The sequence below is a fragment of the Protopterus annectens genome, chromosome 7.part0 (assembly GCF_019279795.1).
Source record: "Protopterus annectens isolate FY-2018-M chromosome 7.part0, PAN1.0, whole genome shotgun sequence".
Taxonomy (NCBI): domain Eukaryota; kingdom Metazoa; phylum Chordata; order Ceratodontiformes; family Protopteridae; genus Protopterus; species Protopterus annectens.
This window is the reverse complement of record NC_056739.1, coordinates 493,261,852-493,400,289: the sequence shown is the minus strand read 5'-3', so window position 1 is coordinate 493,400,289 and position 138,438 is coordinate 493,261,852. Positions and strand designations below refer to the sequence as shown.

General features: G+C 42.0%; 1 protein-coding gene across 1 annotated transcript; it reads left to right on the top strand.

Annotated features, from left to right (window-relative positions):
* Positions 1–53,101: 53,101 nt before the first annotated feature.
* LOC122806000 (uncharacterized protein K02A2.6-like) lies at positions 53,102–137,870 on the top strand (the record flags this gene model as incomplete). The annotated part of the gene is given in 3 exon segments (XM_044076241.1): positions 53,102–53,389; positions 134,273–134,968; positions 135,381–137,870. Coding segments are annotated over 3 exon segments (3,474 nt in total), but the record flags the coding sequence as incomplete, so codon positions are not given.
* Positions 137,871–138,438: the final 568 nt, after the last annotated feature.

Sequence of the window (138,438 nt, the reverse complement as noted above, 5' to 3'; positions counted from 1 at the left end):
CAAGAAATATAATTTAGGAGAGCAAACCTGGAAAAAATATATAACTGAAAGTTTACGACGCATATCCACATCTCTTTAACAAGAGACATTTGAGTCTGCTGTAACCTCATAGTTCAGACTTTCTGTGTGTACATGTTATGCAATTCTTTCTTGTTGCTTACATTTTGGGAATTTTAATTATATATGGAGCAATTCAGACAGCATTTTTGACCACTGGGCTCCAAGTCAATATTGTTTATGCCTCACTTATGAAATTCCATCTACCAGCTTTTGTATTTATGTGCTCTGTGTTTGAAAATCTGGGATGCACACTCATTCACAATTAGGGAATACCCCGTCTTCATGCTAAGCTGTAGTCCGGTGTTGTGTGCTTCAAAAGAGTTATAAGCCATAAGCTATACAGTCCACAAGAATGTTCTTTAAGGGATCTCCATTCCCACTGTTTAGGCTTTCAAACAAGATAATGTGTTAGAAAGGCAACAGAAACAATGCTTCTGCTATAGAAATGTCAGCAAACAATCTAATTGTGGAAAGGAATCAGAGTCTTATTGTTGGCAGAAATGAGTCTCAGGCCCACTTGTGGTAGGTGGTGATGCCCCCTGTACAAAAAGCCATTAAACAATCACTGAAAACATTAAAGTCTGGCTTGTCTGTCATAAAGCTTCACTGTAGATAGATCCTGTCTTCTACAGAAGATTTAGGGTTTGGGGCAAATTAATCCCAGTCAACTTAACCAGTAAGAGCTAGCTGGATATAAACTGCACTGGTAGAACTAGCGTCTTGAAATGGAAATGGACAGCATTTGAATGTCCCTACCTCTCTGGTAAAGGGCATGTCTACAGCTACAGACTCATACTTATAGGTTCATAGGTAGGTACTAGGCTATTGGCCCTAGGGCCTATATAAGTCTAGCAAAAAGTACCCTGGATTTCACCACCCAAAAAAATTATTTTCCTGTGCTACTGTCGAGCAGAGCCACAGAAGTGATCCCCGGGGTGAATTTCCTATCTCCCATCCAATCATCAAGATTTTTCTTGAAGAGCGCTAATGAGGAACTTTGTTTGATATAGATAGGTAGTTTGTTCCAGAGTATGGAAAGTCTCTGGGACAGGAATCTATCCCTCCAGCATGTTCTGTTTATTGTGGTGACAAGGTTTAGGTCCCTAGACCGTGTGGCTCGTAGGGATTGGGATTTCTTTAAGTGGAGCATGTCTAAAAGCTTTGGGTTTGACATAGCTTTGTGTGTTAGGCAGAGATCGCCTCTGAGTAGGCGATATGCAACGGAGTAAAGCTGCAGTTTTTTGAGACGGTCTGCATAGGGCATCTGTTTGAGGCTGGTAATCCTCTTTGTGAGGTATTTCTGTGGCCTTTCCAGTTGTTGTAGATGTCTTGTGAGGTACATACCAAAAGGGGCATTGTACTCTATAATGGGTCTAATGAGTGACAAGTAGAGGGGAACAATGACCTCTTTTTTCCTGGATGAGAAACCTTTTGTGATGAGGTGTACCATGTAGAAGGATTTCCTGACTACTGTGGCGATGTGATTATCAAAGGAGAGACTACTGTCCACCTGTGTCCCAAGGTCTCTTATCACACTTTCAGTGTTAAGTAGACTAAATCCTATGTGGTAGTTCATGGGTACTGAGTTTTTACCAAAAGGGATGACAATGCACTTTTTGGCAGTGAGCTGGAGGCCATGGCTTTGACACCAGGCATCTGTCTCAGCAAGGCCCTTTTGTAGGATGTCCACATCTTTTGGAGTTTTGATTATGGCTCCTAGTTTCCAGTCATCTGCGAACATCGTTAGCCAAAGACCTTCTGTGTTGGCCTGTACTTTAGAGAAGTAGATACCAAACAGGAGAGGACCCAGGACTGAACTTCGTCCTTTGCAAAACAATGTAGTAGATTCACATATGAATTGCCATTCCAGTCTGAGTTCATTGGCATCAGAGAAGTTGTACAGTCCCATAAAATGCAATTAATAGAAACTCTGACATCCTTAATTTATTTTGGACTGAAGGAACGTAGTTGAACTAAGTTTGAAACAGTCACCATCAGATGTCTATAACTTTGATTACTAGGGCTTTCAATAGGGTAGGGTTAATTTTTTATTTGCTTTACTTTTACCCAAAAAAATAGTCCTTTTCTTTCAGGTTGTAGGCTCAATCCTTGGAGGTCTTCTTCTGGAAGACCTGTTTTATATAGTTGTCTCTGGCACTGCTTGTTCTTTGGCCAATGGATTGTCCTTTGACTCCAAGTCCAATGTGGATGATTTTGAACCTTTAGAGATGTGAGAAATATCATCAAAACTCCACTAGAGTTCATGTTATGTTTTCCTCTGACTTACTGGAATCAGGCCACCCCTCTTGAAGAAATGTATACTAGAATTTAGATCCTTGAGGTTAGATGATAAAACCTGTCCATGTAAACTTTTTATGCTGTGCAGACTTGAAGGACAGCAATGCATTTTTATAATGTGACTCATCAGTACTGCATGCAGATAGAGCTGTCATTCATCTCAGTGCAAATACTAAACCTTCAGACCAATGAAAGCCCATTTTTTTATATTTTCTTTACATATTTAAGCTAATCTGTGCTGTACTAACCATGAAGCTTGGGGCCTATGAGAGCAGCTTGCAAAGGTTGCATAATCTGTCTGGTAAACAATGTACCTCTGTCATTGTTTATGGACACCAGTATCCCAGAGTAAGGTGCTGCTTGTAATCCTCCCCTCGGAATAGGTTAAATCCTCAGACCAAAGACTAAGTATGTACCCTAGGAGTAAAATATCTTTAGCTGGATGAAGTCTGCTATCAAATTTCAAAAAGGCCTCCTTGAAACAGGCAAAGTTGAATCTTCTACTTTTGGTTAATCTCTACCTTTATGTTTCTGACAAATCAATTGGTACACTATTGCTTTGGAATTGAGGAAAAGCCTAGAACATCCAGTTCTCTATTAATTATTATCCTTTCCCAGTCTATGATACACAGGAGCAAAATTGGATAATAATACTTCTAGAATTATTAGTGTATCACATGAGCAATACCATATTGTAAAAGATAACAGACTCAAAGAAGAATTCCCCTCCTTAGACATATACTGAATCAGTGCGAGTTGCTACTAGTTTAGAAATAGTTGATTAATTTGCTAACTGCAGCAAGACTAGTCTTGTAGTAACAGGACTCTTGCAGCATCCTGCTACCTTCAAGTGAAGAACCATTAATGACAGTACTGCTATCAGTGGCATGAGCTTCATGTTTCAGAATGGTTATATGATTTAGTAACTGAATTAATTCCAGTAGTTTCAAGTTAAACTGCCCATTCATATCCTGCGTGTGTTCAAAGCTGACCGAAGTTGCAGACCACAACACCTGAATATACATTTACACCAACTTTAGTTAGAGCTACCAGAATAGATAATATAAATGTGTTGGAATTTACCTTTTCTATCACTTCAGGATTCTCTCATAATGGAAAACCAAGTTGTGGACCACATTGTGTGCATAACTGCTGTGTACATATACAATGACACTTTTCCTTCACACTTCTGACAAGCTTTAGTTAGAGGTACCAGCATAGATACTTATGTAGAATGCAAGATTTTTGTAATTTACCTTTTTCTAGGAGTGCATGATTGCTGAATGGTGTATACTGTGTATCCTCATATCAGTTCACAATTTTCATTTCTGTAAAAAGAACCATCAACTTGGTTTGTTACTGTGAGCTACAATTAACATACAGTCATGTACATTTCCATCTTTGCCATGTGGCAATAATGAAGTTGCATTAAAGACAGGATTTTCTTATGTCTGTTACAATTAAAACTGAACATTTATACTTAACTCATTACAGCCATGTCACGTCTCCAGGTGTATCTACAATTACATTTTACTAATGCCTCTAGGCATCAAATATTGCTTGTTCAAATTTGTATTAATAATTCCAAAACCATGGCATATACAGGGTATTAAAATAGTTACACAATGACAAACATAACTGTATTGACATTTTACTTCTGTCTAGGGCAGGTAGAGATATTGTTCTCCTATAACATATTTAAATTGTCATTAATTTCATGTTTTTCTAAATATCTCAACAACCTTATAGCACAGACAGACCTGCTTAGCCTCATGTGAAAGCTCTGCGCTAGATAAGCAAACTGCCGCTGACAGTATGTGTCTAACTTGTGTGGTTGCAGAGATATTGTAAGCTTTTTACTAAATATTACAAACTTAATAGTTACTGTGTTTAGTGAGATTTATAAAATCCATTTTAAAACTTGGAACCTAAAGAATACTACCACTATAAAATAGTTTGTGCTAAAGAGTTTGCTATTTACACTTCATTGGTAACCTCTATGGTTTCAGAGATATGAACATTTATTTGAAATGTGAGGTCATAATTTGATTCTCTCAAAACACTTAAGACTCCACCCACTGGAAGTTACAGCACAAACTGGGCAGATGTCGAGTCTCCTTCTGAAGTAAACAAGGATCTATGCAATGTAGTACTGTTTCAGGTAGTGGAACTCCTAATACCAAAGGAAAAGATACTAATAATTTGCTGCAGTTACATGTCCATAACATGGAAAACCAGCAGCTACCATGTCCATTGTTTCACTGATGCAGGCTACAAAACAATGCTCATCACCACAGTTTGTGGCAATGCTCCTTACAAATCAAGTTTGCAAGAATATTTCCTCCATGCTTCTAAAGGCAAGATTAGGATTTTATAAAGACTGAATGCTGTCAAAAATTTCCTCATGATCCTGATCCAAAATTTGTGAAAAACTGTGTTTTACTATTTCAGTAATAGGTCTTTGATTCTGCACAAATGTAGGAAGATCTTTCCTGACATTCCAACAGGTACAACAGGAATGTTACACATACATACATTAAGTGCTAGAAGAATTATGTCTTGCTCTTAACTGGCAAATTCTTCCTTGTTCTCTCAGGATAAAAGTTATTGTGCTATTCAAGGTAAAGACATACTAGAACAGTGATGGTGAACCTATGACACACGTGTCAAAGGTCGCCACAACATTTTGGGTGACACACCAGCATTCACCAACACCCAAGTTACCAAAGAAACTGAACAAAAATACAAGAAATATGTGACCTTGAGTTTATCTATTAAAACTCAGCAACAAAAGAAGTCATTAACTGATGTTAATCAAATCAAATGCAACGTGTTCCATATTTTTTCATTCAAATCAAAATTAGTATTAAAAGTAGGGTAATTTTTTTTGGTACACTATTTTAAGCCCAATTATCAGTGTGCATATCGTTTTCTCTATTGTAAGTCATTGGTTTTTGTTTTACCTTTATAATACATAGCAGCACACATGACTGGACTGTATTTTTTTTTAAATAAATGAATATGTAAATAATTGTTTCTCTTTTGTTCGTGGGGGGGAGGGGTGACGCACCAGTAGAGTCAAGATAGACATTTTCCAAATTTCTGACACAGAGCCCAAAAGGTTTGCCATCACTGTACTAGGATATACATTAATTTTAACTGAAAGAGCTATACATATTTGATTTGGGTCATAGCAATGTGATGTCAAAAGGGAAAGGGGATGAGGGGGGTGGCTGTCATTATCATCTCTCACTGCAGGATAAGGCTTTCCAGCAAGCAAAGCTAACACTGGCAATTCATTTTCTATTGGAACATCCAGATGAACATCATCTCCTGAACAGTAAATAGGCAGAGATTTGCTTTGTAATTAGATTGCAGTATAAAGGAAAACATGCTTTAGATACTGGAGAACAAACTACTTTATTTGATATCCTTACTATTACTTCAATAACATCTCCTGATTCAAGAATATGTTGCAGTTCTTGAATTCTTACAAACTGCAACTTCTGCATCTATGAAACATTCAGTAGATACATGGTTTACTATGCCTTTTTACATAGGGTCTTGTCATTCATTCTTAATAGGCTATCTCACTACAGCAATTTAGATTTTACACAGACCACTTTGCATTGTGAGTGTCAAACAGCACTCATTTCTACATGCGTACAGTTATGATACTGAGCTTGGCAGTGGTCTGGATGCTTACAGCAGAAGCAGACTAGACTGTTAATGGTATTTACTCCCTTCCTTAAGGTTTATTTCCCACAACATCTTGGTACATTCCTTGTTCCACATATTTATTTTTTCATTGTGGTCTTATTTGTGTTCTTAAGTGAAAGATGTTCCAGCCCTTGTGCCAATAACATGTTCTCAGATTCTTCCTCCTTTTTGTGCACCATAATTTCTCAGTGTATTATTCAGTTATTTTCCTTAACAACCTATCCCTCGTTGCAGAAAATGTTCTCTTAGCTTAGCCCAAAGATCATAAATGAAATTTGCTGTAAGAGCTTGGATTACTGAGATGACAGCATTTAGAATTCTAGAATGTCTTTGGAACACTTCACACAATGACCCAATCCATATACTCAGCACAACTTTCTCCTTATTTTGCTAACATCAAAGTACTTTAGCCCAGTTTGTCTTTGCAAGCATTTTTTCTGGTTTAGCTGATTGCGAAGGCAGAAATATTAACTGTGATATTAGATTTTGGCAGGTATGCAGCTCTCAGTGAGCTACTCAGACCTATTCATAAGGGATTATAGCAATTTATCACTGTATATGGTTCCTGCTGAAACTTTGCTAGATTCTCTCTGATATGAGCAGATTCGTTCAACAAAGAAATAATTATGTGACCAAGGAGCAAACATCTGTCTAGACTGAAAATCTCCTCTGGGTCATCTTCTGTTTTGCTTTCTAGAACAAGTAGCTAGTCCTCGCTTCAGAATTATCCCACCTATATCCTACCTTTAATTATTGCAACTTTCCCTTTATTTTTCTGCTCATCAACATCTGAGCTTTATTTAGATATTCTAACTTAGTCATCTCATATAGTTCACTTTCTGTCATCATTAATGTTCAACTTATGTCTCTGCTTGAGTAATGTCTACAACAGAGTAAAGTAAGAGTGGTCATCTCAAAGTCATTTTCAGCTCCATCATCAGAAGTTTCCTTGTATACTTATTTTGCAAGCTGTGATTTAGTTTTTGAAACCAGTGTTTTTCTGCTCATAAGAGTTCTTTTTTATTCTCTCACTCTGTATCTGTTTGCTTTTTCTGTGCAATTCCAGTTGCAGGAGGTATACCCAAGTCTAATTTGTTATGTATTTGCACTAACATTTGGTTAATTGGCCTCACTTACTTGCAAAACCCACCTTTATTTCTGGAATTGCAAATCTTTGAAAAATTATTGAGATTACTACATTTGCAGCACAAAATGAAGTACAGTTGTGTAAATCTTATCATAATAGTAGATGTCCTTTTCACTGTTTCAATATTCTTCACAAAAGGGATTCCCTGCCAAGGGTTGCCCAATGTCAAGACAGTATACCAAAACCTTAGGAGTTTATAGATGTCATATGTCACCCATATGCTGCTAGCTCAAGGCATAGGCCATAACAGTGATGTACATGCCTCAGAACTTAAAAGTCCCAGAAGGAACATGGGCATCCAAAAGAAGAAGAAAAAGGAAAGGAATTCCAGGCCAGAAAGATAGGATATGAGCAGAGCAGAAGAGGATGGTGGGATGGAGCAAATACTGCAAGAGTGTAGAGGACATCTACTGTTATCGTAAGGTTTTACATAACTGTACTATGTCCTTCTATATCGCTGTTGCAGTATTCTTTACAAAAGGAAGGGAACAAGCAGTAAGGCACAGAGGGCCCTTCAAGAAACCCATGCAGAATAGTTGTGGCAAAACCAGCTCTTATTCTGGAAGCATCCAGTTGGCAATGCTTAGTGAAACAAGGACAGAGGTTCACGTAGCAGCCTTAAGGATAAAATTGGAATGCGATCCTTTGCAAAAAAAAAAAAAAAGAAAACACCAGAGGAAGCAACAGGCCTAGTAGAATGAGTATTTACATAAGCAGAAAGGCATTTACTGAGTAACAAAAAGCAATGACCTTCGAGATCCAGGAGGATATGGTTTCCTTAGAAACAACCAAACCCAGAGATCTGGGTTGAAAAGAAATAAAAGGTACTCAAATTTGTGAATAGCTTTAGTCTTATCCAAATAATATCTGAACTGTCTATGCAAATCTAAGGTGTGGAGAACCTTCTCACTAATGGATTACAGAGAAGGGAAAAAGAGGGCAAATTAGATTGATTAAGAGACAATTCATTAACTACATTTTGCATAAAAGGATTAGTACAAAAGAGACACCCTGTCCCTATGAAAAAAAAAAAACAATAATGGAAGAGCACCCATCAGATCCTGGAGTTCATAGACTCTTTTAGCAAGTGAGGGCTGAAAAAATGGTCTTCCAAGTACAATGCTGCAAGGAAGCAGAAGCTGCAGGCTCAAAAGGAGCCTGAGTCAAATTTTCAAGTGCTAAACTGAGGGGCCAGAAAGGCAGAATATGCTTCCTGAGAAGAAGAATATGCAAACGCAGCATGGAGCAATTCACAGAGAGAACCAGAGGGATCCCCACAGAAAATGGATCCTGGTTATGAGTAAATTAACACACAGGAAAACTCTTCCATTTGGACAAATATCATTTCCTGGTAGTGAGTTTCTGGGTGTCCTGCCAAATCCAAAGCATGTACTCAGAAAAAAGTGCCTAAAAGGGATCAAAACCCTATCCCCCACAATATAATTTGAAGAGTGGACAAGTGAGGATGGCTCAGACACCCCTTGTCTTGTGTGAGTAGGTCCACCCTCTGAGGTAACTTGTTCACCTAGCCAGGGGCAATCACCAGACGTGGGAACCAGTGCTATCTGTGGCAATAGGGAGTCACCAACAAGTTCTTGGGTGAGCCATGATCTATTTTGAGCAGGATCCTTGAAATTATAGGAAGGGGAGGGAAGGTATAGAGACATATTGCTTTCCAAGAAAAATATAGGGAGTCCTCGCTCCATGCCAGAGGACTTAGGACTCTGGTACAAAAAAGAAGTTGTCTGTTCAAAGGGGAGGTAAAAGTATCTAGCTGTGGAGTACCTCACCAATGGATAATGTCCAGAAACTCATCTGTGTGAAGTATACATTTAGGAGCCTGTGTACTGGACCTTCTTTTTGTTCTGAAGTAATGTATACAGCCTGAAGAGACACTTGCCACTAGACATCTAGAACCCAAACCTGAAGAACCAGTCTGCAAAGAAGGTGAGAATAAGTCCCCCCTTGCTTGGTGATATACCACATCACTGTGGTATTGTCTGTGAAGACTTTGAGAAGCCCTGGAAGAAAGAGGGAGTGAAAGGTCTGAAGGAGGAAAAGGAGAGCTCTCATTTCCTTTATATTGATGTTGTCTGACCTCTGATGAGAGGGCTAATGACCCTGGACCTTGAGTTACTTGAAGGATACTCCCACTCCTTGCCTGAGGAATCAGAGAAATGTTCCTGAGAATGGACTGGGGCTGAAAAGGAAGTCTCAGGTTGAGAGATAGCTGATAAATCCACCACTGAAGCTAGAATTTTAGATATGGAAGAAAAGGGGCTAGGAAATCTAGTGGATGACCATGTTGGAGCTTAACTGACTTTAGGAACCACTCTAGTTTTCTCATATGAAATCTGGCTAGGGGTAGCATAGGAATGGTGGAAGCCATGAATCCTAGAACTCTGGGAAATCTCTTGCCTGCAATTGATACTAGAGGAAAAACAAGAAGGGATTGGAAGAAGGTGATTTTAGAGCCTTGGGAGGAGGCAGGGATGCTAGCATGGGAATGTTCTGTACCTTGCAAACAAGAAACACATGATCATGAGTAGGAACAAGGACTGATTTCTGAAAATTTATTGCAAACCTCAAGCACTGTAAGAGACAAACAGAATACTGGATGTTCTGAAGCAAGACCTCGGGGGAGGAAGTTTGAATGAGCAGGTGGTCTAGATAAGAAAAGATTTGAACCCATCTCATCCTGCAAAAGGCAAACACAGGAGCGAGGCAGTTGGTGAACACTCTCAATGTAGTAGAAAGGCCAAAGGGCAAAGCAGAGAACTGAAAATACAAGGAAGAGACAGATATACAAAAACTTCCTGCAAAGGGGATAAATTGAGATGTGAAGATAAGCATCCTTGAGGTCCAGGGAGATCAAGAAAGCCTGAGTAAGAAGAGGAAACAGGGTTTGAAGGGACAACAGTCAAAAGGAAGGGACCTTCAGAAAGGTGCTGAGCAAAGAAAGATCCAGGTGCCTTCCTTTCCAAGAACCAGAAACATTCTGGAATAAAACCCTTTCCTACCCTGGGGAGGGGGCAGAGCTTGAATGGTGCCTTGTTCCAAGACCTCTTGAAGCAGTTCTGGGAAGAAAGGAAGCTGTTTCTCAGGAGGTTGAGGGATACCCAAAAAAGGATGGGATTTCTATACCATAAAATATCCCTGACAGATAATGGACATAACCCAAGAGGCTTGAGTGACCCTTAACTAACTGGGAAAAACAAAGGGTTAAAGGAACCTGACTCAAGCAAATTATCAGATAGAACCTAGCTTTTCCTACAAAGGTGGCTTCTGAGCAGTAGGAGTTAGAGTAGATCTAGGAGGAGGACCCCATCTAGAACAGTTCTTACCTTTGGGAGGAGAGCAAAGCTGGTCTGCAAACAAAGCAGATTTAGATAGATAATTCCTCTGGAACGTAGGAACAGAAGACACAAAAATATGCTTCAATTCCTGCAAGGCCTTACTTTTGTCCTGAAGAGACTTGAAAAGCTCAGTAGCAGTAGAACCAAATGCTGAATATGAAGCCAAGGGTAACATCTGAAAACAGAACCAAAGGCAGCAGCCCTAGAGGAGGCATCAGCTGCATCATAACTATTTTTAATAGAATGGTGAGGTACCTGTGAAGTAGACCCCACTGTGTGATTCTTTAAAACCTCTGGTATTGGAGGTAACATGGGATATATGCAAATGATCCCTTAAGGACATCAGGTGTTTCAGCTATATTGCAGTTCTGAATGCCCATGACTTTTTTTTCCCTTTTTTAGTCAGTTATGGACAAATTAAAGCAAATAAAGCCAAACCTCACTAGATGTGGACATGCATGTTTCAGCCTTCGTATGGCCTTATCAGCACAGCATAAGTGGACTGTTTGGCTAGCCTTTGGCAACACAGGGTTATCATACCCAGTTGATGTCCATAACCATTAGGGTGTCTGCAAAATATCCCAACAAACTAAAACAATGAGTAACAAGGTCACACAGACAAACCAAACAGTGAAAACTACAAGAAAAATCTAGCCAAGCTAGAACTGCCATATAGCTGAAACACCTGTTGTCCTTAAGGGGTAATTTGCATATATCCCATGTTACCTCTAATACAAGAGGTTTTAAAGGAATCACACAGTGGAAAATCTAGCTTGGCTAGATTTTTCTTGCAGTTTTTACTGATGGGTAACAAGGTCACACAAACAAACCGATTGTTTTAGTTTGTTAGTTGGGATGTTTTCCAGACACCCTAATGGACATCAGCTGGGTACGACAACCCTTTGTTTCCAAAGGTTAGCCAAACAGTCCACTTATCCTGCACTGACAAGGCCATAAGAAGGCTGAAACATGCATGCCCACAGCTAGTGGTGCTTGGCTTTATTGTCCTGAATTTGTCCATAACTGACTTAAAAAGTAAAACAGTCATGGGCATTCAGAGCTGCCATATAGCTGAATGATGTCCTTAAAGGGTTGTTTGCACACATCCCATGTTACCTCTAATAAAAGTGATTTTAAGAAGTCACACACTGGAAAATCTAGCTTAGCTAGATTTTTCTTGTAGTTTTTACTTCTTGAGTAACAAGGTCACACAGACAAATCATTGTTTTAGTTGGTCATTTGGGTCTGTTAATTAATAGCTTGAAAAGCCAAGTGGCAGCAGTATACACTGTCTAACCCAGTCATTCCATAGCACTGTCTTTACCTGAAGGAAGTAGTTTAGTAGAAGGCAAAAGTTTAGAGGGTTTGTCAGGATAGACTACAGAAGGGTTAGCAGAAGGACACTAGTTCATCCAGCAACTTGTAAAATCTGTTAGGTTTCTTAGCGGCTGGAGGTTGAGAATCCAGGGCCACAGAGGCTGCTGAGAAGGTATCTAGAAGGGCAGCCAGTACTGGAGGAACATCAGAGGTCTTGGAGGACTCCATCTGGAGGAGCTCATAATACCTTTTTTGATACCTGAGAACAGTCCTACTTAAAATATTCCATGATATGAGAAATAGTACCCCCAAAGGAGAGTTCTTCCTTGGGAAAATCTGGAAGAAGTCTTCTTCGTAAAGCCATAATCCAAGGGAGAAGGAATCTGAGAGGAATATGCCAAAGATCCCAGAATCCAAATCCTCTTCAGAGGAGTCCTGCTGTCTGGAACTCTTAAGTGGGGAAGATGACTAAGGGGGAGCAGGCACAGAAACTCCTTGGGGAGGATTTAAGGCCATCAGTGCATTAAACAACCCTGGGTACAATCCTGCCATTCACGCTGGGTATCTTTAGCAGCAGGGTAAACATGCTTAGTTTTTCTTTTTGAGGGAATGTCTGCACTAAATACCCTAGGAGTTTCAGACCCTTGCCTAAACTCAAAACATTACAGTAGGAATTTCCTCCTGAACAAATATCTGTGGTATTCCCCTCAGCCTCTCTGAAATAATCAGCTGAGGTTCCCCCCTCAACATCTGGAGCACGCATTTATAGAGCCTCCAAGGACATTTGAGAAGTCAGATCCACACCAGTTTCCGACAGGATTGTGGCAGAATAATCCAACACAATAACTGGGCAATCCTCTGGGCTTTCACCAGCCTTGAGAGAGATGTCCAGGGAGTGCAGCAGCCAAATCAGACCTGAGCTTCTTGGCAGGTGGCTGACCTTCAGGATGGAAAGATTCTGCCATAGCACACTGCAACAACTTATTACGTTGGTTTTCCAGGTAAATGGTCAAGGAGGAGACAACTACGTAGGGTCTTATGGACAAATGTTTGGCAAATTGAACACCATATGTTCATGAGAAGCACCCAAAAGTACAGTTTTGTACCTACCATAAATGTAGATGTCCGAACAGGATAGCATCTGCAGTCATAACAAATGGGTTGTCCTGTCGTCAGGCAGCCCTTCGGTCGGCTGGATTCCAAAGTCTGGGTCTGGCCTCGGCTGGTGTCGCACTTCACCCGACGTCATCTCTCCTGGTCTTCGGGTATAAAGGCATCAGCCGACGCCATTTTCCTCAGTGTTTCTTGCCCCAGATGCCAGTTGCCCTCTTGGGAAACTAAATTTTGGATAAATGCCAATGTTTCCAAAACAAATAGTAGGCAAATACAAAAAATAAGCATGTATGTACATATATACAAACAAATACACCATAAGAGATCCCCCCCTAGCTAGCTATTAGGAGGGTAAATACCCTAGGAGTACCATAGAGGGGAAGGAGGGTGGGTAATCCTGACTGCAGATGCTATCCTGTTCGACATCTACATTTATGGTAGGTACAAAACTGTACTATGTCCTTCAAGGATGCATCTGCAGTCATAACAAATGGGTCAATACCATAGCCAAACTAGGGTAGGAGGAAGAAGAATTATGGTGTAGTTAGGATCCCTTGTAAAACAGCAGTGGCAAACCCTGCTCGGGATCTAGAATATAGAGGTAAGTTGTAATGCTTGGCAAATGTATGCACGGAGGTCCAAGTAGCCGCCTCAATAATGTCCTTGGTAGCCACTCCTCGTAAGAAAGCTGTGGTAGTGGCTGTAGCCCTTGTAGAGTGAGGTCTTATGTTCTGTGGAATTTGCTTTCCATGGTAAGAGTAACAGAATCTTATGCAATTTCCTATCCATTTAGAGATTGTCTGTTTGGAAATTGCTTTTCCTTCCCTTCCTGTTGCATAGGCTACTAAAAGCTGGTCAGTTTTTCTGTTACCTTTGGTTCTGTCCAGGTAGTAGCGTAACTGTCTATGTACATCCAAGGTATGCAGCAGTCTTTCCCCCCTGTTCTGTGGATTGGGAAAGAAGGTAGGTAGGTGGATTGCCTGGTTTAGAGACACTCTGGATACCACCTTAGGCATAAATGTAGGATTAGTTCTCATGGACACTCTATCTTGATGGAAGATTAGGAAGGGTTGCACTGCCATTAAGGCCTGTAGTTCAGAAACCCTTCTTGCTGAAGTAATTGCCAGTAGGAAAGCAGTTTTCCATGATAGGTGTTGAAGGTCTGCTGTTGCTGCTGGTTCAAATGGAGGGAGTGTCAATTTTTCTAGCACAAAGTTCAAGTCCCATGCTGGTAATGGTGGTTTCCTAGGAGGTTTTACATTTTTGATTCCTCTGAGGAACTGCCTGAGTAGAGGATGTGAAAAGACAGGGGGATCGAAGCTGTATTCTGCAGAAATAGCTGATGCATGTATCTTGATGGAGGAATAGGACAGGCCTGTATGTAGAAGCTCTGCCAAGTACTCCAGGATGTTAGCAATGTCTATCTTTGACACATCTTTTCCTCTTTCAGTACTCCAAATGACAAACCTTTTCCATTTTCCTGCATAGTTCCTTCTTGTTGAAGGTCTGTGGGCTTCAAGGATAATGTCTTTAACCCTTTGGGATAAGTCTGGGTTAGTTGTTGTTATGTGATGTTCCAGGCAGTCAGTTGCAGAGTTTTTAGGTTTGGATGCATGATGTTGTAGTTGTTCTGAGTTAACATCAAAGGCATCAGGGGTAGTGTCCACGTCCTCCCCCGAGACATGCTCCTCAGCAATGGATACCAGTGTTGTCTTGGCCAATTTGGAGCTATCAGGATTATCCTTGGGCGTTCCTCTTTGATTTTCAGTAGTACCTTGTGCATCAAAGGAAGAGGTGGAAATGCATATGCTGTCAGGGCTTTCCAACTGAAGGATAGAGAGTCCACCTTCCATGCTAGTGGGTGGTATGTCCTTGTGCAGAATTTCTTGAGCTGGTGATTGAGTGGGGATGCGAATAGGTCTATTTGTGGCATTCCCCAGTTCTTTGTGATGGCCTTGAAGATGTCCGGGTGTAGCATCCATTCGTGAGCATCCGAGGTAGTTCTGCTTAACATGTCTGCTAGGATGTTTTCTTTTCCCAGTACAAATATTGCCTGTAACTGGATGTTGTAGCTCAGAGCCATATTCCAAAGGTCCAGAGTCATTCTGCATAGGGGGTATGAATGAGTGCCTCCCTATTTGTTGATGTACCACATGACTGTGGTGTTGTCTGTCCTTATCATTAAATGGCCTTCTTTGAGGAATGGTCTGAAATTCTGGATTGCTAGTTTTACTGCCAGCATTTCTTTTTGATTTATGTGCAGGTGCAGCTGGTCTGGAGTCCATAATCCTTGTATGCATTTGTCCAGCATGTGTGCCCCCCAGCCTAGGTCTGAGGCGTCCGTTGTGATGGTTTGGCTTGCTTGGAATTTGTGGAATGGCAAGCCTGGGTTTGACTGGCATGCTTGAGCCCACCATAGGAACTCCTGCTTCAGGCATGGGATTAGTGGGATTTCGGTTTCTAAGCTGTGCCTGTGTTGAGACCATAAATTCTTTAGGTACCACTGTAGCTTTCTCATATGCAGTCTGGCATGGGGGACCAGGATTATGCATGATGCCATGAAGCCCAAGGCCTGCAGTACTTTTCTTGCTGTTAGTTTGTTCTGTTTTGTTAATGCCAAGAAGTAAAGAGGGAGTTGTTCTTGTTTTTCTGCAGTTAGGAATGCCATCTGTTTTACTGTGTCCAATTCGCACCCAAGAATGTTCTTGTTTGGGATGGTATCAGTCTTGACTTTTTTAAATTGACTGTGTATCCCAGGGCTTGTAGTAAGCAAATGACTCTTTGTAAGTCTTTTGTCAGTTTGCTTTTGTTGTCCGCTTGTATCAGGCAGTCGTCCAGGTATGGATAAATTTGTATTCCTGTAGCCTGCAATGAGCGATTACTGATGCCAGGCATTTTGTGAATACTCTGGGCAGTAGATAAGCCAAAGGGCAATGCTGAGAATTGATAATGCTCTGATCCTGCAAGAAATCTGAGGTATCTTCTGCAATTTGGTCGTATGGGGACGTGCAGGTATGCCTCCTTGAGATCTAGAGTTACCAGCCAAAACTCCTTGCCCAGCATGGGAAGAAGTTGCTGAAGGGTCAGCATTTTGAATTTTGGGACAATGATGAATGTGTTTAAGACGGACAGGTCGAGAATAGGTCTCTAACTTTTCTCTTTTCTTGGTACTAGGAAGAGTCTGGAGTAGAATCCTTTGCCCTGTTCTGTTAGTGGTACTCTTTCCACAGCTCTCATCTTTGTTAATTGAGCTATCTGTTTTAGAGCTTCTGTTTTTTGATTTGGAGGTAGGTTTGGCATTCCTCTTTTCACTGGTAAGGTGTGGAAGTGAAACCTGTAGCCTTGGTCTATGGTCTGCAAAATCCACTTGTCTTTTGTGATATAGTGCCAATTTTTTGAAAATAATGCTAACTTCCCGCCTAAAGGTGCTGTTATTTGTTCCCTGGTAGACGGTGTCAGAGCCAAGTCACTGTGATTGTCCTGGTGCAGTGGCAGTGGCAGTGGTTGTGTCTGTGCCTCGCTGGTTATTGCCTTGCCACTGGCGTCCTCTGTAGGCACCTCCTCTGGATTGATTTCTGCCTCTGGCACGTCTATTCCTGCCTCTTTGAGATTTTGAGGAGTCTGGAAAGGACCAATTTTTGGAAGGCCAGTTCCTGCTAAACCTTGGGGGCTGAACCTGTAAGAAATCCTTAACTGTTTGTACAGATTTTGCCTTCTCTTCCATTTTCTTCATTACTTGCTGAGCAGGAGTACCAAATAGACTGGCCTTATCCATAGGAGCATCTAACAGCTTTGCTTTAACATGATCCGACAAGACCTGTTCTTTCAACCATGTATGCCTTCTTATAACAGTGCCAGTCATGGCTGATCTAAATGAAGCCTCCAGTGCATCATAGCCACATTTTAAAGAATGGTTACTAACCTGCTGAATGTTATTCACCATTTCTAAAACATATTTCTTATCTAAGGAGTCATCAGAGGACAATTTCTTAGTTAACTGATCAAGCATAAACTCTTGGTATTGGATCATATGAAACTGACAGTTCAAAGCTCTAGCTGAGAGAGTAGCAGAGGTGTAAACTTTTTTCCCCCATCTCTCTAAGGACCTGGATTCCCTTTCAGAAGGGAGAGGGTTTTTTGCTGAGGTCGAAGCTACTGCCTTAGGCCCCTGGGAGATAGTCTCAGGATCTGCAAGTGGGGCTTTGTTTAGGTGGTGGTGAGTGTCTGGTACCCTGTAAAACCTATCTGGTTTGGCAGGGGCTGGAGGTAAAGTATCAGGAGCAGTGCAAACATCATTAAATGCATCATCCACAACAGGCAGAACTGGAGGTATAGCTAAGGGCCTATGTTGTGGTAAGTGTAGAAAGGTCCTAAGCCTTTTTCTTGAATCTGAGAAATCTTGTCCCTGCCATTGGAATTGTTCTCTCATGGCATGTAAGGTTTCCCCAAAGGAAAATTCCTCAGGTGGAGAGGCAGATGGAATAGATTCTTCAGCATCGGAATCTTCATAAGTAGAAAAAGGAGCCTCTGGATGGTCTGTATTGTCTGAGTCATCCGAAGAATCATCAGAGGACACTGGTTCTGGGGGCTCTGCTCTAGGTCTCTTTTCTGGAGGCTGAGAGGCCCTGTCTGGGTGAGATTGGGATCCCCTAATTAAGGAGATGAGATCCTCTGCCAAAGTAAGCATTTGTGAACTGGAACTGGGCCTGTGTAAGGGGGGCTTAACAGGCACTGATTTAGCACTTTTGGCAGCTTTAGCCCTAGCAAAGGCCTTAATAGACATGGCTGCAGGAGGCCTAGCAGCACCACGTGCTGGGGTAGAGACATCCAAAGGGATGGTGTCTGATAATTCAATAGGAACCACATTAGTAGGCAAAACTTCAGAGGCCGATTCAACTAGGGTAGCAGGAGCCTCGGTAGTAGTCATGGATTCGGCTGAAGATTGACCCGCTTGCTCGGTTTTGGCCGAAACCGAGACACTCGCGGTTTGCTTAACCGTGGTTTCGGCCGAAACCGCGGACCGCAAGTGTCGGTCTTTTTCTTTGCGTTTTTTAACAATTTGAGTAGTCGGAGGATCCGACGGCATAATGTACGCAAAATCTGAGCCGAAAAACTGTTCAGCAAACTCCGACCGACGCCTAAGCGTTCGTCGGTTGAAGGAAGCACAGGCTAAACAGGCTGCTACGTCGTGGTCTGGGCCTAAACAAGGTAGGCAGTACGAGTGGAAATCCTTATGAGGTATTTGTTTCCCACAAGTTAAACAATTATTTACTTTTTCTGACATCGGCTGAGGCAAGAAAGAGTCCCCAACGGGGTACTTAGCTTTTTAGAAGTCTTCGAAGTAGTATTCGGTAGTAGTAATCCCTGGATCTGACCGACCGGCACTTGCGAACAGCTTCTGCTTCGGGCGCCACGCGGCAAGAAAGACTGGGGAAAATGGCGTCGGCTGATGCCGTTATACCCGAAGACCAGGAGAGATGACGTCGGGTGAAGTGCGACACCAGCCGAGGCCAGACCCAGACTTTGGAATCCGGCCGACCGAAGGGCTGCCTGACGACAGGACAACCCATTTGTTATGACTGCAGATGCATCCTTGAAGGACATCAGAATAGACATTGCTTGTGATGATCTTTATGGGGAATCTGCATCTCGCATTGATATCTCCCCTTTCTGGAGATGTAAATTCTCAAAAAGTAAGAAGAAAAGTAAAAGTGCCCTATTGAGGTTTCTTATCTGAAACATGGTTCGGTAACCAGCACAGAAGGAACATTCAGAACAATAATCAATAAGGTCATTCAGACTGGTGTCAAATACATTCTGAGGTATGTACATTCGTACATCACCTTTATGCCCTACACCTTGAGTGGGGAGCATACGTGATGTATGACATCTATAAAATCCTAAGGCTTTGGTATACTGGATGAACATTGGGCTACCCTTAGCAGGGTATTCCATTTGTAAAGAATACTGCAACAGTTATATGGAAGGACATCATGTTGTTTGCTAAACTGAATGCTTTTTATTTGAAACTGCATCATTAGAGATTTGAACCCTGGACCTGGAAAAATATCTAAATACTTATGTCTATGGTGACTTCAATGATTTGCTGTGACATGGTGTCTTCTTTTGGAGTAGTCTAGAACATGAAGCATACAACATAAGTAACTATACACATGCAAACTGGAATTGCTGAATAAATCAACCATGCTCACTAAGATGGTAACAAGTACTTAAACAAAAAAGTCACATGACATCCAGGAGATTAAATACATACTGTATTACACATTACAGTACTAACTAAAGAATGTTTTGTGGCATCGTACAAAGAATGTTTTGAAGTCTGATAGGTGGGTAACATAAAGCTGTTTTAACCCCAGCACTCTTTGGGATTGATCAGTCTTTTTTTCTGAATTGGGTGTCTCCCCTACCTTTTAAAAGGAGAAAGTGTGGAACTGATGGCTCTTTTATAGGTGCTGGACTTGTCCCATCCAGAATCTTCTCTATAGAATCCTAGTCTGTATGACTGAGGCATAGTTTTTAGATGTGATTATTTCCAAGCCTCTTCTTTATTTAGGCCACTTACTAGTATGAAACCACACTTTTGGGTTAGGCCCAACTTGATCTGGAAAACAAAGACAGGCTAATGTGTATTGCTTATAAACAGTCAGTTTCAAAGATGGAAACTAATCTTTGGTTGGAGGGAGTGAGAATTTACTATGTCTTCTTTGTAACATGGTTTCTTACTATCCAAGTTAACTTTTGAAATCTGCTTTTTAAAAGGTACTCCATTAAAGGAGCTTGCTGCACCCTTCCAAACAGCACAGCAAACACATTCACAGTGACTTATAAAAAGTAGAAATGCTTACACTCAAAACAAAATTGCTCTCATTTTTAACCACCTCAATTTTAATTACACTCTCACAGAAAGATTGATTTAATCCTGGAAGATGCAAAACTCTCCCCAAAAAATGTGTCAGCCTCCTCCCTCCTCTTCCTCAAGAGCTTCCAGTTTCCTCACTACTTCATTTAATACTGTGTGCCTTACATGTCTGTATAGCTATAATCTACACACGAGTGTGAGTATATTATATATATATATATATATATATATATATATATATATATATATATATATAAAATATATATGTATATATTTATATATTTGTATATTTTATATATATATATATATATATATATATATATATATATAAATAAATATATATTATACACACACACACACACACACACACACACACACACACACACACACATATGAAGATGTATACACTCTATATGCATATATGTATATGTGTATATATATATATATATATATATATATATATATATTACACATACGCACTTTTGAATTTACACACTTCTGATCATATCTCAATAGAGCATTGTATGGATTGTTTGCCTGAAAAGCTAAAATATTTTCATTAATTCTGTGTGTGCCACAACTTTCTTATGGATGACTCAAAACCACACTTTGCCATATATTCCACAAAGGTGGTCTCATTTGAATTGCTGTTGTGGTCTCTTGATGAATTAGTTTCTGCACATTTTAGAACATTTGCATTCAAGTTATTAGCCAGTCTATCCCTTAGCTTGTTGGTAACTTGAAATGCACTTCAGATTGAACACTGAATGCCATCATAGATGTCAGATATATACCAAATCACCCATGAGTTTTGTAATGTGGACCAAACGTTTATGGAAACAGTTGTACCACAGAATTATATACTACAATACTGTTTTTAAAATGGTGGTTGCGTATTATTTCAAAGTGCATATTTATCCTAGTGCCTGACAAACAGCTTCCTAAATAATGCAGTGACACCAGCAATGCACTTTTGGATTGGCTTTGGCTCCTTGGGGAAGAGGGATAAAGCTCCCCCATACAACAAAGTTTGAGAAGCAGTTCAGGCACTGGAGGAGATGGCAGGGGAGGCTGGATGTGAGCTGATGCAACTAATCAACCATCCAAGAGAGTGGAGAAATGCATCAATCTGCTGTACTGCTGATCCCAGCAGGAGTGTGTGGGTGATAACTGGTAATGCTGCAGGCCAGGTGACAAGTACACTCCCAGGAGACATTGGAAACTGGCCATCTATGTCATGTATATATGCATCCATTTTCCTGGGACAGCAGCAATTATGTAAGTCACAGCTGCTGTGGAGAGGGTTCCACCTGCCTACAAACAGCACTACACAAATGCTCAGTTCTCACATCCTAAGAAAATAAGAGTTCATATTCCTGCCCAGAGCAAAAATGGATAGGTTTGAAGGCGAGTGTCCTTGTTCAGAAGGTAAATGGGTCCCTATAGGAGAGACAAATGGGTTGTTTGGGTGCTGAAAATGAGATGGTAGAAGTAATTAGTTTTGAAAAAAGTAATGCCTTTTTAAAGCATGAATCACTGGCCTAAAAATGGGAAAAAAAAACTAAACGTGGTATCAGAATACTCATCCTTTTTCTAAATCCCAACCAGGACAAGGTCACAGTGGTAGATTATTGTCTCCAACTGTTCCTGGGTAGTGCTGAAGTGAGCCAGCTGATAAATATCTCATTTTATCTGTGCCCCAAGGCCTCCTTTTGACAGCCTATGCTTGGTAGACTTCCCATGGGAGAAGTCCGAACCCCCTGCGGTGAATTGCAAGCTCCTCACTTGTCATAGCAAGTGAGCTAGCAATCACACAAAAGAATTTCTGCCATTTGTATCCATGTTCTCATCCTTAGTTACTACACAAACTTCATGACCATAGGTAAGAATGGAGACAAATTGATTTGTCCTAGAAATCGGCTCCAGATTCATCAGCACAGTACAACACCTGTGCCCACTCAAACCCAGGAGTGCCAATTATCATAAAAGATGCTTTATTGTCAGAAGTGATTTGCTCCAGTACATGCAAGAGATCACATTCACTTGAGGCCAAAAGGTCAACATTGTTTAGAAATGGAAAAGATGCAACTTAAATCTACAAACTGGATGCCTTTTTGACTACCTTGATATCCTGCCCATAAAAATCATGAACAGAAGAGAGACGAGGCACACCCTTGGCACAGTCCTATACCCACCTTGAGTACAAGTAGTTCTTAACATAAAAAATGCAGACAACTGTCTCAAGCAATGGACATATCAAATGTCATATAATACTAGCCACAGAACTGCAAAGTCATTTTGAGTACTCTGTTGTAGGCCTTTAGGTCCAGAGAACACTTACAGATTGAACTGAAAATCCCATGACCACTTCCAATGTCTGTACAAGGGCAATGGCCCACCGTTTCTTGGATACCAAAGAATTCACACTGCTTCTCCTGAACAACAGATTTGTCTGTCATCTGAAGTCTTCTTTCCAATGGATACAGAGGATTGCAATCCTTGTATACTTTGAGCACACCTTCGTGTCCTTTATTTTAAAAACAGGGAATACCACCTTAGTTTGCCACTGTAGCTTTTCCTTCCTGAACTTCCTTGCTCAGTTAAGATCATGTCAAAGCAATGACAAGAAGGAAGAAAGTCCACATGGTAGTAAGGCTTGTTATTTTGGATTCCAGTGCTGAGAGGCTAGGCTTGGAAAGGCCTTATGGCCAATAGCCTAGAAACTTCCTATGATCCTATAAGAGAGAAAACATCATGTGAAAAAATCCTGCATGTAATGATAAGGGGTGGGTCTCCAGACTTTTAAGTACCAATAGGCCAGGAAGACATTAGCTGTGGCATTCATGGAAGTGAAGTCCCGGGTGTGGGAAGAAGTTTGTTCATAATTATATACTAGCCTAATGACGCAGTCAAACCCAATTGTGTCCCTATGTGTCATGGACATTTATTAGGAGGGGATATATTATAATTGGGAAGTTTTTAGAGGGTATATGGGGGTATGTTAAACAGAAGCAGACAGTACTGCCCAAACTATCAGAGGCATGGGGGTCATATGGAATCTCTTTTGGATGACCACAAAGATATTCTGGCAAATCATCTTGTGACTCAGAAGTGGTGGCCAGATCATTGGGAGCATTTCTTAGCCTTTGCTGAAAACCTATGCCTCAAATGAGAACACTGGTTCATTGTGAAGGAACAATGAGGAAGCAATGCTACAGGTAGCTGATGAGATAAAATCATTTTATGCAGATCAGGTCACTGGTCTGAACAAACATTTCTGCAGTGATAAGACTGCATGGCTAGATGAGATGCAGTCAGAAATAAGGACTCGGGATATTTGTTGGGGTGAGGGGGCTCAAGGTAATAAATTAGAGAATCAAATAGTTCACCACCACCATTCTATCTTGTTGTACTGACACTAGAACAGTGAGTCTAATGTTTTTTGTGAGATAACAATGTAGCAAGTTAAAGTACCATGTTCTTCACTTTATTACAGCCCAGGAAGGTGAATAAATGCACACAATAGTCATCCCTTTGTCTCAGCAATGAATTAACATTACTACCCTTTTCCCTAGCTAAGGAAAACTACATAGCCATTTGTTAATCCCAACACCTTCATTCTGACCATCAAGACCACTGTGACAAATTTAAGACTTGCCTTTTGCAGCCTGTACACTGGCAGCAACTTGAGTAGCTTGGTTGGGGGCCACCACCATCCAGCAGAAAATGTTGCTGCTCAGTTGTATAGTTCAGTATTCCAAGCATTCCTCTTCCAAAACAGTGCTATACAACAAGCCAAGCTTCCATGGAGAGGCTAAGCATAGCTTATCTCTTGGGCAGAACAGCTTTTATCCACTAATTATCTTTAACTTTTCACTAGATTATGTTCTGGGCAAGTGAGCAGTTTATTAGTATGGGCAAGATGACCCCAGTCAGGAAAGGCATGGTAACAAATGCGTAGTTGATACATGGTCAGATGTCAGTGTAATACCTTTTGATACAGACATATGACTATTTGTTAGCCAACACACAATCATGGAGGCCAGAGTGAGGCTGAGACACAAAACTCAAGGGCTGAATTCTGTAGTACCAAAGGCAGCCTGACTAATTGTCCAAGCTCAAGTGCAAACCAGTGCTCAAGTGGCTATGGCATAAATGACTGCAATGGGGACATTGGTATCTCACTTCGTAAAACTTTGACCAGAAAGGACAACTGAATTTTTTTTTCTCCAGGAGTAGGCAGATGCTGCAGCTCAGTGAGTCAAACAACCATTTTGCTTTTCCTGGCATGTGACCCTCTAAGGGTAATATCCTTCCGGCCATATTTCCCTGCTTAGTGCTTAGGAGCATGCACCACTTTGATCATTTTACCACCCTCCTAGTACTGGGTGTCAGACTGAAGCAGAAGCTGTGGTCTTGGCCCCCTCAGAGCATTGTGGATTAAAGCTGACTGCTGTGAAACCCTTCTTGGAGAGGGCATGGAGAAGCTAATATACATTTTAAGCACCTGTCACTAGGTCTATGATGGGTTCTGCTACAAGAAGGGGAGGTTAACAGTAAAACTGTTGGGGTTGTCCATCAGTCCAAATAAGAACAAGATTAAACAGGTGAGGAATCTGCAACCACTGATACTCAACAGCGTTTTCAGGTGTATGAATGGCACCACAATTGTGACCATCAAACTCAAACTACAGGACAGGATGCAGCTGGAGCATACATCCTCACACATTACAACTGCCATCAAGCTGAAATTATAGGACAGTTTGAAGTTGGTGAGTTCAGTACAGCTGCACCAATTGTTGCTAAAATCATAATTAGATGTCCCCCCTCCAAGATACTAAGATTCAAGTTAGGTGAGAAATTACTAGTCTCCTATGGAAATAAAAGGGTGGTTCAGGTAAACCTTTGAGCTACATCTGAAAGATGGACATCCCCTGCATCCCCTTTGAAGAGTTCAGACTGGGCATTTCCAAAGAGTGCTGCAGCCAGAAAGTGGTCTTAGATTACAGTCTTTCACAAGAGTCCATCTATGAGAGTTTTGAATATGTAGTGGCCATGTACAATAGCTCTCCATTGCAAAGCAATCGCTGACTGCTTCACCAACAAAGTGTAGCCTTCCAGTACTCATGCTGGCACCTGCTGGAAAACAGAGTTATCCTTCTAAGTGACATGGACATAACAGCCAGGGGAGTCAAGCCTCCTGATGGTTGTTGCCCCCATTATTTTTCAGAGGGCAAGTTCTTCCTGGAAAGTTAGTCAAGACTTGAGGCTTAAGGTTTATAGACCTGCAACAGTGGTTATGACTCACTTTCCTCTTCTTGGAAGCCCCTTTCAGTTCTGGTTATGACTCACTTTCCTCTTCTTGGAAGCCCCTTTCAGTTCTGGAAAGGCTGCCCAAACAGAACCCCCCCCCCCCCGGGTAAGGAAAGGCATATGAGATGTAGGAACTCATCTTAAAAGCTGCAGAGTCATAACTTCAACCAGTGTCATCATATGCAAGAATATAATTGAGGCTATTGCCCTATCCAAAGTGTCAATCAAAATAAGAGCAGACATGGATGTGAACTGTAGAATCCATAAGAAAAGTCTGTACCATGAAATGTAATGCGGAAATACTGCAAGCTTTCCCTTGTCCATTCATTCGGTAGGAAATGCAACATTGACAGGTGAGAAACAGATGAGGGATCTCCACCTCCTAGTAGTACAGGAAAACACCCTCTTGCCAACCCTATCCATTGAAGTAGATTTTTTATTTTATAGTGAAATGGAAAAGTGTTGTTATTTTAGGGATCTATACTAGATCATATAGGAGTCAGCCGCAAAATGCTTAGATTGAGTCTCATTCCACTAAGCTAGGAGTGTTGGGGAGCATTCATCACATTGAGAGGAGATCTGGATACTTTGTGAAAACAGCAACACTAAGAACATGCTACTTGCATGGATAACCACAAGCCAATCATCTAGGACTTGAATCTCAAGGTCTCCTCAAAGGAGTGCATCATTTAGGGCATAGGAAAGAAGTTAGCCTTCTGTCCATCAGATAATGCTTCTTGATTATCAGAGTCCTTACTTAAGCCTAGCCCCAGAGCGAATAGGCACACTTACTGTATGCACACATATGGGCAGTTTGAGATAGGGTTGCTGTGCTTTCCAAAAGGTCAGATGCAGAAAGGAGACCAGTGCATGGCCTAGTGCTGCTGTAAACCCATGTTCCTTGACGGTCTAATCTTGCATCTGCAAGGACAGATCCACCAGATATTAAATAGCTGGGCCCTGTATAGTTCATTCTGCTGGTGTGGAAGGAATAAATGAAACCTCCCACAAGTGGGGCCATCAATACATGCTGGTCTAAGAGAAAGTGCGAGGAGAAAAGTCCTCATTGTCAAGTTCCACCACCAAGCACTTGCCAGGAGACTTAAGAGACCAGTCTGTAGCTGAAGGCTTGTTGCAAGCAAACTCCAGCTACTCAGCCAATGAGTTGTACTGACATCCTGAGATGTCCTCCCCCCTGGCAGTTTTACCAAGTACACTTCTTTTGGCTAGGTTATCTATCAGACTTGAACATTAGTGTGAGCTTGACCCTGTTACTGAAGAGCAACTGTTGACTTATGAGGCCATATGAGGAGCATACTTGCCTTCAAAAGTGTGATTACTGTCTGCCTATCCTATTTTTCAACTTCTCTTTGCTTTCTGGCCTGGGATCATGGGAAGGACCTTTCTTCTTTTTCTTGTGCTGGTCGGTTCATCTGGTCATCTTGCAAGATACTGGAACTGCAAAATGAGCACTGGATTTGAGATGTGAGTGGAGCAGGAAAGACATGAAGGGTGAAAGGACTGAACTATTTCCATAGCCTAGCAGGTAACAGTGGGATGTTTACCTATGGAGGATGTAGACAAAGAAAACATAGCCAAGTTAGAGATTGCAAGAGATGAAATCATTGAGGACATGTGGTAGTATCAAGTCTAAGTGAGACTGCAGAAGAAATCAAGGATAGTTTACTATGGGTTTAGCGAGCATAACAATATGAAATTGCTATATCACATGACCAGAAGGTCACAAGATGTGAATGCCAATGTCCACTTGTTCGAATACTCAGACTTGTCCCCCTTCTGGACCCATGTTAGCACTTGTTCAGGCCAGGAAATTCGATGTTCAACATTGTTCAAACAAGTGGGTGTCAGTATTCTTATCTTGTGACCTTCTAGTTGCACGATTTAGCAATTTGACAGTGTTACGATTGCTAAAACCATAGTAAACCATTAAGGACATCTAATTGTATCAGGCCTAAGCTTTATATCATTTGACATAATGTAGGCCCTTAGCAATGGGACTGGCAGGTGAGCAACCACAAATCTCACATTCTAGGAAGGTACACTTATCAAATCTGTTTGACTGGCAAAAAAACTTTGTATGGCAGCACCCTACATGAAATTCATCAGCTGTGGGTCTACTTTATGGCATGTGTAGAAATCAAGCCTGTCTTGAGGGGGTCCTATACACTTAATCTAGCAGCTGGGGATTGTGAATCTGACTTCTAAGAGAATACCTAAACTGTGAAATCAGAGGACAGTGGCCTGTACCTAACATTGTTTACCTCTAAAATTCCAAGTCTTTTTCAAGGCCTGGTCGGGGGCATAAAATATTGTATGATAACTATAAGAATCAGGAGGAGGTTAGAAAGAATTTGAAAGAGAGACTGAATAAGCAATTCACAAAGAAACAATGGGAGGATATACGTATGTCTCCCAAATATGCAACAAAATCTAGAAAATTTAGGATTTTTGCCTGGAAATGTTTACATAGGTATTTTTATACCCCAAATAGATTGCAGAGAATTTTTCCTCAGGCAGACAGTAAGTGTTGAAGGTGTGAGGGGAAAAAAAAGGGGTAATTGGGAACATATTTTCTGGGAGTGTAGTGAGTTTGCGGACTTTAAGGATTCCCTGTAGGATGCACTGTTGGGGATGCTGGGTGGGCAGATTCGTCTGATGAGGGAGATGATTTTTCTGGCAATTGCCTATACATGGTAAGATCTTGCTGTGTCTAATAATGGGGGCTGCCAAAAAAGCAATTGCTAGAAAATGGAAATCAAAATTTAAACCAACTATACTGGAAGTAGTAAATATAATAACAGAGATAAAACAACTGGAATTGAGATCTTTAGAAAGGGTAGGAGCAATCTGCAAAGGAAAAAATGGGAATTGTGGGAACAATACATACAAGTGGGGAATGAGGTCTAAAAGGCAGCAGAACTTAAATGAGCTATGAAATGTTTGAGTGAGAAATATTGGGTAGATTATAAGTGATGTATAATGTCTGCAACTGGGAGTATCAGTATGGTTTGTGATGTAAAACGCTTGCAACTAGGATTGTGTCAGTGTGGTTTGTTTTAATTTTTAGCACTGCCACCTCACAGCAAGAGGTTCTCTGGTTCAATCCTTGGCTGGGGTGCCTTCTGTGTGAAGTCTGCCTGCCCTCCCTGCGATCACGTGGGTTTCCTCCGGGTGCTCCGGTTTCCTCCCACATCCCAAAGACATGCTGCAGGTGGACTGGACACTCTAAATTGGCCCTAGGTGTTAGTGTATGTGTGCCTCCTGTGGAAGGTTGGGCGCCAGGCTGGCAACTCAACACCATAAAACTCCACTGCCAATCATGAGCAGACAGATGATTCTCTGTGGCGACCCCTAACTGGGAAAAGCCAAAAGAAGAAGAAGAAATGTATGATTGCCTATGCAGTAAGTGATGGTTTAATAAAGAGGTTTCTTATTTAAACAATCAGGAATTGAATAATTGATGTAATACTGCTTAGGTTATATGATATACAGCAATATATGTGAAGTATAATGTTTGTTATGTTAATATAGTTTGATTGCTTTTATATGAATGTAAATTTGCCTATGTTACAAGTGATAATTCGATAAAAGTGTTTGAAAACAAAAGGCTGGATTGGAGGCAATAAAGCTCTGACCAACTCAGATGACCTAGGTTCACCTAATGACTTAGGATCTGGAGAAGGTGTGTGTAAAAGATTGGCATCACTAGTTCACCCATCCTGGGTTGGGAGAAGATGGGTGAGGAGGCTCCAGCTCTGCCATGGTATGGAGACTTACTGCACTAGTATTCAACACAAGAATATACTCTGTTAAGTAGTGTTAATTACTGAAGATGACTTCGGCATTTGTGTGACAGCAGGATGTATAATTGACCTATCAATGCAAACTGGGTCTGATGACTCACTTGGCAGGTGTCACTGAAGAAATTGATAGGAGAAAAGACACATGAAAGTCTAAGGAGTAGTTTCCAACAGGGTAGCTATTCTGCCAAGTGGGAGCCAAGCCAGTCACCCTTCGTGTCCAGGCAAGGTATATTTCTCAAGGCAAGCAAACTGTCAGAAGACATAGGGAAGGGGAAAAAATAAGTTAAATTATTTTTTTTATAGGATCCTTTCATCGCATTCAGCTGTAAATTTCCTTCCAGTTCTAACATTTCTGAGATATCTTCCAGGGTTGAACTTGGGCATTCTACAGGGATAATAGAAAGAGGCTTCTGAGGAACTGCTTTTTTTGAAAATGTAAAGGCAGAATGCCCTGTACATGGGAGTGGGTAACACACTAAAGACTGACCCTCCTGCAGACTGACTAGTACAAGCCGAGGTGTGAACTTCAGGCCCTTCATTAGTTCCATGTGCTCTTCAAGGAATCAGCATTCAGCAGTAGTGTTACTCAAAGTGCCTCTAGCAATGCTGATCACCAAAGTGTTAGCTTAACCCTCTCTAACAAGATTCAGACTTAGTCTTAGTTGTCCTAAAGCTTCCAGTCTAATGAGGAAGAAAGGAGTTCTAGTCTTTCTCAGCAATTTATTGCTCTCTCCAATCATCTTTTCTGATCCCATTTCATTTCACAAAGCGGGTTTCCAAATCATTTGATTGTCTAGTCCTGATGCTGGATTTGAACCCTTTCACAGTTCATAATCTTAAGCTTCTCTACTTCTGGGGAAAATTCCACAGCATGACATGTCATTTACTGCACTGTTATAACTTGATATTACCTGTGAACCTCTGCTATCTCTGAAAAAACAAAAACAAAAAAAAAATCTTGCTTTTTTCCCACTTTTCTGAGATTTAAAAAAGTTCTGTTACAGGCTTGCTGTTTCCTGAACTGTTTGTAAGTTTCTGTGAGGCCATTTTTGCTTGGGCTAAAGGAAGGTCTCTCTGTTGATCATTGGCAGTGAATAACATTGAGCAGCCTTCCCTGCCCCCCGTAGGAGTGGTTACTGACTTGAAACTGTAGTTTTATTGTCCGTTTTGGGTCTATTCCTGCTTCTTTCCAGCCCCTGCTATCAAGCACGCCTTAACGTGCTTTAGCGCGGAGTTGCCACTAGAGCAGCATCGGGCAGCGCCGGTTTAACAAGGTTAAACTTTTTCTGGCTCCATAAAGTCTGTTCTTCAATTTTTCCCTTAGAACTGCTCTGTTAGGAACCTAAACAGTTTACACCTTCACTAAAAAGCACAGCACTTGTTCCTAATTGCTTTTTCTTCTCAAAAAGCTCAGCACTTGTCTTAAAAGCATATCCCTTGTCTTATAAGCATTTTCTTTGCAGGTCAAGCACTCCTATATTATACAAATCACTCACTTGCAAAACCCCCCAGGAGTGCCCACTTCCCTGCTAAGCCCTCTACTTCTCTGTCTCATACCAACTCATAATTCTTTCTAGCATGTCGAAGGGTCAGATGCTGGCGTCCTCTCCTGCCCAGTTGGTAAATCTGGGAATTCTGAGGCAATGTTACAATTGCCTCATGTACACGGACAACCCTCTCCTCCTCCCACATAACACTAACACTTGCGAGAGATGCAGCTATTTAGCCAAACTGGAGGCTGAGCTCTCTCAACTCAGGACTGGCAAGACCAGGCAGGAGGAGAAGGCAACTACACACACCACAATACAAGTCTCACATAACTCAACTACACCACTGAATCAAACACATAAACACACTAAGACATACTCGGAGGCTCTGAGTAAAAATTTACCTGAACAGCAAAGGCCTCCAAAGCAGACACCCAAGCAACTGCAAACTCAAGACACCACACAAACAACACATAAAAAACAAAATCAGTGTGCAAAGCAGTCACTGCCCTTAAGGCCAAATACAACACCAAACATACTTGTCATAGGTGACTCCATAGTCAGACACACTGACGTCCCACTCACCAGGCTGAACAAGGAGAAGGTCATGGTAAGCTGCCTATCGGGCGCTAGAATCTGCCACATAACACAAGCACTCAGGTCACTCCACGGCAAGTACAAGTATGACACAGTCATTGTCCATTCTGGTGTGAACGACCTGAGACGTACCTCCCTGGACTACATGAAAAGAGACAGAGGAGCTCTCTGATTATGTAGCCCAGGCAGGTATGACCCTGACCCTGAGCAGTATCCTTCCTTCACCACAAATGATGCCACAATATAGTGACAAGATGATCAGCTTTAACAAATGGCTTAATTTCTGGTGTCATTCAAAGGGGATCCAGTGTCTGTCTGCTTGGGATGACATACTTGACAAGCCACGCTGCTTCGCAAGGGACAGCTTGCACCTGTCACCCCTGGGATTCCGGATATTGGCTAAGGCTCTTGCCACCCCCATAGTGCCTTTTTTAGGCAAGGCTCAAATTCTAAACCTACCACCCTAGAAAACAAAAACGGGAAGAAACTAAGGGTAATGCTGCTCAATGCCAGAAGTCTAAATCTCAAAATGCACGCACCCGAGGCCCTTCTCAGTATGGAGAACATTGATGTCTGTGCTGTGACTGAAACCTCGTTCAAGGCTCCTGAGAGCACCCCGGCACTATCAGGTTTTACCTCATATCATGCGTTCTGGCCCCAAAACCCGGACCATACCACAAAAGGAGGGGGTGTATCCATATTCATCAAGGATACCCACACCTCCAGGTTGGTGGCTACACACGAAGCATTGGAAACCATCCAGGTGCAATTAACCATAGGCAAAACTGCTCTACAATTTGTAGCATGCTACAGGCCACCCTCTCAAACTCAGGAAACCCACACAGCCTTCCTGAAGACACTGGAGGGTATAAATGTATCACCAAACACCATCATATTGGGTGACTTCAACTACCCGAATATAGACTGGGAACATTACTCAAGCCCCAACTTTCTAGCCCACAGGTTCCTGGAGTTCATAAATTCAAATGCCATGGAACAACTAGACACCGTCCCCACAAGAGGAGAAAATATACTAGATCTCATCATCACAAACATGGGGACAAAATGCTCCACACCGGAAGTATATCCCCCTTTGGTGAGATCAGATCATAAACTAATCTCACTAGAAATCCACATGCCGCCCCCACCCCAAACAAAAAAGACCACAGTGAAGAACTTCTCTAAAGCAAACTTCACACTACTCAAGACAGGTGTGGTATCCTTCAAGGCCCCCGAGCCAATGGAAACCACAACCCAATCTGCGGAAACCCTTACAAATGCCTTCTATGAACACCTTCAGGACTGCATGGATCAGGCAATCCCAAATAAAACCAAGACTCTTTCCACCAAGGGCAAACGTCCAGTTTGGTGGACCCCAGCCATAAACAAACTTTACAATAAGAGGAGAAAGCTATTACATGATAGAGCAAAATCCCAAAAAGGGAAGGCATCTTTGATCAGTACTAGCAAGAAACTACGATCCCTCATAAAATCATCCAAGGCCAACTTTGAGAAAAAATTGCCATAGATTCAAAAGACAATCATAAGGCCTTCTTCAGCTATGTCAGAAACCTGGGTGGAAACTCCCAGATATGCTCAGAATTAGTCCAAAATGATACAAAAATCACTGAACCCACAGACATTGCCAACATACTGGCAGACAGGTTCAGCGCAAACTTCACCCCCCTCTCCCCCCCAAAAGGAGAGATAACTATTCCAACAGAGTGTAGCCTCCCAGACATCTCAAATGCGCAGGTGAAAGCTGCTCTCTCTAAAGCTAAAAACACAGCATCAATGGGACCGGTGGTGTCCCCGGCTGTGTGCTACATGAACTCAATGAAGAACTAAACCCACACATAAGGCAGCTGTTTAATCTTAGCCTTACCACAGGACATGTGCCCAAGGAGTGGCGTACGGCAACTGTGGTCCCACTCCACAAAGGTGGTGCCTCTACGGACCCTGGTAATTACCGCCCCATAAGCTTAACAAGCCTGGTCTGCAAAGCTATGGAGAGGATCATAATGGAACTCATAAACAAGGACATAGGGGACTTGCAGACCTTGGACCCAACCCAGTTTGGCTTTGTCAAGGGCAGATCTTGCCTTTTGAACTTGGTCGACTTCTTCGAAACAGTTACCAAGGCCATTGATGAGGGAAGGCAGTCCATACAGCCTACCTTGACCTTGCAAAAGCTTTCAACACAATACCCCACTTGGGTATCATAGAGAAACTTACCAGCTTAAATGTAAACCCATATGTCACAAGATGGGTTGCAAACTGGCTAAAGGACAGAACCCACAGGGTTAGAGTTGCTGGAGCCATGTCAGACTCCAAGCCGGTTACAAGTGGTGTCCCACAGGGCTCAGTCCTTGGCCCCCTATTGTTCGGCATCTACTTCTCAGAAGTACAGGCAAACATAGGAGGACTATGGCTGACAAAGTTTGCGGATGACTGCAAACTGGGTGCCATAGTGGATAGTACATCGGACACAGACATCCTTCAGAGGCGTCTCATGGAAACTGATAGCGGGTGCCAGACCCATGGCCTGAAGTTAAACGCAAAAGTGTATAGTCATACCCTTCGGGAAAAACAAGGTAACCCCAAGCTACCATATAGATGGCAACCCACTAAGCACAGAAGAGGTTATCAGGGACCTGGGTACCCAGGTTGACAGTGGCCTCTCGTTTGACACTCACGTTGCTTAAGTGGTTCGAAAGACCTTCTACATTGCCCATCTGATCATGAAGGGATTCACATCCAGATCAAGTGAGGTCATTGTTCCCCTATACTCTTCACTTATCAGACCAATGATCGAGTACAATGCCCCATTCGGGATGTATCTCACCCGACACCTGCAGCAATTGGAGAGACCCCAAAAGTTCCTCACCAAAAGGATAAAGGGACTCCAAAACCTGTCATATACTGCCAGACTGAAGAAACTCCAACTCTATTCAGTTGCATACCGTCTGCTAAGAGGTGACCTGTGCCTGACATACAAGGCCATGACCAACCCGGAATTAATGGACATGCTCCACCTCAAAAAATCCAAATCCACCAGAACCACTAGAGCAAGTGACTAAAACCTTAGCACGGATATAAATAGGACGTGCTGGAGGGATTGATTTATCACCCAGAGACTCCCCATGCTGTGGAATAAAATCCCGGTCCATGTGAGGCAGAGCACCTCGCTGGCTCTGTTCAAGAGAAATCTTGACCGGTGGATGGGAGATCGTAGGTTTACCCCGGGAATCATCTCTGTGTCACTGCTGGACAGAGGCACAACAAACTAATAGGCACATTATTTCTAACATAAGGGGTGGCGTAAGCCACATAACTTTGGGCCAGGCTTATAAATGCCTTAGGGCAGATAGCCTAGTATAAACCTATGAACCTATAAACCTATGAAATTCCACAGGAAGATGAGTGCAACAGTCACACTATAACATTCGCTCTGATGAGGCAGAGAAATGTATAAAGCTGTTGCAGGGGATATAATCTTTAATGGGTTGTTCAAAACTGTTATGGGGGGGCACCATTTTGAAAGATGAAGTGAAGAGCTAAGTGATAGAATACCAACTGATGTCAAACCACAAGAAATGGAGTCTAGACAAGTCAGTGTTGGTTTTACACCATCAGCTGTAGTACTCACGTTGAACACCATGATGATGACAAAGGTTAAGGATACACAAGTAACTCCGGGAAAATTTGGAACCAGTGAAATGCAAAGAAAAACATATGGTAGTAGACTGTTGAAGTATTCCTTCTCAGAAAATGCAGCCTAACTATGGAAATGGATTTTGCTAAATTAAGCAAATCACTGTGAAACAGTACATACCCTCTTTCAAAATGGCCATCAGCAGCACACACTAAACAACAAGTATGGTTTTGAAACTCCTATAAAGGTCACATCATGTGTAGCATTCTGGACAGCACAGCTATTACTTCCACTCTACCATTCTAGACAATGGCATTGATGACAAACACTCAATATGGACTTATGATGCTCCCTAAAACAAAGATGACAAAGATGTACACACTTGGTCACTTCATATATACATGGTATACATCTTTAGAGCTACCCAGACATATTACTGTATGTTATTAACGTATACATTATGCATAATGGATGGAAGTACTACAGCATCATAGTGCACTCCTATTGCAGGTTTCACATTTTGTAACACACATTTGCCTGGTTCACAATTTGTCTTTGCACATGCATACACTTACTAAGCAGCAGACATCACAACCCAAGTTACCAGAGAGCAGCCCATCCTTAGAAAAGCCATATACAACATGAGTGGGGTGGGTTGGGTTGTTCAAAGTTGCAATGACTAATATCCACACACAGCTCACAACCTTACATCTCTAATATGGAATATGATATGCACTTTTGTGACAGTCTAATCATGCTATGAGCTTCTTAATCACAGAAAAAGTTAATTTATAAATTTGTTTCACTAGTACTAATAAATACTTTCACTGCAGAATGGTGTAGGCAGAGCATGGATTTTTTACAGATAACTTGTAATGAGGAACTACATTTGAGAAGTTTATTTCCAGACTATACATACCATTCAAGGATGATTAGATATCACCTCCTCCAAGTCTTCTACGTGAGCCATTACATGCATTTTCACATTAGACAAACCACCTTAGCTATTACAATTACATTTACACAGACTTAGTTCATGGTACACACTGGCTCCCTTTAGTCCCTGTGGATGCATAATACAAACGTCTATCACTGAAGCACTGTGTGCATACAAATACCTGCACCACTGTGTAAACAAATAAGATCTGTACAGCACTGTACAGTTTCTTGGCTTACCACCTGCATGTTCTTCTCTGTAGTCCATGTCAGCAAGGCATTTTATGGACTGACTTTTGCACTTTCCAATTACAAGCTATTTTTCTTCAGCTGATATTCTTGCCAATTTCTTCAGTACACCTTGTATGCAGAAATGCTATGCCCAGAAAGCTAAAGCATTACTTTTAACTTTTTCATTACACAATGATGCACCCTATTTTTTCAATAAATTCAGAGTGGTGCAATACATAACTACATGGTTGCCTACATGTCTCATTTGCCATACACTGTTCTGACCCACATGTTCTTAGCAGCTATGTCATTGCTGTGTGGGTATTTCCTTATCTGCTGTTTACACCCAGTCATCAGCCTTGGCCAGTTCTGTACTCTACTTGCATTTCAATTAATTGCATTTATTGTGTCAGATTATTTTAGCAAAGAAATGAATACTCACTTCTATTACACATATAAGATGGCTTTTTGTTATAATGTGCAAATTGACAATTCATGCTGCACTGTTGTGTCAAGCCTCTGTACCATGTCAAGGTAGCCAGCACCAGAGGTCCACTCATACCACAACACTACTTAAATTAGCAGAAAACCCACATTAATGAAACAGGCCACAGCATACATTCTCCATACATACAATACATGAATGGACATCCAACTGCCTTGCATGAGTAATGTGTATGGTATAATTTGGTATTTATCCCCAGCTCCACAATGACCAGTCAGTAAAGTTGCAACTTATGAGAGGGACAGTTATTCATGCAATTAGTAGGTTAGCATCCTACTATGGTTCATGCCATGGGATCTTCAGGACACCATAACTGAAACCGTAATGAAGGATTATTTACCCATTTATGCCATCTCTGCTGTATCAACACTGATACACTAAATGTTAGAGTCCTTCTTGATGTATGCCATATGACCCAGTGTTGGGCCAACTGTCACATATTGCAAGTTGTAAACCACCTAGTTATCATTGTAGCAGTTATGCAGGCATCTGTCTCTCCAATGGGACAGGTTAAGCAGACGCTACCCATCAGCTGTCACCTGGACTGGCTGGTTTACCTCTGCCCAGGCTTAAATCATGGATTCTGCTGGTCACACTCAAATTATCATGGGAGGTAATAATGCAATGCAATGTATTAGACTACAGCTAGAATGAAACTTTTGCCAAAGTCATTAATCCAATGTCTCCATTCATGAAACATCTGTCAAATGTAAGCAAGCAGCTAGTGGTCACCATCCTAAATTACAAAATTCAGAGCATACAGAACCTCCACACAGACTATGCATGCAAGTATCAGAGAGCTAAGTGTTTTCATGCCACTAAATGAAAGACTGTGTCAGAGCCATGTGCATCAGACTGCATATTTTCAGCACAAGCATGCATAAGCATTAAAATATTTAATACCATTTATGACACCTCTGCTAAAATAATTAAATATGGAATGGCTACAACATTCACATTTATATGTATGGCTTTAAAAAAGACTTACATTTGCCTAAATATACCATACATACACAATTGCCAGAAAATGACAAACATATCAAAGACAAATTTCAAACATAGCACGCTCAATTAGTGTCTTGATAATTAGAATTCTTAAAAGAGAAATGTTTATATAGTTTATGCAAGGCAAAAACATCCTGACACATATACTAATGCACTACTCCAATATTAATTATAGCACAGAATACTTACAAAGCCTGCACCATTAATGTATGGCAATTATACACAGTGTACCATCTGTAATTTACCAAAGTTCAACAAAAGGGCACCTAAAATCTAAGCATTCATGATACACGTATATTTTCTTAGCACTGTGTCAGTGCAATGCTTGAGAGAAATGCCTGACAGCCAACATAAAGAGGCCACACAATTAAGTCTTTTGTGCTGTTCATACCTCTCAAACTCTTAGAGCAAGAAATCTGGACAAAGCCATAAATAAAAGTGGAACAAAGCCCCCAAAATAGGGGCAATTTTAAATACTGCTCTTACAAACTTAGAAAGTTGATAGAACTGGTTTTGCATTAGCATGAATTTTCTGAAGGGCATGTAGTCTGAAACTTAATATCTGTAATTTCCAACTTAAATCTTTAATAGTTTGCCACTAATTTGCCAGAAAAACACAATTTTATGAAAACAGACCGAAAATAAGAAACAGAAATCTGAACATTCTGTGAAAATCTGTACAGCTGAGAGGTATGATACTGCTTCAAAATATATTATATGGGCAGACATAAGTACTATGCCACACACATTTTGCAGAAAATTGTGCCGTTTCACAAGCAATGAACTATTACAGAGGAAGCGATAAAATGTTTGCATACCTGATATCATTCTCCATCATCATACATGGATACATGCAGAAACATATTAAAGGGCAGGTGAAATGCTGATGAATGTGCACAATAACTACTACAGGGCAGCACACAGCCAGTGAATATGCTGTTAGAGAGATGGATGAAACGGCAATTATGACATGCCTGTCAGGCTACTGATTCACTTGATTGAGGAATACAGACCCTACCTCAACACAGCACAGGTTCTTCTGTACCATGTCTGGGTACTACTGGCCAAACCTTGGGCACAGCACACAACCAGGGAAGGCATTACAGTAAGGGGTATGCAGCACTCTCCCATATATCCAGTATGGTTAAGCCCCTGGTTGGTGTATTGATATCTGGTCCAGGGAGTTTGTGTTTACAAAATCCAGGAATCTCTGTGCATGTACGTTTCATGTTGTATAGGATTCCCAGTTAATAGTGGGGTAATTAAAGTCATCCATGAATATGGTATTGGGTTGGATGTTTAGTGTTTCAAATAAGTTTAAATATATGGTATGGGTTTCCTGGGTCATAGAGGGGGACCTATAGCTTGCAAGAAATTGGTATTGGATTTTACCTATGGTGACCTGAACATGGAGCAGCTCAAGTGCATTGTCCTGTAAATTTAGAGAAATGTGTAACCCCCAAATGAATATTATAATGGAAAGGCACTTATTTTACATAAGAGATCAAAATCCCGGTGAATCTTTTGCAGCATATATAACTGACTTGAGAAACAAAGCTAAAACGTGCATATTTGGTGATTTAAGGGATGAGTTGATAAAAGACAGACTTGTGAGTCTTATTAAAGATGATGCTGTGAGAAAGATTTTGCTTGGAGGCAGTGATTTAACTTTGAATAAGGCCATTGATATTTGTCAGATACATGAGCTCACAGAAAAGCACATAAATATGCTTACAAATGAGAAATGCATGCTTCCAGTATCTTCTAGTGTACATGCTGATAGTATGCACCACGTGGTTAAAAGAAGCAGGCCAGAGCTCATGGCAGCAACTGTAAGCTCTGTAACACTAACTGGGAAACTCTGTAGCTTTCTAGCAAGTTCCAAGGCAGTTTCAGTGAAGCTTGAGTCAGTAAACTCAAAGCATGTACCCTCACCTAGTTTCATAGTCAATTGTCGTAATTATGGTGTGGCGACCCCTAACCGGGAAAAGCCGAAAGACACACACACACATGGTGCAAAACATGAGCCCAAAAGAGAAAAGTGCTTAGTTTTGGTCAGCAGTGCCACAAATGCAATAAGTGGAATAATTTCAAAAGGTTTTGTAAATCAAATAAGGGGCATTCTTTTATTAAAAGAGAACATTCAAAGAGACAAGTTGAGCAATTAGAAAGCAGTGACCCTACTTTTTATGTCAATGGTGTGTCAGTGCTTAATGAAACAATCAATGCAATAGATTTATGAGCAAAGAATGAAGTATTTTGTACTGTTTAGATAAATGGAAAACCCATAGAGCTCAAAGTTGATATAGGTTCAAAGTGCAATGTTATGTCAGTAGAAACATTTGCTAGAGTATGTGCTGGTGAGAAGCTTGATTTGGCAAAGTGTGTGAAGCTTGTTGCTTACAGAGGTGAAGAAATTCAAACTAAAGGTTCAGTAGTGCTTTCATGTTATTCTGCTGGGAACAGCTATGACTTGCAATTTTATGTGGTTGAAAGGCACATCCAGTCATTATTACGCTTCAGAGACAGTTTGAAAATGGGACTACTTTCATTTAATAAGGAAGTGCATTGTGTAGCTTAAAAGATCACTGTTCTAATTTCACCCAGTCTATTTTTTCTACCTATGCTTAACTTTTTGAAGACAAACTAGGCAACTCCCTGTTGTGTACACCATGACATTAGACCCACAGGTCAGTCCAGTTGTCAGGCCAGCCTGGAAAGTTCCAGTAGCTATGCAGAACAGAGTCAAGGCTGAGCTAGATAAAATGGTGCAGCAAAGTGTAATTTGTCCAGTCGAAGAATCTACCGAATGGTTATTCTCCATGGTTGTTGCTCATAAGAAAAGTTCAGATGATATCAGAATATGTATTGATCCATAAGATTTTATCAGAGCACTGAAAAGACCTTATCATCCAATGTGTACAGTCGACGAAGCCACTGCTCTTATGCCAAATGCCACTGTTTTTTTCTGTCCTAGATGCAAAGAGTTCATTTTGGCAAATTTTGCTTGATCAAAAATCTTCATTGCTAACCGGCAGATACAGATTTTTAAGAATGCCATTTGGGATAAATTCTGCCAGTGAATTCTTCTGACATGCAATGGAGCAATTTATTTCTGGGTATCCATGTACTATTATAGTAGATGATATTCTAGTAGGAGGTAATGGTGAAGCTGAGCATGACAGAAACCTCAAGAAAGTTCTTGAAAGAGCATGTGAAGTGACTCTTAAGTTGAATCCTCAGAAGTGCAAATTCAGGCTATGAGAAGTTACTTATATTGGTCATTTATTTATCAGTTCAGGCTTATGACTAGATACTTCCAAGCAAACTGCAGTTCTTGAGATGCCAGCTCCAGACAATGTTCAAGCCTTACAATGTTTTCTTGGTATGGTTAACTATCTAGGCAAGTTCATTCCAGACTTGAGCCAACTTTTAGCACTGCTTAGAGAACTGACATACAAAGATGTATCTTGGTCATGGTCAGAGCAACACCAAAGAGCATTTGATGTCCCGAAACAGAGACTCGCAGTCCACCACCTCTCAGATACCATGATGTTCACAAATCAATTACTCTTTCTTGTGATGCTTCGAAGTTTGGTCTTGGTGCAGTCATTCTTCAAGAGTGTAGACCAGTAGCCTATGCATCCAGAACTCTAACCCAAACTGAAATGTGGTATGCTCAGATAAAGAGTTCTTGGCAATTGTGTTTGCATGTTCGAAGTTCCATGATTATATTTATGGTAGACCTATCCAGATTGAAACTGATCGCCAACCTCTAGTCTCTATTTTGAAAAGGCCTATGCATACAGCTCCTGTCAGATTGCAATGCATGATGTTGAAATTGCAAAAGTATAATTTCAATCTTGAAAAGGCAAACTTCTTTATCTTGCTGATACATTATCCAGATCACCCAGAAAAAACACCGAACAGCATGAAAATAAGAAACTTGATTTTGAAGTCATGGAAGTGAGAACATTTTCTTCCACATGTCTTGATGAGCTTAGAAGTCATACAGCTTCAGATCCAGTTGTTCAGAAGCTCAACCACTTTCTCAGTCAAGGATCGCTGTCAAACCAATCTTGTTTACCAGTAGAAGTGCTAGAGATGAGATTTTGTTTGACAATGGTATCGTCATGAAAGGTCCAAAAGTGATTGTCCAAAGTCCTTGCAACAAGAGTATATTACCATCTTGCATCGTGGCCACCCAGGAACTGATTCTAGCAAAAGAAGGGTGAGAGAACTAGTATTTTGGCCTTCTATGTCACAAGATATTGAGAGAATAAAATTATAATTTTGTGAAATCACTCCCCTTCAACTATTTAAATTTATTGGCCATCCTACTGTATTCCATAGTACAAGAATACAAAAGTGACCACTCCCTTTCAATCTATCTTGCTGTTTTAAAAATAGTGACTCTCCACTAAAACTTAACATTTTAGACAGGTAAAACTTAAGTTACCTACTTTCACATCTAACTCCTCTAGTGCACACTGCAGTGTTTAGGATAAACCATTTTTTTCATCTTACCTTTAAGCATCCCTGTGACTAGCACTTGCTCTAAAACCTGCTGGAAAGCACTAGGAAGCCTTAAACTGATACAAGCACTCAACTCTCCTTGTTAATAAGGAGAAATTAATCATAGGCACTAAACAGCCTATAATTGCAAAGTACCTTACTAAGGTAAGGGAAATCTTGTACTTTACAAAAAAAAAGCACCAAACCAGGCATGTCCAAGGTCAGCTTCCAGTGATTTCTCCTGTCCACCTGGTGAATCTGGGCATACTGGGGCAATGCAGCACTTGCCTCATGTACACAGACAACCCTCTCCTCCTACCACCTAACACTACAACCTGCGAGAGATGCACTTACATAGCCAAACTGGAAGCAAAGCTCTCTCCACCCAAGATTGTGGTAGACAGTCAAGAGGAGAAGGTTAACACCTGTACTACACCTCAAGCAACACATAGCCCTTCTAAACCCACATCACCAACACCCTCACATAGCAACACTAAACCCTCATATGCGGAGGCCCTTAAGAGTAATCTGCCCAAGCAACAAAGACCTACAAATCTGAAATGCAAACAAACACCAATCACAACCAAAGTGTCACATAGCTCACAACACCAGTGTGCCACCCAACAACAGCCCCTTAGGCAAGACAACATACCCAACACTTTTGTCATAGGTGACTCTATAGTCAGGCATACTGATGTCTCACTCACCAGGCTGAACAAGGAGAAAATTACAGTCAGCTACCTGGCAGGTGCCAGGATCCGCTACATAACGCATGCACTCCAGTCACTCCACAAGTACAAATATGACTCTGTCACTGTCCATGCTGGAGTGAATGACTTGAGACATACCTCCTTGGACTACATGAAAAGAGACATGGAAGAGCTCTCAGATCATGTGACCCAGGCAGGTATGACCCTAGCCCTAAGTAGCATCCTGCCTTCACTCAGAATGATACCACAGTATAAGGACAAAATTATTGACTTCAACAATTGACTAAGCTTCTGGTGTCATTCAAAGGGTATCCAGTATCTGTCTGCCTGGGATGACATGATCGACAGACCACGATGCTTTGCCAGAGATGGTCTGCACCTGTCTCCCCTGGAATTCAGGTTACTGGGTAAGGCTCTTGCCACCCCTGTAGTGCCTTTTTTAGGCAAAGTTCAAAAGACAAAACCACCACCGTAACAGGTACAAGCATGCAAAATCTGAAGGTAATGCTACTCAATGCTAGAAGTTTAAACCTCAAAATGCACTTTCTCGAGGCACTCCTAAAAATGGAGAACAGCGATATCTGTGCAGTAACTGAGACCTGCTTCAAGGCTCCAGAGAGCACCCCTGCAATACCAGATGTGAAGGCTGCCAGCGTAGCCAGATAGAATTTTATAGATAATTCTATCATTTGTAAATATTAATGTAAGACACAGGCTTGTTGTCTTAAATGGAAAAAAACTGCTGTTAGATGTGGAAATGAAAAAAATTAAACAACAGTGGTATCTGCTGACCACGTAAAACATGTTGTGACCCTTTGATCTAAAGTCGTCTCCAGCCTGTCTAGATGAAGACATTCTTTCTATTGTTTTACCAAGAGTTAAATTGCTAGATTTAAACATGCAAATGTAATTTTATTACTCTACTTCCTGACCAGCTGCAAGATAACACAAGGAGATGTTAAGAATGTAAATGTAGTTTCTGTTAGCCTGGGAAACCAGGGAAGTGTGAAGAATGATGTAATGGAAACCAGGAATGTCATTTTAAAAACAGAGAGAATTAGAGATTATTAAGCATTTTTGTCTTGACCATCCAACTCACAGCACTGTCTTGCTCTGTAAGTAAGTTTATTGTAACAGCTAGAAACTAGAAAGATTAGACTGTGCTTTTCTGTGATGTCAGAACTGTACTACTGAATTATTTTAAGTATTTCTCTGTGATCTCTGAACTCTTGACTAGCACTGTGTAGTAAGAAGTATTGTCTTGTGTTTTTATTATTTATTATTAAATATTTTAAAACCTTTCAACTGTGGCTGTTTTGTGTAGAGATAATTTAAGCTCTAGAGTACATTGCATATTTGTAGTGATTACTGTACCAAGTCACTCTAATAAGCCTTGACTGTTTAGTTATACTACCAATCGGATAATAATATTGCACAGTAATAACTGGACACCCTTTTAAGGGCCTTTGAGCAGCTATAAATATTAGCTGGATGGTGGCAGTAATTTCTACTGTATAGTCTGGGTAAAAGGGACACAGCTGGAGAACCTGTGCCAGCCTTTCCCCAAAGTGTCTGTGTGGTTGTATAAACTCTGATCTCAAAGTGTGTGTGTGTGTGTGTCAGCTACTTGGGCAGGGACACGAATCACTGGTTGGACTGAGAGGGTACTGGAGATTTTAGCTTGCCCAGCTGGCTGAGATCTGGGCCCTATAGCTGAGCCATTGGGGAGTCTTATTGGGGACCTGGAGAGCAAGGGAGCGGTCAACCCTGGACTGACTGTGATCTCTGTGTGAGCTTAATGGAAATTGCACTTTACTGTGTGTATTTATCCTTTCCTCCTAAATGAGATGCCCCTCACTCATGTTAGTGGAGAGGATTGAGGCTCCTTCATTGCTGGGCCAGGGTACAGGTGTCACACCAGGCTACAACTCTTACCACACTTTTCGGCCACCAAACCAGGACCAAAACACTAAAGGTGGAGGTGTGTCCATATTCACCAAGGATATTCACACCACCAAGCTAGTTGTCCAACACAATGCATCAGAAATTCTCGAGGTGAAACTAACACTAGGTAAGACTGCAATCCAAATTGTAGCTTACTACAGATCCCCCACCATGCCCCTTGATTCTCACGACACCTTTCTAAACATACTGGAAAATATTAAGATACAACCAAACACCGTAATACTGGGTGATTTCAACCACCCTGCCATTAACTGGGAAAACTACTCGTGTACCAACACCTTAGCCCAATCGTTCTTGGAATTCATAAATTCCAATGCCCTGGATCAACTAATCCATAGTCCCACCAGGGGCTCCAATATCCTAGACCTGGTCATTGCCAACATGGGAAATTGATGCTCCACACCTATGGTCACCCTCTTGTTGGTCAGGTCTGACCATATGACATCCACATCCCTCCCCCACCCCCTAATAAGGAAACCTCCATAAAACTTCTCCAAAGCCAACTTCATGCTACTCAAGTCAGAAGTGACAAACTTCATGACACCCATGCAGATGAGAAATGAAAGTTCGACTGCTGAATCCTACACAAGGCACTGTACGAGCACATCCACTTGTGCATGAATTGTGCCATCCCAAATAGAACCAAGACACTCTCCTCCAAAAGAGGAAGCTAATCTGGTGGTCCCCTGCCATAAACAAACTTTACAACAAAAGGAATAAATTGTTGCAGAAAGAGGAAAATCCCAGGATGAGAAAAACTCCCTTACCAGCCTCAGTAAGAAGCTGAGAACCCTCATAAAATCCTCCAAAGCTAGTTACGAAAATAAAATTGCCAAAGATTCCAAAGACAACCACAAGGCATTCTATAACTCTGTCAAGAATCTAAATGGCAATGCTCAGATCTGCTCTGAGTTACAACAGAATGGCATTAAGTATACTGATCCCAAGGATATTGCCAGTATCCTGGCAGATTGATTCAGTGCCAACTTCAACCCCCTCTCACCCCCTAAAGGGCCCATCTCAATACCGAAAGATTGCCAAATTCTGATAATAATGGCCACACAGGTACAAACCGCACTCTCCAAAGCTAAGAATACAGCACCCATGGGACCAGATGACATCTCGAGCTGTGTACTACATGAACTGCTAAATGAACTGGCACCTCACCTAAGTGTCATATTTAATCACAGCCTCACCTCAGGCTTCATGCCCACTGAGTGCTGCACAGCTACAGTTATCCCACTCCACAAGGGGGGATCCACCTTGGATCCTGGGAACTACCGCCCCATCAGTCTGATGAGCCTGATCTGCAAGGCCATGGAACGTATTATCATGGAACTTATAAACAAACACATTGGCAACCTTAAAACACTGGAACCCACCCAGTTTGGGTTCGTGAAGGGCGATCTTGTCTCCTGAACCTGATTGACTTCTTCGAATCAGTCTCCAGGGCTTGTGGATGAGGGTAAGGCCTATCTGGACCTCTCCAAGGCCTTCAACACCATCCCCCACTCTGGAATCATAGATAAACTTACTAAGCTGGGCATTAATCCCTACGTCACTTGATGGGTTGCCAACTGGCTTGCTGACAGAACCCACACTGTAAAAGTAGCCGACTCCAAATCCAGCTCCCGACAAGTGACAAGTGGAGTACCTCAGGGTTCAGTTCTAGGACCGCTCTTTTTGACATCTACTTCTTGAAGTATAAGCCAACACTAAGGGACTCTGGATAACAAAGTTCACAGGTGACTGCAAACTGGGAGCCATTATTGAATCCTCAAATGATGTTTATATTCTACAAAAGGGCCTTACAGAAACAGATGGTTGGTGCCAGAGCCATGGGCTCAAGCTCAATGCCAAGAAATGTATAGTTATCCCCTTTGGGAAAAAACATGTACCTGTGAATTACCACATAGGTGGCAGTAAACTAAACACCAAAGGTTTGATAAGAGACTGAGGGACACAGGTGGACAGTGGTCTCACCTTCAATAACCACATCACCACAACAGTCAGGAAATCCTTCTTTGTGGCACACCTCATCACTAAGGGCTTTTCATCCAGAAAAAAGGAGGTCATTGACCCACAGTTTAAATCCCTCATTAGACCCATTATAGAATATACAATGCCTCATTTGTTATGTACCTCTCAAGACATCTGCAACAACTGGAAAGGCTGCAGAAATACCTCACTAAAAGAATCACAGGCCTAATGCAGATGCCCTATACTGACCATTTAAAAAAACTCCAGCTATAGTCTGTCGCATATTGTCTACTCAGAGGCGATCTCTGCTTAACATACAAGGCCATGTCAAACCCAGAGCTGTTGGACATGCTACACTTAAAGAAATCCCAATCCCTCAGAGCCACACACTCCAGGGATCTAAACCTTGTCATCACAATGAACAAAACATGCTGGAGGGATACCACAATGAAACGCACAAAGTTCAGGAACAATTAATCCAATCAGCAGTACCAAGGACACCCTCAGGAAAATGTAAATAAAAATGTGTAATTACACGAGTCCACCAAATGGATGTAAAACCACATATTTTATTCAATACTTAAGTCCAACTATTTGTTCGTATTGTTTGGACTTAAGTATTGAATAAAGTACATGGTTATGCTGGAGGGATAGGTTCTTGACCCAGAGACTCCCCAGACTCTGGAATAGACTGACCATACATGTCAAGCAGAGCACCTCTTTGGCCCTCTTCAAAAGGAACTTTGACGATTGGATGGGAGATAGGAAATTCACCCCGGGGATCATGTTAGTCTCCCTGCTAGACAGGGGTCCAGGGAAGTAAATATTGTGGGAAGAAATAGCCAGAGAATTGTTATGGCTAGGCTTGTACAGGCCATAGGGCCGATAGCTTAGTACCAACCTATGAATCTAAGAACCTATGAGTATTTTCATCTTGTTCTGAATGTAATAGTACTAAGCTGCATCAACAGAAAGAACCACTTCAGCTAAACCAGATTCCTGAACTGCTATGGTCGAGTCCGCACAAAGTTATTTCTGACAATGGTACACAGTTTACAAGCCAGCAGTTTAAAAGATTTGCTGATGAGTGGGACTTTACTCCTGTTACAAGTAGCCCTGAGTACCCACAGTCAAAAGGTTTGGCACTACATGCAGTTCAAAGTGTGAAACAATTACTAGAGAAGTCGAAACGAGACAATAGTGATGTTTTCTTGAATCTCTTGAATCTCAGAAATGTTCCTCATGATAAACATCATGGTTCACCTGCACAGAGACTTCTGTCGACACAAACCAGAACCGCACTACCAATTAGTAGTTTATTAGTGGTTCATGTGTCAAGAACAATAAATCAATGAAAGCCCATCTGTTAAAGAAGTGCTTATCCCAGAAGTCCTATTATGATAAGACCAGCAAACCACTCAATCCATTACAAGAAGGGGGAGATAGTCAGGATGCAGACGTCCTAAGGTTTTGATCGGATTGGTGTCATGAAAAGTGTATGTCCAGAGCCGAGATTGTACATTGTGGAATCACAAGGAGCAAAATTTAGGTGGAATTGTAAACATTTGGTCCCAGTGTCCGAGCCTATATTGCAGTATCATAACTACGAGAAAGACTCTATATCTCAGAGTGAGTTATCCATCATTCCAATAAATATCACTGTTTCTGAGGAGAATCCCGAAAATTCTGAAGCAAGTTGTTCACCTATGACTGTTCCTGTTGCTAAACCCAATTCTGATTGCTATATCACTAGATCAGGTTGCATTTCCAGACCATGTTCCAGATACATGGTGACTTGGACATACGGACATGAATGTTTTATCTGTTTCTTATGGTCTGTACAATAGCATGTTTCTTTTCAAATGTCATTATAGTGTGGGCAATTCATTAAAGAGGGAGGATGTAGATCAATATATATGTATGTATACCTTTAAGAAGCTTTCTAGGGGCTTGCACAAGTATATAAATAGTGAGTATGTGCAAGCCTGACTGCCATTTTGTAGTTAGCTGTTGAGATGTAAGCATGTATGTCTGTGTAGTCTAGCAGTTAATCAGTTTGTTTATATTTTGTCCTGCTGCTATCCATCCTGATGTGTTTCTTTGTAATAATGAGCTACCCCACCTGTTCATCTTTAATGGGAAAGAAATGAGCGACAGTTTACTTCAAATTCTTACTCTAGCTTGGGGGTTATGCTCCAGAAACTTTTCACAAACCCCTACACTGCATGTTTTCTGATGGAACTTTGGCATGGTACAATATTTCTCTCTGACTATAATTTTGACTCTGCATTGCATAGATGTAGTCCATAACAGTTTCTGCAAACATTTCTGCCAACTGCAATGAAAACAGCTGTACTACCAGTCTACTCTGAAAACACATTTTACAAAACTATTATTGTACTTGCTGACAACAAACAGTATTGTCCTAAGTGCTCAAGTTCACATTGCAAATCACTCTCTATTTGTCAGTTTGTATTTTGCTATCCTCAACCTGGATCTTTGCATTCCACTGAAGTATGAACATTGTCATTATGTATCACCTTTCTTGCAAGGAATTTCATAGGTAACTGGCCTTCTGCCCTTGCAGGCCATTTTAAGCCAAGCTATTTACTCCATTTGGTATTAAATTATCCAGTCCTTTTCCCAGATTTATATACCCCCTATAATATAGGGGGTAATTCTAGGGGGTCAAGCCATTGAGAATTTAAAGGCAACCCTCCTAGGAGATATTCATATATTGCCCATCCATTAATGGATCATGATGGAAATTGTGTTCAAATATGGACAGAAATGAGCTTTGTTTTACATTGAGGGGAAGTCTGTTACTGTGAGTTATACCTTCTGAAAATGTACCTGTCCTCTGTATCATTCTGTTTACATTTCAGATAAGGTTCAGGTCCCTGGATTTAGTATTTCTGATACCATTTGACTTGTAGATGAGCTGGTCCATGAGTACTAGGTCAACTGATGCCTTACATGTTAGGTGCAGGTCCCTTATCAGCAGTCAGTAAGGGACAGTGTTTTAAGGCGGTCCATTTACGACAGGTATTTTAGGTCCTGTATCCTCTGAAAGCACTGAGAGCATTGAAGTTGCTGCTTTTGCTTTGCCAGACATCTCAAAGGTTGATGTTACTCCATGCCTGGTGAGGAGGCGTAGAGGAGCACAAGGACATCTTTGGATCCAGAAGATATCCATCTGCTAATAAACAGAATACAGAAGGATTTCTTTACTACAGTGGACACGTTGGTCAAATGTCACTATCAGATTTCCTAGGTCCTGAACTACTGGGTCAAACCTTAAGGGTGTATTATTAATGTGATAATGTCTCAGGGTAGTCGACTTCCCAAAGTTTATAGTACACTTAGCCTTTAGTTTTAGTCTATGGCTCTGGCTCCAGTTATTCATTTCATATGATCCTACGGGATTACTTGGCTATCAACCCAGAGGTCATTTTAAGCCTAGCCGTTTCATCTTAATGCAATACCATAGAAATGCTAGTCAATACCAAAGACTGACTTTAGTGATGACTGACCATGTCCAGGAGGATTGTGGGCTCTATCCCTGGTAAGAATTTACAGTGCCCCATCCACTCATCCAGGTTCCTCTTGAAGAGTGTCATAAAGGTGCTCTGTTTCACATGAATTGCTAACAGGACCTAAAGAAGCAGCAGTCACTGGGAGATAAATAAATCTGTCCCTCCAGCATGTCATAAGTTGCAAGCCATATTTAGGTCCCTGTAACAGGTAGCCCTAGCCCCGTCTGACTTACGGATATGCAGCAAGTTCATTAGGTTTGGGTCTTGGATGGTTCTGTAGGCCAAGCATAAGTCTCCCCCAGGTCTATACAATAGACAGTATAGTGACAGGAACTTTAGATAGGCCAATCTGTGTAAGGCACATGCTGGAGACCTTTGATCTTTTTTGCTAGAAAACTCTGACATCTCTCTAATTGCTGCAGGTGCTTAGTACGGTACAAGGCAAATGGGGTGTTATACTCAATTATGAGCCGGATAAGTGCTGAGCATGGGGGGGGGGGTTAAAATTTCTTTTGCTCTCGAGGCGATGCAAGTCTGCTATGTAGAAAGCTTTCCTTACTACAGTAGACACATGGTGGTAAAAGTTAAGGTCACAGTCAATGTGTGATCCCACGTCCCATACCACTTCATGGGTACTTAGAGTATTGTTGTTGATTTGATAGTGTGAGGGACATTGTTTGTGCCGAAAGGAATGATGATGCATTTCTTTGTATTCAGTTTGAGACGGTGACTAATACACCAGTCGTTGGTCTGCACAAGACCCTCCTGGAGTATACTGACATAATTTAGGGATTCAATGATTGCACCTAGTTTGCATTAATCTGCAAGCTTGGTCAGCCACAACCCCTTAGTTTTGACTTGAACTTCTGAGAAGTATATGGTAAACAGTAGGGGGCCCAACACTGACCCCTGTGGCACCCCACTGGTAACAGGTGGGCTGGTTGATGTGGAGTCACCCACTTTGATAGTGTGTATCCAGAAATCAACTAAAACAATCAAAAGGCTCACTACTGTTCTATTAAAATGCTTGATAAAAAAATTAATAAAAAGCTAATAAGTTAAATAATGCAGACCAATGGTAAAAATTCACAGTAAATTACTTTTAGTTTCAAGGACAAGATGTGAAATTAAATTCCAGACTGTAACAGTATCATACGAAATGTGATTTATACTTCAAAATGCTGGAGACAGATATGCTTTCATTAATACCTGGTGTTTTGGTAGCATCCAACTGAAGCTGCCATAAGCATTCTCTTATCTCCAGTAAAGTCTTAAATTTACAGTAAAGTCCAGTAAAGTCTTCTATTTACAACTTTACTGACTTGGACATTTCTACTGGCATGTATCCTTGTTGCAAAAAGGATTTTCTTTTGTACCAACACACTGGTATGAGGTGGGGAAGCTACTTTTACATTTAAAATTGTATACTAGACTTTTGAATTTAAAGATATTTTTTGCTAATAATGGAAATCCGACTGTTAATAACGTATTAAGCTTTAAACGGAGCAGTACTTATATTCCACCTAGCAACCCCACTGTTATGGTGTTCGAATGTTTATGTGAACATCAAATTAGGAGATGTATTTATACTGAAAAGGACATTATTGAACATCTAACCAGTGCTGAGAAATTTTGTTTAAAACAGCTAACTGAATTTAGTCAGTACAGAGTGATGAAATCTAAAAGGGGTGTGTGTGTGTGTGGGGGGGGGGGGGGTGATCATGTCTACCATAGATTATACATGCAAGATGCAGGATCTGTTGAATGACAGTGCTACATATGAAAGAGTGTCTACATTTGATGTACATTGTGCTTATGCTAAGATTGACTTGCAGCTTTACGAGTTTTTGTGTGAGGGGATCATTGCTGATGATAAATATAAATACTTGATGGTGGAGAATCCTATTACTCCTTGCATATTTGGCATTCCCAAAATTCACAGAAACATGAATTCTCCACCTTTTAGACCCATTGTAGCTGCCAGGGACTCAGAAACTGAGCCTTTAGCTTAATTTGTTGATATTACCTGTAAAATGATCCTAGAGAGGACACCCCACATATTGACAGATTCTTGGCACTGTTTAGATATTCTTAGAAACTTAAATTGTAATGAGGAATTACTGTTCACCACAGTTGATGTAATCAATTTTTTATTTGTTATACCCCACAAAATTGGTTTGGAATTTTTTGGTAACAGTTTGACAGAATACAGTGATATGCACAATGTCAAGAAGGAATTCGTAGTTGATCTGATGGAAACTGTTCTGCTAAACAATTTTATTTTGTTCGCTGGGAAGTATTACAAGCAGATTAAGGGTATTGCGATGGGTACCAGGTGTGCCCCCATATATGCCAACCTTGTTATGGGAAATGGGAAAGGCAATATGTATTTACCTCTAGTTATATGTCCAAAATGATTATTTATTTAAGATTTTTGGATGACATATTAATTTTATAGAGAAGCACCAAGGAGGAATTACTAGAATTTATCAGCTATTTAGGTAACACCACAGGATTCTTGAAGTTTACAAGTCACTGTAATCCGGACAAAATAGTATTTTTAGATATTTTTTTGTATAAAGTGGAAGGGGACATGTGTTCTAGTATTTTTCGCAAGAAAACTTATAGTAATTCCTTTTTACATTTCGAGAGTTGTCACCCTTACACTCAAAATAAAAATGTGGTGAAAGGACAAATGGTGCATTTATCAAGGCTAGTTAGCCAAGACAAACTTTTTAGGAAAGAAATGTCCAAACTTATTGACATGTTTAGGAATAGAGGTTACCCAATGGACTTACTGCTTAGAACACGTAATGTGATTTTTAAGAAAAGGAAGTCTATCTTCCAGCCTATTATCCTGGATCACACAAGAGAGTAATACGGATAAACATGGGACCATAGAAATAAGTAATTTTGCTAATGGTGGTGTTATGATATTAGAATATAATCACATGGCACCTAAGGTAAAATCCATCATCCAAATGACTTGGGACAGTGTATTTTCTGGTGATCTGAGAGAGACACTGGGCCCTGTACCTATGTTCACATATAGTAGAGGGGTGAACTTAAAAGAACTGTTGGAGAGAAGTCCAGTGACTTTTAACCAGAATATTTCTCCAGTGGGTAAATGTGGAATGTGCAGTACTTGCAAGTTTATTAACGATGGCCCATATATGTATATCAATAACCATTCAAGATCACTTAAGTGTCCTGGACACTGTAATTGCAACACGGAAATGGTTATTTATTTGGCTACCTGCCTAAGCTGTCTCACGTTTTATGTGGGTAAAACTATAAGCAAGTTAAAAAGACATATTTTAGAACATAATAGAGACATTAAAAATAAGAAAAAAGCCAGAGCTTTATTTACCCACAGTGTTATGTTGTTGTTTGTCTTTCGGCTTTTTCCCGGTAAGGGGTCGCCACAGCGGAACTCCGGTCCGCTAATGATTGGCAGTAGATTTTTACGAAATGCCAAGGTGCCAGCTCGACGCCCAACCTTCAACGAAGGCACGCCCATTTACGCACGCATGTCTTTCAAATGCTACCCAACCACGGGGAGGACATGCAGATTCCACACAGAAGGCACTCCCAAGCCTAGCCAAGAATCGAATGGGAGAACCTCTTGCTGTGAGGTAACAACGCTACCGGCGTACCACAGCGGCTATAGTGTTACTTGTGAATTTTAAAAAGTTTTTATTTTTTGTGATCGATAGAGTACCCAAGACTGAAGTTGGTGGGGATTTTAAGACTTTACTGGAGATAAGAGAATGCTTATGGCAGCTTCGTTTGAATGCTACCAAAACACCAGGTATTAATGAAAGCATATCTACCTCCAGTATTTTGAAGTATAGATCACATTTCATATGATACTGTTACATTTTGGAATTTAATTTCACATCTTTTCCTTGAAACTAAAAGCACTTTACTGTGAATTTTTACCATTGGTCTGCATTATTTAATTTATTAACTTTTTATTAATTTTTTATAGAGCATTTTAATATAGCAGTAGTGAGCCTTTTGATTATTTTAGTTGATTGCTTTTTTCACCTTGAAAGTTTTAACCAGATTTTGTTTACTGTTGGTTAATTGGATATTTGATGGATTATTTATTTATTTGTTTTATATAAAAGGATGGCATTTACTGTTGTTTTTACTCGGAAGAAGCCCAATAGACTTATGGGTGAATGTGCTTAGTGTGTTTAATAAACGGCTCAAGTGTTCTTGTCAGTGTTGTGGATTTTTTGTTTTACAAGTCTTATACCTTGGGCATTTTTTGCATTTGTTTTAATTTTGAATACATGCATTACAGCTAACGTAGGCATTTAGCATCAAATGTTTTGTCAAAGTAAAATTGACTTTTCATTTACTGAAAGGGCAAGAATGATGTATATTTAAAAGTGTTGCATTTGTGTCCTTTCCTGCATTAAAGGATTATGGAAGACTTAACAGTCACGCTTTAGAAGAACCTGTAGTATTTGTACATTAGTCATACTTTTAAGATATACTTCACTCTTTTTCCTAAGAAATATATTTGAGTCACTAATTTAAGATACTCACACTTAAGATTTTTTAACTAGTTTCAAAGGAGTGATAGACTTCCTAACTATATTTACAAAGGTGACATTAAGTAATTGCAAGCTGTCTTAATATGAAATCTTAATCTTTCCACCCAGAACCTGGACAGAAACATTTGAGTAGTGGAAGGAATGAAGTGTTCTGACTATTGGATCTGAGATGTTCACAGGTCTTGTACCCTGACTGCAGAGAAACATTTTTACTGTAAGTAGAGTAAGGCTGGAAACCACTTTTCACTTAGAACTCCATTAAGAACCATCAAATTGACTTTGATAAAGCAGCAATTTAAGGAGGGGGTAATCTCCATTTAATACACATTCTCTCATGATGCTAAATCCTGGAAATGAGCAAGAAATATATTTACTTTCCAATGATGTCTGTTTTGTAGGTGTAGGAGGATATCAGACCTTAGATGCCAGCAAACTACCATGGAATCTGTAGAACGTTAACAAGACTTGGTGGTGTGTTAAGAGGGACACAATCCTACATGGGGAAGTAGGATGGCATACTTTAGTGTAACTTGAACTCATGAGTGTAGATGGGAATTCCAAACATTAGCTTTTAGCAGTTTTTATAGGCTGTACCAATTGGGATTGAATTGGGATGAAACAATCCAGGCTATGCCACTTTACTATAATCTTGAAATGCTGAAAAACTTGTATGCCAAATGCTAATTTCTGAAATGAATTTAAAGATGCTTGGTAGTTAATGGTCTGGTGTGCCTGAATGTTGTAGGTAGTTGCTTGGAGTACTTGGACTGCTTTGAAAACCAACTTTGTTTTTGCTTGAAGGTTATTTTTTTCTCCTTTTTAGGAAGTTAAAAAACAACTTGGATACCATGTCAATCATCATCCTTGCCTTTGAGCCTTGGGGTGTACTACAAATGAGGTCAACTTGAACACTGACAAAGGTGAGTATTATGAAGGTAGGGGAGCTTACATTTTTATGGAAACCTGTTTATGAATGCTTTCTCTGCAAAATGTAGTTGTGGGGGTGTTTGGGTTCAAATAGGTTAATGTAGTGACAGGAACTCTTAAATTTGACCAAATGTGCTTAAACCATTGAGTTTTGAAAATGGAAAAAAGCTTTAGCATGCGGTTATTCATGCAACATTCAAATTCAGGTTTTAGATTACTAAAGTCTGAGCCATGACAGGATGGCCTCATGAGAACATGGTTGGAGAATGAGATGGTTCATTCCAGTATGTGAAGCTATCAATGACTAGACTATTACCCAGCTACTGGTGTGCTTGCATTGTAAGAGGAAGCTTGGGAGTTGTTACTGGAGCTCAAGGAAAACTTGATGTAATTTCTAAGGAACCTGAAGGTGGGGCAAAGTATGGTGATATCCCTGAAGTGTAGCTTGGCTGCTGCCTTTGAAATCCAATGCTTAAGGAAGTTCAGGTGTTTAGAGTAATTAAAAACTGTAGGGAGAAACTAATTTTGCCCCTAGTCTGCTGTCCCTAGTGGTCTGGCTGGTTATGAAGCTCTTGAGTTGCTCAAGGGTAACTGAACTCTGACAAGGTGTCTGTTTACTCCTTTCATAGGAAGTGTGGACAGGGGTGGAGAGGCTAATGTAGCATAAAGAAGAGTAGTTCCAGAACCGCAAAGTCAAGACAATAGTTCGTAAAAAAGGTAAGTCCTTTATTAGTTGCCAAGTGGTAAAAATCCAAAGACAGTTGGTACAAAGCAGCAAAATCAGACCAAATGGTAAAATCCAAAGTCAGTAGGTACAGAACAGCAAAATCAGACAAGCGCTTTCGCTTGGAGAATGCCAAGCTTTTTCAAGTCAAAAACAGTTGCCTGCAGTGAGGCAACTGTTTAAATGAGGATGTTAATTAGTCACATGTTTGGTTAGAGCTGAGTTGCATTAAGAAACAATTGAGACTGTTTTGAGCAAAAGAACAGCCAAATAATAAAATGAAACATTAAAATGTGCATAGGTTAAATTGACATTGCATTGTTTATACATGACTGGTAAACCAAGTGAGTGTTATGATGAAATTAAAAACTTTGCTTGTCCAAAAGGTTTGGATAGAAATACAAATACAAATACAAGTGGAAGTTTAAACCAGTCATGTATAAACAATGCAATGTCAATTTAACCTATGCACATTTTAATGTTTCATTTTATTATTTGGCTGTTCTTTTGCTCAAAACAGTCTCAATTGTTTCTTAATGCAACTCAGCTCTAACCAAACATGTGACTAATTAACATCCTCATTTAAACAGTTGCCTCACTGCAGGCAACTGTTTTTGACTTGAAAAAGCTTGGCATTCTCCAAGCGAAAGCGCTTGTCTGATTTTGCTGTTCTGTACCTACTGACTTTGGATTTTACCATTTGGTCTGATTTTGCTGCTTTGTACCAACTGTCTTTGGATTTTTACCACTTGGCAACTAATAAAGGACTTACCTTTTTTACGAACTATTGTCTTCACTTTGCGGTTCTGGAACTACTCTTCTTGGTGTTATCAGTTTTGCTCTTATTTTTCTTCAACGCAGCTAATGTAGCATACTTGTGCAAGGAGTGAGCTTTGTATGCCACTACAGACTGCTGGCTAATGTTAAGCATGTCAGTTCCTTGGGGGGGCTATATACTTGAGATTCAACTCAAGTAGAACAAGGCTAATGCTGACTTGTCTCGCCCTGTAGGACTTGAGACTACATGCTTTATAACTAATAGCTAATACAAAGCTTTTAGTTGGCTTAATGTTTTTCTTGGTTCACAGATGTCAGAGGCAGAGCACAATTTGCACCAGCTCTTAAAGGTAAGTTTGCATGAATTACTCTGTAAGAGTAGTTTTAATCTGTTTCATTTAGTATATTCACTGTCTCTTCAAAACTGTTGCTAGCATGATTATTAGCTTGAAAAAGAAGCTGCAAGAATAATATAGAGCAAAATAAAATATAAATGGTTAACAAATGCTGGAAATTAGAAGTAGTATAAATACTGAAAAATAGTTTAATTAGATATTGACATCCATGCATAAAGGAGCATGTTAGTGAGAAACAAGAGTTTGTAAAAATAGCCGTGCAGATGGTGGTTGGAAAAACGCCAACAAGATAAAGAATCAAGGACTGAAACATCAAGCAAGATAAAGCAGGAACACCGAGTTTCAGATAGTACAAGAACACTGAGTTTCCCAGGACCGCCGAGCTTCAAAGAACCAAGGACAATCATAAATCAGAAGAAACAAATGACGACTGTTATACATCAGACTTTGGAAAAAAAAACATCAGACTCTGTATAAATATGAGTCTGTATAAACAAGCTTTGGGAATTTACCATAGAGAGCTGACAGTATTCGTGTTACATGCTTGTAGACCCAAAAGCAGAATTGTAATAGTAAACTTTGCTAACTGAAGCAGTTGGTCTCCGTGTATTTGCTGTAATTAGTATGATACAGTAGTAAAGTAGTTGGTCACAGCAAATAGCTAAGTACTGTGGTATGCATGTATACAAATGCAAGCAACAAGAAACCAACAGAAGGCATGCATATCATTTTACACACTCTGGAGATGGATACAGGTAGCTGGCAAGACACTACCATGTGTGTTCTGAAATCAACACACTTACAAATCTTCAATCCTTGTACTTTCTCTCTTCTAACCTTACATAACTTTATTTTTGATTATTTTAGAGTATATAACATTTAAGCTTCTGTTTACTACTCTTGCTTAATGAACATCCTCTGACCAGCTTCTTCCCATCTTGTGACCCACAGGAAATTTTCAGGTAAAAGGAAGCCATTCAAGACAACTCAATTGCACTAGAGATGGTACATGTGAACCAGTGCAGCTATAAATCTGCAGTAAATTGCTAAGTTTTCTACAGAAATCAGTAAATGGCACTGCTGTCAATTTGAGACATGATTTCATGGTTCATATTGGTCTTTGTAACGTGGGAGGAAACCGGAGTACCCAGGGAACGCACACAAATGCAAGGAGGACATGCAGACTCCACACAGAAGGTACTCCAACCGATAATCAAACTGGAGAACCTCTTGCTGTGAGGTGACAATGCTACCTCTGCACCACTGCGCTGTCCAGTGTATGTAGTCTTGGAAGTATGCTTCTATAGCTGTAGATACTCCAGCTTACCTAGCAAGCACATGTTACATGGTATTGATCTCTGTCAGATAAATTGATAGAACCTACTTCTAGTGGTCTCTTCTAAAGACTCTTGACCAAGATGGCTAGGAAAATTAATTGCTGAACCAGAAATGTTCAGTTCTAGGTGATGCCCAGACAGTGATCAACACAAACCTGTGGATGGGAAAGCCTTTGGTTAGTTCATGGAATGCCATGCTCGTGTTCAAAGTGTCTAAATTGTATCTTAGTTCAGTGCTGTTGTAGCATGAGAATACCTTAATGCTTGGGGAGTCACTTGAGCACTCATAGGTGCTATCAACATAGTCTGCCCTAAAACCAGAAATTGAGGACCAGAAAACAGCAGCAGGACATGAAACTGCTTTTTTCAGCAGCACTTTTGCCTGATTCATAGTCCTAGGCTAAATGCCTTTGTGGGTCATTTTAAGCCTAGCCAGTTATTTCATGTGAGAATCAAACACTGGACCTTGTCTGTAAACACCTTAACCATTAAGCCAGTCTCCCACCCTTAAATATTGGTACTCCATGGGATTGCACTGATGACTGTAAGTTAGACAGTTATGCTCTGACTTGACACACCAGTTGACTGCAGTGAGATTAGAACCCCTACCCCAGTGCACAGACTAGAGAATGCAGTACCTATGCAAGTACCACAGCACAGCTCCGACTTGTATGAAGTATAATGTTCATAGGAAAATACTACACTAGATGCTCTTGTGGGCCATTTTAAGCCTAGCCAATCTCTCCTTAGTGAGAATCAAATCCAGTACCTTGTGTTTGTGAGTTAAAAACACCTTTGATTACAACTGCTTCCCTTACTCAGAATAGTAAAGACCTCAACCATCCACTGCTTTACCAGCATTCAAAGGCAGTACAACACTGCTTTTAAATCCTAATTTTGTACTAGTATATGGAGAAAAATCTCCATGCATTAACTGTGAACAGGTCTCTAATTGTAACAACTGTTCTTGACATGGATGCTAAATTTTTTTAGCTGTAGGTGAATTCCTTGACATCCCTGACTTGAACACATACAGTCATTAATCGCAGACTCCATCATAATCCTCCATATTGCCATCAGATTGGCTCAGCCACAGAAAGCAAGGCATAAGTATACTGTAACTTAGCATGTTGTACATTTTATAATGAAATGAACTTGCCTTGCTACTCTTATAACCTAAAACTGGACATTTTGCATTTTTTAACTATAAGCTGGCCTAGCAAAACTAGAAATCGTGGTTTGTCATGCGTCTGGAGTTACTGAAGAGTTTCAGTGATCCAGTAGTGGGACTCTGCGATGGACAGGATTTGTAAGTGCAAACTTTACAGCTGCACCTTATGTATAGATGACTTGTATCCAAATATTACTAAAGGGCTGATAACAGATTTAATAATTAAGAAAAACTGAACATGCACAACAGTAGACAGTGTCATTGTAGGTGATGGAAGTGCAATGTAAAATATGGCTAATACTATATAAATTAAAATATAGGAGACTTATCTAATTCATACTATCACCTTTTGTTCTATATCAAAACTGGTATTCCCTGCAGATCTGTGACTGGAAAGATGCAATTAGCTAATGAGGTATCTAATGAATTTTGCATACTTGGCATCTCTGTACTATGTCAAGGCTCCATGGATTAAGAGCAGAATGATTCCAGCCTTGGGGAGGCAGAAATGCCCCAGTCTGCTGCCATTTTCACCTTACTCTTAAGATTATGTTGTGATACAGAAACAGGAGGAAAAGCAGGTAAACACTGAGATGCCTTTAGAGTAGGGTGCAGTAAACCATTACAGCTCTTCAGGCACACCTGTGCTAAATGCACTGTCATGTTAACTTAGAACTTCAATGCCTCCCTCCATAAGCTGCACTCTAGCAGCCATGATGCTAATAGAAACCCAACTGAACACACCCAAGGTGCTCACTCCTTGTTTTCAGCATATGTTGCTTATCATACTAGCTGTCTACTGCAGCTACACCTTAACAACCTTGCTTTGCCATGTAATGCACTGAAACTTGTCATTAAGTCTTGTACAGTACTTACTAGATACAATAGGTTTATTTATTTATTTTTATTTATTTATTGTATTTGTTAACCGGGATGGTCCACTGGGCCTAGGTGACCCCATTTTCACTGAAAGCCCAGGGAGAAAAGCTCCAACATAAAACGACAGTACACACAAGAAAATAACATGCATTTTAGAGTACAATAGAGTTACAATGGAGTAAAACATTAAAATTGAAACTAATGCAGAGTTTATACCGTAATGCTACATTAGGAATAATGTAAGTCCAGTGGTTCAATGTTATATACATATATACACACTTTTATATATACATGTTTACAGACTTCTACCTTGCGTAGAATTAGATGATTGTAGAACAGCTTTGAGGATTAATTATTATTTGGTTGTGGGTGTTAGCAACAAAGATTTAACAGTTAGAGTTTGAGCTCATGCAGTTGTGGTATGATAATGTGAGAGAGATATAAGGAGTATAGAGATTGAATAAGGAGAGGTTAAAAGTGAAGAGGCAGATATTTAAGGAGGTTTTGCTATGGCACATGAACAGTGCCAGAGTGAAGAAAGATGTTTTCTTAAGGATGACTTAAAGAGAACAGGATTACTTATGGTTCTGATAGATGGTGGGAGAGCATTCCAGAGTTTAGAGACTGTGACAGAGCACACCATTTGACCAACTGAGATTTGGTTTGTCAACTATTAGCAGTGATGTGTGTTTTGATCTAAGAGGTCTGTTGGGATGATAGGTGGACAGTAAAGAAGAGAGAGAGGGGCACATAGATGGTTTGTATGTAAATTTATGTGTAGTAGTTAGTTGAAGGTATGTGAGGTGTTGTGGCAGTTCGAGCCAGTTTAGTTGGTGTAAGGACAGACAGTGATGGGATGAATATTTTGAGTTAGTTACGAATTTGGTGATCTTATTGTAGCATGAGTCAAATTTGGTTTTCAGCGAGGACTGTATGTTGGTGAGGATGGGGGCACCGTAAAGTAGGGATGGAAGCAGGAAAGAAGAGGCTAGAGCTTTCTTGGCAGTAAAGTTAAGGAAGTGCTTGTGTCTATGGTGGGTACCTAGTTTCTGATATGTTTTTTGATGTTGTTATAGATATGAAGGTTGAATGTTAGATTTTCATCAATGATGATACATAATAGTTTGATACTTGAAATGACAGCAATGCTAGTATTAGTTAGGGAATGGATGGAGAATTCATTTCTGTTGAGAGAGGTATTCTTTTTGGTGGTGAATATTATAAGCTTAGTTTTATTAGAGTTAAGAGCGAGATGGTTACTTGACATCAAAGCTTCGATTTCTGTAAAGGCCTGTTGGCTAAGTTGCTGCAGGTTGGACACAGTCTTAGCAGAGCAGATGACTGAAGAGTCATTGGCATACTGGATAACTGTGCCATGAGTAAGAATGGTGTGGAAGTTATTGATGAAAATGCTAAATAGCAGGGTGACTAGTATTGAACCCTGGGGAACACCTGTTGTTGTCTTCAAAAATGATGAGCAGGATTTTTGCCATTTAGTAGCTTGTTGCCTGTCGGAGAGATAATTAGAAAACTAGTTCAGGGTGAGGGGTGAGAGACCTAAGTTGGAGAGTTTGCTAAGTAGGAGGGGATGGGAAACCATATCGAAGGCCTTTGAGAGGTCTAGGAAGAGTGAGGAAACTAAGTATCTTCTGTCTCAAGGCCTATTTACTGTGTCCAGAAAGGATATGAGAGCAGTACTGGTACTGTACCCTGGCCTGAAGCCGTGCTGAATAAGAGAGAGGATGTGGTTATTAACAAGATAATTGAGAAGCTGAATGTGAACACATTTTTCTAATATTTTAGAGATGGGGAGAGGTTTGCTATGGGCCAGAAATTAGAGATATCAGAATTCTGGCTGCCGTTATGTAAAGGAAGAACAAATGCTTTCTTCCAAATGCTAGGTATGGTGGCCTCCTTAATGGATCTATTGAGGATTATACTGACTGGATAGGCAATGGAGTTAGCGGCTAATTTTAAAAATTCAGCCAGTAAGTTGTCTGGACCATTTGTGGATGGTTTGAGTTTATGAAGGAGTTTCTGTATAGTAGAGGTGGGTATTGTTGTGAATGTGAAAGTCGATATAGACGAGTTTAAACAGGGGGATGATGGAGTATTGGGTGGTTTGTGGTTTGTTGGTGGGAATATGGAGGTTAGCTTTGCTATGGTGTCAATAAAGTTAGAGTTAAAGACAGTGGCTATCTCAGTGGGAGTTTTGTCAGGGTTTGGGCAAGGATTATTTTTAGTGCCTGGATAAAGTAGGGAGTCTAGTGCTCCCCAGAACTTTTTAGGGTTTAGTTTGTATTGGTTTTGAAGAGTTTGGAAATATTCTTTTTTATTTTTAATCACTAGACGTTTTGCCTGGTTGCATAGCTGTTTATATTGGGTGAGGTCAGTTGAGTTTTTGTTTTTTTGCAAGGCTTTCCAGGCTTTGTCTCTAGTGGACATAATTTCCTTAGTCTGTTTGGTCAGCCAGTTGGCATGTTTAGCCCTAACTCTCTTCAGGCGAGGTGGAGCTACCCTATCTAAGATCTCAAGAAATGTTGAATTAAAAAAAACTGCAGCATCATTGAGTGAGAGATATTTTAGTGGCATCCAGTTTATATTGTCTAAGATCTCATTGAAGGTAGAGGGGGAGAAATTAGATAAATCCCTAATGAGCCTAACTTGGTGTTGATGTGGGATAGGGGTAACCTTACTTATCATGAAGGCAGGTGAGTGGTCACTGATACTATTTGGTAGTGTACCAGAGGAGGAGATTTTGTTTGGATCAGATACCAGGATCCAGTCAAGAACTGAGCCTTTGTTGTTTTTATAGTTGGTTCTGGTGATGTCTGTGATTAGTTGAGTGTAATTGTATAGGTTAATGGTGTTGGAGGGGTCATTATTTGAGATATGTCAATTGATGTTAACATCACCTAAGATAGTTTCGTTATTCAAGTATAGGTATGTTATTGCCTGGGGGGATGTATATGACCGTGATATAAAGGTTTTTACAGTTATTCAATTTTAGGAAGGCCTGCAGTATTTCTGCAGGGGAGAACTGTGTGATAGGTTTAGTGTATGGAACTACTGTAAAAGTATTTGGGTAAATTAAAGTGACTCCGCCGCCTTTTTTCTTTGGTCTGTCAGTCCTTAGGGAACTATAGTTAGGGGTTAGGAATTCTACATCTTTGACATATGGTTTTAGCCAAGTCTCTGTGATGGCTGTGGAGTCGGGGTTATTTTGGCTTAACCACGCATGCAGATGTGAGACTTTGTTTCTGATGCTCTGGATATTAATAGTGGTGAAGTTTAGGGGTTTTAGAGGGTAGGAAGATGGTGGAGAGAAGTCGGGGTTTGAATGAATGTCTCTGCACTGAGCTAAACTGGAGTGGGTGGGAGGCATAACATATTGAGGCTTCTTTTTTATTTTCAGTTAGACTGGAAAGATGGCAGTAGTGTAGCAGGGGCTTTGAAGGGTGAGGATCTTTACTTTGTCTTGTAAAAGTATGTTTGTGCTGTATAAAGTGGGGCCTATTGACGTGTAGCTGGGGAGTGATGGTGTGTGTAAGGTAGTTGTAGAAGTTTGTTTGTAAGGTATGTGGGCAGTGTAATAGGAAAATAGATTTAGAGTGAGATAGAGGTGGAGTAGGAAAAAGAGGAGAAAAGTAGGGTGGATGGGAGACGTTGTAGAGGTGAAATTTGTGCATGATAGGTACTGAAAGATGAGGTAAGAATATGGAGCTGTTTAAGGTATATGGGAATAATAAAGTTTATTGTATGAGATAAATAAGTGTTATAATGATTAATGACTGTGTGTGGGATAAGTATGGTATTTAAATGGATATAGGGAGATTATGGTGGGGAATAGTGGAGATACTGTTTAGTCTGAGAGGTTTGTAAGTGGTAGGAGTTACAATATGATAGAAGTGCCAGTAATGAGTGGATTGTTGGATTAAGTGTAGGTGGGTGGAGTAAGAATATTATAGGAATGTGATTGTTAGGACGAGTAAGATGGAGAGGAATGCAATTGAAGGAGGATGTTGTGTAGGAGGGGTATAGCTAACTATAAATGTAATTGATGTGGGGGTGTGTGGGTGGGAATGGGGGTAGGGGAGCGGAGTGGGCCTGAGCGGAGCAGGGCTTCACCCAGATTGAGAAGCAGTGCAGCGAGAGACAATCAGTCATGCGCAGGGAAACAAAAAACAAGGATAGGTATGACGTAAAAGAGAAGAGGTGTAGAGAGTATTTAGTGAGTGAGAAAAGAAGCAAATGTCCGTTTCTAGTAAGGCAGTGTGATGGTCGAGGGAAAGTGCATTAACATCTATGGAGAGGCAAGTAGAGTGTAGTAGGAGAAAATAGGATAAGGTATCAGAAAGAGACAGTTTCAGAGTAGAAAAATGTAAGTTATACAGAACTAAAGCAGAATAGAGCATAATAGAGAGGGCTGGCTAAGGAGCTAAACAAAAGCACAATGGGAATAACTCTCACCTTGTAAGTGAACTGGTAGTCTACATTCCACCACAGTGATGCAGATGTACTACACACGGGAGACAGCTAGTCATTAGCATCTTATGGCTGTGATCTCTCTACCACCTGTTGCTAAATTGCCCATATACAGCTTCAAGGGAAATTGGTTCAGTCCCCTCACTGGATCAGAAACAAAATGGACACTACTACACTAGCAGTTGTGCTCTTTTCTGTCTTAGGATCGATCAAAGAGCTTCCTGGAAAAAAACTACTAAAACCCAAAGGCTACAGAATGAAGACCAACAGCTCCATGAAATAAAGCATTAAATTGGCAGCTAGCAGTTAATGCAAAGAAATAACCTGCTAACAAGTTTTCACCCTAGTATCACTGTTCCAATAATTCTGCTCCATTTTTGATATGACATTAAAATTTGTGTAAAAGTGGTTTTCTCTAGCTTCAGTCCTTTCTCAGGTAAAACATTGTGTAGATGGCTAATGTACTTTGGTGTCTAAATATAATTTTTGCTGGGGCATCTAATTCTACTGAACAGCCAGAATTGCCAGGTGTTAATGACTGCAGTAATGAACTGCAGAAAGGATGGTAACAAGTCAGCAATGCAACCTCTTGCCTAGCTGTTTATGGCATAACTTAATGACATCAGGTGAGTACAAACTTTAATGCACTGAATTGACTGGTTTGGGGAGTTGAGGTAGCATGATAACTTTTATCACTGTACATGCAAGGGATGAGGCTTTATACTGAAGGGTAGTGGAGGTGCTGAAAAACATACTGCAGCATAGGGGTCAGTTGGCAGATTCTCTTGACAGCTTTGGGTTAAACATTAAGCAGTTCAAATTCACATGTTTTGTAATCAAGTAAAAGCACCGAAATATCACTCTGCTGCTTAAGGAGCTGTTTGTTCTACAGAAAATGTGATGCAATGCTGGTCCCTACTTGGTTACAATTTTCATGAATATACCACTACATTATGGTGGATTGGTACAAATTCTATACAACACCTAGCGCAGCTGCTAAAAATTTTCCCATTTATGGGGGACTGAATTTTGAAAAGTTAAAATGAAGTAGGTTTACCTGAAGTCTAAGATTCAGTGGGGTGGTACAGTTGACCTGATTTGTCATTACAGTTAAGATGTCATTTAGGTGCAGGTGAGCTCAGTTGGCAAGAACTGGGTCAAGAATAAAAGCCTTGAGTAACTTTTGTTCCAGTACAATGGTACTGGCCAAGTCTAGGTGCCAGTGTACCTATTGGTAACTGGAAATCCCCAACAAGAAGGAATTTGGTTTACCATTTAAAATTTAAATAAGCTAATTTCCATAATCACAGGGCACATTGATAGGATATGAAGCTAGCAATGAACTATGTTGGATTTAAGGGTGATATCTAGCTCCAGTTAAGATTATGGCCAACTCTGTGGCATGATTCTGACAATTCTTCCTTGCAGTTACCCAAGGGCATGAAGGCATAACAGGTGTTGCTCTAATCTAGATCAGGGAGTATCACTGCATTCAAATAATGTCTGAACAGATTGTTAGAGTTTTAGGAGGTCCACAAGTTCTAACTTTCTATTTAGACTCCTGACACTTAATGCTATCACGTCTATATTTTGCTTTGTAGATGTTCAGTATGGGAACTATGCCTAAAGACACTATGGTGACAGTAATGGCTACTGCTATGCAAAAGAGCTGGTATGACACATTTAAGGTTTGTTTAGCAACAGATGGCTATCATCTCATCCCAGACAACTGTACTGGATCCACTTAGAAAAATGTATAGCCTATTAAAGCAATTGTCTTGGTATTTAGACCATGGTGAGGGCAAGATACTAAAGAACATTCTTTGTCTAACGCATACAAAATATGTTGTCCCACCTGGTGACTCTGATCCATTCCTCAGACAATGGCCACCACTAGGTTGTATTCCTTCCATTAATTGGACAAAAGCCCTTGACATGTTACAGGACAAGCAGCTTTGTCACTCTTCTTTGTGTGGAGACAAAAGTTCATATGAGCGAAAAATGCCGGACATCGAAAATAATATTGTGGGGGCTGTGCCCCCCACAACCCCTGCTAAATATATATACCAACTCCAAGATTGCACTACAGTGAGGAAAGGGCAAATACTCCAATCTTCACTGTACTGCCATCTCACCACACGCATCCCAGTGTCTGGCATTTTCGCTGATTAGAGCGTTCGCTTATATGAACTTTTGTTTATATGATATAGACCCTAAATGTTTCAGCATATGAAAGCATATGAAGTTGGCGTTAATGGGCTCAGGCCTGCTTTCCTGGTGGATTGTGTGATCTCTGTGGATCTGTAGGATGAGAAGGAATAAGTTGTGTGCTGGAGGCTGGGATCTTTTAAAACACTGGCAAATCTTAAAGCCTCTGCATAACTTGTGGTCTTTATAGCAGTTGTGGCTGTACACATACTGACTGGGCTAAAATCATTTGACTCAGTGTTCAGTCTTTCACTATTAACAGTGCAGTCAGTAAACCTAAGGCAGTTGTTACACTGTCTTGGAACACCTAATGCAATCATAATGATTACAGATGGGGGTGGAACAATGCACCATATTGCCAAGGTGGAAGCCTAGAGCTGGTGATATCCCTCAGGTATTAAAGGGAGACTGCTATAGAGGATACTGAAGTTATATGGGTGCATAAGGTGATATTCTGGTAGGTTAAATGGGTGATCATTGGCTGAAGAAAATTGCGTGTGCCAAGACTGGTGGTTAGTCTATTGACTAGTGCCACTGTTACCATAGCTACTCTGCTAGGAATGTCCCACTGATCTTTCACTTGCCAAAAACAAAACAGTAGCAATAAACCATGCTGTTTGTCAAGAATTGGGTCTTGCCCCAGGTGCTGCATGGTGTTGTAAACATGCATCCTTCTGGTAGATGCCATAGACAACATCTTGAGCAACTTGTAACAAGAGTTAAGTGGCACGATGGTCAAATTTAGATTCAAACAGCTCATTGCACTTCAATAGTAACCATTCATTTCATCAGAAGAGGGCTGTCATAAAAGGTCTGTACTGCTAGAATGTTTACCAATTGCAACGATTTTATTGAAGACTGCAATAACCTGTCTGATGTTTTCTAATAGAGGTTATCCGGCTAAGTTGATTGCTGATATCAAACACGAGGTTACTAAAAAGTGTTCAGGTTTTTATGCCCATTGATAAGCAGCCTGGTTTCTGATCCTTCTGGGGTTAATTCAGAACAATGTTAACTCTAGTACTGCTAACAGCTCGGGTTGAACAGGCTGTATGTAATGTTGAACATATTAGCTCAACAAGCAGATCAGGAATCGGCCACACTTTTGTCACTACCTATAGTGTTGACAGTAATCATATTTTGGACATAAATAAGAACTGGCAACTCATCAGAGATGGTGACACCTATGAAGTGCTGGGAGCATGATCAAAATTTATATATAAACAAGGTAGTAATTTAAAAAAATGTGATCATATATCTAGTACCTGGGTTGTAAAAATTAGAAAAATGTCAAAATACATCTTTTGTTCATAATGCCACTGTATATACTGTGGCAATGAGATTCAAGTCAGTAATGTATAAAAATATCAGGTCTGTTCAACTTGCCAAACCACAGGTGTTTAGGCCACTCTGTGTTCTTGCTGTCCTTCCTATCATATTGGCAAGAATGAGCAAAAATTGAGGCAACGCATTTATGAACATATGTACAACATGAGGAGGTACAAGTCCACTAATGTGCTGTATAAACATATTGAGAAGAATCATGGACACAAATTTCAGTTTGCAGCCATAGAAAAGGTGGAAGTCAGTCTAAGGGGCAGTCCATGGTCTATATTACTGGAACAGAGAACTGTGGTGGCAGATCTTTTTAGATGCTACCACACCCCCAGGCTTGAATGATATTCTCTAATAGCATTCTTAGAATGAAAGCTTATTAAATAACATTTTTATTTGTAAATATGGCCAATTCCAGACTGTAGATGGTCTGCTTACTGTTTAGTGATACTGTGTATTGGATATTCACTGGCTGTATAATTGAATAGTAGGCATATGCATGAGATTTTATGATTGCTAGTTATTTAAGCATATTTTAGATGCGTATAAGACACATTGGGGGAATTTAATAAAACCTACATTTTTTTTACAGTGTAGGCATCGCGCTGCTACTGCCAACATGAGCGCGAACAATTTTAGATTCATTAAGCCCTGCTGAGCAGCGCACACAAGCGAGCCAACACAGAAACTACCATGGCATGCAAATCAACTCATAAGCAGGTGAATCTCATGCAAATGAGGCAGATAGAGCAATCCAGCAAGCAGATAGGCAGCTCTGCAGATCCTGTGTCAGTGTTTATAGTGTACACTGAAAAATTCTGTGTCCAGGAATGTAGACAGATGAAAGGGGCTGTAAAAATGTAGGGAGATGCACAGAAATGGCATAACGCACAAACATGAGCAAAACTATTCACTTCATGTTCCAAAAGTTGCAGTAAATGTATTAAAAAAAATCTAAGCATGTTTGTGCGGCATGCTGCAGTGCACAAACATGCCTTATTAAAAAAAACCTGGAAAAATTAAATATTAACATGAGACAGAAATGTGTTACAGGACCCTGAGTGTAGTATCTGCAATGGTGCACTGGTGCAGTTGCTAACGTGGAAGGGCTTGGAAGTGCGTAGTATCCAGGTTGTGAGCATGGATCCCTATGCAAATGAGGTGGAGATACTGAATAGCATAATGGGGTAACCGTGTCTGCAAATCCCCGCCATGTAGGCAGAGAACCATGTTGGTGCCCACAGAGGAGGTAAGTGACATCAAAGAGAGGGTCTGTCCAATAACTTCTAAGCTGATTGGTGCTTAGCTGCACCTGTTTCCATGGTGTGCGGTCATGCTGAGCGTGGAAGCCTGGGGGAGGGTGTGCACTGACTGTTACGCATTGTTTACCTACGGGGCACGCATTTGCGTAGTGCTCCACAGTGCTCAGTATCTAAAAGGCCAATGATGCATTAGTGTTGATCCTTGCTTAGCTTCAACTAGGGCCATTGTATTATGTCGATGTATTAGGCAGGTACACTGCATCATAGGTAGCTAATCATGCAGGCAGCACCTACAGTAGAGCACTATAAAGTATGCATACACCCTACACTCTTATTTTTCCCCCATACTCTGCATCATTGGAGTACAGACTTGGGAATTTTAACTGACAGAATGCTAGGGGCTGTTGCAGGTCTGCTACATTTGTACCAGATGTTTGCTAGGGAGACATCTCACACGGCCATTTAGTGGGAGATACTGGCTATCCACTGGAACCATGGATGATGACACCCATCAGAAATGCATACAAACCTATGGGAGAACACCATAATGAGGCACATGCACAAACTAGAAACATCATAGAGTGTATGTTTGGGTTGCTGAAGGCAAGGTTCCAGTGCCTCGATATATCTGGTGGAGCCCTGCAGTACTCTCCAGCAACATGTGCATATATGTTCACAGTATTTTCCATGCTACACAATATGATCCTGCGGTAGGGGGAAGGGATACACAGCTCCCCACCAGTGCCTAGGTCACCACCGCCACACTCACAGGAGGACTTGGAGGAGGAACCCCCTGATGTCCCTGTAGGCAGACGTAGGTGTGCCCAGTATGCCCTAGCATTGGCTAACAGACAATGCATAGCACATACACTGATAACCTAGGGACCCAGGGACTGACAACTTACTCCCACTCACATACATATAATAAAATAGCTGAGGCCAGGCAACACACACAACCTGTACCTTTCCATGTATTGGCTGTGTACCGCTTGCATCATAGAGTCTGCCTTAAACTAGAGGTCTGTCAACTGCTGCATTCACAAGGTAAGTCTCTAACCTACACACTAATTGTAAGGATTACTATAATAAGGTATCATATGTATGGATCTGCTGCTGTTATGCAAGAAAATGTAGGGGGCTATTTGGTCAGAGTTAACATCCACATTGGACAACTGATACCCAGTCCAATATTATGTGTTCCTTAATATTCACTAGGCCTCATGGTTGGAATATTCACAACATCAGGCAAGAGAGATGTTAAACAGTGGGCACACATGATATTTGGACTAATGTCTACCCAAGCTGATCATGTGCTGCTGTTCCCCCACCCCCAATACAGCAGTGTACCCATATAACTGCTTTAACAGAAAATCAGCTATGGTATAGTAGTGGATCAGGTAATCTCAGGGCTGTAACATAGTGCTCACACATTGTATGACTCTCTTCACACAGGATAATGTACGTATGTATGCTGTTTGTGTAATGCATGACCCCTCTCTGTCTAGCAAACAGAGTGGCTCAGTGGACTAGGGAAGTGGAACATGGGTGATGGAATTGATGGTTCTAATCTGGAATTACTCACTTTTGCATGTAAGGTAGTAGTATTTTGGTGTTTTCACAGAGTGTCATACCTCCCAACCTCTCAGTGCAAGAAATCTGGACAAAGCCAGAAAGATTGGGGGGACAAAGGCTCAAACATAGGGGCAGAGTTTAAATATTGGTCACCTAAACCTTGCTGAAATTAAAGGTGTTGCAGTGGTACATACATTCTGAGGGATATAAAGTCTGTCACACAATTGTTGGTCTGTAGTAAGTAGAATGTATTGATGTCAACATTCAATAAAGAACCAGAAGACCACGAGTGTGTGAGGAACAGACCAAACATATGAGGCAAATCTCTGGACATTCTGTGAAAATCAGGACAGGTGAGAGGTATACAGACTGTCAGTCTGTTGGTGGTGTAACATTATCAACCCCAATTACATATTTAGTACAGCTGACAGCTGGGGAATGCTGTGGACATTTTGAGTGAAGTGCAGTAGAACTGTAGGAACAGGGACGGATGTTAATATTTGTAACATATAAAATATATAAAATCCCGGACTGGAGTACAGGTAGATGTGGCCTGGAGTCAGATAAATACTGACAGTCTCACTGGGCATGCCCATACACTTAGTAAAAATGAGTGCAATTCTGTTGGCCCTTCATTAACATGACCTATTATGTATAAATGTCTATACCTACAAACATATACTTATACATATCCATCTGTCAGTATCACATGCATAGTATAGCTATCGCTATGGAGTGTCAAGTAGATATATATAGCTATATATATGAAAATGATACATAGACACCCCCATATATGTACAGAACACATATACATATCATACACATACAGCTACATTTACATATACATCCCTGTTATATACAGAAATATGCGTGTGGATGTCTGCATTGTCTGACATACCCTAATAATGGTGAGTAAACTGTACTAACACACAGCCATAATGTTGCTCAAAGGATCCAAACTAAGGGTGCAACAGTACAAAATCCACTTACCTACAGACCCCTATGTCTGCTGGATGTCACACGTAGACAGACACAGGTGAGCAGGTGATGTAATGTATAATGGTGTTAACACATGTATGGACAGGGCACACTGTCCATGCTCACAGTGTCACCTATCTAACTGCAAGCAGCCACATATGGTCATACTGGTAACTGTACACACATAGCTAAGATAACATCAGTTATCTCATTGCTAGGATAGTAGCTGCATATAACAGTATAAACCAATATCACTCTGCAGGCCACAGATGCTGTTCAGTACAAGCCTAGTTAGTGTAATGCACAAGTACTGCGTGTGCAGTCACGTATACAATAGACTTAACCTGTGGTGCATACAGTAAGTACTGTGATCTATAGTGTATAAGGCTAGATGGGCAAGGGTTCTAGTGTGTGTGTGTGTGTGTGTGTGTGTGTGTGTGTGTGTGTGTGTGTGTGTGTGTGTGTGTGTGTGTGTGTGTGTGTGTGTGTGTGTGTGTGTGTGTGTGTGTGTACCCATGCAAAACAGAGATACTCTCATGGGCTATCCACCTGCAATGGTTATGCACCTTTTGGGCCCGTAACTTGCTGCTGGCTTCCACACTGCCCTATTCTACAAGGCCTGCTGTCAGCCACCTTAAGACTACCAGCTGACAGTGTAATAGCAAGACTTAAGCCATGGCACTTGTGATAAACACTGTGATCTATAGTGTGCAATACTAGATAGGTAGGGCTTCTAATCCCACTCTGCCCAACATGGTGTGTGTGTATATCCATATGGCAAATGTATGATAACCTATGGTTTTGCATAATTTTATTTGTAGTGGGTGATGTTACCCCCCTCCCAAATAACTGACTACAACAAGGCTTTCTTATATCCATAAGCATTATATGTTCTAAACTGACAGTACTAACAGACATGAGTTGTGCTGCGTGCATCGGGTACTGTGATCTGTAGTGTACTAGTACATAGGTAAGTGTTGTAATCTACATACAGCCAACTTGCAGTATGTGTGTGCCTTTGCATGTCCTGTATGCAGTGAGTGGAAGTAGTGCTAGCCTGAATGAGGCCATGTTTGTGTTTGAGGCTGTTACAGCAGTATACATCATAATAGGGGCCATAGCACATGTGAACTTAATTAGCATAATGGCTATACAGCCCTCACAATCAGAGATGTCTGTATACCCCTTGGTACAGGACAAGTACATATTGCCTCAGTCGAAGAGGGACTCAGTCAGATGCTGTGTGTTAAGATGACAGCCACACAGCCAATCAAACAGCATGTGCTGAGGTGCACTGAGGTGCTCTGTGTACCATTAGGCAGGGCCTGTTTCAAGGATATGTTTGTCTGCTAGACAAATGTTTCACACAAGCATGTAGTACTAACATCACATAGTAGGTAAATGTCCTTACAATGAGTCAGCCATCTACTATGCTTCCTACAGATAGGCAGCATATGCACACCAGCAAGGTCACACTGTGTCCTGTAACAGACCTTATCACAAATTGTGAATGCATGTGTACGCTGACCACTGCCATTGTCCTTGGTAGACTGCCATACAGATGTGAACCTATGCAGCCATGCACATATACTGCTGTACCTTGCTGAAGTCATATTTCTGCTGTGCTGCCATGCCATGCTTTGCCGCTTCACTGCCGCTGTGTGTCTATAGGTTACCCCTTCAGACTCCTGCAACAGAAACATACACAGGTCTGTGACATACTTGTTATTGTGTAACAATACTGCCAGTACATCATACAACATAAGGTCCACAAAAGTATGCTGCGTATGTTTGACACGTGCCAGCATACAGTATATGTTGGTGACCACTACAAGTGGCATGCAAAACAATACTGAATTACACAAGTACTTGTCAAGTAATATAGTCACCCTGTGCAACAGACATAGCTTCATTCCCCTGCATCGATGGGAAGGATGACAGGGATGTGGCACAAGTATCACTTGCACAGGGTGATGTGTGGGGGTGCTGGAGGCCTAGACTGGCCCAAATGATTAACAGCATGTGTGTGAGTCAGGAAAGGGAGTGGTTAGATGGAGCATGGAGAGGTGCTATGCATGTCTGTAGGTGATCTGCATGTGACAGTAGTGTGTGTTTGCATATACACAGTCAAGCTCAGTGCTAGCCCTACATGTGTGTATGTTGGACAGCTGTGGACCATACATGGTAGAGTTGGCAGTTCACCAACTCTGGCCCTGAACATGGGAACTGGCTCCTCCAGGAGTTGCACTGGCACCACTATGCCCAAGGTCAGACACAGTGCTAGTATCTGACAGTGACTGCTGTCTGCTGGGCCCATGTCCTCCATAGGACCACCCAGGACCACATGCCCATGGCCTGCCATGTCATGGTGTGGACAGCATACTCCCCTCTGTAGTGCTGGATGTACTGCCACTATGGAAGGGTAACTCTGCAAGGCCATGTGGACTCTCAGCAGATGGTGTTGCTGACCTATGTCCATGGGTCCAATGTCCAACTCCAACCACACATTCCAGCACAATGTGCAGCCCAAGACAGACACTGCCTCAGCCCACCATCTGTCCACTGCATCAGTGAACTGCTCCAGGGTGTCTCCAATGTGGTGGAGGCAGTCACGGTTGTCAGACTGTGCTGCATCCATAATCCTAAGCATACATCTGGTGTTCCATTCAGAATATGCCTGTGCCTGCATAACAGGCCCGAATCATGCACCAAGTGGCCTATGATGTGACACCTGCAACAGGTGGTGGACAGACAGCTGTCCTCCTATGAGCACCCCTGTCAATCCACCTGTGTGGGACCTCACCAGTTCTCTAGCTGTGGCCAGTGTCTACACTCACTGATGCCATAGTTGTCACCGTGGCCTGTTCAATGTCTCCACACTATGACTGTCCCATATATGAGGCCTGTGGGAACTGGGCATTTGTAGGTATACTGACTGTGTGTGGTGACAATGGGGGCAGAAGACAGATGTCAACCTCTGGGACAGATTCAGCCCCCAACAACCCCACCTATGCCTCACTGTGGCTACCATCATTATCAGAGTCAGAAGAGACACTGACATCATGTGGTGTGGGGGAGAGTCCCCAACCCCCCCCATCACCTGTGGAAACCAAGACAAAAGCAGTACATTACTACCTGCACTGCTATGTGATGTGTGTCCCTGCCTGCAGGCCTGTGACTTCCAGCAGTGAAAAGCAGTTATTTACTTTGCAATGCTTTGTGTGGATAATGAGTGCATGAGTCATTCATTAATTGCTGTCTTCACAATAATGTAATGGAAATGCAAAACCAGGACTATGTGTGGCAAAATGTACTGTATGCAAGGCATTTAACAGACTGAGCTACTGAGTTACTGCTACAGTGGATGTATTTGCAAGATTTATGTGCATACATACAGGCTGTGACATACATTTACTATATTCAATATGTGCATGGCTTTATATGGATGTATTTCTGCACCAGAGTCCCAGCTGAATATGTATTTTGCCACAAAGGGCTTATCAAGTGAGTTTCTACATGTTGCTGATAAAAGGAAACATTTACATGCTATCACAGGCCTCAGTTACATCCATGATCATGTCTTTCCCTGGCTAGTGGTGTAGTATTGCACCAGAATCCAAGGTACACTCCCATTTTTTCCATTACTTTTTATTCCAGTTTGTGCTGTGCAGCTCTGCTGAAACATGTTTAATGACTCTAACTGGCAATTACTATATTTTGTTTAAACCATCTGTTTTAATTAAGAATTGTGTGGCATGGAAGGTTAATGCAGTGTGGTGCAGGTGTGACGGGCTCAGGTTCGGAACACGGCAGAGATGTTAATTTTGTACATGTGTTTTACCCTGTTAGAAACACACATAGTCATTATAGCTGTGCTTAGTTGAGCTTAGCAAAGCTGTGTGCTGCACAGCTCTGAGCTAAAAAATGTAAAGAAAAAAAAGAGATAGGAAAGTGGTGAAATGGGGGCAAGGAGAGGGGAAAACATAGTGAAAGGCAAAGACAGATGTGCAGGAAGGGTGTAGGAAAGAGCCATAGCTATCCATTTCATGTACAGAAACAACTGTGCACTTTGACAGAATTTGTAGATGATTTGGATTCTCAAACCACACAGAGGGGGGAGAAGACTAACATGACTGTGTTGTCAAGCCAATTAGACAAAATTATGTGTTTCTAGTGGACATGTGTGTGAAATGGAGAGCTATGTATGGGATGATATTATTTTTTGGGACAGGTGCCAATTTTTTTTTTTAAGGTGAGAGTGGAATGCTGGGGAAGAGACCTAGGTACATGTGGCAGAGGTAAGTTGGGTAGGTGAAAATGTATTTGTAAACAGACAAGATAGCACACATTTGTTTGACACATGAGGGGGTGAATACCTTGGATAGAGAGGGTGTTGTGGAATCAGAGTCCCACATGCCACAGATGGCAGCAGTGTAACTCACATCCCCACCCATGGGACTGTCAACACTGCTCCTTCACTGCTCAGAGGGTGGCTGTGCTGGAGGCTGGGCACCATGGTGAGGCTACCCCACCAGGGTGGCCAGCATGCCCTCAATCCAGGTCAGGCAGGGGTCATAGCCACAGTGGACTATCCTCACACCAGGACTGGCAGCTTCTCATGGGTGACAACACCCCCTCCACCACCACTCCCAGAGGGGGCTGGGCCCTGTCCCCTGGGGCAGTACTACCTGATGCTGCAGGTAGTGCAGGGGTAGCAGAGGAGGCACCACTGGTCTGGGTCCCAGACGTGCTGGGACCCAGTGCCATGGCCAGTTGAGGCAAGGTAGGGGGATCAGCCAGAACCAGCCTACCTCGATGTGCTGTGGGATATGAGGTACAGTAATATGTTACAGTTAGTAATAACTAAACCAATGTTATTATTATCAGAACCGAACATCATACTTATTAATCCAAATACATATTAATATATAACGTGCAACACAACATTAAGTAACATAAGAGTTAGTATGGTAACAGCATGCCAGTAAAAAGTAAACCATAGGGCCAACAAAGCAGTTAGCTTAACAAATATGTTAATACTGCATCATAATAAAATGTGTTAATAGTGCATCATAATAAAACATAACAATCAACCACATTTTCCAATATATAGTGTAACAAAATATGTTATTAAATGATAATAAAATATAATTATCATAAAACACATTTTTTCCAAAATATATTTAGTGTAAGAAATTATGTTAATATTAAATCATAATGCTAAATAGCAGTAATAAATAAATGAAGATACAGGGTGGGGAGAGAGAGAAATTCCATTACTGACATTACAGCATATATCCTTCAATACACTGAAATATGTACTCTATAGGTGTGTAGTGTCAGGTTTGAGTACAGTGACTACAATTCTCCTATAACTGATGTAGCATGTACATACCTCTCAAGCTGTTAGCATGGGTCAGTATTGGCCAAGCAGTTACAAATGCAGGTACACCACTACACAGAATAGTTTCACATAATGTGGACTTACATAACTACCCAGGTGTTCTATAAATGGATTTGGTAATGCATTGCAGTCCAGGTATTATCTGCTAATTATATGACAGATGGATTAGACAGTTTTAATTACATTACAAGAAATTGTGACACTTGAGCGGCATGTTTGTGTACAGTAAGTAAACTAGACAGGTGTCATGCTTTAGTTGGCAGGCATGGGAGTATAACCCAATAGCTGTAACTGCAGAGGACATCTGAAAATGCAATAACTGACTGCAGCAACATAGTACAGACATGCAAGGGATCCAGCCATACTGGTATTACACATCTTTCTTTATGATTCAACAATGCTGCTGAATACATTCATGATATTGATTTTAACATTCTGTGAAACCTAAACACACTATCTGCTCATAATATGGGCCACCTCATCCATAGGTTTGCTGTGTTCCTGGTGAGAGAGAAAATGTGAGCATTATGTAACTGATACTGAAACTTTAGTGCTATATACCACTAGATTTGACCCCAGGACTGTGTGTGGCAAAATGTACTGCACACAAAGCATTTAACAGACTGAGCTACTGAGTCACTGCTAACTGTTGCGTGACTGATACTTGCCTGGATATCACCTGGACTATATTATAAACTGAGCAGTACAAGTTACAGGACATTCCTCTGGCATTCTAGTACTATTAACAGTATTATAGTAGACTGCAGTGACACTAGAACACACATGCACGGAATACAACTATACTGCATATATGAAAAAAGCTGTATTTTAGAATCAACAATGCTAGTACACATTTTCTTATTGGTTTGAAATATCTCTGAAGTCCACATACAGTCTCTGCCCATGGACTAGGCTACCTCAACCATATAACTTTATTACCTGCTGTCTGAGGAAGAGCATTATGTGACCTTTAGTGGCCTGGAGACAACTTTTAACACTACTATGTGTTGAGCAATACAGTTTGCAGACCATTAGATTTGCTAGCTACAGCTATTACAGTGTCACACTTGACTGCAGAGGATTTAATATTAACATAATTTCTTACACTAAATATATTTTGGAAAAAATGTGTTGACTGCAGCAACCTTACCATAGACAATTAATGCATACAGCTCTACTGTAATGGTTTTGACAAAATACATTCATGCTGAACAACTTTTTGCTTACTGTTATTGGTTTTGTTACTGTTTTACTGATATACAGCTCTTATTGTTCATTTATTCCACTATAGCTCTACAGCTCTAATTGCCCATTAATTGCACTATAGTTCTATATGCCCATTTATTACAGTACAGTTTTTCTTGTGTATACTTTATTGCAGTAAATAACCACTACAGTTGGTATACTAAATCCGCACTTACCATGCTCATGGCACAACCTAGCCAGGTGCTCAACATTGTGAGCCCACTCAGCTTAAGCTCTTGGGAGAGAAGCACACCATTATGCATACCTGTTTTGCAGACCTTCAGCTTGCATATTGGTTAGACAGAGGAAGACATACTTACATACTTGTGGAGCATTCAGCTCAAGCTTTCTGGATGCAGGTTTCCAGGGCTCCCCTCTTCCTCCTTTTCAGGTCCTCAAAATGATGATGACACTCACCTGTACAGGGGATACCAGTAACACTGGTGAGTTCACTGACCAAATGGTCCCAGGCCTTCACCTTGCACTCTGAGCCCCTGAATCCACTTTGGATCAGCCGGGGTTCATGGTGTTTAATAAGGAGCCTGACCATGACTCTGGACTCCTGAATGCCCCACTCCTGCCACCAAAAGCACAGACCTTCCCCAACACCACCAGCCATGCCAACAGTTGAATGAACTCCAATGCCTGTTGCAGAATTCCTGCCTAGTGGGCTTAATATAGGCTGTTTTTCCACCCTTAAATGTCATTCAGCAACATTCAAAAAAATGCTGCTTCACTTAGCAGCAAGTGAACCAGCTAAGCGAAGCCAAGTAGCGCGAAAACTTGCAGAACCATGGTTTCAGCAAGGTTTAGCACCACGCAAACATTGGTAGGAGTTAACATGTTTATGCACTGCTTAACATGATTGAGCAGTGCTTAGCAGAGCACAGCAGTGCCAAAATTCACAATAGTGTAATAAAATTACAGAAAAATAGGACATTCATTTACATACATATTTTGCCTGTTATGGACTCAAACCCAGAACCTACTACACATAAGACCATAACTCTACCCATAGAGCTAGTTGGATGTTATAAAAACTAGCATACCTTCACATGTACTATTAGGTTACCTGTTAGTGTTGCTGAGCACTGTGCAAACATGCTTAAACACACCTATAAATAAATAATTAATTACACCTGGTTTCTATTTTTAGATGTCTCACAGGTGTCTGCCATGTATGTATGAGCTCCACTTGGCTCTGCACTGTGCAAACATCAATGACAAAAATAAATAAATAAATAAATTTAGTTATGATAATTAATTACATCCAGTTTCTATTTTCAGATATCTGCCAGGTGTCAACTGTCTATATGTGAGCACAGCTTGGCATTGCTGCACTCCCTGCCATGCAAACATACAGTAAAAAATAAATAAATAGTAAAAATATTACAAGAAAAATAACACGTCATACAAATGACTTATTATATAGTTGACACACATCACAACATTACAACAGTGTCGGGGAGCATTACAGGCAGCCTCACACTCATCTGCAGCCATGGGTAGCTGCTACACCTCTCCCTACACTGATTCAATATCCATGTTTCTGAGCTCCCCTTGGCAGTGCACCATCATTAATAAGCATGGCATGCTGCTGAGGAGGAACCATGGCCATTCACATGGATACATTCTGTGTAGGCTCAAATTGTGCCTACACTGATTTTATTAAATCCTGGTGATTGTTTATCTTTTAGTATGCTGATAAAAGTTGGATTATACCGGCGATTATAGCTTTAAAGTTACCAGCTCCATTCTAATTAAAATGTTCACATGATAACTATTTTATAAAGCAGATATGACTTCTTTCATCTGATGAAGTCTAAACATTTTTGGATGAAAGCGCTTATCTGGTTTTATTTAATAAACGTTTAGTTATTTTATAGTAATTGCTCATGTATTCACCAGGTTTACTGCTCTTCCTATTAATCAAATTAAAATTCACACCAAAATGCAACCAGACTATCAAGGAAATACTATACACTGCTGAATATCACATTCTATATCAGAAAACAGTAACAGTAATCCCAAGCTGATGCCTACATTTTCATATATTGTAGTGAAATCTGTAGGGAAGTTAAATGTCTGCTGTCCATGAGCAGTTGAAATAGTAATGCCAAGGTGATGCCTATTGATTTGTAGGCTGGCAGTGATTAATCCTGGCCTAGAGGCCCCAGATTCTTTTGACTGGAAAATTCAACTGGGGAAACTTTTAGTGGAGATCTGGAGAGGAAAGCTCCAGATTTAAAAGCATGATGGGGAGAGGAAGACTTGAAGGATAAGTGTGCAACAAGCAGGTGGCTATATATGAAAGGGTAACTGAAAGTTTACCTGGGGGGCCTTCCTAGTTTGATGTATTGCTGTCTAGTATGACATTGAAGAGCTTCCAAAGGCAAATGAAGAGTAGGGACAAACCCCAAACCCCATTCAAGAGTCACTTTAAAAGCACAATAGGTTCAGGGTGAGTAACAGAGAAGTCTAAAGATCCCTTAAAGATTCTGGTAGTTTAATCAGTTAAGTAGGTAGATGGATGAGTGCCACAAAACTGAGTATGCAGAAAATGAATGGAAGATGCATAGCTTTAGCAACAATTAAACCTAATTACAAAACTAGTGGCAAGTTTTGACACTGCACTGTTGTAGGTTAAATCCCAGACTATTGCCCCAACTACATAGATTTGTAGTGGGTTGGGTGGCTGTACCTTGACTGCACAATGCTAGAGAAGCCCTTGGAGGCAGTAGTAGTAACCCAGGTTTAGATATTGAGCCACCAAATCAGCTGAGCATTAGCCACTGAGCTAAGAATGTGTACTCACTGGAGGAGGGCATTGTGATCACTGGGTTTTTCTACCCATGCAAAGGAGTCAGTCTTTTACACTTCTGATACTGCCAGGATGTCAGCAAGGGCATAAACCATACTTATAGCTGACAGAATGACTGACTATTTGGATAAATCACAGCTTCTGCCCTGGGGATACTCAGCAGGGAAAGATGTATGGTATAAAGTCCAATTCAATTAGAGTTGGGGAACCTAGAAAACAGTATCATGTGTATGTTAAACACCAGCTTATCTAGCCAAGCAGAGACCAACATATGGTTGAATAGACAAACTCTACAAAAGTTGGGATTAAACATCCCAGCACGGAGTTGCTGATAGGATTTCTACTCCAAATCATAAAATGGTCTGGGTGGCTGCACTGTTAAGCAGAACAAGTTCTCATAAGGAGGTGAAGCTCATACAATTAATCCTTCACCCATCCTTACTGAATTGAGTAAGGATGTGCTTAAATGCCATGAAGCTACCGCTGTAGATTATGTGAAACAGTTTGACTGGTTATCCTTTCCTGGACCATGAACCTGCAGAACTTGTTCCTTCATTCTGAAATTTGATGGTGTATTAATGTAAATGGTGTACTCTTTAACAAAAGGCATTCTTACCATGCGTTTGACATGGACTTGCCATTAGCAACATTTGTCAGTATTGGTCCAGCAGTACCACAGTGTATTCAGTGCACTTTGATCCTCACTTTCTACTTTTGTTTTCTAAGTACATGCTCCTAATTACATTCAAAACAAGTCCTGAGTCAATAACTCATTTAACTGATGTGCTAAGAAATCTGACTATAGTAAGGATCAGCAGCATAAAGAATGTGAGTCTGACAAGAATGGGATAATGCATCAAGTCTGTAATTAGAACAGGGCCTAACTCAAAGCCTGAGATACACTAGTGAAAGGAGGTTTCTAAATTACATTCAGTACACCACATAACAAACCTTAGGGAACATGTTTTGCTTCACAGAATTGAATGCTTCCATGTAGACTATCCCAGATTTCAAGCATCCAAATCGCAAAATGTTGAATAATTGGGGGCACCATGGTCCTTCAAAAAGCCATGCTCCTTTATTGAAGTCACAGTTGCACAAGGAATTGGATATCTTTTTTCAATACTGAATGAAGCAGCGAGCTGGATTATCATTGCATATGGCGCACAGCAACATCTACAATTTCACATTATCTTTGATGACTCTCAGTGTTCCCCCTCTGGCAGTTAATGTCCAAATACCATTCATATGCCAACATGATCCTGATTTAAATGATGCAAAGATGGCAGTGGTGCATATTTTGAAGTTTGGGTAAAGGAAATATTTTAACCCATCTATACATGGTAAATGAAACAATGAAAATGGAAGGTAGGGTAAAGCAATGGGAATAGTCTCCAAGTTGTGCTGTAATTACCATTTAAATATTTGGAATTGACAAAGACTATTGAAGTCACAGTTGCACAAGGAATTGGACATCTTTTTTCAATACTGAATGAAGCAGCGAGCTGGATTATCATTGCATATGGCGCACAGTAACATCTACAATTTCACATTATCTTTGATGACTCTCAGTGTTCCCCCTCTGGCAGTTAATGTCCAAATACCTTTCATATGCCAACATGATCCTGATTTAAATGATGCAAAGATGGCAATGGTGCATATTTTGAAGTTTGGGTAAAGGAAATATTTTAACCCATCTATACATGGTAAATGAAACAATGAAAATGGAAGGTAGGGTAAAGCAATGGGAATAGTCTCCAAGTTGTGCTGTAATTACCATTTAAATATTTGGAATTGACAAAGACCCCTTTCAGGTGAGGTGGTGTGCTAGTTAATGACAGTGCCAGCAAGCTTTGAGCCTTCTGCTCTGACAGGTGGTCCTTTTCATGCTAAATTACTAGGAGTGCCACAACATTCCCTCTGGCATAGGATGCTTAATCCTTATGGTACAAAATGTGATCCAGCCCAAGAAAGACCATGCTTAGCTTAGGATAGAGGGGGCTTAATCAGGAAGCTTTAGCATCCTTACAACACTTGGATGGTAAGTTTATTTATCCTTTAACCCGACTACTAGCCCCTTTTACGGGAGATCCAAAGTGGTATTTTTACTAGTAGGCAAAATATGGCCAATGCTTCTGGAAACTTTCCCTAATCTTTTTGATAGTTGCTCTGGGATCTTTTACATCCACCTAAGCTATCCAAGCACATGGGACCTTGGATTAATGCCTCGGGAATGAAGTACCCCCTTATGGTGCACTGCAGTTTAAGCAATCCATCTGTCTCATGTGGTAGTAAAATCTCACTGCTTCAGCACAAAAGGTGTGTTCTACCTATTGTACCACTGACACTGTAATTGAAAAACAGATGTAACAATGAGTGAGAAGACTAGTTTTGTATACAGCTCTAGAAGAAATGAATTCCCATTTCTTCTATTAGACGTGTATAATCATTGCCCCATCCAATGCTACTGGACAATGTGGTAACCAAGCAGTCACTGAAAAGAACAGAAGGAATGAATAATATTAATTGAACAGTTTTTAGTCAGTCATGGAGTATATGGTCATAGGTGAAATTATTCAAAATGGAGCTTTTAAGGGAAATCTTGGCAAGGTGGTTCCAGAAGATCTACAATGACTTCTGATGTACAATCTTATCTTGGATGTTTGCCGTTTTGCATATGGTGTACAATCCCTACAATGGATTATGATACAACAAACTTATGATTTGGTCATCTCAATTTTAGACCATTTAAGTTGTTCCAACCTCAGTGACCTGGCTTATAGGTAAGCATCTGTAAAGACCAGTAAAATGCTCCAGTTCTCATCTTGGGTGACAATGGCTAGAATGTCACTAGGTTTCATTCATACTTCAGTTTTACCTGCTATGTGTATATGGCCTGCATTAACCAAAGGCATGATTATCCTTTTATTTGAGAGCAAAACCTGCAGATTTGCAGACCAAAGTTAAGTTCAATATCACTTGCCCTTCCATTTATGTGGAAGATTAAAAATACTTGAGACATTTAAATCCTGTTCCTGTATCTTGGATGCCATCCCATACATCTGCCTTCATGGTATGAAACAGCATGTTGAAGATGAATGCTACAAGTTATAGGTGAATGGGGATACCAGCTGTCTTATAACCAAGGTCATGTAACCACTGTTTCCCCTCTCCTTATAACAAGATAGAAGGGGCATATGTGTTGAAGTTTCTTTACTGAGAAGTATGATTGGTTAGAGAATGGGCAAACTATACATCAACACCCTGATTGGAGAACAAACATTTTCCAGCAGGATATTAATGTACAAGTAATACCTGTTAACAAACAAGTCTGCCACTCCACGGCAGCTGCCGTGGAGCTTGGACTGCAAAAAAACTAACGTCTGCCATTGTTTTACACTCGCTAAGCAGTAATTCTGCTGTTTAGCGAGCATAAAATGTAAAATAAAAAAGAGAGACTGTGTGTTTGTGTGTGTTTGTTTGTGTGTGTGTGTGTGTGTGTGTGTGTGTGTGTGTGTGTGTGTGTGTGTGTGTGTGTGTGTGTGTGTGTGTGTGTGTTTGTGTGTGTTTGTGTGTGTGTGAAAGTAGAAAAGGCTGTGTATGTGTGTATGGGAGAGAGAATGGTCTCTTTGTAAAATTGTTGTGTTTTACTTGGTTATTATTTTTTAAGCACGATTATTTTTTTTTATATATGCTTGATGTAAAATTCTTCCTCCCAACACCATTAACTTATACTACAGCAAGTTTGAAACATTAGGCAGAGGAACTACTTTACATTAAAATATAGAAAAAAAATAATATATTACTTAAAAAAATAAATAAGCAAGTAAAACACAACAATTTTACAGACAGCCCATTCTTAAACGCAATAATGCCCTCCAGGGTGTGTGTTAATGTATAATTAATGCCCTTCCAGGGGTGTAGAGGCCTTCCGCCAGTGGCGCCGGGCCTCATAACACCCCTGGGTGGGCGTTAATTACACATTAACACACACCCTGTCAGGCATTATTGCTTGCATAATCATACTTGTTTTCAGTGGAAGCCCAGAGAAAACATTCCATTAAAGACAATATTAATTGCAGACCTAGTATACAAGATGAGTAATACAATCAATTTACATTAGGAAATTAGAAATTTTACTGGGACAAAGAAACAGAACAGCATGATTGCTATAGGAAAAAAAGGAATGATTAACTGGTAAGGACATAATATACAAAAAAAAATAATGATTAACTGGTAAGGACATAATATACAAAGACTCACTGGGTGTATTGAAGAGGGTTGAAGTTGTGTGCGGGGGGGGGGGATAATAGAGGTGAATGGAAATAAAGAACTGAGTGTAGATAAAGTAATAAGGAAATAAACTCATAAATGGTTGGTATCTGCAAAGACTATGCGCCAGATTCACAAAGGCTTGCACGGAGTCTAAGAGTAGTGTAAGACATCAGACAGGCAATATGTCTGCCGAGCGATTCAGCAATAGCCGGCAGGGGCGTGCATGAGAGCTCCTAAAACTACGCTTGCACAGACAGTGTTATGTTATGCAAATTACCTCATTTGCTGCTGAAAGCTATTCAGATGAGGTAAATTTGCGATGCAGGAAACACTAACCTGTCCGTGGAAGAGTAGTGTTATTTGCAGAAATGTACTCCGTTGGTAACGGAGTACCATTCTGCAAATAGGTAAATGGAGCTATGACAGCTCCAAATAAAGGATGCATCCAGTTGGGGAAGCATGTCAATGGCCAAATATAAGGCCATTGGCATTTTTATAGGTTGAAAATTAATAAAAATTAATTTTTATTTTTTTCCCCGATCTCCGATGTTTAAGCATAGCGCAGCGCCACGCAAATGTGCGGTGCTTTAAAAAAACAGAAAATGCAAATGAGGATAAGGATAGTGAATCCCAATTTTCCCTGGTATGTGAACCATGTCCCTAGAGTGTAAGTGTAGGAGTAGGGGAGTAGTAGAGTAGAAGATAGGTGACATCATGAGAGGGTATGTCTGAAAGACTGTAAGTTTATTGGAGCAGAGTGGCTTGTGTTTGCCATGAGTTGCTCAGGATTGCAAGAGGCATGTCTACAGTTGTCCTAGCTGAAACCAAGAAACCGAAGGTGTACGCCATGGATATATCTGAAATTTCTTGCAAATGTGCTTACACCATGTATGCGTGTGTGCGCGTTTGTAAGCTTGTGTAAGCCTGTGTGCACATGGGTGCACTCGTCTAAGCCTGTGTAAGCCTGTGTGCGTGCGTGTGCGTTCTTGTGCACGTGGTTGCGCGTGGTTGCGCTTGTTTGCACGGCGCTGCCCCTTGTGGAAACAGAAAGGGAAAAGAAAGGAAAATAAGTAGTAGGAAGTTAACCAAGGAGAGCTAGCTGCCAGGTGAAATATATCACAATCAGTCAATTACACAGGCAGTAGACTAGCCCAGCCCAGTCCAGCACTTTAAACTCTGCAAACACCATTCCCCCATGTTTTTTCTCAAGAACTCTGCAACACTGCAGTATACAAAGAGTGAAAACCTAAAAAGCTTAAGTCAGACAAAATGTTAGGGGCTGCTATTGCTGTCATAAGCCAACATGTGCAAGATGCTGAGGGTGGTGATATTGCGAATGCTGCTGAGCAACCCACAGTGAGGAGACGGAGAAGAGTGTACAGACCCAGGGTAACCTACCAGGGGCTACATGAGCTGGAGATAGTGGAGCGCTATAGAGTGGGCAGAGACCTCCTGTAGCAAATTGTTGAGCTGTGCTGGCCACTCCTCACACACAGAACCAACAGAGGGGAACCCATCCCAGTGGATACCAAGGTATGTGTTGGCCTACGAATACTAGCTACAGGTACCTGCCAGAGACCAACTGGTGATATAATGGGGGTTTCACAGGCATCAGCATCCAGGGTACTGCACCAGTTCCTGGATGCCATGTCAGCACATGTTGGTGAGCATGTATATTTCCCCAATTCCCGTGAGGCATTGGCCAGCAATATGCGTCTTTTCCACCAAATAGCAGAATACCCTGAGGTAGTGGGTACAATAGACTGCACGCACATACACATCAAAGCACCAGCCGGTGAGTGGGGTAGGGACTACATCGACCACAAGGGCTTCCCCTCCATCAACTGCCAGATCGTGTGTGATGCCTAGAGCATAATAATGAATGTGTGTGCTGGCTACCCTGGAAGCTATCAAGATTCCCACATCTGGCATCTGATGCAGCTGTACCAGAGATTTGCCAATGGGGACATCCCTGATGGTCACCTAGTGGGGGATGCTGGATACGCACTGGAGCCATGGCTGATGACACCCATCAGAAATGCACACACACCTGAACAAGAATTCCATAATGAGGCACATGGACAAACAAGAAACATAATCGAGCGTGTGTTTGGGATGCCCAGGTCATGGTTCTGGTGCCTGGACACATCTGGTGGAGCCTTGCAGTACTCACCAGCTACATGTACCCAAATTGTCATGGTATGTGCCATGCTACACAATATGATCCTGTGAAAACAGCTGCAGCAGGAACAGCATGGGGCAGGGCCAAACAGCCCCCCACCATTGCCAAGGCCTGCACAGGCACAGCGTGACTCGGAGGAGGAACAACCTGAGCCTGCCCCAGTAGGCAGAAGGAGGCGTGCCCAGTATGCCTTGGCCTTGGCAAAGAGGCAACGCATAGCACATACACTGACTCAGTAGGAACCCTGGAAATGACACCTCTCTCTGACTCGCACATACAATAAAAGGGATGCCTAACTTGACACTACCTGTTTTCAAACATGTATAGGGAGTGTACTATGTGCATCCGACATAGGCAGCCCTGCAGAACCACCTGAGGCATGATTGCCCTATTTAAAGCAATATAAAGCAGTGCTAAGCACATTTTACCACTGGTTAGCATATTTAAGCACAATTGCGTGAAGCTGCGCACCACGCAAACTAGCGCAACGTTGGGCAATGTTGGGCAAAGTCAGGCAAAGTCGAGCAAAGTCGGGTAAACACGCTCACACCTGCTTTACTGCTCCTTAACCAGTCAGGTCTGCCCAGCAGGCAAATAAAAAGCAGCGACAGGGCTCGAACTCAGGATACTGTGCACTATAGTCACAGTACTGAACCAGTAAGCCATGACAGCATTTCACTGGCACAGACACAGCAGGACAATTGTAGACTAACGCAAACACAAACAAATGCTGTATCATGCCCTCTGAACTTCCCACCAGGCCTATGTAGACAGATAACAGCAGGCCAGGCAGTGTGATGTGTGTAGGGTAGGCTATGAAGTCACAAACTAATATACGTGAAATTGGAAGCTAAGATCTGTAGTACAGTAGTATGCCTCAAGCCAGTACAATAGGCAACAGTACAGACTGCAATGGAGTACCTGACATAGCAGTGCATGCCTAGCAAATGTGTATAAGCGTCAGGTGAACCCCTCATCCTATGTACACCCACAGTAACAATCAGGTGTGCCCCCGGGTAGAAATGTACAAATAATAGCTATCCCCCCTGTATGTAGAAATGTTGATAAGTCTATGCAAAGTGACTCATGGAAGCCCTGCAGGCACAGCGTGCTTCCTGTCGATGTACAACACAAAGGTGAGCCCTGAAGTAAAAAACAACTTGATTTTTCACACACATATTGTATATATGTCCATACTGGCCATGCTCACACACTGAAACAAATTTAGCAAATTTCAGTCAGCAACATACTGAAAGGTCATACTGGGCGTGCTCACACACTTCAACAAATTTAGCAAATTTCAGTCAGCAACATACTGAAAGGTCATACTGGGCATGCTCACACACTTAGGCCATGTCTGAGTACAGCAGTGGGCCACACATATCTGGCAGTTGCAGTTCTTACCCCAGAAACTTGTCACTATTTACCAATCCTGCCTTGCGCACACAGTTATATGAAAACAGACCCATATAATATATTGGACTCCTGTCATAATCAAACTATGTACTACAAGTACTTAAGCTGTTCAAAGAAAGTGAAAATTCAAAGAAGATCAATAAATCTCCGATCAGTATCATCAATAAACAATGAGCACTCCTAACATTATCCAATCCATGTTCTGGCAAAAATATTGTCAAAGAGTCCATAGAGAACCATGAAGCTTTCTTTCGCTATGTCATAAATATTAATGTAAACTCATACATGTTCTGAGTCAGTGCAAACTGTAAATGAATACATGTACATGACTGACACTGCCAACATCTTGTCAGACAGGTTCATACATATTTACCCCCCTCTCTCTGACAAAAGGGCCCATTATCATACCTGGAGATTGTGAAAACCCAGAAATCACATATACAATGGTTAAACAGCACTTTCCAAACCTAAAAACACTGCATCTATGGGATGACATGGTTTCCCTAGCTGTGTCATATGTGAACTCCAAAACAAACAGACCCTGCACCTGAGCAGTCTGTTGAGATTCACCCTCTGTACAGGATATGAAACTGTTGAATGCGTTACAGCAACATTTGGCACACTCCACAAGTACTGGTGCACAACAGACCATGGGAACTATTGTCTTATAAGCATATTAAGCCTGATCTGCAAGGCCATGGAGTCCATCATGATGGAACTCATAAACAGAGCTATTGGGAGCCTACAAACACCCAACCGTACCATTTTTGTTTTGGTCAGGAGCAGATCATGGTTCCCAAACCTGCTAGACTGTTTTCAAGGCAATCACCCAGGACATACATCAATGAAATGAGCTACACACGTCCCACATAGACCTTGAAAAGCCCTTTTCCAACATCCCAGACACATGTCGTAGCCACAAAATCAACAACCTGTGCATAAATATGTATGTCATCTGATGGATTGCCAACTGGGGCACAGATAGATCACACAAGGTAAGAATTGTGGTCTCCTGTTCAAGCTGGTAACAACTGCTGTCCCCCATGGCTCAGTCCTGGGACCCCTCCTGTCTGGTGTATACTTTTCAGAAATACAGTCAAACATATGAGGGCTATGTTTAGCAAAGTTTGTGGATGACTGCAAAAAAGTTGTCATAATCGATGTTTGGGACAACAGAGACATCCTTAAAAAGGGTCTCAGTCAGACAGATGTGGTGTCAAACTTATGGCCTCGAGCTACAGTCATACAAATATCACATAGGTGCCAACACCCTAAATATGGAGGTGATAATAAGGGATCTATGGACACATGTGGATAGTCATGTCTACTTCCAGAAACACATTCACAAACTGGTCAGAAAATCATGCTATGTGTTCTTTGCATGTAGGTCACAGGAGGTTCCCTCTACTCATCAGTCATCAGACCCGTCATAGAGTACCGCAACACACTTGCGATGAATCTGACTAGGCACCTTCAGCAGCTGGAAAGACCACTGAAGTACCTCAACAAGAGGATTACTGGCCTCAATCAGTTGCCCCATGCAACAAGACTGAATTTAACTCAATCTGTACTCTGTTGCATACTGTCTACTCAGGAGATCTCTGCCCAACAGAAAGGTCCATGTCATGGCAACACTCAGATCTGCTCTGAGTTACAGCTCAATTGCACTAAATATACAGACCCAACTGATATTGCCAACATCCTGGCAGATAGGATCAGTGCTAACTTTACCCCCCTCTCACCCATGAAAGAGCACATCTCTATAACGGAAGACTGCAAAGTTGCTGTCATCATGGCTGCACAGGTAAAAAAACACTCTCCAAAGCCAGGAACACAGCATCCATGGGACCAGATAACTTCCCAGGCTGTGTTCTACACAAACTACAGAATGAACAGGCACCACACCAACGTACCATGTTCAGTCATAGCCTCACCTCAGGTTTTGTGCCTGCTAAATGGCACACAGTGACAGTTACCCCACTACACAAGAGTGGAGACACCACGGACCCCAGGAACTAGCACCCCATTAGCCTGATGAGCCTGCTCTGCAAGGCCATGGAATGTATCATCATACAACTTATAAAAAAAGACATTGGTAATCTCCAAACTCTGGAACACAACCATGTTGGGTTTGTAAAATGCAGATCATGTCTCCTAAACCTGATAGACGTCATTGAAGCAGTCACCAGAACCGTAGACAAGGGTAAGGTGGTTCGCACAGCCAATGTAGATCTTGCCACGGCTTTCAACACCATCCCCCACTCTGGAATTATAGATAAACCCACTAAACTAGGTATAAATTGCTATGTCATAAGATGGGTTGCCAACTGGCTCACTGACAGAACACACACTGTGAAAGTAGCAGACTCCAAGTATGACTTTGGACCAGTGACGAGTGCAGTGCCACAGGATTCAGTCCTGGGTCCTGTCCTGTTTTGTATCTACTTCCCTGAAGTAAACTTTAACATGGAAGGTCTGTGGCTAATGAAGTTTCCAGATGACTGCAAACTAGGAGCCATAATCGTAAATACTAAAGATGTGGACATCCTACAAAAGGGCCTCACTGAGACAGATGCCTGGTGTCAAAGCCATGGCCTCAAGCTCAATGCCAAAAAGTGCATTGTCAACCCCTTTGGTAAAAACTCTGCAGCCATGACCTACAACATAGGCGGTAGTATACTTAACACTGAAAGTGTGATAAGAGACCTTGGGTCACAGGTGGACAGTGGACACACCTGTGATAATCACATCCCCACAGTAGTCAGGAAATCCTTCTATGTGGCACACCTCATCACAAAAGGTGTCTCATGCAGAATAGAAGAGGACATTGTTCACCTCTACTCATCACTCCTTAGATCCATAATAGAGTACAATGCCCCTTTTGCTATGTACCTCACAAGACATCTACAATAACTGGAAAGCCTGCAGAAATACCTCACAAAGAGCATTAGAGGCCTGAAATACATGCCATACACAGACCATCTCAAAATGTTCCAGCTGTACTCTCTCGCATATCGCCTACTCAGAGGTGATCTCTGCCTAACATACAAAGCTATGTCAAACACAGAGCTGTTGGACATGCTCCACGTAAAACATTCACAATCCCGCTGATCTTCAGCCCCAAAACCCAGTGTGAAATACAAAAGGAAGGGGTGTACCCATTTACCTTATGGATACCCACACCTTCAGGTTAGTGGCACAGCATGAGGCCTTGGAGGCCATGCAAGTGCAACTAGCATTGGGCAAAGCTGCTTATCAGATTGTAGCCTGCTACAGATCACCTACCTTGTCTCAGGAACCTCAATCAGTATTCCTGAGAACAGTGGAAAATATAAAGGTCCTACCAAACACCATTATATGAGGAGATTACAACTACCCAAACAGTGAGTGGGAGAATTACTTGTGTACAACGGCCTTTGCCTAATGTTTCCTAGAGTTTAAAAACTCAAACGCCCTGGAACAGCTGGTCACCATGCCCACTAGAGGTGACAGCATACTGGACCTGATCATCACCAACATGGGGTACCAGTGTTCCACAACAGAAATAAACCCCTCACTGGTAATATCAGATCATAAAGTAATCACACTGGACATCCGCATCCCACCCCCCCAGTCAAAGAAACCACTGTGAAGACATTTTCAAAAGCAAACTGCACACTTCCCAAGACGAAAGTGGAAAGCTCCAAAGCCCCCTTGCTACAGGATAATGCTATACAATCTGCCAAATCATTTACAAGTGCATTCTATGAGCATCTACAGGGATGCATGGATCGAGACATCAAATAAAACCAAGACGCACTCCTCCAAAAATAAGAAACCAATCTGGTGGTCATTGCCCATACATAAGCTATACAACAGAAGGAGGAAACGAACACATGATAGAGCAAACTTCACAAAAGGAAAGGCATCACTGAGCATTATTAGGAAGAAACAATGATCGCTCATAAAATAATCCAAGGCCAGTTTCTAAAGACAAATTGCCAAGGAATGCAAGAATAACAACCACAAAGCCTTTGTTAGCTATACCAAACATTTAGGTGGCAACTCTCAAATATGCTGTCAGCTACTGCAAAATGGCAAAAAATACACTGAACCAACTGACATTGCCCACATCCTGGCGGACAAGTTCAGTACAAACCCCCCCCATCACCTCCAAATGGGCCTGTGTCCATCCCAGAAGAATGCAGAGCCCCAGACTTCATGGACATGCAGGTAAAATCAGCCCTCTCCAAAGCTAAGAACATAGCATCAATGGGACTGGATGGTGTCCCAGGCTTCGTCTTACACCAGCCTCAAAAGGAACTACACCCTCGCCTACATTCACTGTCCAGACTCAACCTTACCACAGGCTATGTACCCAAAGAATGGCATACAGCAACAGTCATCCAGCTCCACAAAGGGGGTGCCACAACAGAACCTGGAAACGATTGCCCTATAGGCCTACTCAGCCTGGTCTGCAAAGTTATAGAGCAAATTATCATGGAACCCATAAACAGAGACATTGCGAACCTCCAGACACTGGACTATACCCAGCTTGGCTTTGTTAAAGGCAGAACCTGCCTCCTAAACCTAGTTGACTTCTTTGAAACAGTTACCAAGGACATAGATGGAGGTGAAAGTAGTCCACACAGCCCACCTGGACCTCACTAAGGCCTTTTGACACCATTCCACACTCTGGCATCATGGACAAGCTTACCAGCTTGAACATTAACAGCTATGTCACAGGATGGGTGGCCAACTGGCTCACAGATCAAACACACATGTTCAGAGTTGCGGGTGCCATGTTCGACTCTAAACCAGTCACAAATGGCATCCCACAGGTCTTGGTCCTGGGACCCCACCTGATACTGCTCAGAGGTACAGGCAAGCACGGGAGGAGTATGGCTGAGCAAGTTTGCAGATGACTGCTAACTGTGGTCCATAATCGACTCTACGGCTGACACAGACATCCTCCAGAAGGGCCTTACAGAGACAGATACCTGGTGTCAAAGCAATGCCCTCAAGCAGAATGCCAAAGATTGCATAGTCATCCCCTTTAGATAAAACAAAGTGCACACAAATTACCACATAGGGGTAATCCAGTATGTACGGAGAATGTAATTATGGCCCTGGGGACCCAGGTAGATAGTAAACTCTCCTTTGATGATCACATTGCCAAAGTGTTTAGAAATTCCTTCTATGTAGCCCACCTAATGTCACCTAATGTAACCCACTTTGTCTAGTCTGATGATGTCACCATCCTACAAATATACCTGTGGAAAGGAGAACTCCCAGTAATGTGTATAGCGTGTCATGTAAATGCATACTGCTGTAGTATCATAAGGTAGTTAGGTAGGGGTTTGAATCCTGCACTTGACAACTGTATGAGAGTGTGTGTGTGTGTATCTCCTTGGAGAGAAGCAACCTTTTTGGAGACTACTAAAACACCTTAAAAGTGGTATACTTATCTTTGTCAAGTGTGAGGATGTCACCATCCTACAAATATACCTGTGGAAAAGAGAACTCCCAGTAATGTGTACAGTGCGTCGTGTTAATGCGTACTTCTCTAGTATCATAAAGTAGTTAGGTAGGGGTTTGAATCCTGCACTTGCCAACTGTATGAGAGCGTGTGTGTGTCTCCTTGGAGAGGAGCAACCTTTTTGAAGACTACTGAAATACCTTAAAAGTGGTATACTCATCTTTGTCAAGTCTGATGATGTCACCATCCTACGAATATACCTGTGGAAAGGGGAACTCCCAGTAATGTGTATAGCATGTCGTGTTAATGTGTACTGCTCTAGTATCATAATGTAGTTAGGTAGTGGTTTGAATCCTGCACTTAGTGAGTGTGTGTGTGTGTGTGTGTGTGTGTGCTCTATGTGTGTGACACTGTTGGTCAATGTGTTGTGGGTTTTGCTTTTACTACTGGATGACATATCACAATGACAACAGTATGTGCATTGCACATGTCAGGTAGCTGTGTGGCAAATACATATACGTACATGTGACCTCAATTATTTCATAGGTGGGAACCCTGTTTTCTCCATGAACACATCTGTTATCTTTGCCAGAGTGTGCTGCCGCTTTCCAGACCTTAGGTCACATCTGTATGCTTGTGACAAGCCCAGCCACTGCAGTGATCCCTGGCCTAGGTCATCCGTGTCACACACACACTCATTACGGTTTCTATTGAATAGTGTGAGTGAGGGTTTATGCCTGAAGTATATTTCAGACCTGTTCAAACGCAGCAAAGTCTGTCAGTGATGGCTATTCATTATAGGTGTACAACAACCTTTGTTGATATGCATGTAGACCCCTTATTGCTTATGTGATCCACCGAGGGATTTCAAAATGCCTTTGGAAATGTGATTACCAAAGGAGAGATGACGTAACACTTGGCTGTATGTACACATCGGTACCTGTTCAACATGTTGGGGGCTACTACCTATGTGGTACTGTGGAGATACTATGTTTTGTAAAAGTGGATGACTATGCTTTAGTTGGCTTATAGCTTTACAGCATGGATTTGACAACAGGTATCTGTCTGTATGATACCCTTGTGGAGGATGTGTGTGTCATCTGGAGAATGCATTATAGCCCACAGTATGCATTTCCAGATGTGGACGGACATATCCCTACTGTGTTTGCTTGTACCTAAGAGAGCTATATGCCAAACAGGAGTGGTCCCAGGAATGGGTGCAGGTGAATACCACTGGTTACTGGCATAATATAGTACCTGAAGGATCCAAATGTTACTGTGTGTCCTACATCTGTGTGTCAGTTGTCAAGACATCATCTAACGATTGTTTATGGTCAGGCTGTTGAGGTTATGAATACTACCAGAATGCAAACCAATGACAGATAATAACAGTATCACCCACAGCACAGTGTCAAACCATGTCATACACACATGTGTACTCAAGTTCCAAAATGTGTGTAGTACAATGCATACTGGCCACCAATAGAAACTATGGAGTGTTAACACTGTGTAATACAGGGCATGTCACCCTACCCATGTGTCCACTATGCATGTACATGCAGACAGTGCACCTCCACCATGTTCACAAATGTACACCTGCAAATCTGTGCTGCACACATCCCACACGTACTGTCCATTCTCTAACACATGCTGCCAATACCACACACATCAGCCAAGTGGCATGTGGGCAGACAATACACTATTGGAATTAACACTGGTGTAAACAATACTATATTGACAATCATAGCTTTAATGCATCATGCCTGCTCAGCTACACCTTCAAGGATATCATTACACTTTAATGCTGACAACATGCTAACATTGCTATACTGCTATAAAGTCACCCTGTGCATCAGCACCATGTTAGCCTGTTCCTGCATCAATGTTAAAACTAAAGTCCCTCTCTATTGATAATCCTGCTATGAACTGGTTTTCATCTTACCTCGAAAACCGAAAACAAGCAGTTCTCTGGCAAAACCATCTTTCAGACCTCCTGCCCACCTCCATAGGTGTCCCTCAGGGCTCTATTTTAGGTCCACTCCTGTTTTCCATTTTCATAAATGACCTTCATCTCTCTAATCCACTCGCTACCTGCATCCAATACGCTGATGACTCTACCATCATATGTTCAGCCTCATCGCTAATAGAACTTCATTCTCTAACACAAAAAGCCTTCTCCACTACAGAACAATGGTTCTCCAACCATTGTCTTCTCCTTAACCCAAAAAAAACCAAGCTACTACTCTTTACACCCTCTCACTTGTCTCCCCCTCTTCATTTTACGCTTACATCCAACAATGGTACCACTATCTCTCCAGACCCCACCACCAAACTCCTAGGAGTTACAATTGACAATCAACTAAAGTTTGACACTCACATAAATACAATAAAATCTATTAACAAAAAACTTGGATCCCTCTATAGAATAAAACCTTTCCTGACACCAGTAGCCAGAACCACCATAGCTAGAACCCACTTAACCTCTACCCTGTTATATGCTTCCCCCATATATACCAATCTTTCTAAAAATAATCTTAACAAACTAGCTAAATCATATAACAATATTGCCAGATTTGCTACAAACTCTCTATACAGGACTCATCACTGTCAGAATCTAAAACAACTAGGCTGGCTTGAATTAACTCACCTATTACAATTTAACCAACTTATAATCGCCCACAAAGCCCTGTACCAACCCAACAACACCCCAATTCTCTCTACCTTCATAAGACCATACAATAACTTGAGGAATCTGCACTCTGCTAACAAAATGTTGATTCATACTTGCTTATCAAATAACTTAGCAGGCAATTCCATATTCTCTAATTCAGTTGGTAAAATATGGAATCAATTACCACAAGAACTGACAACCCTAATCTCTCTCGCTATTTAAAACTAACCTAAAACTTTTCTTCTCTAACCACTGGTTATGCTCTTGTACCAATCCTGACTAACTGTTTTTTTTTTCTAATTATCTGATACCCTGAAAACACTTTTTTCTTAACCACAACTCTGCATCTATCATTCTTTATACTAGCCTTCCTTCTTGATTTCTAACACTGTCACTCACAAGTACTACTTAATCACACTTAACTCTCCCTCTCATTTTTTTTCCTACTCCTTTTTAAACATTGTTAAACTAAGATGAATTTATTTCTTACTAATGCCTTTTCTAATTTTTGTATCAAATATTACTGTAAGTTTTTGTAGTATGTTTTACACTGTTTTTTACTATGTTTTTTAAACTGGAGCTTTTCTCCCCGGGCCTCCACTGAAAATGGACATGTATCCAGTTGGACTAGCCCGGTCAACAAATGTAAAATAAAATAAAATAAATGTTACAGATGACAGGAGGTGGTACAGGTTTCATCATATGCACAGGGTGTGTTGTTGGTTTGCCAGAGGCTTACATTGAGCCATACAATCGACATGTGTGTGTGTGTGTGTGTGTGTGTGTGTGTGTGTGTGTGTGTGTGTGTGTGTGTGTGTGAGGGCCAAGAGTACTGGTATGGGCCAATGTGGATGTAATGTGTGCGGGTATGTGTTAGCCCTAAGTGTCTGGTTTATGTGCGTGTGTCTGCATGCACACAGTTCCACCATGTGGCTGCCATATACGGGGATTTGTGGGACAGCCACAGACTGTACCTGCCAGGCTTTACAGATCACCGTCTCTGGATATGGATACGGTACCTGTGCCTGGCAGGGGTGCTACAGACAGTATCAGTTACTACGCCAGACTGGGTACTATCCTCAGAGGTAGACATATGTACACTGGATCTAGGTCCCTGCTGGGACTGGCCAGAGCCACATGCACGTGGTCTACTAGGACGGTCTATGGACAGCCCACCCCCAACATTGCTGGGGCTGGTACTGGCACTACAGGAGTGGCTGTGACTTGATGGATGTCCATGGCGACTGCCAGCTGCTGATGTTGCTGGCATACGTCCACGTCGACGTCTCAACCATCACGCACTGTCCTGACACATGGACATGACATTGCGGAGGACATCTAATGTCTCACCCCAACATCTATCAGTGATCTCAGTGTAATTACAAATGGCACCTGCTAGGTCATGGATACTGTCAATTACATTGGTGTTATGTGCCCTTAGTCCTTGTCTGGTGTACCGTTCCATATGTGCCTGTGCCTCCATGACAGCCTGGAACATGCGGAAGGTTGTAAGACCTGTGGCACATCTGCCAGGGGCATGATGACCAGCAGTGTTCCAACGAGAACCCCTGGACATCTACCTATATATGGTACCATTCCAGACATCTGGCTATGGCTGCTGTGTCCAGATGCATGTGCCATAGATACCACACTGTCCTGGCCATTGCCGACTGTACACTGTCCCTCAGCTAAGGGCATTGGTGATGATGGATGTATTGGCAGTATGACTGTGTGCATGGATGGGGTGGACACTTGTGTACTGTCGATTGGTGGCCCAACAACAGACTCTGGCAAACATGCCTGTGCCTCAACACACCTATCCTCATTATCACTATTTGTGTCAGCGACATCAAGTTCCCTGTTGCAGTGAACTAGCCCAACCTCAGCACCTGTGAGAGGAAGACAGGAAACACACTTTACGACCTGTACATGATGTCAGAACACATGCACACATGAACACATACACACATGAACACATGTACACATGCACACATGAACACATGCACACATGAACACATGCACACATGAACACACATGAACACATGCACACATACACACATGAACACATGCACACGTGCACACAGATACACTCCTTACTAAAGCAGACACACACACACACACATACACACACACACACCACCACCACCAGCAATCCAGAACATACTCAATAGCAGTTGATGGCGGGGTACAGTATCACAAGCCAAACAGTCATATCACACATGTCAGCATGCAGGACGTGTGTTGCTCAACAGCATGCAGTGCAAGTGTAGACAGTCATTGCTACTAACAGTATACATGGCTTTGATGCATGTGTGTTGTTGTTCGGTGATTGGCCTCACCCTGGAACGCAATGTATACATGGACACAACATTGCTGTGCAAGTATTAAAAGCTCTTTACTGTCCTGTGCACCATCACTCAGAGGTATACATACCATGGCTGGATGTGTATCTGTGTGTCACATAGATATCCATTTCTGATTAGAGCATCTGTGTCTTTAGCAGTTAATTGTGGACACAGGTTTAGCCCATGCATGCTGTGTATACACACAGGATCAGTGGTGCATGTATACCTGCTGGAATACCATTGGTCCACATAGCCAATGTACAGTAGTTATGGTGAGTGTAGAACATATTGTGGACATGCCAGTGCCAGCCATGACATGGCATGCTACAACACAACTGCAACATTTAACATCACACATACCCAATGTGTGTCATGTGACAAGTAGACTACCACCTATGTGGTAGTTCATGGGTACCGAGTTTTTACCAAAAGGGATGACAATGCAATTTTCGGCATTGAGCCTGAGGCCATGGCTTTGACACCAGGCATCTGTCTCGCTATATATGACTCTGTCTCTCTCTCTCTCTATATATATATATATATATATATATATATATATATATATATATATATATATATATATTTATACATATACACATCCATTGGTGTACATATACATACAGGCGCATATACAGTCCATCTTTCATGGTGGGAATATCAATTATGCAAAGGATGTGAGGTATACAGTAATGTAATGATATTGCACAGTCTTGTGAGAAATGCATTGAAGGTGTTCTCAGCCCATGTAGCTTTAGCAGGCCTCACTGGCTGCAACATTGCAAACTTAACAAATCACACCCACAGTGTTTAACCACTGCATGTCATATACCAGCACTGTATGCTGTCTTGTTTGCCACACACTGCAACCTACATACAAATATACACATAACAACCTTCACCAACATATATATGTCCACCCTTCACATACAGTTGCAGTATGTCCCTTGCTCTATGCACATGTACAGATGTTAATATATCTGACACATATATATCTCTCCGTATGTGTGTGCCATACACACACAAGGTCCACACTGTTGTAAGTCCCTGGACCTCACAGCTGACCTGTTGGGCCTTGCTGCAACATGAACAGGTGTGACATGTGAGCACACAGTAATATTAGAGGGGTGTATATAGCTACAAATGCTAGATTAGCATACTAGCCTGGTACAGCAGTTGCCAATGCTAAGCTACACGTTAATATGAATATCATGCATGTGTTACTCTGTCACATCCATGTTTATATAGCTGTTTGCGCTACTCCCCCAAACAGCCATTGTCCACACTACTGTACAGAACACAGATAACATGGATCAGATGTTTGACATTTAATGCTGAGCTACATATGTCACAGTTATGTCCCCCTGCACACAGCTACACACTGATTTGTCCATGGCAGTAGTTATGTTGGACATCTGTGCATAGATACGTAGTGCTGCCACATATGGATGTTTCAAAGTATGCAGAGTACTCTTCAAAAACATCTACTACATGCCAGTAAATACATATCTGTTACATACCTTTCCTTTGTATGTGCTGGTATTATTAATTTCCGTGTTCCTTTTGCTTTTGAGTTTGCTTTTGCTGTTAATGTCTCTGTCTCTCTGTCTCTCTGTCTCTCTCTCTCTCTCAGTGTCTGCAATGGAGTGATTGTGTGTGTGGGCAGCAAGTACTGCCTGCTTTTATAGGTATCTGCACATGTGCATGTGATGGCCTCTGCACCAATTGGTGGCCACCATTTGGTAATTGCATGCAGCCTGCTGTGTGGTAATTGCAGTACTCACTGTCATAGCAACCCAATGCTATAAATAGCTAAGTCAGGTAGGCATAGCCCTTTCAACTTTCCAAAGTGGGGCTCATACTTGTTTGCTGTGGACACTGTTGTTTAAGTCAGAAGGTTGGTATAGTTCTTATATCTGAAGCTAGGGGTTTAGCCAGTGATTTAAATGTTGTACTCAGACCTGAATATTGCCACTTCCAGTACACACTCGTCAGTGTAGAATTGTACTCACCCCTGAAAATGCTAACACAAGATACATGGGAGTATGTAGTTACTTTTCTACTTATACAATTAACTGCCATACAAAAGTAGTTATTGAGATGTATTCTTTTGGCACATGAACTGTTTGTGAACTGCTATACTGTGAATATTAATGTACTCACTTCTGAACAGTTTGTGCTTTTTTAGTGTTGACATTAGCACAGGCTGCTCATGAAAACTGGACAATTCCAGTACTGAGTATGCCTACCTACATCCTTGGTAGACCCTGAACACACAGGTATATTGTACATTTGGGTAGGGATGCAGACGTACAGAGAGCATTATGTATTATTGTGTGAATGTTATCTTGCTGGACTTAAAGGGTTACTGTGTACCTGTTAGTTTATCAGGGCAAGTAGTCTGTCTGCATAGCTTCCAACTGTGGACCTATCCAGATGTTAGCCTGTTATTCTTTGTCTGTGCAACGCACAGGTCTTTTCAGCAATGGTACAATGGCATTGTTCCAGTTAGTTGCTACCAGTGCATGGCTACATCCCTTGGTATTTCAGTGTTGTACTCCTACATAAGGGTATGCTTCTGGAACTACTTCCAAAGCTATTTGCACAGTCTGTAACAGCAGAAAAGCTGATATGCTTAGTTAATCCTGGGGTCTATGTATATTTTATGTGCAAATGGTGCTTCAGTAGAGATGAGTAATACAGTATTGGGTAAACATTTACAACCTGTTGAAAAAGGAATACAATAATGCCTGTACATGTTACGTAAATGGTTTAGAGTTATACTGAGTTAACTAAACTGGGAAATGTATACAAAGTGTTCTGCCAGGTTTAAAGCAGAATCAAAGCCAGGATTAAACAAGAAATGTTACTGCATATTTAAATACGTGCTTGTTAGTAATGGAATCATGGGAAATGGGACTGAGTTGCAGAATCTGACAATGTAGCTAGAAAGCAGGCATTTACTGCAAATGTTTTTATTATATAGGTGGAGGGGAGTATTTTATCATACGAGTGTAGCAGTCTGTAGGGACAGTAGTTGTGGTGCTGCTTAGAGATGGACATTTGAAAGTTTTATATAATGTGTTACAAGTAGCTGAGTATAGTTGAGATGGTGAGGTAATTCAAATCAATTTAAGAGAGATGTGGTGGCTTATATAGGGTTAGTACTGAATGTGTAAATTTGTTTTAACATAGTGCTGTTTCAGATCTTGATGTAACCTGAAATTTGGTATCACATACAAGTGATAGAGGTAGATATTAGGTTGTTTTTGTGGTGGTAGATTTTTGCTCTGTATGACATTCCTAGTTACTAGTAATTTAATTGCGTCAAATTTGCATATCAAATTTAAGGTTATCATGAAGTAACATCACTGACACTTCAGTGTACAAAACAATTTCTATTACAGTATTAGAGGAGGTACTTCAGAAGTTTGTTTTTGTGTGCAGAATTTAGGGAAGGAAGGAAATTCCATAGTTTTTGGGGTTCCACCAGTAGCTGTATAGGTTTACTATGGTCTTAGCGATTGTAACAATGTCAAATCACTAAATTACAGGACCAGAAGGGAGCAAGACAAGAATGCTGACACCCACATATTCGAACAGTGTCATCATCGAATCTCCTGACCTGCACGGACACAGCAATAAGTGTTAACATGGGTCCAGAATGGGGAACAAGACTGGATGTTTGAGCTAGTGAGTGTTGGAATTCTCATCTTATGACCTGGTCAAGTGATTTAATGATTCAACATTGTACAACCACTTAAACCATAGTAAACTATTGCATATTGTGGATCTAATTTTCAATGGAGGTAAAAGCTTGTGTGATTTGTTGATTGCTTAGGCTGTCTGTGGAGCAAATAAGGGCTGTGTCATCCACATACTGGATGAAAAGGCTTGCTGCTGATGTCTTCAAAAAATTTGTCTTTTTTATTTCGCCAAAACTATTGGGCTTTTAATAACATGATGGGAATGGACCTCATTTCTAAGTCAATGTATGATTAAAGTTCATGAAATTAGTATTTCGGTCTATTAGCCAAAAGTGCTCTTTGCAGTGCTCAGAATGGACTCTTACAATTCATATTGAGTTACAAGTATTGGTAGCATATCTAAATATGACTGTAAATTCTTTTTTGAGACCCATTTCTCCTACTATTAGCACTGTCTGAGTATCCTCCTTCCACATTGTCCTCATTTCTGCCTGCAAATCCTTGTATTTTATGACTTTGTTTCTCTCTGTATGTATGAGATTGTAATGACTGGGTGTAGCAATTTCATGATAAAATGCTACTTTTGTTGTCTTTCATAGATTACTATAACTGTTTTTCTCTCATCTATTTTTTGAACTGTTGGTATTGGGTGATCCCATGTGGTATAAACATTATTCTCTATAAAGCTTTTTGGCTTATGTTTCCAATGCTTTTCAGCTACTTCAATTTTGTAATGTTTGCTTAATCTCCAAAGCAACAGCCTTGCCACATTATTATGCCTTTCAATATGCAGGCCCTCCGCCATTAGTGTATCTCACCCAGCAACAAGATGTATGACTGTTCCCAATTTTGTTTTACAAAATCTATATTTGTCTTTTTCTCTCACATTTTTTATGGACTTAGTAAATCAGCGTGTACATAATCTATTATCCTGAGCTGCTAATATTAACCTTTTGTCATTTGGTATAAAGTCACCTCTCCTTAACCATTCTTGTGCCAGATCCTGATGGATATGAGGTTGTTCCTGAAGTTTTCTGCACTTGCAACTATATTTATGCCTTTTCCACATTTCTTGCCTTCTCATCTGATCCTTTACCTTATATTCTTTTGTTTTTTGGCACATTCAGTTGCTTGATTTTTATCTACTTCTGGTTAGATTTCCATTCCTGCTTGACATCGATATGTTTCTGCTAAACTATGCAGGAATGTCTTCTTAGACTTGTTCTCGTGTTTTAAAACTTTCACTATGTCCTGATTTTGCAAGGTTAACAGATATGCATGCAGTACTACAACTGCAGATCTATACATATCAATTTCGAGAAGACCCATACCTCCTTCAGAACAGGGAATATATAATCTTGGTTTACACTGAAATTTATACATCATTTGATAAGCGATAAACATTTTCTTTTCCTGTCCAACTGATTTACTACCTTTTGGGGCCAGTCACCCCGAAACTAACATAACAGGAACAGCAAACTGGTTTATAGCTTGGATTTTGTTCTACATGTCAGAACTGTTTTCAGTATTAATTTTAATCTTCTAAAATAATCCTTACTATGTTTTGTTCACATCTGTTCATGTTTTATTGCCCATCTATTACCAAATATTTATACACTCCTTCCTGCTCGAGTTCATTTCATTTATATCACATTCCAGTCCCACACTGATACTTTCTTGGGGCTTTAAAGGTTGCTTTTGCATATTTATCAGACCAAATTACATTCTTATATCATCTAAAAAGGTTCCTTCCAGTTGTGCTTTCAGCTTCTCATCTGATCAACTATACAGTTTTAAACCATCCACAAAAAAATGAGAAGTATTTGCACTTTTTTTCAAGAAGCCAAATTGTGACCATGACTTAATCTATTAAGTAGACAGTTTAATGGGTTAAAGACAAGACAAAGGAGCAACAGTGACAGTCTTCCTGGAATATCATCCCCCTTTGAATTTTTATCCCTGGGCTATGTCCTTTATCGTGGCTTAGCTGCAAAGTGGTTTGCCACTGTTGCATGGTCACTGTAATGTAATCAATTAATGTAGATTATATCTTGTACATCTGTAAGCACTCCTTTATCCATGAATGTGGGATGCTGTCAAATGATATTTTTTAGTCTATCCATGCCACACTTAGAGTCTTTCCCTTTTTATAATTTTCCCTTATGACTTTAAAAACAAATGATCCTTTGTTACATATGACTTCCAGGGTTTACCTGACTTTATCGAAACTTCACTTACCCCAAATTATCAATATGATAACACTGAATGTTAACATTACTGGAAGTCAGATCAATGGAACACCAGGTGCCCATATCACATAGCACTCGGAGAGCTTCTGAATGGAGATCGTGGTACAGTGAGGATCGGTAAATGCACCCTTTACCTCACTATAGTGTGATCTGGGAGTTGGTATGTATAATTTGCAGAGGGTGTGGGGGTGCAGGGGGTCTTGCCCCCCCCTACAAAAACATAAAAAAGTGTAGATTTTTGTTTTGGTTTGCTGTAGTTGGTATTTCATTGATACGACTTTCGGTAATATAAACATTCAGTGCTGTGGAATATCAGTATTGTCATCTTGATCTTCTGAATTTCAGGTAAGTGAAATTTCGATAAAGTCAAGTAGATCTGATGTCCAGTGTGTGTGTGTGTGTGTGTGTGTGTATATATATATATATATATATATATATATATATTTTTTTTTTTTTTTGAATAAACTACATAAACTGCATAAACGTGTTTTGTTCGTTTTTTTTTTTTTTTTTTTTTATGGATTTAAACGAAAGTGTAAATGCATTCGCGGATTTAGTTAGAATGCAGTAGATCTATCTATATATATATATATCTATATCTATATATATATATATATATATATATATATCTATATATATATATATATATATATATATATATATATATATATATATATATATATATATATATATATATATATATATATGTTGTTGTGTCTTTCGGCTTTTCCCAGTTAGGGGAACTCCGGTCCACTAATGATTGGGAGTAGATTTTTACGTGCCGAGTTGCCAGCCCTGACGCACAACCTTCAACGAAGGTACGCCCATTCACGCATGTCTCCACACAGAAGACGCTTTAGCTGAGAATCAAACAGGACAACATCTTTCTGTGAGGCGACAACGCTACCGCATCACCACCACCGCAGTATATATTTGCTTCTTGAACTGGTGCCTGTATTCACGGCCAAAATAAATCCAACAGTGCACGGACCATAAACACAACTCAACTAACTCCAGCACTCGTTAGTACAGTGTGCGCCCAAGCAACAATTGCCCAAAAATGCGAACAGCAATTCTTTTAATCCAATTTTATTGTTCTTTCATCATGGTGGCTTCGGACTGCCACAGCTCCTGGTACTACAGACCGGTTTCGCCCAATAGGCGTCTTCAGTGTTACCAGTACCCAGATCTACATGCAGTACATTTATTTACGTTTCAAAACGCCCATTAAAGCAACATGACAATATATAGTTTTTGATATGTGCATGGAAATATATACACACCCACACCCACATTACTGCTCAAACAACATTATTCAGCTGAATTAATATACAAAAAACAAATTAAATATACATATTTCACAAGAAATATCAAAAACTCTAGAAAATTGTCTAATGGAAACCATTATATCATAAGTTTTAATTCAACCCTGGTTTGTATAAAGCACCCAATTTCAAAATCCACATCTTTTCTTTTTGATCTAATATTTTGTGTTTTTGTAACATAGTCAAACTATCACCTAATACCTTGTCTATCCCTATATAAATAAAATGTGCTCCCTTATGTTCTAACTGGTGCTTATATAAAACACTTCGTGTTCTCTTACAATTTATATCATTAACATGTATTGCAATTCTATTTTTGAAAATCCTAGAGGTTTGTCCTATGTAGACAGCTCCACGTTTACATACTACCATATAGACAATCCAATTTGTGTTACATGTTATTAGAACTCTAATATCAAAAACTTTAGTTGTATTTGCAGATGTAAAAGACTTGGTTTTAGATACTAATTTACAGTATACACAATTACCACAAAACATACTTCCCTTTATGGATAATAAAACATCTAGAGTAACCTTAAAGGAAGATGTCTTATGTTTATTCAAATGCTCTCCTATATTCTTACCTCTACGATACCCAAAATTACAGTGGTCACCTATCATTTGGTCAAAATAAGGATCATTTTTTTTAAATTGACCAATGTTTTTGTACAACCTGCTTGATTTTGAAAGTATTCGTGCCATATGTTGTGATAAATCTCATTTTATCTGCCTGTACAACTTCTTTCTCTTCATTAACATTTAACAACTTATGTCTACTTGCATTTTGCCATATTTAAGAGCACTAGAGACTATATTGCTATTATATCCCCTATATATAAATCTCTCATGCATATTTGCCACCTCTTTATCAAACACCTGCTCATTACTGCATAAACGTTTTAATCTGACAAACTGTGCCTTTGGTATATTTTTAGTAATGTGTCTAGGATGGCAGCTCTTAGCTTCCAGCAACGAATTTTTAGTAAAAGGCTTTCTATATATACTAGTCATAATTGTTCCATCTATTAATTTAGTGATATTAATATCCAAAAAATCTATAATAAATTGTTCAATCTTACTAGTAAATCGTATTCCGAAAGCGTTGTTATTAAGGTATTCATTAAATTCATACTATTTCTCCACTGTTCCTTTCCAGACACACCAACAATCATCTAAAAACCTTCGCCACATGTCCATATGTTGTTTATATATGTTTCCCTCATTATATATCATCCTAGCCTCTAAATAGCCCATAAATAGGTCGGCATAAATGGGTGCAAAATTAGTGCCCATAGCTGTACCTCTCATCTGCAGAAACCAATCTTTTTTATACATAAATGAATTACGTTCTAACACTATACTTAACATTTTAAGTATAAAATCAATCTGGGTTCTAGTATACAACCCAGAATATTCAGTCCAATAGTTAACTACAGCTAAGCCCATTTTATGAGGAATACTGGTATATAATGATTGAACATCTAGAGTACACAAATGTGCATGTAGGGGGACATCTATATTATCCATTAGTCTCAAAAATTCCGTGCTGTCCTTAATTCGTGCTCTAATTAAAGGCAACAATATTTTCAATTTCCTTTCTAAATACATAGATAATGGCTCTATTAATGACCCCCAACTAGACACTATTGGTCTGCCTGGGGGATTTAAGATGGTCTTATGTATCTTAGGGAGTATGTAAAATATAGGAGGTTCCATATCAGCTACCATCAATTGTTTACAAGTATCCATCGTTAACATCCCCTTGCAGACTGCATCTTCTAAAAATGCATCTATCGTAGCCTTCGTACGTAGCTAGGATCACTAAAGAGTGCTGGAGTTAGTTGAGTTATATACATATATACATATATATATATATATATATATATATAGTTGAGTTTTATATATATATATATATATATATATATATATATATATATATATATATATAGGTCCACTTTTAAATCCCGAAATACCAAAATCTCGAGTTTTGATATACCAAACTCAAAATATTGAGATATCAGTATCTTGAAATTTAAAAGTGGACAAAAAAAATAAACACAGCTAAAATAATGTGCTTGCAGGGGGGGCAAGCCTCCCTGCACCCCCACACAGCCCCCTACTTAAATATACCAACTCCGAGATCGCTCTATAGTGAAGAGAACGGTAATGCTCCTGTTGCACTTACCGTTCTCTTCATGGTAGTGTGAGCTTGGAGTTGGTATATTTAAGTAGGGGGGGTGCAGGGCAGCTTGCCCCCCTGCAAACACTTTATTTTAGTTATTTTTTTTTTGTCCACTTTTAAGTTTCGAGATACTGCTCGATGTTTTGATTTCGGTATCTCAAAATTCAAGATTTTGGCATTTCGGGATTTAAAAGTGGACCCATATATATATATATATATATATATATATATATATATATATATACACACACACACACACACACACACACACACACACACAGACATATATATATATATATATATATATATATATATATATATATATATATATATATATATATATATACATACACACATATATATTAGATATAGATTATACATCATTGGAAGTCAAGTTATTGGTAAACAGTTTTTAGGATAGCTTGCAGGTTCATTCTTAGGGAGTATCATTTTCCTGTTAACCAGTTTGTTCTTTGTTCAGGATACACATATAAATAATTCTTACTTGGGGCTAAATCTTCATGTAAAGATGGCAACAGTTTTAGCCAGAAGCTGGGTACTACATCTGGGCCTGGGGTTTTACATTTAGGAGCTTTTCTTTTTTTTTGCTTCAATTTCTCTGACCATTACTACTTCCCATTTCATATCCAGTACATTTGAACTTCTTACTGTTTCTTTTACTTCTATCCATTCAGTATCTTTATGTTCCATAGGGTATTCATAGATATTTCTCCAAAATGTCTGTCGTCTTTTATAGGTTCATAGGAGGTTTCTAGTCTAATGGCCTTAGAGCCCTTACAAGCCTAGCCATAGCTATCATGAGTTGCCCAAATTGTCAGTAGTTAGGTGAGTGAAATTTGCAGAGGTACGAGTCTATGGTAATTGATACCAACTGCAACTGTCCATGAGGGACACTGGCATAATCCCAGCAGTGAATTTACAGTCAGCCATCCATTGATCTAGGTTGTGCTTGAAGAAGGTCAGGGAAGAGCTCTGCTTCATGTAAATGGGAAGCTTGCCTCAGAGAACGGATAGTCTCTGGGAGTTGTCTCTCTCTCCAGCATGATTTGCTCATGTCAGAGGCTAGGTTAAAATCTCTGGTGCAAGTGACCCTTGTGCAGTTGGATTTACGAATGTGTAGCATTTCCATCAGGGCTGGGTCAGACTACCCTATAAGCCAGATCACCCCTTAGCAGACTGAAGAAGACCGAATACAGTGACAGGGCTTTCAGCCATTTTGCATTTGTTTTGTGGACCTTCTATTTTCTTGGTGCAAAACCTCTATGGTCTCTCCCAACTGTTGTAGGTGTCTGTTGAGATACATGAAAAAGAGAGCATTCTACTCAATTACTGGTGCAAGGACAGCCGAGTATAATGGAATTATAATATCCCTGGATCTAGATGTGATGCATTTACTTATGAGATGTGCCACATAGAAGGATTTCCTTACCACTGTGGATAAGTGACAGTCAAAGTTCAGACTGCTATCAACCTGTGTACTCAGATCACATACCGCTAAGTCTACACTTAGGGACTGCTGTCTATAATGTAATTAGCGGGATGTTAGCTTTCCCAAAAGGAATAATGCATTTTTTGCATTTAGCTTCAATCAAGGTCTGTGTTAACCCTTTTTGCAGTACATTAGCATCATTGGTCTTCTCTATGATTGTTCCCAATTTGCAATTCCCAGAGAACTTGGTCAGCCACAGACCATTAACCTTTGCCTAGACTTTTGAGAAATAAATGTGTGCAACGCCTTCCCATCTTAGCACTATATTGAGGATATTTATGCCTCTCATGGGTATACTGACTAGCTGTTCCAGGACATTTGCATTGACAAAGTCCAAGAAAATCTGAGCCAGCATGTTTGTGGTCATGTATACTTCCCAGACAATGTTAGGATAATTAAAGTCACCCAGGAATAAGGTGTTAGGCTGTATGGCAAGTAATTCTAGTAAGTCCAGGTATGTGGTATGTTTTTCCTGGTTCATGGTGGGGGACCTATAGCTAGCTATGATATGGTAGGAGATTTTACCTGTGGTTAATTGTACATGGAGTAGCTCGAGACAGTTGTACTGTTTGACCAGTCTCAAGGTGTACTTACTGTATCCTTAATGAAGATGGGTACACCTCCTCATTTGGTTCTTTCATGCTCAGTTTGTGGTCTGAATGTGTGGAAGGTGTTGTAGCCCTGCATGGCTGGGTTGCTTTCCTTGGCTTAGAGCCATGTCTTGGTGACTGCACAGATATCAGCATTTTCCAAGGTTAGAAGTGTATCAGGGAAGTGCAGTTTCTTGTTTAGACTCCTAGCATTAAGCAGCAGTACCTTGAGTTTATCTAGAGAGGATTTTGTTATGTTGGAAAGCTGGTTATTTTGACACTCCTTAAAAAAAGCACAATAGATGTGGCTACTGTCTTTGCTAGTATCAAGAAGCCTACCGGAGACTGGTACAAAGCATCTCTGGCAAAGCAGCGTGGCCTGTCGACTATGTCTTCCCAAGCTGACAGACATTGGATCCCTTTGGACTGACAATGGAAGTTAAGCCAATTGTTAGGCAATCATTTTTTGTTTATTGTGGCATCATCATTGGAGAAGATAGAATGCTGCCTAAGGCTAGGCTTATACCTGCCTGTGACAAACAGTCTAAGAGCTCAGTCATGTCTCTCTCTTCATACAGTCCAGAGAGGTACATCTCAAGTCATTCATCCTCACATGGACTATGACGGAGTCATACTGGTACTTGTGGTTGAGTGGCTTGATGGATCCTGGCACCTGACAGGCAGCTAACCATAACCTGCTCCTTACCCAGCTCGGTGAGGGGAACATCTGTGTGTCTCACTATGGAATCTCCTATGACAGGTACATTGCATTTTTTGGTGTTATGCTTTATGGACTTATTTGTTGAGAGTCTGGTGTGTGTGTGTGTGTTGTGTTGTGGTTGTTTTTTTTTTGCATTGTGTGTAAGTGGTTTCTGAAGGCACTGTTTGGGAGGCCTCTGATCTTTTGGTAAGTTACCAGTGAGTACCTCCACATATGTGGGTTTGTGTTGTCCTTATTTAGTGTGGGAAGTGATGTGTGTGAGCTGATAAACTGTTTGGCATTTGATTTGTCCATATGTGAGATTCTTGCATCCAGTTTTATAATGTAACTACATCTCTCACAAAGTATTTTTTGTTTCAGGACTAAATGATTGTCAGTGTACATGAGACAACTGCTAAATTGCCTCAGGATGCCCATGTCCATCAGGTTGGCCAGAGAGATGATGGAGAAATGCCCATCCATATAGGTTCTTACTGTATTTTTTATTAGGGAAGGGAATGGGTTAATTTGACAGGACTGTGCTGGTAGCTGAGAGACAATAGGAATCTACACTTTGTGTAGGCTAAGGTAAGGTTGACCAATTACGCAACACTGCTCAGTGAGCAATTGAGTTACTCCTAGGGTAGCAGAAAGGCTTAGAAGGATTTCACTGACAGTTTAGAGAAAAACTGATCTTTAAGGCTTTGAGTCTATACAGGGCACTGACAACCACCTCTGTGTGGTCAGCAGTGAGAGGCCTAAATAGAGTAAAAAGGAACATGTTTTAAGCTAACTACCAATCAGGAAAGCACGCAATACGCCTTCCACCAGCAATCCCCAACTCAGGTTAGATCAGCACACACCTGCTACAAGAGTGCTGGAAAAACTTTAATGTAGAATGGCTGGTTTGGAGCCCATGTGTAAGAAAAGCACACAAACTAGCTACAACAGTCCTAGAACTATAAGATACAATGTAATACAATGCATTTTATTTGCAAAAGTGTATGATAGATCCTGGTCTGTTCTGATACTGCACATTGCTTTTATCACATCTAAGTATTTTTGTTGATCTGTTCTGTCTTCTATACACTTCTAATAGTGACAGTTCTTGTGTTAATTACTTTATAGTTTTCTCTGTTTGATACTTCCGTGATGGCATTTGATTTCTTCCCTTCCTTTCTGTTATTGCCCTGTGTTTTTTGGTAAGACTTTATCTGCCTGTAATTTAGCTGCACAGTATCCTATTTAATTCTTTTATATTACATTAATTTTTGTTAATAGTCTTGATTACTGTGTCCATTTGTTTTCATTTTCTATCGAACATCAATAAGATCCAAAATGTTAGAAGTTTGATAAAACTTTATCTGTCACCCTAAAGGAGAAAGCATGGTTACAACCATTCTCACTAATATGCTTAGCTAAAGAATTTGTACAAATATTCCTTCTAATATCAGACCTATGTTCTATGATCCTATCTTTCAGTTTTCTTGTAGATTTCCCTACATAAAAACTTGTACATATACTACACGTTGCTAAATATACAATATTTATAGAATCACATGTCGCAAAACAAAGGTGTGTTTTATCTTAGTATTAGGATGAATACAAGTATTATCCCCATTAATGGAGTTACAACAGCAACAATTATAACATGGAGCAGTACCAATTTTGCTCAAAACACTTCTTTCAAAAGTTGTACAAATATCCTTGTAACAAGGACAACATAGGATAAAGATAAAGGGCAGGATTCACGAAGGCTTGCACGGAGTGTAAGAGACGTGCAACACTCCATGCAAGCCTCGCAATCCAGGAACAGCCCTAAACTCCGTGTAAGAGACCAGCTAAAACGTCTCTTACACGGACTGGGTGTGGACATGCTAAATACCTCACTTGCATCCGAAAGGTATGCAAATGAGGTATATTAGCGATCCACGAAGCAGAAACTAGTCCGTGTAGGAGACGTTTTAGCTGCAAAAATGTACTCAGTTGACAACTGAGTACATTTCTGCAAAATCCACAACGGAGCAATGTCAGCACCAAAAAAAGGTTGCATATGATTCAGGCAGCATGCCAATGGCCAAATATGTGGCCATTGGCAAGATAACCCGATGCAAAAATATTAAAAATATAATTTTTTTTTCGGCGATCGCACATGTTTAAACCCAGCGCAGCCCCACGCAAACGGGCTGCGCTGTATAAAACCATGAAAAAGAAGGTTATAAACCCACAAATGTGGGTTTCATGCAATACATGGAATGATAATGCAGGGACCAGCAGACTAAAACCAACATGGCCACCGTGTAGTGGTTGCTAAGGGGGGAAGCTGAGTCTAAGACATGTAACTAAGCATTAGTAGGTAATCTCATGTAAATGAGGGTTCGGATACTGAATCTCACAGTCACATACCAAATGAGCACAGTCTGAGTAGTGTAAGAGATACAAAAGGGGGAGGAATAGAGTGGGAGATAGGTGACATCACAGGGGGGAATGGTAGAAAGAAATGCAGTTCATTGGAGGCCAGTGTAACATGACAGATGACAGGCACAGATCATGGAAAGAGGTGTGCCACTAGATAAGTCATGGAAAGTCAAGAAATGGAAGGTGTACACTGTAACCTACACCAAAGTTTCTTGCTGGCCGTGCATGCACACGTGTGCGCGCCATGAAGGGTGAGTAGGACAGTGTGCGCGTGTAAGGCAGTGTGAGCATGTGGGAGCGTGTTGGGAGATGTTTAACACTGTTTGCGCGGGTGTCCACGCGTGTAAGGCAGGCTGAGTATGTTGGAGGCTGTTGGCAGACGTGTAACAGTGTTTGCGCGGGTGTACGCGCGTTTAAACCCGAATAAGTAGATTCTGAACCGTGTAAGCACGCAGCGCGTGTAAGCTACTGTGAGCGTGTGTCAGATAGTATGCAAGTTGCTCCCCCCTGAGGAAACACAGAGGAAAAAGGAAGCAACAGAATTAATAGGAAGCTAGCAGGGATAACTGCTGAAGCTAGCAGGTGAAAACAATTAGAAGCAGGCAATTACACAGGCAGAATAGTAGCCCAGCCCAGCACTTAAAACTCTGCAAACAGTAGTGCAGGATGTTTCCATTAAGAGACACTGCAAGACAGGAGTAAGCTAATAGAAGTGAAAACTTAAAAAGCTGAACTCAGAGCAGAAATGTTAGGGGCTGCCATAGCTGTCATAATGAGACATAGGTGACTTGCTGAGGGTGGTGATAATGCAGATGGTGCCAGACAACCCACAGTGAGGAGACGGAGAAGAGTGTACAGGCCCAGGGTCACCTACCACGGGTTACATGAGCTGGAGATAGTAGAGCGCTATAGAGTGGACAGAGAGCTCCTGCAGCAAATTGTTGAGCTGTGCAGGCCACGCCTCACACACAGAACCAACAGAGGGGAACCCATCCCAGTGGAAACCAAGGTATGTGTTGGCCTAAGAATACTAGCAACAGGTACCTTCTAGAGACCAACTGGCGATATGATGGGGATATCACAGGCATCAGCCTCCAGGGTACTACACCAGTTCCTGGATGCCATGTCAGCACATGTCGGTGATCATGTATATTTCCCCAATGCCCGTGAGGTATTGGCCAGCAATATGCGTCTCTTCCAGCAAATAGCGGAATACCCTGAGGTACTGGGTGCTATAGACTGCACGCACATACGCATCAAAGCACCAGCTGCTGAGCGGGGTAGGGCCTACATTAACCGCAAGGGCTTCCCCTTCATCAACTGCCAGGTCGTGTGTGATGCCCAGGAGATAATAATGAATGTGTGTGCTGGCTGCCCTGGGAGTTATCACAATTCCCACATCTGGCATTTGACGCAGCTGTACCAGACATTTGCCAATGGGGACATCCCACACGGACACCTAGTGGGGGATGCAGGTTATGCACTGGAGCCATGGCTGATGACACCCATCAGAAATGCACACACACCTGAACAGGAACGCCATAATGAGGCACACGCACAAACACATAATGTGATAGAGCGTGTGTTTGGGCTGCTCAAGTCACAGTTCCGGTGTCTGGACACATCTGGTGGAGCCTTGCAGTACACACCAACTACATGTACCCAAATTGTCATGGTATGCGCTATGCTACATAATATGATCTTGCGAAAACAGCTGCAGCAGGACCAGCATAGGGCCGGGCCAAACAGCCCCCCACCATTGCCAAGGCCATCACAGGCAGAGCGTGACTCGGAGGAGGAACAACCTGAGCCTGCCCCAGTAGGCAGAAGGAGGCGTGCCCAGTATGCCCTGGCCTTGGCAAAGAGGCAACGCATAGCACATACACTGGCACAGTAGGAACCCTGGGTATGATACCCCTCTCTGACTCACTCATATAGTAACAGGGAGGCTTAACATGACACAACCTGCTCTCAAACATGTACAGGGAGTGTAGTATGTGCATCCGACAGAGGCAGCCCTGCAGCACCACCTGAGGCATGATTGCCATGTGTTAAGCAATGTAACACCATCTAGTATATGCAAACATGAAGACCCTGCCTAACATCTCACCCTCACCAAACATGATGCCACACTATGAAGACAAGAAGATCAAGTACAATAATTGGCTGAAGTAATGCAGTCAGTCAAAGGGGAGCCAATGTGTTACAGGCTGGGAAGATATGCGGAGTTTGACATGATGCACCACCTGCTAGGGGTGGCATGCACCTATCATGCCATGCCCCATGGATACTGGCAAAGGCTGTCAGTACCCACAGCATGCCCTGAATAGGTAAGTCTCAAAACACAAACCCAACCTCATAGGTTCTACAAGGGATAGGAACCTAGATGTAATACTACCCCATGACAGATGTACAAACAGCAAGATGTGTGCAGTGTAAACGCACACAGTAAGGAGAATGTAGATACCAGTCCTGTAATAGAGAACTGGTCAAGGCTCACAGCAGCACCCTAACACTACCAGGTCACACCTCATACTGTGCTGTACAGCTGCAAAACATGGAACAAGCTACAAAAGGAGGGTGACTATCAAGAAATGGCAAGGATAACCACACCCCCATGTTGGTACCACAACAAGAAGCAGCATGGAATATCCATGGTCAAATACCAATGGCTAAAACTGCCTCGCAGTATATAGCCTGCTGCAGACCACTGTCCTAATACCAGGAACAGCACCTGGCCTATGTCAGAATACATGAATATATCAAGCCCCCCAAACCACATTATATTGCTCGACTGAAAATACCCAGACATACACCGGTAGCATTGTACTAGCACCAACACAGTAGGAGAAAATTACCCAGATTCCATAAACCAAAATGCCCAGGAACAATGTACTACCCCCACAAGAGGGGTAAGCATACTGGATGTGATAATCAGCAACATGTGTACTGGATGGCAAGATGAGAAGTGTACCCCTCACTGGTAAGACCAGACCATAGAGTAAGCACACTGGATATACACACCCTGACCCCAGTCCCTGGCCAGAATACCACAGTGAAAAACATGTGTAAAGTATAGGTTGCAGCCCTCAAAACCGATGTTGAATCCACAAAAGGCCCTGTGCAAGTGCAGAATATGGGACACACCACAGAACATGTTATACAGGCATTCCATGAACACAGCCAGGAATGCTTGGAGTATGCAATCACAAATAACAACACACAATGCCATACACGCAGACATCTGGCATGCTGGGCTCCAGCCATTACCAAACCATGCAAGAGAATGAGGAAGATACCACATGATAGAGCAAACATAAAAAGGGAAGTAATCACTGACCAGTAGTATGGCAACAACATATGTCCACACATACAATCCACTAAGTCCAGCCACAACAAGTATAACCTATGAATCCAGAGGCAATGTGATGCCAGTACCAAGTACACAGACAACCACAACACCCCCGAATAAATACAAACATATGTGATAGATGCATCCATGTATCCAAAGCAGAGGTTGAGCTCCAACAAGTCAGTACTGTCAACACTAGTCAGGAGGAGAAGGTAACCAAATACACCACAAACCCAGTCCCACATAGACCTACCACAACTGTAAACCAAACACATAAACACAGACAAATATTCCCAGAGGCCTTAATTACAAACAGACCACACCAACAGACGCCTCCAAAGTAGATCACAAGCAACCACAACCTTCAAACATAGCACATGCAACGAATAGTATGCAAAGCTGGTGTGCCAAACAGTCACAGGCCCGAAGGAGAAACAAATGCCTGATGCAGTCGTAATAGGTGTCTGTATAGGCAGAAACACAGCTGTCCCACTCACCAGACTGAACATGGGAAAGGGTAGAGTAAGCTGCTTGTAGGTAGCCACAAAATGCCACTTAACACAAGTACGCAGGTCACCCCAAAGCAAGCAGAAATATGATGCACTCAATGTCCATGCTGGTGTGAATTACCTGAGATGTACCTCCCTGGTCAACAACAAATGAGACATGGATGGTCCCTCTGAGTATGTACCCCAGGGCGGGATGACACTGGCTGTGTGCAGCATCCAACCCTCACCAAGAATGATGCCACAGTACAAACACAGAATGCTCATGTTTAACAGCTGGCACAGTTACAGCTGTCAGTCCAAGAGGGTGTAATGTGTGTCTGCTTGAGATGTCAAGCATGACAAGCCATGCTGCTGTTACAGGGGTGGCTGTCAACTGTTACCCATGTGCATCTGGATACTGGATAAGGCCTTTGCCGCCTCCATAGAGCCGTATGTAGGCAAGGCCAAAAAGACTACCCACCACCCTAGAAAACATATGTGGCAGGAAACATAAGGGTAATGCTGACCAATGCCAGATGTGTAAACTGCAATATGCATGCCCCTGAGGCACTTCCCATTATGGAGAACATTGATGCCTGTCCAGTGACAGAAGCCTGCTGCAGGCCTAGTGATACCACACCAGCACTACTAGGTTAAACCACATACCATGTGTTATGGCCCCAACACCTGCACCAAGACATCAAAGGAGGGGGAGTATCCATATGCAGCACAGACACCCATATAGCCAGGTAACTGACAATGCACAAAGCAGCGGACAACAACCATGTGCACATAACTGTTGTCAAAACTGCTGTACAGTCTGTAGCATGCGACAGACCACACTCTCACACACAAGAACCCCACCCAGACATCCGAAGACACTGGACAGTATGGATGTCCCACCAAATACCAGACAAGGTACACAAAGTACCACATAGGTGTCAAACCATTATGTATACAAGGAGTCATCAGGGACCTAGGGACACAGGTCGACATTAATCTGTCATGTGACAGCCACAATGCCAATGTGGCTATGAAGACTGTTGATACTGGACACTCTATCATGAAAGGATTCACACCAACATCAACAGAGGTCACTGTGCCGCTGTACTGTTCCCTTATCAGACCCATAATCTAGTACAATGACTCATATGGGATGTACCATACGTGACACCTGCAGCGGTTCGGAAGACCTCATAGTTACCCCACCAACAGGATAAAGGGTGCGAAATATATGTCATATGCTGCCTGGCTGTAGACACCCCAGCTGACTGCAGTCACACACTGCCTACACAGAGGCATTGTATGTCTGTTGTACCAGGCCATGTCCAACACAGGAGTAATGGACATGCTACACCACAGGGAATCAAAGCCATTGGAGCTGTGAGAGTCACAGATGTCAACCTCAACACATAATGAAATAAGATGTGCTGGAGGGACAGATACATAACCCATAGGCTCCCCACACCCAGAAACAGGATCCCAATCCATGGTAGGCAGAGCCCCTCACTGACACCCCTCAACAGGAATATTGCCAAGTGGATGGATGACCATACATGTATACGGGGGTCCCCACTGTGTCACGACCAGACAGAGACACAGTGAAGAACCTCATAAATGGCCATAATTGAACATAGCAAGGGGTGGCGAAGACACACACACTCTAGCTAGGCTTACCAATGGCCTAGGGTGTCTAGCCTACTATGAACCCATGAACCTATGAAGATACAACACGTACAGGACACTAAGGATAATCACAAGGCTTACCCAACTGATGGTAGGAACCATGTTGGGCATCCACAGATATGCTCCGAATCACACAGATATTACAAACAACATACCAAACACACACACATATTGCTAACATACAACCTGTCAGGTGCAGTGCAAACCCCCGAAAGTGCAACATACCTATCCCAGCAGATGGTCCCCTGACATTGCAGATGCTGAGGTAACAGCCATCATCTGCAAAGCAGAACACACAGCAGCAAAGGTATGTGATGGTATCCTGTGCTGAGGCCAACATGGACCCCAAGAGTAATGGAATGCAAAATCACACTACTGGCCAATGTCAGCCTTACCACAGGGTATGTACCCAAAGAGCAGTGTACAACAACAGTGGTCTATCACAACAAAGGTGTTGCCTGAATGGATACTCCAAACTACCACCCCAGGATCCTGACAAGCTTGTTCTGCACAGCTATGGAAAGGATCAGTATGTACCGCAGACAGAAGGCTAATGTGGACCTACTGATACTGGACCCTACACACTGTGGCTATTGTAACTGCAGAACCGGCCCCTAAACATGTCTGACCCATTTGAAGCAGTCATTAAGGTCATTGATGAGGGCTATGTGGTCCACACAGCGTAGCTGGACCGTGCACATGCTTCTAGACAATACCGTATGAGTTCAGTATGGATATGTTCACCAGCTTAAATATACACCCCTATGTCAGTAGAGGGGTTGCAAAGCAGACCAAGGACAGAACTGACATGGTCAGATATGCTGCATCCATGTCAGACTACAAAGCGGATATGAGTGGCATCCCACAAGGCCTGGTCTTGGCCCCCCCCACCCCTGTTCTGTATACATGTCCCATAGGTATAGGCCAACATGGAAGGACTGTGACTGAGCATGTATGCAGAGGAGTACAAACAGCCCACCGTATCCGACCCCAGCTGACACAAGCAACCCACAAAAGGGCCACCTACAAACAGACAACTGTAGCCATAGCCATGTCAGCAAGCTAATCGCAGAACTGTGTATAGACAACCACTGTGGATATACAGTAAGTGCCCACAAATTACCACACAGGTGTTAACCCATGAGGCACCTAACATGTAATGTGAGACCTGGGTACAAAAGGTGATAAATAACCTGCACTGGACAAACATGTGTCTGTAGTGTTCGCAGAAACATGTACCATATACCCACCCAAACATGAAGGCTGGCAGATGTAGATAAGGGGAACTCACTCTGGCTCTGCAGCCATCCTCCATCAGCATCACAACTGACTACAATAGCCCCTGTGGGATATACCACAGCAGACACCTCCAACAACTGTAAAGTCCACAACAGTACCCCACCAGGGGTAGCAAAGAGCCAGAACAGATGCCATGTGTTGCCTGAGTAAACAAACTGCAGCCCCACACACTGCCATCCTTCCCGGCTACAGGAAAGCTGTGCCTGATGTATGATGCCATGTCCAACCTGGAATGAATGAACATGTTGCACCTTGTACAATCTGAATGGCAGTGAGCTATGCACATGAGAGACCTGAACCCCAGCACTGGCATACATAGGACAAGCTGTACAGAATGATCCATAACACAGAAGGCACCCCCACACTTCAGTAAACTCCTGGTACAGGTCAGCCAGAGTGCCACATATCGACATCCCTCAAGAGGCATCCTGATGAGTGTATGGGAGATGGTAGGCTACCCTGGGTATCACTGTTATGTCAGAGGTAGACAGAGGCACAGTATACCAACCATGACATATGTAATGGCAAACTCCAGTTAGAATGTGTGTCGAAGGACAAACACACCCTGTGACTACCATCAGAAATGGCCTACGGAACATCGCTAGTGTTTGCCAATGTCCACCCATGTTGTGGAATACACTAGCAATGTTGGACGAGCCTGGTGTAGGTAGTCCATATCTGAACATATTGCAACATGGTCATATGTGCACAACTGGCCCCTACACAGTCTGTCGTGCTCACTATGAAGATGTCAAGCAGTGATAGGACTAAAGCCCAGGATACTGTCCACTACAGTGAAATACCGAACCAGTACACTATACGGTACTACAGTGTTAGGTCATTATGAAAGTATGTTGAGAACTGTCTGCAAAGTATCCCATGCAATTCCTGCAGGCACAGTATAATCCCTGTTGTGGCAGACATGAAGCAGTTGGCCAGTTAGCACACAACATGACACCCAGCACACAATCATAAACGTGTGATAATGTCGAAGGTCACACACACCCAAATATGTGTTGGACTTCAGAGTACAACATATGGAAAGCTCACACTGGGCATGCTCGCACACTTTGATAAATGAGGCATATGTCAGACAACATGCCATGGAAAGGCTGAACTGGGCATGCTCACACACTTAGGCCATATCTCCGTGTAGCAGTTGGCCACACATATCTGGTATTTGTACGTGTCAGTCCAAGAACCGACCACAACACAGCAATCAGCCCAGTGCACACAGTAAATGACCACAGAGACATAAGTGATATAGTGGATCGCAGTCATATGCAAACATCTGCCACAGATACACAAGTTGGTCATAGGAACAGGGAATGCTATGGCAATAAAGACCTGCAAACAGTAGAACAGCACAACAAATATTGTGCATCCAACAATTGAACATATGGGTGTAGAGGTCAATACTAGGCTTCTTGCCCCAGAGAATGGCAGCTCAGCCAGAGTGTGCTTGGCATCTGCATCCCCAGGATAGTAGGCTACCGTGCCACTGTAAAGTAGGTCACAAAAGGCGACATGTGAGGCTAGTGAGCTGTGCCTCTGTCAAGCAGGGGCACCGTGGAGGTCTCAGGGATTGAATGTACTAAGCCACAGCCATGTTGTCGGTGTGTGCTGTGAGAGGGTTGCTGAGGATCTCTGACAGTAGGTGTCCATCAATAACAGACTGAGGGGAGCCCTATCTGCATTCTCTGGACGATTCCACTGTCAACACTGTGTTGTAATGAGTATGTGTGAATGAAGTGCCGTGCTGGAACAGTCCACAGATGTCCTCCCTCTATGGGCTACAGCTCTGCAATGTATTAGGTCGCTCTGTCTGTTGAACGGCGCATATATGGCCGGTGTACAGCTGACAGGTGTCTTGTTGTGGAGCAGTCATGGGTATATGTGGGATAGCATGACCAATGCAAACTGTACACATGCTCATAGGATGCAAGTGTCAAGGATTATGCTGAGTGGCCAGTATAGTCCTCCAGCATGGGTCCTCTGAAGTCATCCACCCCAGTCTACACAAGTGTAGAGTCTGCTTGTGCTAAACACAGTTTGTGTGCAGTGACAACCTTGCCTGGGGGTGGAGATGAGATATGGATGTCCAGGGAAAGGTGGACATGGGCAGATATTAACAATGGTGGTCTACCTCTGGTGTGGAACAGTGAGTACCCACGTTGCAGATGGACAGGTGCAATATGTATTCACCCATGTGGCTGTGGTGTGTGGTTCTGCCATAGCACATGGACCCACAAATTGTAGTGGCGGAAGGGTAAAGTGGTAGAGGCCTGAGTAGTTCTCACACACAATATGCCTGTACCTGATGTTAACAACTGGAATGGTGTATGTGAATACCTGCATATCCTGGCACTGTTCCCAGGGAAGCTAAGTGTGTGTCCTGGATGTGGGTTTGGTGTTCTGGACTGGTTGTGTTGTGTGTTACAGGTCCTGTGGTCCCAAAGCATGGTATAGAACATAACCTGCCAGTGCGATGTGCATATCTGACCCTGACGTAGGTGGCTGCAAATGCATATATATGCTATCCCCCACCTGACAGGTAGTACTACATCTACATACCTCTGTGGAAATAAAGATGTCAGCACCCTAGAAATACTACAGGTGCAGAACAGATGCCCAATAATTCGGATAGTGCGCTCTGCTAATGCGTCTCCCTCAAGTGTCATAATATAGTTAGGTAGGGGTTCGAATCCTGCAAATGCTCAGTGTGTGTGTGTGTGTGTGTGGGTGAGTGGGGTTTGTGTGTGTGAAAGGCTGTGAGAGGGAAATGTCCCTTTTGGCAACTAGGAGAACACACTACAGGATGCACACTCCCCTTTCTAAACACAGATGATGTCAGCACCCTATAAGTACAGCAGGAGAAAGGAAGCCTCCCAGTAATGTGAATAGCGCACTCTGCTAATGCGTATGTCTCGAGTGTCATAACATAGTTAGGTAGTGGTTTGAATCCTGCAAATGGCAAGTGTGTGTGTTTGAATGAGAGGGGTTACTGTGTGTGTGCAAATATGTGTGAGGGAAATGTCCCTTTTGGCAACTGGGAGAACACACTACAGGATGCACACTCCCCTTTCTAAACACAGATGATGTCAGCACCCTATAAGTACAGCAGGAGAAGGAAGCCTCCCAGTAATGCGAATAGCGCGCCCTGCTAATGCATCCGTCTCAAGTGTCATAACATAGTTAGGTAGTGGTTTGAATCCTGCAAATGGCAAGTGTGTGTGTGTTTGAATGAGGGGGGTTACTGTGTGTGTGCAAATATGTGTGAGGGAAATGTCCCTTTTGGCAACTGGGAGAACACACTACAGGATGCACACTCCCCTTTCTAAACACAGATGATGTCAGCACCCTATAAGTACAGCAGGAGAAGGGAAGCCTTCCCAGTAATGCGAATAGTGCGCCCTGCTAATGCATCCGTCTCAAGTGTCATAACATAGTTAGGTAGTGGTTTGAATCCTGCAAAAAGTAAGTGTGTGTGTTTGAATGAGGGGGGGTTACTGTGTGTGTGTGCAAATATGTGTGAGGGAAATGTCCCTTTTGGCAACTGGGAGAACACACTACAGGATGCACACTCCCCTTTCTAAACACAGATGATGTCAGCACCCTATAAGTACAGCAGGAGAAGGGAAGCCTCCCAGTAATGTGAATAGCGTACTCTGCTAATGCGTTTCCCCTGCGTATCGTAATGTAGTTAGGTAGGAGTTTGAAACCTGTAAATGACATGTGTGTGTGTTTGGATGTGGGGAGTTTGTGTGTGTGCATTTCCGTATGAAAAACATGTTAGTTTTGGCAATCAGGAGATCACACTACCTGATGCACATTACCCTTTCAAAATACTGATGTTGTCAGCACCCTATAAGTACAGCCAGAGAAGATGAACTATCTAGTAAACCGAATAGTGCGCTTTGCTCATGCGTCCCTCTCACGTGTCATGACTTAGTTAGGTAGGGGAATGAATCCTGCAAATGGCAAGTGTGCATGTGTGTGGGGGTAGTAGGGTGTGTGTAAATGCAAGTGTGAGGGAACAGATCCTTTTGGCAAATACTACAATACACCAGATGCTGCATACTCCCCCAGTAAACACAGGGGATGTCACCACACTATCAGCACAGCCAAACAGGGCTAGTTGGCTAGTAATGCCAATAGTGTGCTCTGCTACTGTGTCTATTACCATTGTCAGAGTACAGATAGGTATGTTTTGGTAACCCACAACTGTCACGTGTGGTTGTGTCACACAGTATGACCTTGTGTGGGTGTTTGTACATAACAATGCATGCCATTGCCTAAACCAGCAATGGCATTGCACACATGATGTATGTGTGTGACACATACACATAAATACCTGTGACCTGCAGTAGTTACCATGTCTGACACATGCTTCATGTGGATAAATGGTATTAGCAATGTATACCAATATGACTGTGTCTTACTGTGCAGGGTCATGCGTGGTATGTCCCTATACAGTGTGGGTGTCTATGGTGAAAGACCTACAGCAGGGGATACACATCTGGTCTAGGCCATATAGTGTACATGTAGTCGATGTACAGGTGCTGCATGTTCCCACCTGTTGTGGTAGTGGTAACATGTCATTCCACTGCAATTCGGTGACCACATGCTGTGAACTCTTCAACTAGAGTGTTGTAGCTACAGTAATGCTCACACACAATGTTTGGCTGGATGCAGTACGGCCTTATAAACACAGTTCATGAGACTGTCATATTGCCGGTGTTGTTATGGAGGATAGGTGGTCTTCCTGTGTATGTGAGGGTTGTGTGTGCCAGGCTATGAACCAGATGGCAGTCCGACACACTGTCAGCTGCACATGAGTAGGCCCTGATGGTTTGTGCTGTGCCAACAACCTGGAGGTGTGTGTATCTGTGTTACCTTGGGATACCACCCCTATCCATGTGTGTTACATGTGTAGGGGACGACAGGCATGGTATGGGGCATAACCTGTCAGTGATGGGTAACACCTGTGAGCCATGAATCATGAATCTGGTACTGCACAGACATTGCAGTTCACCGTGCTGAGGGCAGTGTCTGGTGCATGCATCTTCTGGTGTACACTGCTGTTGTTGTGTAGCAGCACTGTTAGTGTCCTAACCTGTGTGATACCCATGGAGGTCGCTATGTAAACCATGTCCTGCAGCATAAGGCAGTATGTGTGTACCAAAGAGCCTTGCCATTATACATCGGGCCATGGGTGTCACGTGCAAGATGACCCGTGCACATCATTGTGGCTTCCCTAGCATGTAAGAACACGTTGACAGCCAGTGGATACCCTATGAATGACAGTGGAGACTGAGCATAATGTAGACATACAACACCCTTCCCACATAAAGTGGTAGAATACCTGGTGAGGGTATGTTGGCAACCAACATCAGGCTCATACTGGCCTGTGCCACATGCTGAGAGATCCATTCTATGTTCCCTATCATGTAGTCCAGGGAGGTATGACTCAGGCAGCCACACTGGCATGGTCAATGAGTGAGTCATATCTGTCCATGCTTCTGACTGACCTGTATGCATGTGCGCTGTGGTGGACCATAGTGCCCCTGAGTCATATCACTGTGACCTTCACCAGATACAGCCTGTTGAGCGGGACCCCAGTGCAGCACACAAGACAGGTACCTGACACGTCTGTAGCAGGTGTGTTGTGTAGCCCTACAGGCTGTGAGTGTGTGGCACAGGGGATGTGCATGCCATGTGTGGCATGTGCTCTGTTCCGACGGAACATATGCCTGTGTGCCAGCTGCGGAGGTGTGTGATGCCCAGGCAGGCTGCTAGTCTGAGTCCCCACGTATGCCCCAGTGTGTTCAGCATGTGTCAGTGTGTGTCAATGTCTGACTGGTATTGTCGTCACTGTAATATATTGTATTGATTTATTTATTTATCCTACATTTGTTGACTGGGATAGCCCAACTGGATGCATGTCCATTTCCAGGGGTGGCCCATGGAGACAAGCTACAAGGGTAGCAGATACAGCATTACATAATACTAGCATTACATATTACAAACAGATTATTTACAGAGATTACATAAGTAAGCAAGTCAAACATGTTCCACAGGTTAATGTTAGACCTGAGCACAAGTCAGGATTAAATTAAAATTACACAGTAAAATGGTTCACAGAAGTTACACATTCGAGTTAGCCAGGCTTGATACATTGACATAGCCAGTTAAGTGACAAATGTTGTTTGAGTCTACTGTTAAATTGACCTAAGGTGGACAGTAGGGTAATATCAGCTGGAAGTGGGTTCCAGGATCTACTTACAGGGTTTGCAAAGAGAGAATCACCGGCTGTGTTATTAAACTTGCTAGTCTGAAGTAGTACTTTGTTAAAGGATCGAAGCGGTCTAGGATTGTTATAGGGGGTGATAATATTTGAAGTGCAGGAGTATTGTCTGGATTATAGAGGATTTTATAGGCCATAATCAGTTGGTTATACTGTATTAGGCTGGGTATTGCAAGCCAACCAAGCTGATTTAGATTGATGCAATGATGTGTCCTAAAAGGTGGGCCAGTGGCAAACCTGGCAGTGTGGTTGTAGCAAATCGAGTGTTTGTTAAGGACAGTCTTGTTCATATTCGAGAGTAGAGGGGATGCATACAGAAGGGTTGAAACAAGGTGTGAGTGAGCTATGGCACCTTTAGCTGGAGGGGCTAGGAAGGCTTTAATTCTGTAAAGTGACCCTAGTTTTCTATTGATGGCTTTGCTAATCTGGTTAACATGTATGTCACATATGAGATTATTGTCTATGATGACACCTAATAGTTTCGGAGATGGGTCAGGGGAGATTATTGTGCCATCAGTTGATGTTATGGTAATGGTGAAAGTGGTAGACCTATGTGTTGGTGAAATAACAGCAGTTTAGTTTGATTGGGATTTAGGATCAGACGATGTTCAGAAAGCCAGTTTGCTATTGTATTAAAGGTGGTCTGGGTAGCTGACCATAACTCTACTGGAGATGTGGCTGAGCAGATCAGAGTAGAGTATTCAGCATATTGGATACAGCTGACTTTTGGGATGACAGTATAACGGTCGTTAATGAAGATGGAGGACAGCAAGGGCCCTAGTATAGAGCCTTGTGGTACTCTGAGGGTGTTAGGTAGAAGGTTAGAGAGTTTGTTCTGCCAGAGGCCAGCCTGCTGTCGACCATGCAGGTAGGATTGACACCATTGGAAGGCTCCAGTATCTAGACAGTCTTTGCAGGGTGTGGAGTACAAGTTGGTGATCAACCATATTGTATGCCTTTGAATTATCCAAAAAGAGGGCTGTGGATATATAATTATTGTTGCAAGTATGGCTTATGGTGTTAGTAAAGGCTAGGAGGCCTGACGTAGTGCTGTGATGAGGACGTAGGCCATGCTGAGTGTCTGCCATAATGCGAGTTTGGATTAGGTGGTGCATGACTTGTCTATGACGAAAGTTTCCATAATCTCTGCAAGTGGAGAGAGTATAGCTATTGGCCTATAATTGGAGACTTCAGTAGAGCTGCCTCCTGTGTGAAGTGGGATTACATATGACATTTTCCAGATGGTGGGAAAGTTAGATTCTAACATGGTTCCTTTGATTACCTTTGAGACAGGGTAAGCAATAGCATCATCTGGTTTTGATAGGTACTTGGCAGGGAGTTGATCAGCAGAAAGTGTAGTGGGTTTCACTGTTACAATCAAGGTACGGAGAAGTGAAGTGGTGACTGGTTGGCAGCTGGACGCAAGTAGTTTTCTAGGGGTGCTGCTTTCAGGACCAGGGGAGCTAGGAGGTAGATGGCTAGCTAGGGCCTGAAATGTCTCAGTAAAGGACTGGTCAAAACTATCAGGAACATCTTCAGGGGTATTATCAATAGTAGCAGCAGGGATTGGGGTTGACGTTTGTCCTGGATGTAGTATATATGACATGCCACCTGACAAGGTATGGCATTACTGGGTTCAGAGAGACCAGTCCCCAGATTGGCTGTGTGGTGGCATCCCACACATGTGTTGTACGTTCCTGGCCAAGGGTGATGGCTGACTGCATACATGTGGCAGCTGTCACAATGACACATGACTCACATAAACCACGACTGGACCATAGAGGCGATTCACAGGTTACCTTTGCACATGCTACCCTAGTAGTGTGATTGCCATGGTGAGTACCAACACATAGGGCCAATGGGGAACAACATACTGAAGGTGTGTATGTGTGGGTGGACTGCTACTGTTTCATAGCACTGACATATATGACTGCACACGTGGGTAAATGCCAGGTAAGACGTGTGCAATGTGTCACAGGCAACGTACATGCGTACAGGACAGACAGTGACGTTCTGTCATGTGTAAAGTTGACATACATATCGTACACTATGCAGATGTCACTAGAAGTCTACAGAAGCACTGTAACTCTGCATTGCAGGTGTAAGCAGTGTTCCAGGGGACCCCAAGCAAACATGCATGCAAACAAAGCTACAGTAAACAGGGCTGGAAGTAGTGCATTATACAACAAAGAAGGGGTAACAATAACAGTAAGTAACAATGCAAATATGTAGGCACTATCAACATGTACCCAGGAATACGCAGCACAGATGCCCATGGTAGAACCGATATTATGTCATACTTATTTGTGATTTGGATTACATTGGTACTGCACACATATCTACATGCGCGAACCTCCACATGGCATAGTTGTTGTGGGCAACTTGACACCATTACTGTACATGTCCACCATTGCATATCACTACTTGCGTTAGCTTTCCCCCTGTGCTACCCATGTATGCGGCTATCTGTTGACAACCTTACCACCGGCATGCAATTATGTGCAGCTGTTATACTTTGGTATGTACTATGGGTGCAGATAACAATTCAGGACATTCATACAGTTACTACAGCAGGCATGCTGGGATAAACACACAGTCATAGCAGCACACTGTACTGTTACCAACATGATACTACTAATACACATCTATGTAGTCACCCTGTGCATCAGCAACGTGTTTACCTGTTCCTGCAATGATGTTGGAGATTGCAGGAGGTGGCACAGTGTCATCATATGCACAGGGTGTGGATTAGGTATGCCTGAGTCAGCCACTGATACCACCAATTGACATGTGTGTGTATGTGTGTTGGTGAGGGGCAGCAGTACAGGGTGGGGCAGTGTTGGTGCAGTGTGTGCATGTATGTGGTTGCCCTAAGTGTTAACATTTCGCATGTGTGTATGCACGCACACAGTTCCACCTCATGGCTGCCATATACATGGGTTTGTGGACAGCCACAGACTGCACCTGGTAGGCCATACAGATCAGTATCTGTGTGCACGGACACGGTACCTGTGCCTGGCAGGGGTGCTACGGACCGTATCCAGTACAAAGCCGGACTGGGTACTGTCATCAGAAACGGGGGGGGTGTTGACTGGACACATGTCCCTGTTGGGACTGTCCAGAGCCACGTGCACGTGGTCTCCTGGGGCATTCCGATGACAGCACAGACCCAGCATTGCTGGGGCTGCTGCTGGCACTATGGGGGCGTGCCCGAGCATGTTGTCGTCCGCGCCGACTGCCAGCTGCTGCTGCTGCCGGCATACGGCCACGTCGACGCCGCAAATGCCCACCATTGCCCTGGCTCATGGACATCTGGTTGTGGAACTGCTGTAATATGTCCCCACAACGTCTGTCTATGACATCGGTGAAGTTACGGATAGCATCCGCAATGTCACGCATACTGTCTGTCATGGCTGTGCGACATGCTCTGAGCTCCCTCAGACCCTGTCTGGTGTACCTTTCCATACGTGACTGAGCCTGCATGACAGTCCGAAACATAGCTGAGGTTGACAGACCTCTTTGGGCACGTCGGCCAGAGGCAGTATGCCCACGGATGCTCCCACGAGAACCCATGGGCAACTGTCTGTGTGGTACCATCGGAGGACCCTGCCCATGGCTGCTGTGTGGGGACGCATGTGCCACAGGTACCACATTACCCTGGTCTATGCCCGCTGTATCCTGTCCATCACCTAAGGATAATGGTGACAAAGGATGTACAGGCAGGATGACTGTGCGCAATGATGGGGTTGACAGCTGTGTACTGTCAATTGGCTGACCAATGGCAGACCCTGACACACCTTCCTGTACCATTACACAAATATCATCATTACCAGTAGCCGTGGCACAGGATTCAGGTTCCCTGCTGCAGGTCACCAGAGCAGCCCCAGAACCTGTGGGATGAAGACAGGAAACACAGTTTACAGTCTCCAGACATTGTTACCAGTGATGCACTTATACACACATGCACACATGCACACATGGACACATGCACACAGGCACACATGCACACATGCACACGTGGACACATGCACACGTGGACACATGCACACATGCACACGTGGACACATGCACACATGCACACATGCACACGTGGTCACATGCACACATGGGCACATGCACACATGCACACATGGTCACATGCACACATGCACACGTGCACACATGCACACATGCACACGTGGACACAGGCACACATGCACAGATGCACACGTGGACACAGGCATACCTGCACACATGCACACATGGGCACAGGCACACATGCACACATGCACACATGCACACCCTGCAGTATACACACAGAACACTACTGAGTTACACTACTGTTACTAGCATTATCAGGACTATTATAGGTTATGTTAAACACACTCACCAGCATGGATGGCCTGTCTCGCTGTAACCCTGGAGGGACCTGCAGTAATGATGAGATTAATGTCAGTGGGCACATCTGTGCCATTGATATTGCATATGATACAGTGTACAGAACAGTCAGGTGTACATATGGCATATTACCTGCACGCTCCATGTCGTGCTGCTGTGTGGAACCAGCCTCCATCATAATGCAGGTGTACTGCTGTTGGTGTTCCGGGGCTGGAGCCACAACACTTAGGAGTAGCCCTTCCAGTCTGGTGAGGGGGATGTGTGGCCACCCTACCTCCTGTGGCAACCTGTTGCCTGTGGATATCTGATGCACGCTGCCGGACACTTCGGATTAAATCACTGCAGTGATGTCGTACCTGCTCATATGTCCTGTTATGCGTGCCAATATCATTTACCCTACGGACAAGGTCTTGCCACAGTGCGGCCCTCTCCTGCTGATTCTGACTGGTGCGGGAAAACAGGATGTCATACTCCCGCACCAGGCTCTGGTGGATCTCCTCATCTTTCGCCACAGAGTAGGCAGGGTTACACTGTCGCGCCATCTCCCTGGAAGAGAACACAGACAGGATATCAGCAGACCATGTCAGCAATATATGGCACACATACTATACATGATACTCATGTGTAGAGATATACTACTACTCCCATATGTTGCATGTGTGTGTGTCGTGGTGGATACACAGGTACATGGCCAGATATCAGTGCTCAGCCAACACCTGTGCAACAATACCTGCAACATTCCACACAACATAGTAGCATGCCCCATCGGTCAGCACACACTGACAGGTGCAATGCACAACCTCACTCTGGGGGTTCATCCCAAGGTACTGTATGTGGGACACCGTCCACTACTGTGATGTGGACAGACGTTACTCGGCCTGGATATACATATCCCACCACCACCATCAGCACAGTAGACTACTTTGATATGTATGTGATTAGACAGTTATTCACTTGCTGGGACTGAGATGGTATCCATGCAGCACACTGGGCCAGTGGAAGCCACAAGCCACACTGCTGACCCCTTTGCAAATGCTTACCATGGACATGCCACGGATTGCATGACACTTGCACACACATGTCTAACCCAGACTGTAGTATTCGGGCTGGTAATGTTGTTGTTGTACTGTAGGGGCACTGTGGGGATTGCAACATGTAATGTTGGTTCTGTATTCTCTGGTAACTTGTTGGTTCCGGTGTATGGATGACTTGCGGAAGTTGTGAGATGTAGCATGGGTGCGCACCTGGAGGCTCTTAATAAAGAAAGGCCTTACAACTCCAGAAACCGTGTGGTCTCCTTATTTACCAGGATATAACATATTGGCGACGAGGATGGGATGCCTCCGAGTCCGCTGCGAGTGAAACGGTGGGGTGCAGTTCATGTTGAACAACGAAGAGACTGGGCCTGCTGGAGTGATGTCTGGTTCCATGTTGGGGTCACTGGTTGCATACGACTGTCAGACACAGACCTGGGAGGAGTATTGTGAAGTGTTGGAACATTTTTTTGTGGCAAACCAGATAATGGAAGCGGGTCGGAAGCGAGCCATATTGCTGAGCTCGGTGGGCAGCAAGACGTACAGTCTGATGAGGAACTTATTGAGTCCTGACAAACCGGGGGACAAATCGTTCACAGAGTTGACGAGCTTGCTTCAGTCACATTATAACCCGAAGCCGAGTGCAATAGTCCAAAGGTTCAAGTTAAATTCCAGGACTAGGAGGGCCAATGAAACGGTAATGGAGTATGTCGCAGTGTTGAGGGAACTGGCGCAACATTGTGATTATGGGGACAGACTGACAGAAATGCTACGAGATAGGCTCGTATGTGGCATTGCAGATGACCGCATACAACGCAGATTGTTAGCAGAGCCTGAGTTGTCGTTTGAAAAAGCCTTGAAGTTGGCACAGGCTATAGAGACAGCGAATAAAGACATTCGAGATTTACAGCCAAGAACCATTGAAGGGGTGGGGAGCAGGAGTGCTACCCCTCTGCCAGTGCATAAGGTGGTCAGGAAGCATAAACCACAAGGGAAGTCTGGTCAGTATGCTTGTTACAGGTGTGGAGGTGAACATCTGTCACGGAACTGTCGTTTTTTAAACGAAAAATGCCATGCTTGCGGAAAAAAGGGCCATGTGAAAAAAATGTGCCGCTCAACGCTCTCTCGGGACCAGCCGAGAAAAGGGAGAGGAAAAGAGCAGTACAATGGACAGAAAGGGAAACCGAAAAATAAAACGGCAGTATGCACACCACATGCGTGAAGGTACGGATCAACAAACCAGGGAAGCCGAGGAAGTGTTTACCATGTTTAACATGAAAGAGGCCAGGTGGGAAAGAGTTGATCCCATTAAAACCCAGTTGGACTTGAATGGTAAAATGGTGCAGTTTGAAGTGGATACGGGGTGTAGTGTAACAGTTCTGTCAAAGGCTGAGTATGGGAAGTTATGGCCTAGAGAAGCTCCGAAGCTGCAGGACTGTTCAGTGACTTTGAGAACATATACCGGTGAAATAGTTCCCACATTGGGGATGGTGAAGGTGACTGTGAGATATAAAGACCAAGCCAAACAGTTGCCAGTCATGGTGGTAGCAGGTAAGGGACCAAACCTGCTAGGCCGGGCGTGGTTAAAGGAGCTGGATATGAACTGCCTACAGCTCCATAAAGTAGAACAGCAGGGCCTGACCTTGCAAGAGGTGCTGGAGAATAACGAAGAAGTTTTCAAAGAGGAACTGGGGACCTGGAGGGGTCCACCAGCAAAAATACACGTTAAAGAAAACATAACGCCAAGATTTTACAAACCCCGACCCGTACCATACGCAATGAAGAAGAAAGTTGAGTTTGAGTTAGAGCGACTCACTAAGCAAGGTATAATTGAACCAGTAAAGTTTGCGGAATGGGCCGCACCAATTGTTCCCGTATTAAAGCCAGATGGTACGGTGCGCATATGTGGTGACTACAAGTTAACAGTGAACCAAGTCTCGAAGCTGGAGCAGTATCCCTTGCCCAAGGTGGAGGATGTGTTTGAAAAGCTGTCGGGAGGTGAAAGGTTTAGTAAACTGGACCTCAGTCAGGCATATCAACAGGTAGTGCTGGAAGAAGGGTCAAAGTCATATGTCACCCTTAACACACACAAAGGTTTGTTCCAAGTCAATCGTTTACCCTTTGGGGTTTCCTCGAGTCCAGCTATTTTCCAGAGAATAATGGAGGGACTGGTGGCAGGAATTCCGAAGGTGGCTGTGTATTTAGACGACATCCTGTTGACGGGTAGGAACATTCGAGAGCATCTGGAGATGCTGAATGAGGTGTTGAGATGACTGCGAGAGGCAGGTCTGAGAGTGAAGCGGAGTAAATGTGCTTTCATGGCAAAGGAAGCAGAGTTCCTAGGTTACAAGGTGGATGCATCGGGCCTACACCCCTTGCGAAACAAGGTGGAAGCCATTCAACAGGCGCCAGCACCCACAAATGTTACAGAGCTGAAAGCCTATTTAGGCTTACTCAACTATTATAACAGGTTCCTGCCAAATCTGTCAACGCTGTTAGCTCCTTTACATAAGCTATTAAGGAAGGAGGCTCAGTGGTCGTGGCAAGAGGAACAGGACAGAGCGTTTGAACAGTCAAAGGAACTAATGCAGTCTTCAGAGGTTTTGGTGCACTACGATAGTCAGAAGGACTTAATTTTATCATGTGATGCCTCACCTTATGGGTTAGGGGCTGTGTTGGCACACCGGATGCCAGATGGACAAGAAAGACCCATTGGGTTCATGTCACGAACTTTGACACCAGCGGAGTCAAACTATTCCCAGTTAGATAAAGAGGGTTTGGCTGTCATGTTTGGCATTAAGCGGTTTCACAAATACCTCTATGGGAGGAAGTTTACTATTTGCACCGATCATAAGCCTTTGCTGTCACTGTTCAACGAGATGAAAGCAGTGGCGCAGATGGTTTCTCCCCGCATTCAGAGATGGGCTGTAACATTGAGAGCTTATGAATACGAGATTGTTTATAAGCCTGGAAAACACCATAGTAATGCGGACGCGCTAAGTCGTCTGCCGATACCAGGGCATTTCCAAGAACAGGAAGCGGAGGACCGAGTTTTGATGATGGAGGACATCACGTTGGTGTCTGCCAGGGAACTGAGTGAATGGACACGCAAAGACCCGGTGCTAGCTAGAGTGTTTCAGTGGGTCCAGCAAGGCTGGCCAGTTCAACAAATGGATCCAGTTTTTCGGCCTTATGAGGTGAGGAAAACAGAGCTGAGTGTGCAAGCTGGATGCGTACTGTGGGGGGCACGAGTGATAATTCCGTCCCCAGGAAGAGGGGCACTTTTACAGCAGTTGCACCAAGGTCATGTGGGTATCACACGAATGAAAGCCTTAGCCCGAAGTTATTTCTGGTGGCCCAAGTTGGACCACGATATTGAAGTCACTGTGAATGAGTGTAAAACATGTCAACAACATCGCAACTTGCCTGTGGCGGCGCCACTACATCCATGGGAGTGGCCGAGTAGACCTTGGCAGAGACTTCATATAGATTATGCCGGACCTTTTATGGGGGCCATGTTTTTGATAATCATGGATGCTCATTCTAAATGGATGGATGCCTATCAAGTCAAAACACCCACTTCCCTCGTTACCATTGAATGCTTGAGGAAGAGTTTCAGTAGCCAAGGACTGCCAGAGACTATTATATCAGATAATGCTTCATGTTTCACGAGTGAAGAGTTCAAGGGTTTTCTGAGAAAAAATGGCATCGTACACATCACATCAGCACCATACCATGCAGCTTCAAATGGTTGTGCTGAGAGGGCTGTCCAAACTTTTAAAGCAATGATGAAAAAGTCCGGAGAAGGAAGTATAGCAGCAAAAGTGTCAAGGGTGTTATTCAACTACCGTATCACACCCCAGTCTACCACGGGTTTGTCACCTGCCGAGATGTTGCAAGGACGGAGATTAAGATCCACGTTGGATCTAGTGCATCCAAACGTCCGAGCTAAGGTAGAGAGGACCCAGTGGAGGCAAAAAGAATGTCATGATCGACGACGGAGAGAGAGAAGTTTTCTGGAGGGAGATGCAGTGATGACGCGAAATTTCAGTTATGGACCTAAATGGATTCCAGGGGTCATTGTCAAGAGTACAGGTCCATTATCGTACCAGGTGAGGTTGAATGGAGATTTCTTGGTGAGGAGACATGTAGACCAGATTCTGCGGAGTGAACAGAAGGACTCCATGGAACTGCCAGCCTCGGAAATACCGTTCAGTTCGGAACCAGGGCTCGCAGTGGCCGGAGGATCGCCAATCAAGGGAGACCACCGGGACGTGGAAGGAGAGGTTCCTGAGGATCCAACTGTTCCAGGGATGGACATACCGATACCTGAAGTGGTAGCTGTGACACCGGAGTCACCTAAGGTGGTACCACTGCGCCGTTCTAAGCGTGTGCTGGTTAAACCTAGTTACTTGAAGGACTATCAATGTTAAAAAAAAGTGCATGTATTGATTACAAGAACAACATAGCTAGATTGAATGGTAACCAGTTAATAACTAGCCCGTTATTTAGAAGTAAGTGACTAAATGCATTGTTTTGAACTTGCTCCCTAGTTTGCTGATGTAAGGGGTTATGTCATAGCTTAAAAGGGGAGGGATGTAGTATTCGGGCTGGTAATGTTGTTGTTGTACTGTAGGGGCGCTGTGGGGATTGCAACATGTAATGTTGGTT